The 121,896-nt window shown below is 47.6% G+C and overlaps 1 protein-coding gene across 13 annotated transcripts; it reads left to right on the plus strand.

Moving 5' to 3' along the window:
• Positions 1–7,873: 7,873 nt before the first annotated feature.
• Positions 7,874–121,046, plus strand: Cracr2a (calcium release activated channel regulator 2A). Of its 13 annotated transcripts, none has more exons than XR_003956226.1 (19): positions 7,874–8,233; positions 24,698–24,903; positions 50,642–50,884; positions 54,002–54,113; positions 55,375–55,558; positions 58,198–58,344; positions 72,647–72,737; positions 76,551–76,646; positions 78,612–78,799; positions 83,345–83,416; positions 85,976–86,021; positions 88,019–88,125; positions 91,262–91,595; positions 96,657–96,789; positions 104,456–104,537; positions 104,622–104,736; positions 111,869–111,970; positions 112,751–112,871; positions 114,398–114,476. XR_003956226.1 is itself a non-coding variant. In NM_001368877.1 (19 exons), the coding sequence occupies exons 3-19, from the start codon at positions 50,675–50,677 to the stop codon at positions 115,937–115,939; spliced, it is 2,181 nt and encodes a 726-aa protein (NP_001355806.1). In that variant the 5' UTR covers positions 8,148–8,233; positions 24,698–24,903; positions 50,642–50,674; the 3' UTR covers positions 115,940–121,046. The 13 variants fall into 13 exon arrangements, 8 of the variants coding, with proteins under 8 accessions (NP_001355806.1, NP_001028636.1, XP_006506404.1 ...); NM_001368877.1 differs by lacking the exon at positions 112,751–112,871 and adding an exon at positions 115,855–121,046 and having other exon boundaries at positions 8,148–8,233; positions 114,398–114,474; XM_006506341.4 differs by lacking the exons at positions 7,874–8,233; positions 24,698–24,903; positions 112,751–112,871 and adding exons at positions 26,317–26,873; positions 41,809–41,914; positions 115,855–120,545 and having other exon boundaries at positions 114,398–114,474.
• The last annotated feature ends 850 nt before the right edge of the window (positions 121,047–121,896 follow it).

The following is a 121,896-nucleotide window of genomic DNA, read 5'->3' on the forward strand; positions in this document are numbered from 1 at the left end:
GGGAAGCTTCCCTGATTGTGAGCTCCCAGTGATGTCTTCAGTCTTCCTGCAGCAAGCAAGCTGCATCTCTCTAGGCTTAGAATAGGTGCAGCAAGGAGGCCCCTCCAGGCAGAGCAAACCAGGTTAGCAAGGCATCATTACTGATAAATGATACTGGGCTCTCTAGCCAGCCTGTGAAAAAGCAACAAGAAGCTCATGTGGAAGGCACCTGAGGGCTGTGAAGACCAGCCTGAGACTTCTCATTCTGCAAACACAGGAGCTATTATTATACATGGGAAGATTGTTGTTGTTGCTGTGGGAATCAGCAGGTCTCGGTTTGGACTTTATCAGTCCCATCATTCGGTAGCTATGCTTAGGGTGGAGGTTTAGGTAGAGGAGAAACGCAAGATGGAAGGCCAAGGTCATGGTCAGAACAAGGCCATGAAAGTCTAAGCTGTGGCTGTCCCTAGAGGAGGCAGCTGTGAGCCATGAAGACAAACGCATTGCGAAGGAAGTTCATGGGCCCAGGAAGACACACACATTTGTGCAGGCTTCGGAAGCAGCAGTCAAGCTCTCTCATAATACCAATGTTTCTTCCTCTCTGTTTAGCTGTTTTTTAGTGTCTCAATTGTTTGTCCTAGAAATAATATCAACAGATGTTGTTTTGATTATTGTTGTATTCTAATGGGTCAAGAGATAGCTGTAGATTTTCTAAATAGATCAGTTAATTTGTATTTTATCTCTTTAAACTCCAAGTTGTAAGATAGGATCATTATTTGATGCCTAAAATCTGTTATTGGTTGAGTGTACCAGTTCAGAAACATCAACTTTTGTTTTCTTTTATCAAAACCCAAAGCATGCTATTAAAATACCTGATGTTCCCTGACTTAATGTTAGAAAAATTAAACACCTGAGGCACTCCATAATGCCATTGCCAGGAGCTTTATCTCATCTTCATGTGTTTTGGGAGTTGGTTGGCCCCACCAGACTCTAGGCCTGGAGACGTTCTGTGATATATATCACACCCTGCTTGCTGTGATTCACGTTTCCATATTTATTACACAAGAAGTCAGAATATTGTGGCTGGATTTTAGGGTCTTGTAGTTTTCCTGGGATCTATTTTAATCTATGCCTATATGTGAGTGCCTGTGCACCACATGAGTGAAGGTACCCAAAGGGCCCAGACAGACTGTTGGATCCTCTGGGGCTGGGGGTACAGGCAGTTGTGAGCTGCCTGATGTGGGTGCTGGGCACTGAACCTGGGTCCTCTGGGAGAGCAACAAGCACTCTTCATTGCTGACCCATTTCTCCAGCCTTGAATTTGGGGTTTTATATAAATACATGAACAATCATAAAAGAACAAAATTAGTGAACGTTGTCTGTACTTCCCTTCCTCAAACATTTTGTGAACAATGGTCTGCTAGGGATGAGTCTTCTTTTTTCATCCATAGCCCTGTCTGTACTCTTCGTTACTTCTGTGGCAATGTGGTATGAACGCATTATGAGCCTCAAGATTATGCTCTGCTTTTTAGCCGGTATGGTTTCTTTAGTGGACACCATGATTTTACACACACACAAACACACACACACACACACACACTTTTTTTTTAATGCTTCAGATACATGGGGTTCATCATTTTCTGGTAGCAAATATAATAATCCATGCCAGATAGTTCCCACACACAGCATTGCTCAGGGATGGAGACAGAAGAAAACTATTAATCAGACCCCTCATCACTGTGGCAAACCTCCTGGCATAGGGAACTTCAGGGGAGGAATGGCTTATTTGGGTAATGCTTTCTGAGGTGTTAGTCCATAGACTACCTCTGTTGATTCTCAGCTCATGGTGAGTCAGATCAGCACGGCAGCAGGAGCTTGTGGGTACTCACCTCATGGCACAGAAGATGTAGAAAGGGGAAAAAAATGACAGATGGGGCCAGGGACAACATATCCCCAACAACCTACTTCCTGCACCTGGGCTGCAGCTATTAGAGTTTCTAAAACCTGGCAAGATATCACCACCAGGTGGGGAGCAAGCCCTGAATGCATGAACCTTCTTGGCACAATTCATATCAAAACCATAGTAGAAGCCATCATCCTGGTGTGGCCACCTGTAAGGCTGAGGTTTACTGATCAAGTCACCCTGGGCCATCACCTCCTCTGTGTTGTCAAGGACTGGCTCTGTGTCTCCCGTTAGTAACTCCCTGGATCCCTCTGAATTACAGGATGCTCTGCCTGTTGGCTGGAAAGCAAAAAGCCACTGTTCCTTGTTTGGCTTGCAAGATTCCAGGTCTGAGAATCCCAGAAAGGAGGGCTATGCCTGAGAAAGTTCTTCAAGGAGGGCCCCCATTCTCACTTCATTTCTTCAGAACAGCTACGAGCATGTAGCCTGACTTCCTCCTGTAATTTCAAACAAAATGGCTCCTTCCTTCCCAACCAATCCCACCACGGGCGTGGTGCGTGGTGGAGAAAGACAGAAGACCTGAATACAGGGTTGTCTCCTCGTGGTAGAGCTGGTTGGCCCATAACTTTCAGCATTTGTTGAACATGACCTTTTCTGTGGGAGGTGGAGCAGAGGCTGCTTCTGTGTGAAGCCAGAAGAGTCAATATTGAAAGATCTGTTTGTTTTCTTTGGCTTCCACCTAGCGGGAAAAAGCAATTGTAACCACTCGTGATAAGGGCCTCAGAGGAATTTCTGTTCTGCAACAGCAGGGGCTTTCTGATCTTTCCTTGAGAGGATGGAGAAATAAGAACTGGACTTAAGCTGAGCATAGCAAGGGGGTGAGAAAATCCAAGCTGGAGATGTTGTTACGAAAGTTACAAGAAAGTTGCTATGAAGCTGAAAGGAGACTCAAGCAGAGGGTAGCACATGTCCTTAGAACTGTCCTTGGGCCTTTCAAGCTCACTTGCCCTGTCAGGTCCTCATCCCCAGTGGACAGCCCTACTATGCTTTGGACAGGGTTGGAGTGTCTCTGGAGGCTCCTGAGCTGGAACATCGGTCCTGTGTGATGATACTGAGAGACAGCGACACCTTTAGGAGTCAGCACAATGGAGGGTGGCTAGGTCACTGGAGTGCCTCTCCTAGAGAGATGTGTGCCGTTCTCACAGCAGACCACAGCTTGTTTCCTAGACAGACAGTTGTTTAAAAGAGAGTATGCCTGGCCTCTTAATCTCTGGGGCTTTCTGTCACGCTGTGAGATTTCCCCCTTGCATGCATGCATGCTTCTGTCATGATACCATCCACCATGTTGTTTTGTATCGGAAAGGCTCTTCCAGAGTTAAGCAGACTCTTAGACCTCTTATACTGTGAACCATACCTTCTTTTCTGTATATTTTATCCAGCCTTGGGTATTTTGTTACAGCAACAACAACAATAAAACAAACAAACAACAAACCCAACCAGACTGAGAGAGAAGAAGCTCCAGAAGAAGATACAGCTTATACCACAAGTGCCTGAGTGCCACTTACACTGAATCTTCATGCAGAACTCCTTTCTGTTGCCTAGTTCCTGGTGTCCTAGAGAAGACAGGACTTCCTTCCACCCACTCCCACAACCTGGTTCTCCTTGCTGATCCATCATCATTTCTAACCCGTTTCTGAGTCTCCAGAGCTCCCCCACTTCACCTATACTTTCTACTCTTCCTGCATCTTCTTGAACCTGGGTCTTTGCCTCTTGCTCCCTCTCCATCCCTCTTCCTGCACCAGCTTCCTGGCCTTGGCCTCTGAACATCTGAGAGCCTCTCCCTCTGATTCTCATCTTACAGTACCCCACTAAACTAGAGTGAAGACAAACCACAAGCAGCCAACCCTTATTCTTAGCAGATGATCTTCAGACTTCCAGGGCTTGGCAAAGGCATTTACCCGTCCCGTCTGTACTCACTAAACTGTCAGGACTCAAATGCCTTCTAGATGTCATGCATGAAGGCCAGCAGGATGTAGTTCTGCTCCTCAAACACGCGTGTCCTTTGCATGAATAGCCCGCTGATGTCTTTTCAGCATGGGTGACTGCCTCTGTCCTTTTTCTAAAATTGGCTGGGTCTGGGCTGGCGGAGGCAACAAAAGGCCAACAGGAGTTTGGGTGAGCAAGGAATTCTGGGTAAGAGACACAAGGAAAGAGTAGGGCTTGGTGAGTACATGTTTTCTGGATATTCCTATTATTGTCAAGACCTGGCCGTGGCTGCCAGGCTGTTGGATTGCAGCCACTGTTTAAGGCTACAGTCTCTCCCTAAACCAAAGCTGTCTTAACAAAAAACCAGTACGTGTGGCTAGCAGCTGGGAAGGTTATGTGGCTGGAGAGCACAGCATGGATAAGTTTCATGTGGCCAAGCCCCTCTCCTTTTGCCATACCTCCCTGACTCTCTATGGCCACTGCCATACTGTGCTGCACTGTTCAGCCCTGGGGCAGACTTCGTGCAATGCTGAGTATTTGTAAAGAGAAGGCCACATCCAAGACTAACTGTCTAGTCTGCATGGTCCAATATATAATAAGAATTAGGGTCTGTTGTTCAAAAATTATTAATATTATCCAAGAATGTGATGGCAGAAAATTAAATCAAGCATCAGGTCCTTCTAATTACAGACACTATATGAGTTCATAGGTCACACTTCAATACAGCTGGCTTTGCCTAGGTCTTATTTGCCGCCCAGTAGATGCCCAGTCAAGAATAAAGAAGGTTGAGGTTAGTCGGCCTTGGATCATGAAGGCCATATAGTCATGGAGGAATCAGGGATTCTTACCTTTTTTTCATTCCAGGCTGGATATGTAGCCTAGGGTCAACTCTGCTGTGCCTCAGTTTCCTATATCTATAGGCAGAAGAGCCATCTTCGTTCCACCTCTGCTGTGGGAAAAGCAATTGTGTCCAGTGCATCGTGTGACCTCCAGATCATCCTTACGCTGGTCCTGGGCAGTTCTAGGAAGGAATGGTATCTGCAAATTAGAGACATCTCCTTAAAGGCACAGCATTTTGTCCCGAAGTGTCTACATGTTGGGATGGACCAAATGACGGCCATTAGACACAGAATCATAGAGACAGGAAGCAACATTATGTCAGACAGTTCTACATAAAGAATGTAGTCTGCCTCTAGGTGGAGATGCACCCCTGTGTCCTCCCTTAAAGGCTAAGGCATCGGGACAAGTCAGAGACCTGGTTAGGAGACTACCCCTAGGAAGGTGGTCTCACCATAAGATAATGTGTTTTTTTCCTTCCCAGAATTCCCAGCCCTCAGTATAGTCCCTTCTAACTAAGTCAGTTTGAAGTTCATTTGGCTGGCTCGGCCTGGGCTTCTAAGTCCAACTCAGAAAGGGTTCATGGTTTCCTTTTCTTCCCTTCTGTGTCTTTCATTCAGATGCTGGCAGAGGCTGAGGATGCCTTTAACTCTGAGAAGGCTTTGGGCTTCAATGCCCTTTTTTCCCCTAAAGTTCCCCTCCCTGCAATGGGCTGCTTATTTAGCTGACCAGTATGGTGGCTGTCCTTCTCCATTTTCTTCTTCTGGGCAGCTGCAGTATTTATAGCTTACCTTTCTGGAGTTTTTCTATTACAGGTTATAAACTGTTCTCATTGTCTTAGTGATGAGACTAAAACCCCAATAAGGGACTTCAATTTTCCTGATGTTGGGTGTTGTATGGTGGTTCAGCTGGGACTCTGCAAGAGTCTTTTCGGAGGAGTTAGAATGGTAGCCGGCACATAAGAATACCCAGTCAAGAATAAAGAAGGTTGAAGTTAGTCAGCCTAGGATTATGAAGGCCATATAGTCATGGAGAGCAAGTAATCAAGGGTTCTTATCTTTCTTCTATTCAAGGTTGGGTGTGTCACCTTGTTAATTGTTTGTTAATTCTTGAATTGGTAGAGAAAAGTGAATATGTTCCTGCAGCCCTAGACGGCATCAACTGATCACAGCCATTCTCACTTATTCTGTTATTCCACCTGAGAGATGATGTCTGACCGTGACCACAGGAGCACTTGGCATTGTCTAATGTGCCACTTTCCATTCTAACTCCTCCTAAAAGACACATTTGCCAGCATCCTTAAAACATCCCTCTGTAACGTTTATTTTGATTTTACTTTTAGAGTTTCATACAGGGGGACTATATTTACATCATTCCCACCCCACTCTCTTCCTCCCCCAACTCTTTTCATGTCCCCCAAGCCCCCTCCCAATGCTATGACCTCCTCTTCTTTGATGTTGTATACATGCACACACCCATACACACCAATGTGCATATAAATATGACCTGCTGCGTTCAGTTATTGTTGCTTACATGTTTGTGTGTTTAGGGCTGACCACTTGGTGTTGGATAACCTAACAGGTGGATAACTTTGTCCTTGAAGAAGTCTCATTTTCTTTATCTCCACAGCCATTCATTGCCTTGGGGCCTTGTGAGATTTCCCACTTCCGTGTTGGGATCAATTGATGTCATTGTGCAGTCTTGTTTGGGTGACTATAGTGTTAGTGTTAAGATTTCATAGGTGCAGATCCCTGTCAAATATAGAAGACACTATCTTGCAGCAGACACTCTGGTCTTCTGGATCTTACAATGCCCCCCCCCCTTCCCTCTGTGATGTTTCCCGAGCCTTAGGTCTAGGGTTAGAACTTCTATGACACAAGAATCCTTAGCCATGCACTGACAAGAGGTTCAATAACTTGCCAAGGCTGTAGCTGCCAAGATAGAGCTCACATCTGTGGGCTTCAGTCTGGGCTCTTGACTGCTAATACCTTGACCAATTAACTGATTAATAGCTCATGAAGCAGTGAGAGGCAAATGACTGCCATCCCATGAGGTGGTTGTAGGCATGGAAGCCAGCTGGAGCCTGAGAAGGAAGAGGCAGTAGTTATGAGAATGACCATGGCCATGACCTTAGGTGCCTCTGACTTGGTGTCTCTGGTCTCCGTTTTCTCCTCTGTAGAACGGAGATGAAGTGGCTTTGCATCAAGATGAGTCCTGCCGTCCCTCCTTGTCTTGGGCGGTGGTGATGAAAATGCCTCTTTTCTTAGTTTAGCTGATTGAGAAAGGTGAGCGATCCATCTGACACATCCTAGAGACCCAGATTTGCTACCTAGCTGGCTGGGTCTCAAGCTTATGTGTCATCTTGTTCCATTCCAACTCTGGGGGCTGACACAAGCAAGCCTTCTCCAGGACTGAGAAGGGAAAACCAGGGCACAGAGGAGGAGACGCTGAGGGAAGGAATGAGAGGATATTGGCCCCTTCTGAGGCTCCTGCGGTGGGGTGGGATGGTGAACTAGCCACTGGCCGGCTGCAAGCAGAAAGGATACATTGTAGTAATTGGTACCAATGAGTGTGGGTGTCTCTTTGTGATCTGGGTTTAGAGTGTGTTTCTATGTGTGTAGGGTGTGTGTGTATGGGGGCGATGGCTAATAGATAAACTTGCCAGAGGAGGACAGACCTTCTGCTGAGGGGCAGTGTTTGGGGAAAGGTCCCTAAACTGATATTTCATGGAGCCTGGATGGGTAGGTTTCCAACGGGAAAAGAAGAAAGAGGGGAATTCTGGGTAAAGATAGAGGTCTTAGCAGCCAGAAAAGGCACCTGGTATTTGCAACAGGTAGCAGCTTTGGTGCAGAGCTGTATGTTTGAGGGTCGAGTGGCGAAACTGGAAGATGAGCTTACAGCTTGGTAGGGAGCAGTGGACTCGGCTGAAGGGCTATCTTCAAGCATGGAAGTTTTTGAAGATTTATTGAATACTTTGTTTAAAGGCACGTGTTGCATGGACTTTAATTGAGCACGCATTCCTGCCCACCCTAGAATACATAAGATCAGACAAGCATCAAGAACAAAATCCCCTTGGTTTCTAAGTGCAAAGAGAGCAGCTGAAGCCGGTTTTTCAGGGTGAATGAGTTCTCTCTAGCAGGTCCACAAAGCCCAGACTGGTGCCTGGCTTTTAGTGCAAAGAGAGGCTCTGGAGACAGACTCCCTTGGCTCATTGAGCAAGGGTCCTCTAAGGCAAAGACCAGCAAAGAGGGGGCACAGGAAGTCTTGGGCTCCAGTCAGCGACGGCCCCGCCCTCGCCACCCAGACTGCAGGCTTTAGTAGTCAGTCACAAGTTGCTTCGCTAAGCTGGGACACCACGGTATGGTGTAGATCCTGGAGCGCGCGCAGTGGGGCGCTGCTGGGGCTGGACCAGCCATGCAGCCGGAGGCGGGGACAGCGGACCAGATCCGGCTGGCCGGCGAATTCCTGACAGCTGCGAGTCAGAAGGCAGGGGGACAACTCGGACAGCCGCACTGGACGCCCCTGCAGGTAATCGGAGGAAGGTCTTGGGAGGCTTCGCCCCAAACCCTCTGCTGGGCAGCAGAGAACGCACTTCCTGCAGACCAGCAAAACACAAGGAGAGGCTGGCCTGGACTGCATGCACCCTGGGACAAGCATCCCAGCCTTGGCTTCCCCAGGCCTGGTTAGGCCCTCTGCCCTGCACCCTAAAAGGGACTATAAAAGCTTAGGAGCACCAGGGTTTAGAAAGAGCCCCCATCCCCTCGGACCCTTCAGTCACACCCAGACTGTTTTACAGAGGAAACTAAGACTTTATTGGTGAAGTGACTAGAAATTCACACTGCTGGACAGCAGGGGGAGCTGCTGGGAGCCGCTGGCACGTGGGCCCAGCACAGGGGTAAGAATTGCTACCTCACAGGGAAATAAACTCAGAGAGACAGTTAAAAAAAAAAAAAAAAAAAAAAAAAAAGACCAAAAACTTCCCAGAGCAGAGGGAGAGATGAGGTGGAGGGATCCTGGGGTGTAGCTTCCTCCTGATCCCCATTTGTCCTGTGATCTGGCTGTATGACTCAATGACCTTGTGCTGTATCTGTCCCAGATGTGGTGTGTGTGTGTGTGTGTGTGTGTGTGTGTGTGTGTGTGTGCGCGTGTGTATTGTGTGTAAGCACATACGTGTGTACCACATAATTGTGTACCAGAGCACAGTGATGTCTACCCTTGATTTCAGGAAAGTCTCACAATCCACACGTCTTCCCACTAACCACACAACCCCTAAAGGGAACCTGCCCAGTTTGCCTCTGTGGAGGAAACCAGGGATCCCTACTGTATTAGCCTTTGACTTCAGAAGGCAGAAAGTGTCAATGAGTGGCTGTCTACAAAGGTGACAGGCCAAGAGGTAGAACCTGATTGGCACATCGCATAAGGTGGTGAGTCCCTTATTTCTGGAAGAAGCTGGTACATAAGAAGTAGTGTTATCAGTGATGCAGGCAAAGGGGTGTGCAGCCAGGACAGTGTGTCCACACAAAGTCAGAGTTCAGTTTGAGGGGTCAGGTTCATGGCCCTCTTTAGGAGGAATGAATATGCATGTCCTTATGGATAATAGTCGTCTATGAAAGCTACCCTACAATGTTTTGTCTGGGGATGCTAAAAAAAAAAAAAAAGAAATTAAAAAATAAAGAGGTGTGACCCAGAGGTCCCTTGGCTTTTCTGAAATATTACACTGCGATGCTCGGGGGGTCTGGAGGAGGTGGTGCTGTTCCTTCTGGAAGGAGCGGGGCAGGCATGACAAGCCAGATGTGGCCTTCAGATCTTGAGGAAGAAGCTAAGTGTGGATGCTCTTGGAGGGACACCTCTTGAAGTTGTGCTGAAGAACCAGGGGATGTAATGGCAGGCTCGATGCATTAAGGGGCAGTGCCTGGGGCAGAGGGCAAGAGGGCCTTGAATGTTTGACCAGGGAGTCTGAGCATTAGGGTCAGTCCTGGGGTACCATGATGGCTTCTGTTGGAACGGGGCTCAGAAGCCTACAACATCTGTGACAGAGGTGGAAGCCACCCATGCTCGAGGCTGCAAGAGACCTGGGAAGGTGACTGTGTACGCTTGAGCAGGGCTGGGTGGAATGCAGAGTGAGGGGTGGCACCAGAGATGCTGTACAAAGAGCTTGGTAGGTGGGTGGGTGACAGTTGTAGTTGCGGATTCTAGAGCCACGTTTAATAATTACAACAGTAATTCCTCTGTGATCATTATTGACCCCATACTGTAGAGGAAGAACCTAGAGTCAGAAAGGTTAGGTGGCTTTTCCAAGTTCACACAGCAATTATGTGGGGGACAGGGATCTAAGACCTCCAGTGACTATATAAGTCAGTAACCAAGTGTCAGGACTTAAGAGGAGGAGGGAAGAGCTTGTGAGATGGCCCCACAGGCGAAGGCGTGTGATGTCTGTTGTGTCTGGTGACCTGAACTCCATTCTGGAAGCCACATGGTGGAAGGAGAGAACTCACTACTGAAATTTGTCCTCTGTCCATGCACATGCTGTGGAATGCTTAAATGGAGAGAGAGGGAGGAGGGAGAGGGAGGGAGAGGGAGAAGGGGGAGAGGGAGAGGGAGGGGGGGAGAGAGAGAGAGAAAGAGAGAAAGAGAAATCTGGCTTCCGTGCTTGGTCTCTAGAGAGCCTGGGTCCAGAATCAGGTATGTGGGCGCTGAGAGCTGAGAGACTTGTTATTTGTCACCTCAGCCCGTGGAAAGCCCAGCTTTGGGACAGGAACTTTGTGGGCCCTTGTGACACTTGCTTAGCTTGCTCTTTGGAGGGGGCTTGAGCTTACAGGCTGCTGGGACACTGGCCAGGTGGCTGGGAGAAGCTTGGCAGGGGTGAGGGTGCCAGGTAGCCTCCAGTGACCCTGCACTAGTCTCTGGGTTCCCAAGCACCCCTTGCTTTCCTCCCACACAGAGTGACTGCAATGCACAGGGGTTCCTTGAGGGAGAATCACTTCTATTTATCATAGTTTCCCAGATCCCGGTCCCTCCAATGTCTCCCCATAAAAGGCTAAATGTATAGTTGCAGAATATCACGAGTCGCTGCGGGAGGAGCAGAACAGCCACAGGGCTACAACATCGGGTGTTGGGAGGACAGATAGGGAAAGGATAAATTTAGAAAATCACAGTCTTTGGTCAGTTGTCAGTGACTGACAGAAGTGGGTCTAGACCCTGAGGTTTCCAACACCCAGCGTTTGCCTTCTCCTCCTCCACACGAAGACTACTGTGCTAGAGAGCAGCCTGTAGACATGCCCCTCACAGCCCTGGGGTAGTATGCAAATAGCTTCCAGCACCAGGCAGACCACTTCCAGCCAGCGATCTCTTTTCTTCAGTTTACAAACATCACATACACACACACACACACCCCACACACATACCACACGCCCCTGCCACATCATATACTTACATATACCACAAAATACATACACACACTACATACACACACATACCACAACATACATACACCTCACAAACACATGTCACAAACACACCACACACCCCCACCTCACACACATACCTCCACTAAACCATACACATACATACACCACAAAAACACATACCACATACATACACCATACACACCACATACACACACACCACATACATACACACCATATACATACATACCACATACATATCTATTCTCCACAAGCTCATACCATATACACATACCACATACATATACACATACACACATCATATATGTACATACACCCCACAAACACATGTCACATACATATACACATACATACATCATATATGTACATACACCCCACAAACACATGTCACATACATATACACATCCCCACCATACCATACACATACATATACCATACAAACACATACCACATACACACACACCATATATACCACATACATACATACATACATACATACAAACATACATACATACATACATACATACATACATACATACACACATCAGCATACATTGTCCTTCCAGTGTTCACATCACTTCTTTGATCTCTCCAAGTCTTGTTTTTTTCTAAGAGTAATTTGACAAGGCACAGTTTACTGAGAAAGCTAGAACCGCGGCCCATTGGACTGTCAGAATCAGGAGGCCTCAGGTAAAGGCAAGGTTTGTGCATGGACTTATGGAGCCCCACAGTACAGACAGAGATGGGGCCCAAAAGAAGTGACTGTGGGAGCCGAGGGAGGAAAGACCAAGTGTGGAGAAAATAGGTGAGAGTAACAAAGTTCATGACATGGGCAACTGCTGGCCTGGGCAGAGCTGTCCTTGGTGAAGTACATATTAGATTCCTGTCACTCAGGAAGCAACAGATAGCCACATCGACATCATGAGTACAAGGGCAAGGTGACTTTATAAAATATTGTCCAAACCAGGATGTTTTGAGAGTGACAGAACACTGGGAAGAATGTGAATCCTGCCGTGCGGGTGATCCTCGTGACAGCCAAGCCAGGTGTGCTGGTGTGTCCTCATGACAACTGAGCCAGGGTGTGCTGGTGTGTCCTCATGACAACTGAGCCAGGGTGTGCTGGTGTGTCCTCATGACAACTGAGCCAGGGTGTGCTGGTGTGTCCTCATTACAGCCAAGCCAGGGTGTGATGGTGTGTCCTCATGACAACCAAGCCAGGGTGTGATGCTGTGTCCTAATGACAACCAAGCCAGGGTGTGATGCTGTGTCCTCGTGACAGCCAAGCCAGGGTGTGCTGGTGTGTCCTCGTGACAACCAAGCCAGGGTGTGATGGTGTGTCCTCGTGACAACCAAGCCAGGGTGTGCTGGTGTGTCCTCGTGACAACTAAGCCAGGGTGTGCAGGTGTGTCCTCATGACAATTAAGCCAGGGAGTGATGGTGTGCACCATGACAACTGAACCAAGACGTGACTGTGTGTCTCATGACAACCACTCCAGGGCGTGACTGTGTCCTAGGCACTTTCTGGTTGTTTTCTTGGCAGGAGCTTCTTCCCACCTCATCTAGTCAAACCACAGTCCTATTTGGTAGAAACTTAACTGAGGAGAAGGAAGGCGACCATGTCCACATGGTCTTCCCTTGCTCTGTTCCCTTTGACAAGCAATGGTGGAGGCAGGATTCAAAGCCAGGCAAATTGGCTGCTGAGCTTGTGTCATAACCATCTTTGTCCAGCTGGGACTTCAGAGTGACCTCCCAGGCTCTGTCTCCCCTTTCATGTGACGTCACCTGTGGCCACAGGAGGAAGCACATGGTGGGCCTCATGCTCAGCCAGCTGCACACTTGGTGCAGAACAGTTGCTCCTCTTGGCCATCAGCCTACTCTGTTCTGGCCTGGTTAGTGCGGCTTCCTGTCAGACTTGGGCGCTGGGGGTTCAGGCTGATGTACCGGTGTCTCTTGAAGGTCGATGTTATGAAAGGGTCCTGCAGGCCCTTTCCTGCCTGGGCAAAGCCGTGTGTGTGTGTGTGTGTGTGTGTGTGTGTGTGTGTGTGTGTGTGTGCCTCCTCCAGCTTGAAGAACATAAATTTTCTCCTGTGGCGGGTTCTTCTGCAGAAATCATGTTCCCCATGTCAATTTATTTTGGCACCCTTCTCTGGCTTCCTCAGAATGCCAGCAGGACACCTTCTTCTCTTGCTGCTTGTTGACACATCCTGGTCAGCTGACTGAGGGAGGGGTCTATAGTGGCAGTAGGCTCAGGGTGGGTGGAGCCAGACTCCAGGATGCTTGCCACACCCACACATGTCTAGAAGATTCTAAAAAGTTTCAGTGTCCAGGGGTTCTGTTGTCATACACCTGGGCCAGCAGTTACTCCAAAAAGTGGCTTACCTGGGACAGATAAAGAAGGAGGCCAGTCCTGAGAGCCTGTGGGAGGGAGGGAATGTCAATTCATTTTTTTTGTCGGTAGTAACCGAGCACCAGACTGTGTGAATCTGAAGGAAGACAGGCTTATACTGGTTTATCGTTCAGGAGGTTTCAGGCCCAGTTCTGCAGGCCCTGCTGGTTCAAATCACCTGACAGAAGCCTTCTGAGGAGAGAAGGGATTGTTTTGGCTGCCAGTTTGGGGATACAGTCTATCATGGCAGAGAAAGCACTATAGCAAGAACAGATCCAGCAGCTATGGTGGCACCTGGTCACACCACATCTACAGCCAGCAAGCAGAGAGAGATGTACGATGGTAACCACTGGCTCCCTCCTTTGTATTCAGTCTAGAACCCCAGTCCGCTGAACTGTGCTGCCTACTTGCAGGGTGGGTCTTTCTTCCTCAGTTAAAACCCTTTGGAAACAGCCAAAGGTGTATCTCCTAGGTGACTCCAAATCCTGTCTGGTTGATGGTGACAACATAACCATCGCAGCGGTCAGGGCACCACATAACAAGAGACAGGGAACTGCGTGTCTCTCTCCCTCCTATAAAGTCACTAGGAGACCCTGTGAGACCTACATTCAACCTTATCTAAACCTAGCAACTTTCCGATGGTCCTACTTGTAACACTAGACTTGGCTCAAGACCCCACTTTCTTGTTATGTGTGGTTGTACTTGCCTGCCATCTCAAGTACTCAGGAGACTGAGGCAGGGGAATCTTGAATTTGAGGTCAGCCGGGGTCACCTAGAAAGCTCAAGACAAACCTAAGCTATACAGGGAGACGCCATCTTAAAGCAGACAAACAAACAGAGGTTGGGGACATAGCTCAGTGAGGAGCCTTTGTCTACCATACACAAAGCAGGCCCTGGGTTTGGTCCCAGCATGTGTGTGTGTGTGTGTGTGTGCGTGTGTGGTTGATTCTGTCCTCTTTTTATCTCTTGATGAGGGTTAAATCTCAGCACCCCAAGCTGGAGGGTAACAGTTCCTGCCTATCTAACCCACTGCTGTGGAAATGGTGCTTTATGCAGCAGTGAGACGGGGGAGGCTCAGCATCCCAGTGCTCCTAGCTCCCTCCTGGATCTATGATTTCTGTGCCCTGGCAGAGTTAGCCAGAGAGGAGAAATGGACGAGGCTGGGTACAGGAGATGCAGGTGCACCAGGACCCACTTGGCTTCCAGCGGGGGAACCTTCCCTCCAAGCAGCTGCCTTTGTGGTTCTGACCAAGCTGACACCCTCATTCCCCCTTGAACTCCTTGGAGCACCAGGAAGTCAGAGACAGGCTGCAATGGCTCAATTACTGGTGCAAGCAAGAGGAAAATCTCCTATTACCTGCAAGATTGGTTTATTTTCACCTTATTTACTTTAGAGATTGCGTGGTGTGGAGACCTGGGTGGATCTGGATCCAGCCAGTGTTCTCCTGGCCTATGGATGGAGCTGTGCCACACTGCCTGTATCAAGTAGCCTGCAGGGAGGGAAGCTCTGCAGATGCAGGGGAGGGAACCCATTTTTGTCCCACAGCTGAAGGTTGGATGCAGAGAAATGTCCTACATGAGGCCCAGAACTTGATGGAAAGAGTTAAGAAAGCCTGTGAGTTGAGCATATGGTTATTGTCCCCCTTCCCCCACCGTACACAAGAAAGGGATGAGACACAGAGAAGTGGAACAACTTTCCTAAGGTCACACAGCTAGTAAGGGACTGAGCTGGGATTTGAACCCAGGCAGCTCAGCTCCAAGGCCATTTCCTAACGGTTCCTTTATCTGCCTATTTCTGAATGCTTAACTTAGAACCAGTACTGATTCTAACCAGCCACGTGTCCTTAGCACTGGCCCTCATGAACCAAGTTTCGTCCTCTTCAGTGAAACAAGGAAGGTTTCCTGCCTGTCCATCTCAGGTGTTCACCGCAGGGATGTGAGAGCCATGGAGGCCAAGGCTCTCTATGGTGGCTTTCAAGGTAAAAGTTTGCTGCTGCGCCCCCATTGTCTGGGTGCACTCTGTCCCTTGCTGGGTCTTCTTGGTGTCAGCATTGGTCCTAGGTTCTCCAGAAGGCAGGGACACCGTCAACATCTCACTAGCATCTATGCTTTATTGATGCTCCGTGTATTGAACATGAGTCCAAGGGAGACACAACTCAGAGCCCAGCCAGAGAGATTACTGTTCATAGGCAAGTGAGTGCAGCATGTCCCTGAAGGTGCACGAGGAGGCGAGGTGTGCATGCTGTACCTAGAAGGGTAAGCAGCACCTGGAAGAGGGAAGTGGAAGATAGCCCAGGCATAACCCATAGGCAATGCAAAACTTCATGAGAAGTACTGAGACCAGCAGGCAAGGGGTTCTGGTAGACACAAGAGTGTTTTCTCCTGGAGGGGACCATGCCCCCAACTTGCTCTGGCAGGTTTCCAGCAGAGTCCCCCGTTGAGCTGGGGGCCTTTAATGTAATGGTCTACAATTGGGGAAGGAACAGTAGCAGATGAGGAGGAGCCCTAGGAGTCAAGACAGTCTCTGGAACACTGAAGGCCAAGGCTTGCAGCATTCCCATCAAAGACAGCCTCTGGCCTGCCCCACGGCCATGGCTGTTATATACCCTTCTGGGGACATAAAAGTGTCAGGTCTGCAGGGCATTGCACATAGGCTCCCTGTGACTGTGGTGTATTTAAGCTGGCCTTGTGTGGCCTTGCCAGGACTGACGGTCAGAGGATTTCTTCCTGAGATGTGGTTTCTTGACCTAGATGGCAGCTATGGTTCCTAGATGCTCACAGGGCAGGAATGAGGTTGGCAGACCGTGGTTCTCAGAAGTTTAATTCCTGTGGGTGGAGCCATCTGAATGGGAAAAGCCTACAAAGAGCAATGCATCTTTCTGTGGTGTCGTGGCCTGGAGTGGCTTTTTGGATTGAAGTCTTGGCGATCGGTTGAGAGTAATCCTCAGTAAAGATAATCCAAGTATTCAGGAGGGCCTTCAGTTTAAGGCCAGCCTGGGTTAAATATCGAGGTGGGGAGGGCCTGGGGGAAGAGGGAGGGAAGGGTAGACAGGAGAAAGGGGGGAGGGAGAAGGAGAAGGCAGAGAGATTTCATGTCTGCCAGATGGAGGCCATGGCACACAAGGCCTCTCCAGTGTGGTGTCGCTCCTGACACTGCCTTTCCCACAGACCCACAGAGAAGGGCGCACGCACTCCAGCTCTGTCTCACACCACCCAGAGTTGTCATCTCTTTGGATGGCTGAGGGCTGTGATTTGGTTTTTGTTTGAGTTGTTGTATCTCGATGTTGGATGGTACACCGACTGCTGGGGGTGGGGGTGGGGATGGGAGTCCTTCTCTGTCTTAGTGTCTCAGCTTCCCACTCAGCAAGATGGCCTCAGGGCCAGGATTCACTCTGGGCTCTTCAACCCCCCCCTACTTGTTCTAGTCCAGGATGCAATTATATAAAGCCAACACAACTGTTTTTCTGGGCATATTAGCATCTACCCAAAATATTCTACCATCTGATGGACTGAGGTATATTTTATATGAACCATGTTCCATTAAGATTTGTAACTGGAGCCTTGAGCCAAAAGGATTTGCTTAAAAATAGCTTAATTATACGCCAAAGATAAGCTGCTAATAGAATTTACCAAACTACTAAATTAAGCTTTTCCACTAATCACATGCATATTATACAAGTGTATACCATGGTCCCCTCCAGGCCGCTGGAGAATTGCTGGATCTTTCTCGGTAGGCAGAAGCTGGGACGCTGTCCCTCTTCCTGTTCTCGTATGTGGCCAGTTGGCTTTTCTGTCACCTCTTTCTATCTTGAGTCTGCATTAGCTCAGGTAAAAGATATTTATTCTCAGAGTGTGTCCCAGCTCCAGACAATCCTAGCTCTATTTCCTGTTTCTTGAGCAGACTCTTTCTAGACTCTCCATCTTCTGCCATGTGTCACTTCCTGCTGCTTGTCATGGCCTCTCCACAGACCAGACTACCCCTGCTGTGTCTCCCAGAACTCAGATTTTTAGGAGCTCAGCTTTGGTTGGACTAAGCTCTCAGGCTCTGACTTTGCAGATGCAGCTGAAGTCTAAGATAAAGTAGGCAGACACCCAGCAGAGCTTCACAGTTCTATACCCAGGACAAGGTCATGTGTCATATGAGTTGTGTCTTAGCATCCCCTCTTCAGTGTCATGTTAGCCATGTCTTGGAGTCCCTACTTCACCAATGAGCACAGCGAGCCTCAGGAGGTTAAGCAACAGGTCTGCTTTCCTATGTGAAGTCCGAGTGGGACCACCCACACTGCAGGCACCTCCACACGGGAGAGTGGGTGCCCACGAGTCATCCTTTGAACAACAGGCTCTCCATTGACTCCCCTCAGTTCGTCTCTAGTGATAGAGTCGTGGTACAGGGCCAAAGTCAGCTGTTCTTACCTTAGCCCTGGCTTAGGTCTTTAAATGTGGTCAGTTAACTCCTTCTGCCCCAGCCTCACTCAGATGTACACTCAGTTCATGTAGCCACCTACTGGGGCTCTGTCTGCAGCCCACGAAACCGCTGGGGGTGGCTTGTCCCAGAGAGGCCCTAGGAAGAGTGTTGCATCATGAACACAGCGACGATTACAGTTGACTGATCAATCCACCCTTGCTTGGGGGGCACACTGATCATGGTGCAGCTGACAATGCTTGGCCAATAAACTCCAGAAGACTCTAGAATCCCTCAACCAGGCTCCTGAGGGAGAGCTCTGATTTCCTGGACTTGACACAAACTGAGCTTTAAGCCATGTTTCCTGCCTGCTTCAAATCTCTTTGCACAAAGAATGTAATGTGAGTCTTGATACTATTGCTTCAGGACTTTGGCCCACAGAAGATGGAAGCTGGCAGGTGGGCAGGTATATATCCCAGAGCTCAGTGGAGAAGCTGGGCCCACCACAGGCATAGACAAGAACTTGCTATAGCTTGGCTTCCTTACTCACTCTCTGTGGGTCGCAGGTACCTCAGTATACAATGATGGCCCTTTGAGGAGGCTGGAAAGATGTAGTTAGGAGGTGACAAAAGGAAAGTCGTTAACCAAGATAAAACCTTTTAATTAGCCAACTAGTTTAGGTTTTCCTTTTCATTGGTTCTCACTGTTTATACCAGACTCCCCTAGACTTTGAAATCCTCCTGCCTCAGGTTTCCCAGTCACCAGGTGCTGGGATTAGAGGAATGTACCACTATGCATCTTGCAAGCCTTTAAAATAAGAATTATGTACCTTATTCTGTAGCTTTATAGTTCCCAGCCATTCTGGGTCGGGCCACAGTAATGACCTGTGTCATATGACAAACCAGTCAGTGCTGGCTTAGACCTCCATGGCTTTTGTCCCTACAGTGACCTGCATAGTCCAGCAAGGACAGCGAGGTTCAATTACTGCGTCGTAGCCCAGAACTGTGAGCCTGTCAATCAGGACTCCCAGAGGAAGAGATTCAGGCTCTTTGGAACCCTGGGTTCCATTCACTACAGATGAGACCCTGGTGAAACAGAGAGGGAATTTTGCAGAGTGAAAGATTAAAGATTAAAAAACCCGAGGCTGTAACAATGAGTTTTGATGTGTCCCGACAGCCAGAGATTTTGCCCTCCTTTAGCAAATATTTGCTGAGGGGTGTGGTGGGTGGAGGCCACAATTCAGGATAAAAAGAGGGGTTGCAGGGAGCACATATGGATGGTTATACACCCATGCACCTGGCCGGATGTGGAGTCCAGTCAGTCCTGTTCATTGGGTGCTTACCACATGCAAAGCTCTGTACCCTGAAGGGTAAACTGAGGCCAGAGCAGCATAGCCACTTTCTTAAGCTCACAGCGTGACTTAGTTGCTATTATGTTGCTGTGACTCAACACTGTGACAGCAGCTTAAAGAAGGGGTTTTAACTTGTACAGCTCAAGGTATAATCAACCATGGTGAGGAGGGTGAGGCAGCAGGGCCTTGGAGCAGCTGCATCTATAGGCAGGGAGCAGAGAACAATTGAAGATTGTGCCACTCAGTTTGTTTTCTTTACCTGGTGCTAGACTTGGTATACCTGCCAGGGAATGTCACTGCCCATAGTGGGCACATCCTCCTCCTTCAGTTAATGCATGCAAGGTAACTGTGCCCCCCCCCCCCAGCTGCCACACAGAGGCATGCCTAGAGGTCTTTAAACTAGGTGATTTTAGAATCTGTCAGACTGACAGCACTAATCATCACACATAGCTGGTATGTGGAGATCAGAATTCAAGTCCAGGCACAAGGGCTGCAGAGTCCACTCCCACTGTGGAGTATATGACAAGAGTGACATTTTCTACCATTGATGCTCCTTGCTGCTCACACCGCTCTTGCCAGGCTCTACTTTCAGTCTTTCTATCAAAACACAGGTTTTAACACTAGGTCTGATACACTCGACGACACATTTAGCATTTCAAATGAAATCATGGCAGTGGAAACCTGTAGTCTCTGAGCTGTAAAATGCTCTACAAATAAGATCAAATTATTGTGTCTAATTTATGATAAAGAGACAGTCAGAGATGTTGAACGGTTTGCCCAAGGACACAGGAGCATCATATGGCACTGTCGGTATCAGCCCTGGTCTTGGGACTGCAGGGCAAGCGACAGAGAACTAGGAACCTGTGCTGGGTTTCATTGTCCCTTTCTGTGGAACAATAAAACTAGCTCTTGATGAAACTGAGAGTCAAGACATGGGAGTGGGTGGTAGTAGAGGGATGGGGTGGTAATGGGGGTTGGGGGTTAGTGGGGGTGGGGGCATGGTCTCCCTTGGGATGGGGTTGTAGCAGTTGAGTCTTCTAGCTGGAGGCAGAACGATGGGGGAGGAGGTAGACAGAAGTGGGTGGGCTAGTAAAGATTTTATAACCCCATAAAACCCTGGCAATGAGTTATTTAAAAAACACAGAGTTAAACTGGATCTCTGGGTGCATTCCTTCAGTGTAGAAATGTACAGATGCAAATTTTCTCAAGTAAAGAAAACGTTTAAGTAGGTTTGTTTAAAGGATCCACGGATGGAACCTGAAGCAGTGGAAGGTGTCACTACTGAGGTCCGCAGCAGTCACGTATAATATGAACGGCTGCAGAGCGTGGTCCTTGCTGAGGGACATACACTGCTTGCTTGTTTATTCACTCATTTTCAAAGGGCTTTGCTTTCCAGCTCAGAAGCTGTGCAGGGACTATTTCATGTGTGCTTGCTTTACTTATTCTTCACAAAGCCCTTGTGTGCCTGGCGCCATTGTACGAGTTCTTACCATGAAGAAATGTACACTCTGAGAGATTGAGTAACTTAGCTCAAGTTCCCTGGACAGTAAGCAGCAAGATATAAATATATCTTACAACAAATCTGCTATTTCCTCAAGACATGCAGAAGGAAAGCCTTTTCGGGTTCTCTGTTCTTAATCTCAGATCTTCTCTCTTCCTCTCTGAAATACGTTTAGGAAGCTTTCCTCCAATGGGGGCCTCTCATGGACGCTTTTGTTCTTGTCCTTGGCTGACCCCGTTGTTTCTCTTGTTCTGGGAAGATAGAGTCTTCACATGGTGGAGGGGTTTCGCCATCCTCTTTTGGAGTGTTTGTTGCTGAGGAGAAGTGAGTTACTCAAATGTGAACCACTGTAAAGTGACAAAGCCTTCTGGTTGCTTTCAAAACATTCTCTTGGGGGTGCAGAGGCGGGAAAATGCTTCCTGTACACGAGTGAGGACCTGAGGTCAGCTCTCTAGAACCCTGCGACAGTGCAGACAGTGCAGACTAGTAATCTCAGCACTGGGGCGAGAGGTCAGGGAGAGCAAGAGGATCCTGGGACCAAGTTTGTCAGCCAGTCTATCCAATCAGGGAGTGCCAAAGTCATTGAGATGTTGTCTCAAAAAAAAAAAAAAAAAAAAAAAAGAAAAGAAAAAGAAAAGAAACGGAAAGGAAAGAAAAAGAGAAAGAAAGAAAGAAAAAGAAATGCTCCCTGCATTCCACTACTTAGCAAGCTTCCTTCCTCTTGTGTAGTTCAGTGCCCCCTGTCTAGAGAAAGGTGCTTCCCACAATGCACTGGATCTTCCTACATCAATTAACAATCAAACCACAGAGAAGCCCACACAGGTCAACCTGATTTAGGCAGTCCCACAATTCAGGCTCCTCTCCCAGGTGATTATAGACTGTGGTAAATTGACATTTAAAACTACGATTACAGTCAGGCAGTGGTGGCACATGCCTTCAATCCCAGCACTTGGGAGGCAGAGGCAGGCAGATTTCTGAGTTTGAGGCCAGCCTTGTCTACAGAGTGAGTTCCAGGACAGCCAGGGCTACACAGAGAAACCCTGTCTTGAAAAACCAAACCAAAACCAAAACCAAAACAAAACAAAACAAAAGTACAACCAACAACAAAACAAACAAACAAAAAACCCAAACCAAACCAAACCAAAAACCTAAAATTACAAGGATTGGAAAGATGACTCAGCAGATAAGAATGACCACCGCTCTCTCAGACCTGAACTCAATTCCCAGTAACCCAGTAGGTAGCTTAAAACCCACAACTCCAGCTTCAGAAAATGTGGCACCTTTGGTATCATAGACACACACACACACACACACACACACACACACACACACACAAATTAAACAACACTACCACCTAACCCTAATAGTCACAGACGAAATGGATCTGTGCTACAAACCTTCAGGGCCCACCCACAGTGATCTACTTCCTCCATTCAGGCCCCACCACACAAAGTTTCCATAACCTTTAGAAACCATGTCATGCTCTGGGAACCAAGTATTTAAACACACAAGTCTATGGGAGGGGGTCATTTCTTATTCAAAGCACAACAAACAAATGATTTTTGTGTGAATGTGGGGGCATTTAAAATGTCCCATACTAGCTATTTTGAAATGCTACGGTAGTTATTTTCAGCTACAATTATCTTACTGTGCTAAAGAACATTAGAAATAATGACATGGAAAACTATCCACGATGGCTGAAGGTATGAAGAAGAGACACAAGTTCTCAGCTTCCTGCTACTCTAACACATACTTTAGGCAACCGGCCTGGAGAGTCAGAGTTGATTTTGACCTGTGGCTTTGGAGGTTTCTGTCCCTGGTGGCTTGGTCCTTTTGCTCTTGGGTTTGTGACAAGACTGTGACTCTTATCAGGGAATGTATGGCAGAACAAAGCCCCCTCCTCATATTCCAAAGGATGAGGGATGATGGGGAGTTAGGAGAGGAGGTTGGCGATGGTGTTTCTGATGAATAGCCATTAGCTCTGAAGACATAGGAAAATGGCTGGGCTAGCAGTGCAGTGTGAAGGTCCTGATGAACTCTGGAGGCACAGTTCTCTGGAGGGTTGCAAGCAGAAGTCAGGAGTATTGTGGGTTTAGTCTGTCAGTGAGAACATCTATCCATCTTGGGCTTTCTACTGGATGCTGAGGTACAGTGAGCAAGCAGGATGCATGTGAGCCCACAGCAGGTAGCAGAGAAGCCAGAAGACAAGGACTAGGGACAAAATAACTGTAAGAGCGTGCTCTCTCAGCAGGCCAGGTGTGCACAGCATGGCTGCTCCAGTCACCATGCTGTGCATCAGATGTCCAGAGCTTATTCACTTCGCAAGTGCAGCCCTGCACCCTTTGAAAAACATTCCTGTCTGCGTGCCCACCCCAGGCACTGGCAACTACTCTTCTAGATTTCTCTATGAGTTTAGCATTTTATATTTTACATGAAAGTGATACCAGCAATATTGTCTTTCCCTGTGTGTGTGTATTCGTGTACAATGCATGTGTGTCTATGAGTGTACAAGTCCATGTGCATTTAAGAATGTACAATGTATGAGCATATATGTATGACTGCACAAGCACATGTGTGTGTGAGTGTACAAGTCCATGTGTGTATGAGTACACAAGCGCATGTGTGTGAGTACACAAGTGCATGTGTGTGAGTGCACAAACACATGTGTGTATGAGTGTACAAGTATGTGAGTATGAGTGCACAAGTGCATGTGTGTGTGAGTGTGCAAGTCCATGTTCGTGTGTGTGTGTGTGTGTGTGTGTGTCAAAGGTCATCATAGGGTGTCTTCTTCAGATGGTCTCCATCTTTCTTTTGAGACAAAGTCTCTCACTGAAGCTGGAGCTCACCAATTCAGCTAGACTGGATGAGCAGCAGACCCCAGAGGTGTGTGTGTGTGAGAGAGATAATTGCTTTATTCCCCTGTTAGTGGACATGGAAGTTGTTTCCTGTTTTTTGTTATTGATTATAGTGCTGCAAATCAACAAGATAATGCAGAAATTATTTACATCATTGGATTTTTTTTTACATCTGGCCAATAGCAAATAGTAATATATATATATATATTTGGAATAATCTTTCTACTATCTTCAAGGCTTCATTTGTGAGTCCCTGGAGCACAGAAAAATAAATGTGATATATCAGAGGACGTACAAAATGTCTCATAAATAACAGACTTTGAACGTGTTGTAGCATGTATGGTAAAATGGGCCCGAGTGGGAAATGACTGAGAACCCTGATAAGGAAGGAAAGAAAGGGCGAGCACGTGATATTGAACTACAACCAGGATCACGTGTTTGTGAGCCTGGGATAGGATCTTAGGGACCTCTGAGTAGATACACATCATCTTGGATAACCACAAGACTGTAGGTTGCCCAGGAAATTCAACTCACTGAATTTAAATGATAGTTCCTACACAGACAGCTGGAGGCTGAGGAAGGTGAACGGGTGTGTCTGCTCAGTGGTACCATCAGGGGTTGAGATTCCTCCTGTTCTGCCCCCACACTTCTGCCTCTTGGTCACAATGTGGCTGCAGAAGCCCTGCTTAATGTATGAGACCAGGCAACATCCATCAGAGGAAGGAGCCAGGTGGAAATGCCTGGAACTTCCCTGCTAGCCTGATAGCTTATGCTAGGGGGATAGGTCAGGAGCTCAGCCTACCTTGTTGACAACTAAGGTCTTGTTTTTTTTTTTTTTTTTAATAGGCTGAGACTCTGGGGTAGGGATGAGGTTGCCACTCTGTGTGGTGGGTCTAGAGTGTGTGAGGAAAGCAGAAGGGATGGCTGGAACTGATTATGTAAGCAGAGCTGTCTGTCTCAAAGTCTGCTGCAGGATAAAGGCTCAGCTACTCCAAGTCTGTTCCACCCTGTCAGTCAACAGTGAACTTCTCAAAGTCAAAGCATGAAACCCTTCCCTCTGTTCTAACCACAGTGTACTGACATCAGATGCCCTTCAGGAGGCTGGCTGCTTATCAAGGCGGGACAGCAGTGACCTGCTGCTCTTCTTCCGTGAGCCCAACCTGGACATCTGGTGAACACTTGACTCTGCCACGTCTCCCCATGTGGGAGCACCTCTGAAGGACCCTGGGAGAACCAGAGTTCAGAACCCTCCGGATCAGGAGTCATAGTTGAGTCCAGGCAAGTGTGCACCTGGGTATAAGGCTTCCTGGGAATTGTGGGGTTTCTTGGATGTCAGATATGCTGGAAGGTGGGCCAGATAAATGCTCTGAACGTTAATAAGGGAATTCTCTCTCCGACTCTGTCTCTCCATCTCTCCCTTTCTCTCTTACTCTTTCTCTCTTCCCCTCTTGCTCCCTCTCTCTTTCCTGTGTGTGTGTGTGTGTGTGTGTGTGTATGAAACCCTGTCAACTCCAAAGCATACTTCTGCACCACCTGTATCTTCCCCCGTCTCCTTGAGAGAGTCCCTTAGCTCTACGAATGGGTCGTCCTTCCCTCCAAGCTCCACCTCTCCCACTAGGAAGAGTGAGCTGGCAGAAAACTAACAGGGAGACTTGGACCAAGGGCAGCAGATAATGACCACAGGCAAGGGTGTCCCTGGGATGCTGAAATTGGCAGATAGCCTGACATCTTAAAGAATGTCCGGAAGACCTGGCAAGCGTGCCTCTGCCGACACTGGTTTGGAGAGGAGGTAAAATAAGATTGGCTAGGAGATGGAGCTCAGGAGGGGACAGCACGGTGAGAGGCAGTTGAGAGTGGCTTCTGGGGCCTCCAGCAGCAGGGTAAGAATATGTGAGCTGAGACTCACTTGCCCCTCATGATGGTGCTGTGTTTTATTTCTTCCTAGAATCTTCCATCAGAGTGTCAACCCCTTTAGAGCAGTCGGTGAACTGCGCTATTTCTCTTCTAGTCTTCACAATGGCAGTATTCAATTATGATTTCTTGAGGCGCTCCTATAAAACATAGTGTGGCCGGTCAAGACCCTAGGGTTTCCCTTTCCGGTGCTGTCATCAGTCTCGGTTGAGCACAGGACAGACAGACCTGAGGTGGCTCTGTGCTTGTTTTTCCTAGGGCTGCTGTAACAAAATACAAGCTGGGTGATTTACAATACAAACATCCTGTCCCCCAAAGCGGGTGGCTGAAAGTGTGAAATCAAGGTGCCTCCTAGGGTCTTGCTCTCCCTGTGATGTATGGCTGCTCCTCCCTGCTCCTCCTTGCTCCTCCCCAACTGCAAATGATTTATTGGCCATCTGCAACAAGCCAAGGTGTCTCTTAGCTTGCAGTCATATTCCTTCAATTTGTCTCTGTCCTGCATGACATTCTAGGATGTTTGTGTGTGTGTGTGTGTGTGTGTGTGTGTGTGTGTGTGTGTTTCTGGTACAGCTCATAAGCTCATAAGCATACAGTCATGTTTGCTTAGGGGGCCCCTTCTACTCCAGTATGGCCTCAGCTTCACCACTTGCACCCAACAACCAATGAGACTGCATCCTGAGATACTGGGGTGACCTCTGAGATTGCATGCTGAGATAGTGGGGTAGCCGCTACAACTACACAAGAGCCTCTTTTTTTTAGGTCAAAATTCAGACCAATAACATTAATTTGTTCTCAGTGACAAGGACAGGGATATACAGAGGGGCTATGGGTAAATGTCACCAGTGTCCTTTTGTGCTTCCTGGAAGAGTCCGGGAGAAGAAAGAACCAGAAGAGCAATGGCCTCTGCTCCTGGTCTGGAGAGGTGTCTGCTACAGTTGGTGTTCAGGGAAGCACCACAATACCGTGCTCTGGACCTTCCTCTTCCTCCCCGTGTCATAGGACAAGTGGGGCTGTGAGGGGTCCTTTAGCCCTGGGGGAGGAAATGCCCTACTAGGCAATCCAGAGAGTTCCAGATGTCAGATACAAATACACAACCTGCTGTTCTCCAGACCTAAAGCCCAGCCTCCTGGCTGCCAATTTTGCTCCCTAACATTTGGGAACTCCTCAGTGCAAAGGGCAGGGGCCTGAGGCCACCAGGCTGCCTGAAGCCTGGCTGTGTGTTCCTTTCATGGTTTATTTTATTCTCAGGCACAGTGGCTGAAAATCAACTGCCTCTTACAGAAGGAGTTTAGTGAGATGCTGTCCCGGCTTCAGTAATGCATTCTGACCCGTCCCTGGTAGGTTTTCAGTAGTTTCTTGTGTATCCTTCCAGTCTTACTTTTTACAATATATTTTATTATTGCGTGTGCACACGCAAGCGCTTGCGTGCATGTCACAATGCACAAGTGGAGCCCAGTTCTCTCTTGCAACCACATGAGTCCTGAGGATCAAACTCACGTCTTTAGACTTGGTAGCAGGCACCTTTACCCAAGGCTGACACCAAACTTATGATCCTCCTGCCTCTGTCTGCCTGGTGCTGGGATTGCAGACAGCTATCACTTTGCTCTATTGTGTAGTCATAGCTATCCATGCTTCGTTTAACCTCACCTTTTCCTACTTAACTCATCTGCATCCCTTGGCACTTGGCACAATGTCTCATGTAGGCCAGCCTGACTTGGAGCTCACTCTATAGCCAAGAATGACCCTGCTTGCTGGGATTACAGGTGGTAATCGAACCCAGGGCTTTGTGCATCCCTTGGCAAGCACTCTGCTAACTGAGCTGCATCTGCATCTAAGAGCTTCCCCATTGCGTGGTGCCCCAGCGTATAGCTGACGTGGTAGTTTAAGTCATTTAGTGTTATAGGTAGTGCTGCCCTGAGTTTACTGCCTCTTTTATTGTGTTTGAACATGTATAATATTTTAAGTTTCTGAGTTACCTTTGAAATAGCCAAAGGACCCAGAATTTGGCTTCTTATAGTACTCTAACAGATGATGGGGCTGAGTACCACTTGTCTCTGTAAGTACTACTAGTGAGCCTACTTCCAATTGGCATCTTCTCTACCACTCTCTTTCAACATCTCATGGTTGAACCAGTGCTGATGGCCCATTGGCACTGCAGTGAGATGAAGAAGGAAAATGACTCTTAATGCTTATGCCATCCACGGTGGAAACCGAGAGCCAAGCAGGCTGGTGTATTCAGTCCCCAAGGGGGGAAGACTGGCTACTCTGCAAATGGGGTCCTAACTCATTCAACTAGCTGGGGCATCTCTTGTTTTGTCTTAAACCTTGAGCTTGCTTTGTGTCGTCAGGTCCATGCCCTCATTTCAAGGGCAGAAGAGGAGGAACCGGGTTGTCTGGCTGTTCTAGCGCTGTCTGGGAAGTGGTTTAGTATCCAGGAATACAAATGGATAGAACTGCATGCTACTTACTTTTCTCTTTGCTGCAATCCAATACCTGAAGAGAAAGAAGTAAAGGCAGAGCGATTTCTTTTGGCTTCCAGAGGGGAAGGCATGTGGGAGCACTGGCTTCTGTCAGCAGCAGTGGGAGCCTGTGGCATGGCTTGCTTCTGTCATCCCAGGTAGCAGAGAGCTTTGGCCAGCCCTACCCCCATACAGCTTTCAGTTAAACCCTGAGTCTAAAAAGTTCCAGAACCTTCCAAAAAGCAGCATCAGCAGATGGGAACAAAGCATTCAAACACATTAGCCCATGGTGGGCAACCTGAACCTCATAAGGGGGTGATACTAGACAAGGACTCAGTCACAACAAAAGTTCGACCATTACCCATAGCTCAAACGAGATGAGACTAGAATCAGAACTTAATATTTTTCTGGCTCTACAGCTTGATGCTTAAGATAACGAAGCCTGTGCCTCACAGGGAAAAAAAAGTATGGTTTACAAATATACCTTTTACTCTTTAAGGATGTCATCAGTGATGCCATATAACTTGGTGACTGGCCATCACAGAATTAAGAGCATCTCTGAGAATTCAAGACCTGCCCCCAAAGAAGGCCTCTGAGCTTGCCCTTGCAAGCTATCACTTTTATAGCTTGCTTTGCTGCCTCTTTGCTCCTTCAGACCCCAAACACACATGGAGCAACCTGTGCATGCCAGGCCCCTCGCTGGGTTTGAGAGATAAGATGGAAGAGTCACATGCTGATGCTTACAGCTCATTTAGGACAGGGCAGCAGAAAGCTGAGGTACTACCGGGTGACACTGGCGTGGCAGCATGTCTGTGTGTCAGCTGGGTCCTGAAGGCAGCAAAAGAAAAGCATTCCCCCTGAAGTCAGGAGGCGGGCGGTCCCTGGCTGTCTTCCGACTTCATCTTTTTCTTTAAACAATGCATGGTGAAGGACGGAAGTGAGGGCCCGGAAGTGGCGGCTGTGAGCTAAGTGTTGAGCCATCCTGCCCACAGCTCTGATGACTGCCCACGACAAAGGGACAGGGCCACACTCTGGACGCTGTGAGCTCGCTGGAGACTGACTCAGTCCGTCAGAAAGATGGGCTGAACCTGGTTTCAGTTTTTCTCATTCCTGATTGATTGATCAATCAATCGATCGTTCAATCAACCTCGTCTTCAGCCTGTCAGCTGGGTGGCCTCCTCGCTGGACACCCATGAAGGTAACGGAGCCCAGACAGCCACTAGACAGAGGCGAGGAGGAGGGTCAGAACCGGAAGGAAGGAAGGAAGGCATGACTGATGGATGGGTCCAGGGACAGGATTCTCAAACTCACTGCTCTGGGCTGCTTGTTGCTGTGGCTCTGAACTGATGCTCTGCCCCCTCCCAGCCCCCCAGTTTACGAGCATCTGGAGTCTGTGGTTATTTTTGAGTAACTGGGGTTTTGCTTTAGGTGCCCTCCCCCTCCCAGTGTGACATTAACAAACCACAGCAGCCTGCAGGCAGAGCTGGCGGGAAGGGAGCCCGCTGTTCTTAGACAACGCTGTGGTCTGCAGCTGCTGCTGGCGCTGGCAGGGACACTGTAAAAAAAATGAAGGTGCTGAAACAAACAGCCTCAGAGTGATTGCTGAGGTCTCTTCCTGGGTCTTCAGATGACAGGGAAATTAGAACGCACTTGTAACAGGTTGAAAGGGACAACAGAGAGCCCTAATGGGCTCAGACCATGGACATTTCTAGTGTGCGTCTCTGTGTTGATTGTCGCGTAGTGTCTGTGATGTGTCTTGTACCCTTCCTGTTCTCAAGGAACCGGTGACAGGATCAAAATACAGTGCTTACCTGACTGAGCGTTCCAGCTTTGCTCCTCAGAGAAATCAGCTGTAGTCCTAATGAGGTCGGTGCTGCCCCCTGGAGGACAGAGTTATAAATTGTCAGAGACGTTATGCCAGAAGCCCAGGTTTGTTTGGGGAAAAAAGTCTAAATGGCAAAAGGACAAAGTCTTGAGAGGGTGGTATCCTTCCTCCTCTCGTGCAGTCTGTCTAGATTAAAGCATTTCCAAATACTCATTGAACTGAAAGGCCCCAGTGTAGCCTGCAGTTCCCGTGAAAGCAGGAAACCACCACTGGCTTAGAACATCAGAGTGGAGATACTTCTGAAGTTGTTAGGGTCAGAGTCCGGGTTCTGGCAGTGCCATAGCTTGTCCACTTGTCTCCCAGTAAGACAAGGAAAGAGACAAATAAGGAGAAAGCTCAGTGGGCAAAGTGCTTGTGAGCCATAGTTAATCCCCAGGATTCCCCCAAAAAGCTGGGTTTGGCGGCAGCCACTTTTATTCCTAATGCTGATGAGGCAGAGACTGGTGGGGCCTGGGGGACAGGGAACAGGGACACAGGCCAGCCAACCTAGCCTAACTGGTGAGCCCCCAATATCAAATATCAAAATGGACAGCTCCTGAGGAGGGATGCCTGAGACTGATCTCCACAAGCACTCATGAGTGCACGTGCATGTGTGTACACATCGTGCTTGCGTGTGTGTGTGTGTGTGTGTGTGTGTGTGTGTGTGTGCGCACGACTCTGCACACACTCACAAAAGACTTATTCAATGTGGTCACATTGGGAAAAGGAAAAACAACAAACAGGTCCTGTGCCCCCCAAACTATCTTCAGGTCTTGAAGGTTTCCGTTTAAGTGGAGCTAGGGTATCGTTGTCCTCCTCCTCCTCCTTCCCTCTTATTCCCGCCATTGACCCATCAGATTCCTGGCCCCAGTTTGTCCTGCTAAGTTTCCAGAACTATAGTAGCTTCCCGGGAGACTAACTCCACCTCTCATGGCTCTAGGTCTCTCTGTGTAACCCTATCTGTCCTGGAACTAGTTCCATAGATCAGGTTGGCCTTGAACTCAGAGATTTACCTGCCCCTGCCTCCTGAGTGCTGGGATTAAAGGCCACACCACAGTATAGCACATGACTATGGTACTCTACTTGTATATATTAGGCTTAGCCCATGCGTGTGAACAACACACTTCTCTGCTGTCTCTGCTTTTGCATTCATAGATCTTCAATAAGGGCTGCTTCCTCCTTGCTCTCCTCACACACAGGCTGGGAAAGGCATTGTCATCCCTTAGTCTTACATTGCAACAAAAAATCCCGTTGCCTTCTGCGTGGATCTGCTTCCAGTACTTGCTATGGGGAGTGGATTCCAGTGGTCTTACATCCGGTCTAAACGTGTCCGTCACCAGGGTGTGTATGTAGTGACTGTTCTGTCACATGTTTCAGGGCAGTCCTTATGACCATCTTCATATTGACTTATGTGCCATTAAAAACTGTGAATTTGGAGGCTGGAGAGATGGCTCAGCAATTACATGCGCTGGCATTTCTATTCCTAGCACCCACATGGTGGCTCACAAACATCTGTGAGTCCAGTCTCATGGGATCTAACACCCTCTTCTGGCTCTGCCAGCCTGTGGTGTGAAGACATACATTCAGGTAAAACACCTATACATGTTAAAATAAACAACAAATAATTTAAAGGAATTTTAAAAGTTGTGGGGTTTTCTTCCCCTCTTCATACTTCAACTAAGGCTAAATGATGTAGAACGTGAAACTAGTTTATCTAGGAAGTTTAACATAGGAGGTAAAAGGTGGGTGTTCCTGAGTATTTGCCGTGGAGAAGGAGCACTGGGGAGGGTTAAAGGATCTCTAAGGTTGGGAACTTTCTGTGCAGTGTTTATGGAACAGTAGCTGTTCGCCTGAGGTTGCCTGTCTGAGCTCTCGACTCTGTTGCTAAGTCAGATCGTTAGGCAGCGTATGCAGTCAGCTCACGCTGGCAAGCTGTACTGTCCCACACTCACTGGCGGTTTCATGAATGTGGGCAGAACATTTGTGTGTCATGCCCTGAAGGATTCCTGATCCCTGCAGCATCACTGGGAGGGTCCGAAAATGCCTTGGAAGTAAATTCTGTATCCTTCCTCCAGACTTCTCCAAGGGGAAAATTGTATCCCATCTTCAGACCACCAGCTTGGACTGAGAACAGCTAACCTGGTAGTGTGCCTAGTTAGTGATCAGCTAACCTGGAAGTGTACCTAGTTAGTGTTTAGCTAACCTGGTAGTGCACCTAGTTGGTGATCAGCCAGTTATCATGTATGTGGGGGTATCTCCAGGATGAGGGAGCGCAGCTTGCTCCATGCCCTGTTTCCCACTTACTTACACAGTGAAACTTTCGTTAATGATGCCCAAGAAGCAGATTTCTCTCTGCCTTCAAGGTTGGCTCAGCAGGAGAGGAGCTGAGAAGCTAACAGCCTGCTAAAGAGGAGCTCAAAACTGCATTGGTGGATCTAGTACTCCCAGGCCTGATTTGGAACAGTGAGCTCAGAAAGGGCTAGTAAGTATGGAAGCAGAGATGTCACCTGAGGGTGACAGTCTTTTCTAAAGTGCCTGGCAAGAAACATCCAGGGACTGTGATGCCTTGACTAGGGGCAGGACCTGGTCAGGGCAGGAGGAAGAGAGTAACAGACACATTTATTCTTAGTCTCTGATTGTGAGCTTTGCTGACATTTGGTGGCCCGTTGTCCTAGAAATGAACAAAGGATGTGTGAACACTCCCGTTCTGTTTTCTCAGATTAATGTTCTTACTGAAGTAGATACCTTCCTTCCATGGATGGGTGAGGAGATCTGATGCTGTCAGGTAGCTCGCTAATGTTTCCCCTTTCCTTCCCTAAATGAATTTCACCTTCTGTCTTCATGCCCTGTGTGTATGCGTGAGCAGATTGTGCATATGTGCGTGTGTGCATGTGTGCTTGTGTGCATGTGTATGTGTGTAAATCATGATTCTGTCTAAGAGAAATAAGTTGCATATTTGTCTCTCTTCGCTGTCTGCTGTTTCTCTTTCTTGCTTCCATTCCCTCTAGACTCTTTCCTCCCACGATGTGACCCTCTTTCTGCTTCCATAACTTATTCAGATTTTGCATGTGAGAGAACACATGCAATCTATGTCCTATTCAACTTTGCACAGCGATCTCTCTGTCCACTCATTTCCCTGAAGATGATGCTTCTGTTCGTTATGGCAGAATAAACATCATTGTGCACACATGCCACCTTGTGTTTGCCACTCTTATCTGTTGGTTCCATATCTTGGGTATTGTGACTAATTCTGTAATAAACGTACACATTCATGTGTCTGTGGAAGTCCAGCTGAGCAATAAACACACCTCTCCCTGCTTGGTAAAACCAAGAGGCTTCCCCAGAGTGGGTGGAGGGGTAAATAAAGGCATAGTAACAGATGCCCTAAGCACACAGAGAGAAAAATGTCCTGCAAGGGAAGGACATGGCAAACACTGGATACTGCTCCTTTAGGCTGAGCCACAGGGAACCCTGCTGGCTACAGGACAGACAGATCCTGGCCTGCGAGGGCTCAGAGTCTAGAAGTAAGACATACGCTATCTGGCCTTACAAGGAATTGCTTAATTAGCATGACCATAGAAATACCAAGGAGGGTGCATGATCCTCATTGCACAAGGACATATAACCAAAGGCCTAGCTTAGACTACAAAGTCTAGTTCAAAGTCTTGTCCAGCCCAAACCACGCATAGGTGAAATTTGAGGCTCAGAGTTGGGAAAGAAATTATCAGAGGTCATCTGGTCTAGTCTGGTTGGTAACTGGTATGGAAACCAAAGCCACATTTGTGCCACCCCAACTCCATCCCAATCCTGCTTTCACTGGAGCCAGGATGGATTGACATGTGTGTGTAGGGAGGGCCAGCTATGTCTGCATCTTCATGGACTTGTTCAGACCAAGGGGCTTTTAATGAGGAATACAGTGGATAGGAGACCAGGTGGACACTGCCTGTATCCTGCCTAGAGGACCTACAGCCCTACTGCATATATACAGGAGCGATTCTAAGTAAGGGTTAGTGCCTGTGGGTACCATGTGCCCCTGTGTTATCAACAGAGGTAGTAAACACATAGGATGCAGTTGCTAAGAAACAAGGCAGCTCTCAGCCAGAGCAGTGCACCACACCTCTCAGCCTCTGTACTGACTTCCACTCCCTGGGTGTCTGTGCTAGTTCATGTTAGGGACCTTAAACGGTTTCCCCAATGAGCCTTTTTCACCTGACAAATTTTATGCAACTCGAGTTTATAGATATGTAAAATAAGAATACAAATCAAACATTGACTGTTAGTAAACCATAATGAAGTTTACTTTAAAACAATTATTTGGTGCATACAATCTTTTGATTTATTAAGGAGGAGAGAGACTTTGCATACCAGTAAGGCAGCTGTGTGTGTTATTTTTACATAAAAATTAAATGTTGACTGAATGTTTGACACTGCACCTTTAATCAAGGTTTTGATATTATACTCATCAACATGAAAGATACTACCTCCATAAATACACAGTACAAAATGGCAGAAGTATTTTCAGGATGATTGTAGAAATCATTGGAAATTCTGTCCTACGTCCAGGTCAAAATTCATTTGACAACATTTAAATGAAACTTAAGTCAGTAATTCAGACACCAATTAAAATTTTATTACTTTTAATATATTATTTGTGTGTGTACATGTGTGTGCGTGTGTGTGTGTGTGTGTGTGTGTGTGTGTGTGTGTGTGCGCGCGCGCACATATCATAGCATGTGTGTGGAGATCAGAGGGCAAGTTTGGGGAATCAGTTCTTTCTTTTACTGCTTGGGTTCAGAGGACTGAACTTGGGTAGTTAGCCTTGGCAGCAGGCATCTCGGCCTTCTGAGCCATCTCACCAGCCCTGAACACCAGTTTTTGAAAGCAAGCTTCTAATACAATACAATTAAAAGTTATAATTTAACACACTAAGGAGTGTGATAGGGAAGTCTCAGTTTTCCATAATTAAGCCATTATGTTTCTATAAGAATAGAAAGCATTGTATGTGCAGGGGAGGCGCTGTCATTTATGATACGGTCAGGGTCTCACACCTTAGGTGTTTCCTGCTGCATTCTTCAGTGTTACCCCATGTCATGGTATGTGCAGTGCAAAGTGCCTGTGTTCTGCATCCAGGACCAAGGTGGCTGGGCACCTATGTCATGTAGCATGAGCATGCATGTACCACATACACTTCAGATTCATTATATGTTTGGTTTTTAATTAATAGTTGATCGATGCACATTCAGAAACCTTTTAGTGTTACCAGAATTAGTTATCTATTCCATGCAGGTCTGCAACCCCCAGATAAGAAGAAGCTAGTCCAGTTCCTGGATCTAGATGGTGACCCTGCAGTGGTCTGGTCTCATTGCTTCCCTCTCTTTAACTCCAGCCTCTATACGGTCTCCAGAATGCTCTGGACCGTGTAATGACTGTGTGACCCTAGGCATGTGTTACCTAACAATTCAGAGCAGTGTGTGAATGAGTGTAGCAGTATCCGACATGGTCTTGGTAGGATTCATTAAGGCAGCTAAAGTGTCTAGCTCAGTGCCTTCATATCCACCTGTAGTGGCTATTCCTGGTTGTCAACTTGACAATATTTGGAATGAACTACAATCCGTAATTGGAAGGCTCACCAGTGACCCTTATCTGGAGGCTTGGAGATCCTTATCTGGATCTTGGTTTGAAGATCTTGAGCCATAGTGGCTATGGATTCCAGAAGATTGAATCTCCGAGTTAAGGAACACACCTTTAATCTGGGCTATGCCTTTCATCTGGGATTAAAGGTGTGGTGGAACACACCTTTAATCTGGGCTACACCTTCTGCTGGAGACAATATAAGGACATTGGAAGAAGGGAGTCTAGCTCGAGCTCTTGCTCCTTTGCCTGCTTGCTGCGTGAGACTGAGTAACTACTAGATCCTTGGACTTCCATTCACAGCTGCGACTGAACAATTGTTGGGAATTGGGCTGCCGACTGTAAGTCATCAATAAATTCCTTTACTATCTAGAGACTATCCATAAGTTCTGTGACTCTAGAGAACCCTGACTAATACACCACCCTCCAAGTAAAGGGACTTTTTTTTGTTCTGCCTGGGTTCAGAGGACTGAACTCTGGTGGTCCGCCTTGGTTGCAGGCGCCCTGACCTTCTGAGCCGTCTGAGCATCTCCAGGCACCACTATCACTTGAACTCAGAGGGTTAGGATTCAGAGGATCCAGGAGCCTGCTGAGGTCTGCGTGTGCTACTCGCTGTGCTGGGAACTGTGGTTCTCAGAATGAATGAGCCACACGTGTAAACAGCCAAGTGTAACACAGTGGAACCAATGAAAGTTAACAAGGGACACAGAGACCATGAGGATAAACTTCTGAGCTGCTTGGCACAGGCTTGAACCTGTCTCTCTGGACCCTTCCCTTCAGTCTATCCTGAGCTGATGCTTATCATTTAGCTCCCTTTTCCTGATTACATCCTATGCTTCCTCCCTCCTCCTGCCTCTTCTCATTGCTCCACTGACCTGGGCTTGTCTTCCTCATCTTCTAGATGGCCAGCAGGCACCCCCTGCTCCTCAGCTGACCCCACTAACCTCATCGTTATCCTTTACTATCTATCCTAAATTTTTTGGAAAATATTTTATTACAAAAGTAATAAATGTGTGCATGAAACACTAAAGAAAAACGTATCCCCTATAACCCTAATAAACAACCACCATTCATTTGGTTTTCTTCTGTTTTGTGTCTTTAATCTCCCCCCCTGTCCCCCTGTCTCCCTCCCTTCCTCCTCTCTGACTAGCTTATGTTTATCGTGTGCATTTATTTTAATTGGGCTGTAAGTTATTGACATAGGGACAGGCAATTATAGAACACAATGGTTTGGATTGGGGACCCTTCAGAAATGGCCAATAGTGAAGCCGCTGGGTGAATTTAGGTGAATTTGTTTGACTTTGGAACCTGCTTAATTCCTGCTAGGAGGAAACTCTCAGGATTTAAATACCTGGAAGTCCTGCCCAGCGAACCCTTCTGCAGAGTGGCTAAGGAGAGGGACCAAATGCAGACCAGCATCCAGCAGCTGACTGAGCCCTGTTAGGAAGTGGATTGTACATCTTGCTTCAGACTCTTACAGAAATGCAGCTCCAGTCCCTGCCCAACCCCGGTCTTGCTTTAAGGTTGATCTTGGCCACTTTAATCCCTTGTAATAAATAGTGGTTCTGAGTCCGTCCAGAGAGAAACAGTGAGGTTTTGACATTTACACACTCGCTTAGACTACAGTTGAAGAGGCTCCGTGGCTAGGCTTGGAAGGAGGAATAATGGCTGGTTTCTGAAAGCTCAGTGTGAGGTGGCTAGAATAGGTCAGGAGGGAAGCTCACAACGCAGGCTACAGGGTAAAGAGAAGCAGCAGAGAAGCAGGGAGTGCAAAAGGATAAAGCAGCAGGGGATGCTCACAGCAGGCACTCAGGTGGAGATGGAGAGGCAGGGAAGATGCTTGCTGCGCATCCTGCCTTCTGAAACCGAATCTAGGAAGTTCCCTGGTGAGGCTGGCAAGGTGAGGGAAGCACATGCAAGGCGAGGAGCCTGTTCCCCAGCTGAGCTTTTTCTTTGGGCATGGCAGGATGCTTGTAATTTCTCTCTCTCTCCCTCCCTCCCTCCCTCCCTCCCTCCCTCCCTCTCTCTCTCCTTGAAAAGGAATGTGACCCTGCAATGGCCATTTCTAGAATTTAAGATTCCTAGGAACGTTTATTGTGAGATAAAGGAGAAATTCGTGAGTTTTTGACTTCTGATGAGGAGTTCGGGGAATCCATTCAAAGCAGAGCTTTGTAATGGACAAATTTGTAAAAGTACAAATTACTGACTTGGGCTGATGCTAAGAAGCCTCCTGTTTTGGTGTCAACAAAGAGAGAAGAGGGTAGAAACTGTAGATGGAGGGAGGAGGGGAAGAGCAAAGTTCCCAGCCTGGATACACCACAGAAAAGAGATAGAGGGGTAGAGTCTGGTGACTACATGGCCATCAGTGAGAACAGGAGGTGCCGGAGGCCAGAAGGCCAAGTGCCTGGCCAAGAGCTAGAATGGATTCAGCACCCGTATGGCATGATGGGTAACAACTGTCTGTCACTACCGTTCCAGGGGATCTGGTGTCCTTTTCTGGCCTCCCTGGGCATGCATGTGGTCTATAGATACTCATGCAGGCAAAATATACACACACATAAAATACAAATAAATCTCAAAAGATTGAAAACACTAATGATATAGTTAGCACATGGTGAACACCAGGTGTGCACCATGCCCCTTGCTAAGGGCCCCATGTGGGGTGTATTTCATTATCTCCACAATGACCTTACCACAGAGATCCTGTTTTTATACATGTTCAATGACTAAAGTTACCTAAACTAACTGCTGTAGACTGCACAGATGCTCAGTGGATGAATCCAAAGTCCTGTGTTCTTTGAACAAAGAAAACATAACAGTGCTCATCGGGAGTCACATGGGAGCTGAGCACAGGATCCCCAGCCTATGTGTAAGGCTTTTGTCGCCCATTTGAAGGCTACTCTACAAAACTGGAAGGGTTTGGAGATAAAGGTGTCACATGAAAGGGTACAAGCGAGACACCTGCATCCCCAGGCTGTCCCCACCACCAGCTGCCAGCCAGAATCTGTAACTGCAGGCATGCTTTTATTGCAAATGAGATAGATAGTACAATCTTTGACAGTCATATGGGGATGTTTGCATATTGCAGATAAGAGAGTAACTCATAAATGATGGGTTACATGGCAGACATCTTTGTGGACCCTAGAATACCATATGAATGTTTTCTTGTTATCAGTGTTGACATTATTCAGCTGATGATGTACCCAGGGAATTCACCACAGTCCTGGTTACAGAAACACACTCCCTAGAAAACCGAATGGCAACTGAGAACGTATTTTGAGGCAAATTATGTGTCCCTACTGGACCTGAGCACCAGGAACATTCTAGGGGTGCTTGTGGAGGTACTGTAGTGTTCGGTGACCCAGGCGTCTTGAGCACTGGCCACTGTGCCCAGTGCTGACACCAGGCTACATGTTCAGGCTTGGGGACCCCTCCCTTTTCAGAACCCAGGAGAGAGATCCTTAGGGACCTGATGACAAGCCCAGGACAGCAATCTAGCTACCAACATCTGGAAGAGAAAGGGCTCACCCCCAAAGCAAGCTCCCCTGCCTTTGTTCATACCGTCTCCAAATAGGATTGCTTCAAGGACCTTCCAAGTGTGGGTCTGCAGAGGTTGCTCGGTGGGTAAGGTGCTTGCTCTGTGAGCAGGGGGGTTCTGAGTTTCCATCCCTAGCGCTCACTTAAAAAGTCACACACAGTGGTGCATGCTTGTAGTCCCAGTGCTGAGAGGGCAGAGGTGGAGGGTCCCTGAGGTTTTCTGGCCAGTCAGTCTAGTCAACCTATGAGTTCCAGGTCCAATGAAAAACCTTGTTTTGGAAAACAGAAAGTTTGAAATGCAAATGAGGAAGATGCATGATGTCAACCTCTGGCCTTCATGCACACACATGAACCTACAAGCCACTTGCACACCCACTCAAGACAAAACCAATGCAAAAACCTCCTCCTCCAAAGATGGTTTTGACATTTCAGCCACCAGCTGTCATCCCCCTACACCCCTGATGCCCTGCAGGACTGTGGTGTCATCCTTTCATCCATAGAACCTTGTGTTGTTCCTAGCTGGCTCCCTCTTCACTGGTTGTGCCCACCCCTCCCAATCCCTAGCCTTTTGTGATGACTCTAGGAGATAATGTACAGACTTGAGATCTCTCATCAGCTGGGCGGCAGCCCCACCTTGTTGCAAAGAAGGTAGATGCATAAGCTGTGTTTTCATTTTGCTGTGCCCACTTTTCTCTTCCTGGAGAACACACATCTTTTGAGAGTCAGGCTGGTCTCTCACATTCTTACTTTCCACCTTTGAGTATCTGTCTAACTTCTTATGGTTACAGTCAGGGACAATGTCTGACTGGATCCAGAGTGAAGGGCTACTGTCCCAACACAATTCTGCCTCTGAGGCTGGCTGCTTGCACAATGCTTTGTACCTTTTTTTTTTTTTTTCAGTGACTGGGAATTGACAGATTTGGGGGAAAGATGTGTTCACTAAATGCAACTGTGAGTAAATCAGAGGGCAGGAGTGCCAAGGAGGGAGCTAGGTCCTGGGGCATCCTATTGGCTACTTCTGCATAGCTATGCCTAACACACCTGACACAGACCTGTTTGGGGAGGAAGGATATGTCCTGGCTCACCTCACTTTCAGAGGATTCAGTCCATGGTTGCTTAATCTTATGTTCTCCAGAGCACATCATGGTGCCAAGAACAGGAGGTGGTTAGGACTCCCACCTCATGGTGGACAGGAAGGAGAGAGAAGGAGGGAGGCAGGGAGGGAGAGGGAAGGAGGGAGAGGAGGGAGGGAGGGAGGGAGGGAGGGAGAGAGAGAGAGAGAGAGAGAGAGAGAGAGAGAGAGAGAGAGAGAGAGAGAGAGAGAGAAGTTGGGGGCCAGGGGCAAGGTGTCACCAGGGGCATGCTCAAGTGAATGACTTCCTCTCTGCAGACTCCACTTGTGAAAGTTTTCAGAATTTCAAAATACCTCCACTCACTGGGAACCCGGGCTTCAACACCCGAGTCTGTGTGGGGCATTTCACATTCAAGCCATAGCAGGTGCTTGGCAGCTTCCAGGAAGCATCAGCTGCAAAGAGAAGCAATGCCAGCTACAGGCGGCCTGTGGAACAATGGCACACACACTGGCCTAGAAAAGAGGACTCGAGAATCCTTTTCACACACTAAGACTTGTTTACTATGTAACCTTGAGAAAGTCTGTAGGGCTTGAAGAACATATTTTTGTGAAGTTGCTATACAAACCTGGAAATAGTATCACCCTACAGTCTGGTCTGCCTGTTTGGTTAAAATGTACTTCTTATCCAGTCAAGTTAGAGAGGCCAATCTTTTTATTTGCAAAGATGTTTCTCTCACCTTACTGTAAATATAGTAATAGGTAGTAATAAGAAATGAGAAAATAGAGAGCAGTGGTCCTCACCCTTCCTAATGCTGAGACCCTTTAATACAGTCCTTCATGTTGTGTCGGCCCCCAACCATAGAATTATTTTCATTGCTATTTCATAACTGTAATTCTGCTACTGTTACGAATCGTAATGTAAATATCAGATATGCAGGGTATCTGGTATGTGACCTCTGTGAAAAGGTTGTTTGATCCCCAAAGGGGCCTCAACCCACACGTTAAGACCCGCTGACACAGAAGAAGATCAGAACAAGCTCTTTAAGATTCCTATGTGGGAAGAACACTCTTCTCATTCAATGTCCCTACAGGCTCATAGCTGAGGGCTTGGTTCCCAGCTGGCTTCACTATTTAAAAAAGATGTGGAAACTAGGAGTCGCTGCCTACCTAGTGGGAGAAAGTCACTAGGGGCCTGTACTGTGGGCTGTATCTTATCTGTGACTGCTCTGTCTCCCTATTGTCAACTTGACCTCACCAGAGTCCAGAAACAGCATAACTGGCTCACCACAGACTGAAAGCCCTTAAACCATGAGACAAACCCAATCATTTCTCCCTCAGGGACGAAACATCCAAACAACACAGCTATTAGCATCTCATGGCCTCCAAAGAAGCAAGTCAGGTGCCTGCAGTCGGGAGCAGGGCAGGGCAGGGCAGGGCAGGGCAGGGCAGGGCAGGATCTCTCTTCTGTCTTTCCGCTCCCCTGGCTTTGCTGAGGGTTGTTGGTGGGGAACCAGTTTAAGAGGAGGCCTCCCCACTGTGGTTGCTGCTAGAATCCTAATAGCAAATCCAGTGAGTTGTGGGCTCAGTGAGCACCCGTAGGAGTCTTAACAACGGGAGTGTTTTCCCCCACTGCTTTTCCCTGTTTGAAAGTGCTTATGGCGTGCGTGTATTTATTGCTTGTCATTCTCCCTGGTGTGCGCTTGCTGAAGGCACCTGTGCCGACTCTCTGGCACACAGAAGAGTGTCTGCTCATGGTTAATGATCCCGGACTGAATGAAGGAGGACTGTGGCTTCATAAAGAACTGGAAGTGCCTGGTGAGTCTTGGCTTCCCTGGACTGTGGGGTGAGCTCCAGCAAGGCTGGATTCTTCAGGACTATCCAACCAGCCCCCTAGGTCTAGCTGTGGCTTCAGCTTAGACTTCAGTGTAGAGAATGATAGCTAAGTCTCTTTTTTATTGCTCCTCCAGCACTTCAGGCTTGTTCTCAGTCCATGTGTCTTATCACAATGGTCAACACAGTCTGCAACATTCTTTCCTAGCCAACATATTCCACAATGTTCTTTCCTGATTCAGTCCTAATGCTCAGATTAACTGTAGACAGCAAGCCCACTCCTTCCCTATTCCAAAAGGATTCCTCGTTCTGGAACTATATTAGTCTACTTTCTGTTACTACAACCAAATGCCCTTGGCTGGGTACTCTTAGAAAAAAGAAATCCATGTATGTAGAACATTAACTGCAGCTGGATCGTATCAAAGTGGTGGCATCATGGAGGGATTGCCCATGAGAGAGAGTCGGAGATCACAGAGCAAGGCAGGAAGCAGGGGCCTGGAGAGATGCCTCAGCAGTTAAGAGCACTGACTGCTTTTCCAAAGGTCCTGAGTTCAAATCCCAGCAATCACACAACCACATGGTGGCTCACAACTACCTGTAATGAGATTTGTCTGATGCCCTCTTCTGGTGTGTCTGAAGACAGCTACAGTGTACTTATATAGAATAAATAAATACATCTTAAAAAAGAAAGACAGGAAGCAGAAAGCAGTTGAGGGGTCAGGCTCTGGCTTTTGCAACAATGTGCTTTTCTAAGAACTAACACCAGGCCAAGGGGTGTTCTCCCAATCATCTCCCATAGGCACCATATCTTCAAGGTCTCCCCCACCTCAATATGGGCACACTGCAGACCAAGTGTCCAAAATATAAGCCCTTGGGGGTCAACCATAACCAAACGACAGTGAGTACTTTAGAGGGATGCCGAGTGGGTCTTGTAAACCCTACTGCATTCCTGTTCTAGTCAGGGCCATGAATCTGGCTACAGTCTGCAGCCAGGTCTTCAAGGTGAGTGTTGGTGCTACAGGGAGCATCTGCTGATTGAAGGCAGTAATTACAGAGGGCTTGCTGAGAGCTGGGGCTCTGGGGTGCCGTGGACCCCACCAGGCCAAGTTAGGGTTGCTAAGCAGGCTTCCCCGAACAGTGCCCTGACCGTCTCAATTCTTCTCTACCACTTGGAGGAGGGGACTAGGTCCATTTCCTTCCAGGATTTTGCATCCTTCTGGGAAGTACATTTTCTATAGTTTTTCCCCAGATGGCTATAAAGCTCCTTCCACTGTGTGTCTAATGGTGAACACGGTATGCTTCAGTTCTCCCCGGGGTTTAGGTGGGATTCAAGTCACCGGTAGCAAAAGCCCCCTCTCTGTGTAAGGAGTCACCAGAGCTGAGGGCTCCAGGTGAACAAGGGACAAAAGGCCCATGGACTTCCACATACTTCATCTGTCCCCAAGGCTCTCCACTGCAGACCCTGCATGCCGCTGTTACTGTTTTACTAATTCATACTGGGGCTTGGCTCCAACACCCTCCCCCCCCACCACACACACACAAATGCTACACTCTGGTTGTGCAATCCCACGATTGAAAATGCTGTGATATTTCTGTGTAGCCTCCACTCAGCCTCCCAACTGCTGCAAAGCATGCCTGGAAGAGCAATAATGAGGATGAATGCTGCGCAAATTGTCGTTAGGCTGCATTGTTTCAGGTACAATAACAACGACGCCTCTCCAAGTTCAGGACAGACACCGTTATTTAATATTGTTAATCACTGGTTGGTTGAATCTGCTGAGGTGAAGCCTGTCTCTCTGAAGGGCTGATTCCATTCCTAATGGATCAGCGGTGAGATCTCAGACCTGGAAAACCTGAGCATCAAACTGCTGGGTGCTGGGATGAACAAGACCTTTGAAGCGACAGGAATGGAGAGAGCTCTTTTGCATACGGGAGGGTGTGGAGGAACCGGGCAGAGCGGTATGGACTGAATTCTGTAGGGATGACATCCAGAATTCCTGTGCTTAACCAGTTTCGAGGACAATAAGAAAAGGGACCTTTGGGGGGCAGTGAGCAAGAAGGGCTACGATCACACAGGGGATTGATGCCTTCCTGAGAGAGGCTTAAGAAAACTCCCTAGCTCCCTCTGCCACTTGAGTGCACTGCAAGAGACCAGCATCTGGCATTGGAACAGGGATGCCACCAGAACCCAGCTAAGATGGCGTCTCAACCTTGGGTCTCCAGATCCAAGGAACAAATGAAGAATGAATTTCTAATGGCCACTCAACCCATGGTACTCTTGTTCTAATTGGGCCAAGGCATTAAACCCTAGTAGGACTTAGCATAGACAGTGGGATGGAAGGAGAGAGAGAGAGAGAGAGAGAGAGAGAGAGAGAGAGATGTTTAAAGATGCCTAGATACCAGCAGACTGAGAGAAGAGAAAATAAAGTGGAGGTGAGAGAGTGTGGGCCAGGTAGAGAGTTGATACTGAGAGATATTAATGGTCCATCATGTTAAAGATTTAGCCTGAAAGCGGTGGTGGGTCTCTGTGTTAGATACGTCTCCTTGGCAATGTTGTCATGGAGTTCTAGGAGGCAGAGTTGTGATTTAATACCGATATTTTAATATGGGCTTAGACATGAGGTTTAAGAGCAAGAGAGGTGCTTAGAAGAAATTAGGACCCATTCAAGAGCATGGCTGTGGGCTTCTCAACAGAGAATTACCTTGTTGCTATGGTAAAATATTCAACGTTGGATTCCTTATAAAGGAAACAGGTTAATTCACCTCACAGTTCTGGATTTCTAAGGAGTCTTTACCAATGTCAGCTTTGGGTGAGGGCCCTCTTAGCAGATGTCAGATGTCAGGGATACATGGGGTTAGATGGGAGGGGGAGGAGAGACAGAGAGAGACAGAGAGAGAGAGAGAGAGAGAGGGAGAGGGAGAGAGAGAGGGAGAGGGAGAGGGAGAGGGAGAGGGAGAGGGAGAGGGAGAGGGAGAGGGAGAGGGAGAGGGAGAGAGAGAGAGAGAGAGAGAGAGAGAGAGAGAGGGAGAGGGAGAGGGAGAGGGAGAGGGAGAGGGAGGAGATGGACCCACTCACACTGGATCTGATCCATTCTGAGGGATGAGTATTAACCACATCACCAGGCCTGCCTCTTAAAAATCCTCAACCTTTCAGTAGTGTTTTAGCATGTGAATCTTTGGGGAAGAAACCACACCCAAACTGTAGGGATGCTCTTTGATTCCATTTTACATGTAGGCATAAAATTAGCAATTGCAAGGCTGGAGAGATTCTCACTGCTTAAGAGCATCTTCTCCTCTTGCAGAGGCCCAGAGCTCAGTTGCCAGCACCCATAGCTAGCAGCCCATAGCTCCCTGTAACTCTCCCTCCAAGGTTTCAGGTGCTCTACTCTGGCTGCTGTGGGTACCTGCACTCAGACACACATGCACACACACATGTACACATACACGCACATGCACACAAAATAAGTGCCTACTCTGCTATATTTATTATATAGCAGGTATTATTCATGGTCAATACACATGATTCTTCACAAGTCTGCAAAGTAGAATCTCATAACCCCATTTTACAGAGAGGGAGAGAGAGAGAGAGAGAGAGAGAGAGAGAGAGAGAGAGAGAGAGAGAGAGAGAGAGAGAGAGAGATTTTTAAAGAGGACATGGTTTTAAATCCCCAGTCTGCCACTAGTGTGATTGCTTAAGCTTCTGGAAGCAGGATTTTGAGGCGCTGCTTGGAACCTGATGCCGACAGGGCAAACCAAATTAAATGAAAGCATCTTTAATGGTATTATCTCTGCCCATTTGGATGATCTCCATGACAGCCGACTTTTCTTAAACATTTGATAATACCTTCTGAGCCAAGTTAGGTAAATGAGAGCCACCTGAGAACCGGTGTTAATAACTGCGTTCTACACGGTGGACAAAGAACCAGTTCCTGCAAGTTGTCCTATTACTTACAGACATGTGCCATGGCACATACTTGCTCTCCCCTACCTCAGAGATGGATAGATGGATGGATGGATGGATAGATAGATAGATAGATAGATAGATAGATAGATAGGAATAGGTAAATGACCAAAGCCATGATCATATGCATGGTCTTCGCCTATGAAGCCGAGAGTGTGTGTGCCTTTTCTTGCTTACATCACAGCATGTTTGCAAAATCAAAAGGCAGCTTGTGTAGAGCCCTGCTGACAAGATGTTATGCAAAGACAGAAGCTGAGCGTACCTTTCCCTCATCTGGAGCTGGAGTCTGTATTAGCACTCAGGCCTCTCCGAGCTCCTGTCTTGCAGGCATCAGCGCTGACAGCCTTTGAAAAGAGCTTGTTCACATTAGGAAGAAAGCAGCCACTCTTCTAATGTTGATAAATTTTGCAGCAGTTTCTTTAATATATACCAGCCGCCTTGAAACACATCTAATTAAGCAGCAGATAGCTTACTGGGACAGCACTTGGCTTTGATGTGCTCGTCAGCGTTGGGGAGGAGGTATTGGGAAACTAATCATAATAGGACTTAGCTCTTATAAAATGCCTTTTATCTTCAAAGTGGTTTACAACCACTAATTATTACAGGAATTAGGGTGAATAGCAGCCATCTTGGTGAGACCTGAAACCATTAGCAAGGGCCTTTAATGTATCTTATAATATATCAGGGGAGCAGGCGAGGGGGGGTGTTTAAGAACAGCTGTCCGAACCTGGAAGAATTATTTTATAGAGGTAAGACAGCTGTTCCCTGTCTCCCTGGAGGCTAGAACATGGAAATTGGACCTAATTTGAAGAGAAAGGATGCCGACTGGAATTGCGTAAAGCTACAGCAGGCTGCCAGGGGGAAGATGGTCTTTATCAAAGGTGCCTGCACACACCTGACCCTCACAGGGCTTGTCCCCTCCTGGAGGTGGTGGTCTGAGGTTCATTTCACCGTGTTCCATCCAGCTGGAGAGTCCGTGTTACTTAATCAATCTTGACTTTTGTCTCTTCATGTGTTTGCTCTCTTTCCCTCTTTAGACGGGAAGATACATATCTGTCTATCATATATATGATATATATGTCATACAAATGACATATATATCACTTATATACAGATATATGTACAGATGCATATATACATACACAGATATATGTATATTCCTGTTGGGAGGTTTAAAAGAAGTGCAGCCTTGCTGGACGAGGTCCGTTGCTTTGAGATCGACAAGCCTTCCCCACTTCAGATGTTCTCTTTCTACTTTGTGCTTGTCTGCGGTTTAAGATCTGTGCTCTCAGCTTCTTGCTCTGGCTGCCATGCCCGCCTCTTATCCCTCTGAAATTGTAAGTGAAAGTAAACTCCCCCTCTGTAAGTGGCATTGGTCATGGCATTTCATCCTAGCAATAGAACAGTTATTAAGGGATACAACATTACATACATACATACATACATACATACGTACGTACATACATATAGTCATACATAGGTACATACATATATACATATATAAGTTTGCCTTTTGGAAATGCAATTGAGGAGGAGGAAGCCAGTTTGATTTCAACAACGGCAATTGGTCAGGTAGTAGCCTAGAGTTAGGTGAGGGAGATGCTGATGAAAGAGATCAGCTGGTTGAGTCCCCAGAACAAACACAAAACCAGGTGCAGCAAATCTCTTCTCTCTCTTTTTAATGGTAGTTTTGCTTCCCAGATCTGCCTGCCCTGTCTCCTCCATTTTACAGACAGGAAAAGGGACTCAGGAAGATGTCACCAAACTCATTTAGTGTCACACAGCTAGGCAGTGATGGAGGCAGGACCTGGAGCAGCTTGGCTCTCCCCACTGTGCTGTGTCACCTCTCAGAAGCTCACGTGTGATGGCCACGTCACAAGTCATTCTCTCCCTAGCAGAAAAGCAGGGTGTGTGTGTGTGTGTGTGTGTGTGTGTGTGTGTGTGTGTGTGTGTGGTGTGCCATTTGGCAAGAGTTGCCCACCTTCAGCCCTGCACAGGGGATTCTCTTCCCACGGAAACCCGGATAGTTCAAGAGATTTGAATGGCTCTCAGGGATACTTTGAGCTTTGATCTCCTAGCTGCTTGCTACAGATGGGCTTCGGGGGGGAATCAGTGTGATATAGTGGCTGACTTCAAGTTGGCAGCAGGTATAGTGTTGAGAGAAATACCAGCCGAAACCAGATTAGGGGAGACATTCACTTTAACCCCTCAGGAGGGATTTAGGTTTGATCTATAAACTTTCTGATTGCACACTTAAGCTGCTAGAATTACTCTGGGTAACTGGGAAATCTCCCTAGAAATGTTTAAGGACTGGATAATTTCCATCTGCATGTGAAGTGTTTACAGGGAATTATTCTGGAGGAAAAGAATGGTTTAGAAACCCAGTTGCAGACAGGCCCAAAGTGTGTTCCCCTGAGGGAGCTAACTCAGTGATAGGCTGTGAGTAGCATGGGCAAGGCCCTGGGTTTGATCTCCAGTCAGGAAGAAAGGAAGGAGGGAGGGAGGGAGGGAGGAAGGGAGGGAGGGAGGGAGGGAGGGAAGAGGAAGGAAGACTGGAAGAGAGGGTGGAACTTAGCCTATTTTTTTTTTTTTTTTTTTTGGTAACTGTATTATCTCTTGGTCTAATAAAAAAACCCTTTGAATTTTTTAAAAAATGTATTAGTTGTGTGCACGCATGTGTGTGTACACATGCCACTTGTGTGAGTGTGGAGGTCAGAGGACAGATCTGTGGAGTCAGTGCTCCCTGCCCCCTTTACTTGGGCCCTGGGAATCGAACTCCAATCACCAGACTCACAAGCATTTACCCACTGAGCTATCTCATCAACTCCTCCAGTGGAGGAGGACAACAACCCTGTCTATCCCTCCCCAAGGTTAAGGCTTCCTAGGGCTCCATCCATGCGGGAGACAGCTGAGCTCAGGATAGGGTTCTACTTTGCCTCCATTATTGAGTCCCCCCGCCCCCCATTGTCCTTGGAAAACCCACACAAGCTGTGCAAAGACACAGTGCAGGGACTTCAGGGGAAGGCCGTGAAGGCTGGATGCCAGTAGATACGTGGCTCTGCCCTGCTTCTGTGTGCTTAGGGCAATGGCTCTCTACCTGTGAGTCACGATCCCTTTGGGAGTCGTATAGCAGATATCCTGCATACCAGATATTCAGTACAATTCCTATTGGGGGTCACTACAGTGTGGGGAATTGTATCATTAGGGTTGTAGCATTAGGAAGGTGGAGAAACACTGAGTTAGGGGCTGCACAGTCTGGAAGTTTCCACAAGGTAATTGTTTAATTTTCAGCCCCCCCCCCTTTTTTTTCCTTGACAGAGTTGAATGTCAAAGGGAGACTCAGGGTTCTCAGTTAAGTACAGTAGACTAGGGGAGGGGCGTGGCTAGTGGTCCACAGCACCAGCTGCTCTGTCAGAGAACCCATGTTTGGTTCTCAGCACCCACATGGTCCCTCACAACCATCTGTAACTCCTTTTCCAGGGGATCCAGTGCCCTCTTCTGGCCTCTATGGGCACTGCACACATATAGTGTACAAACATACAGGCAGACAAGGCAACTATACACATGAGATTATATATACACATACACATACAGTAGACCAGGCTGTATTATTTAGGCCTGAGGAGACAGAAGAAGGCTGTGGCTCCAACACAACAAAAATTCCTCATCTTCTTCCTCCTCCTCCTTCTCAATACACTCATCGAGTTATTGACATACAGTAAGCTGCATGCCTTTGAAGTCTGTAACTTGATAAATTTTGACATAGTTGTGTGCATATACATACAGTTTTGTGTGTATACATGAATGGAATCAGTGTTCTATATGTGGGGGGTCTCCGTCCAAGGAAACATGGGAAATATTGAAGAATATGCGTGTGCTGAATAGGTGTGAACTTTTCTCATCATTTTTCCCTAGACAATACAGTGTAAGGACTCTTTGCATAGCACTTACACTGTGACAGGTGTCATAAGCCATGTCTAGATGGCATATGGTAGAATACAGGTGTGGTGATCACATCTGTGAGCCCAGCTCATGGGAGACTGAGGCAGGAAAATTACGAATATGAGGTCAGCTTGGGATATATATATATATATATATACACACACACATACATTATATATGTAAATGTATAATATAATATATGTAAACATATAATATATGTAAATATATAACATATATGTAAATACACACACATACACACACACACACACACACACACACATATATATATATATATATATATATATATCCCATTTTATATAAGAAACTTGAGCTCTCACAGATTTTGAGCACAGTGAGGAATCTGGGGCAACAGTTCAGGGATACTGAGAGACTATTGAATAAGTAAATAAATCTGTGAGTCTGCGATGGATTCAGATGCATGGATTCAGATGTTGCCTAGATCTCCCAGTTAAGAGTTCAGAGTTTGTAGGGCATCCTGCTGCCTGCCTCCTTGTGTGTCCATCTGTCTCCTTCAGTGTTGTGGGTGTTTTTTTAAGCCTGCCTCCTTTCCATCTCCGTGTGTTTCTTCCCTTCTCTCTTGATTCTCCCTTATTTGATGGACTGGCTGATCTATCAGTTTTCCCTGCAGATCACAGTGATCCTGAGCTCTGATAACTAGAAGCTGGTTGCTAAGAGATGTCAGGACATGCCAGTGGCCAGCTCTGCGCCTCATTTTTCTCCCCTCCTGCTCTTATTCCGTCTCACTCCACCCTCGTCACACCCTTCTGTTTCCCATGTCCCCTGTCCAGGTTCTGAAAATAACAAAGAAATCCACACGTCCGATGGCCACCCCCAGTGGAAGAGAAGACTCCAGCTCCCAGACACCAGGTCATGGGAAGCAGGGAAGTGGAGCCTGCGTGGAGCAACTGGACCACCCGGAGAAGCTGGAGGTGGAGATGCCAGACCAGAGTGCCATGTGGAAGAAAGCACAGGAATTCTTCCAGACCTGTGACTCCGAGGGCAAGGGCTTCATTGCCAGGACAGACATGCAGGTGAGACGGGTCCCCACCTGTTGCTGCACATGGGCTACCTGGCTGGAGTAACCTCTTCCCAGAAAAGGCCTCCCTGTCTTTTCTCTGGAGGGGTTGTCAGCATGAACTGTGTAAGGAGCCTGATCTCTGTTCTTTCCATACTCAGTCCTTGCCTGCTGTTGGGTTCTTTGCCTTCCCTTACTCTGTGACTCCCTAAGACTATACACAAAGGACCCAGCAACACTAACTGGGGCTCAGATGACAGAGTGTCTGTCTATCGAGCATTCATGAAGCCCCAGCTTTAATCTCTAGCACTGCATAAACATACCTAAATGGAGTGTGTGCATGCCTGTAAACCCAACTAACTAGGAGGTTGAGGCAGGAGAACTGTTGGTTCAGAACCAGTGGGTACCTCAGTAAGATCTTGTCTCCAAAATAAAATTAAAAGGGGATGTAGCTCAGTCTTAGGGCATTTGCTTAGTATCTCTAAGCCCATGGGTTCAAATACTTCAAAACTGCAAAAGTACAAAACTATTACACACAAAAAAAATGGTCACTTGTGAAGGGACTTTTAAACTTTATGTAATTTCTTGTGTGTTACTGTGACTCTTCCTTTGATCTTTTCCCAGCCCCTTTAAAATGTAAAAATCCGTTCTTACTTCACTGGCCCTACAAAACTAGGCAATGAGGGTTCAACGTTAGGAGTGGCGTGTACTGGATACTCCTACCTTGTTTCCCCCACCCTCTCAAGTACTCCTGAGAAGGAAATGGTTCCCAGAGGTTGATAAGGCCTGATCTATACCAAGCAATCTACTAAAGCCAAGCGCATGACAGCATACCATGGGACGGAGACAGGTATGGCCTCAGCTCTCCCAAGGATGCTCAGAATAGCTGATTGAAAACACAGGCCAAAAAACAAAACAAAACAAACAAACAAACAAACAAACCCACGTGTGATCCAACAGCTGAGGGTGCCCACATAGTGTGTGCACGTCCGGCCTTGAAGATGTCTCTGTTTTAGCTTCTCCTCCAGTGTGAGTGTCACTTGGGCATGTGTGAAACTGTGACCCTGTGCTTCAGGAAGGTGGCTGAGCCTGAGTCTGAAATATGTTCCTTGGGTTCACACTACCAACAAACGTGGTATCACTCCCACGTGTTCTTTGTGTATAGGTACATAGACAGCCTGAGGGTCCTGCTGACCTTGGTGTTTCCTTCCCCATCTTTCCAGCTGAAGTATAAAGGAAGCTATCACTGTTTTGCCAGATCCAGCGAGCTGAAGCTGACTAGGGAGGGAGGAAATCTAATCCCAAAGAAAGCATCGGGATCCAGGATTGTTGGGAGCGAGGGAAATTTCATCCCACCTCCAGGGGGGATGTCTTTCATTTCTAATGGAGTGGATATGCACCCTGCTTGCAAAAATCAATGCTCTCCTACCCCGAGTTCTCCCCGTGTGGTTCTTGCCACAGCTGGTTTATGGACTGTTGACGCCTGCTATGCAGCTGGGCTTCTAGAGTCTTTGCACACACTTCCTTTCTTGAAAAACCCATTCATATTTAATTCAGTTCTTCCAAATGGCTTTCCCATCAGCCTCTCTTTCCACTTGGTAATGTGTCCTAAATGCCGACATTAATGCACAGCCAAATGAGGCTTTATGGCTCATCAGCTAAAAGTCCGTGAGCCCAGTGCTCCCTGCAGGTGTGTCACAGGCTGTCACACCTGTGGACTCTGAGCGTCCACATGTGGGTCCAATTTCCTTCCTCTAAAGTCCTGTGCATGCTGTGCATGCGCCGAGGCTGTCAGTCACTTGCACAGGAGTAGCTTGTGCTGCTGGCTCTTGGGTTCCTGAGGAAGGAGGCGAGCCAGCTGCGAGGTAACAAGTCTCTTGGGGATCCTCACTTGGAGATGGATTGTTAGGTACAGGAGGACTCTTGCTTTGGCCTGGGGCCATTCCACACCAGACAGACAGCTGCCAGAGGGAAGTGTCAACAGCTATGCTACCTCATCCCTCATGCTGTCAGTGGGTGCAGGCTTTAAACCCCCAAGGCCCTCCCCAGTGACCTACCTCCACCAGCTAGACCCCCACAACCTCCTAAAAATGGCACCATCAGCTGGGGGACCAAGGGTTTAATCCTCATGGTCTTGTAGGAGACATTTCACATTCAAATCAGAGCAAAGGGGGGCAGTTGTGGGACACTGGGGCTGGGGGCATGTAAGAAGCGTCCTCAGAGCTAAAGAACAAAATATGTCTATAACTACTTATGAGAGTAGTCCTGGGGCCCTGGCACAGGAGGCCTCCATTAAGGAAGACCCACACATAGAGAAGGCAACATGACTCAAGAAAGAGAGTACACAAAGGAAAAGACCAGGAAGCAGCAGTGCCACCAACCTGGCCTGTCATGGTGGCTCTGTGAACCTCTCTCTTCCTGTCTCTGTCCTTTCCTACTACTTTTTAATTTGGGGGTAGGGGGCACAGGACAATCACCAGGAGTCAAACTTGGGTCCTTGTGTAGACTACACAAGTTCTTTACCACTCAACTACATCATCAGCCCTGTTTTTACCTTTTATTTTGAAACAGTCTCAGCAAATTACCCAGGCTGGCCTTGAACTTGGGATCCTCCTGCCTCAACCTCCCTGGTGACTAGGATTCCAGGCCTGTACCACCAGGCTCCACCCACCCTCCTGCTTTGGTTGAGTGGTTTCCAGATGCCAGGTTTTGTGTCTGAGCCCTTCTCACCTGTGGCCTCATGTAACTTCAGAACACTGCATCCTCTAGTCATTTACCTAGAGCGAGTCAGGCCTGGATAGCACTGGTTCTTGACAGCACTAAGGGTGCCTGCTTTGAAGTCAGAGCTGGGTTTGACCTTTTTGGGTATATGACCCTGGGACTGGCAATTTACCTTTAAACTTCATTTTAAAAATAGGAATAGTAGTATCTACCTCAGAGGCATATTATGAGAATTAAATGCTAATAGATACACACATATGGTTCTTTACAAATCACATAGAAAATTGTTGGATGCATTAGTTGGCACCCAACAAAGGATTTCTGCACTAATAGGGTAAGGAAGAGGTCACTCCAAGCTCTAGGCCCCCATGACCATCAACATGTGGACAGATGCTGTCTGGATTGTTTTCAGAGGCTGCATCAGGAGTTGCCCCTAAGTCTAGAAGAATTGGAAGATGTGTTTGACGCCCTGGATGCTGATGGCAATGGCTTTCTGACCCCAGAAGAGTTCACCACTGGATTTAGTAAGTTCTGGTGGGTGCTGGGGACCCAGGGCTGGGAGCCTCCCTGCAGCTGTGTAAGGTGGTTTCCTGTTCCCTTCAGCACATTTGGATTGTCTCCAGAGCTTTTCTGCTTTTCCTTTGTGGGTGAAGAGCCTGGGGTTAAGAGGGAGTAGATTATTGGGCTCTTCTCATGTGCCCACCTTGACTGTTCATACCACGGCATCCTCTGTGCCCATGGACTGTCACTGCTAGGACTCCCACATGGGAGCTCAGACAGCTCCAGCAGGTTTGGCACCAGCAGGAGACTGTGTCAGGATTTAAGCCACTTTCCTGCTTTGAGAGACAAAATAAGAAAACAAAAATGTTGTGCTAACTGGATAGCCCAGCCTAAGTCTGGCTGAGTATTTTGAGCTTAGAGTCTTTTGCATTTAGAGGCAGCAGATATCAGAGAAACTTCTAGATTTGAATAGCACTGTCATTCTTAAGGTCACAAGCAGGAAAGAGAACTAAAGAATACAGATTCTACCCTCAGATGAGGTCAACCAGTAGGCTAATTTCCCCGTTTATCTGCCGCCTGCAAAGGGTGGTGTGATTTTCTTAAACATATCAGATGTCTTTCCTGACCCTTTCCTGGAACTTACTATTGATGTGAGGGGATAGGACAGTTTGCTGCCTTGCCAGCCAGTGTGAATATAGAGAAAGTTGCCAGTATGTATGAGGTGGTGCTCTTAGTGGAGATGCCAAGGCGAACTGCTGGCAAATGTTGGAAGGAACGACCTTACTGCTTATCACAGAAGCAAAAAGTCAGCCTCCTCCTCCTCCTCCTCCTCCTCCTCCTCCTCCTCTTCCTCCTCATCTTTTCCTTTTTCTTCTCCTTCTCCTTCTCCTTCTCCTTCTCCTTCTTCTTCTTCTTCTTCTTCTTCTTCTTCTTCTTATTATTATTATTATTATTATTATTATTATTATTTGATAATAGTAATGGAGATTGAACCTAGGCCCCCGCTAGGCAAATGCTCTACCACTGAGCTACAGCCTTCAAGGACACATGTTCTACATGCATTTCAGAGATCCACTAAGGATCTCTGAAAAGGACATCTCTATCAGAATGCAAGTGGGCGATCAAAGAACACAAACCAGACTCAGTGTCCACAGATCTTTGCTGTAGAGGGATCCCCTTTTGCTTCTCTAGGGCAAATCTCTAATGAATCCCTGAGACAGCGGAAGCCAAGTCCTCCCTGGGCTGAGGATGTCTGATTTATGTTCTTGCTCTCTACTCTCCTAGGTCACTTCTTCTTCAGTCAAAATATCCAAGGAGAGGAAGAAGCTGACCAGCAGGTGGCCCAGCTCCAAGAGGAGAAAGTGTATCAGTCTAGAGGGGAGGAGGATGTGGGAGACATGGACCATGATGAAGAAGCACAATTTCAGATGCTGATGGACAGACTTGGAGCCCAGAAAGTTCTGGAAGAGTAAGTCACACTGAGCACCATACTTCCCTACTCACTGTCTGCCATGCTCTCCACTGTCCTCACTTCCTGCTGTTCATTCTCAGCATCTCCGACCTTGGATCGGCTCACCCTGGAGAGGATGCCCCTCATTGGAGGCAGCTTGGATGTGTGTTCATGAAAGATGGCATCATAGGGTTTCTATTGCCATGAAGAGACATCACAACCGTGGAAACTCACATAAAGAAAATGATTTAATTTGGGGTGGCTTACAGTTCAGAGGTTTAGTCTGTAATTGTCATTGAGGGAAACATGGTGGCATGCAGGCAGACAAGATGCCAGAGAAGGAGCTGAGAGTTCTATATCATGATCCACAGGAAAAGAGCTGGCTTGAGCTTCTGAGACCTAAAAACCCACTCCCTGGTCATGTACCTCCTCCAAAACAAAACAAAACAACACACTTACTCCAAGGCTACACCTCCTATCAGTATCTAATAGAACCTGGGAGCCTATGGGGGCCACTTTTTCCCAAATCACCACAAGTGGGAATGGTTTAATGATTGGAGGTGATCCTGCAAGATCAGCAGAAAAGAACCTTGATCACAACATGGGTGAGAATTTCTGGCAAAAGAGTTTGTTGGGCAGGAAGGAGCCAGGCCAAGCCCCAGGAGAGGGTCTACTGCTGGTGGATGTTAGTGGGTAGGAAGTGAAACTTGCCATCATCAGTAGGGCAGAAATGGCAACTGTGAATAGGCCTAGAATATTACTCAGGACAGAGAAGGGAGAGACATAGGCAGTCATTGGGGAAGCTCATTAGTCATACTTGTGACTCAACTTCAGCCAGGTACCACTGCCAGAGATACCATGAAGCCCCCCGCTGCAAGAAAATAATGGAGAGGGCACTGCCAAAAGCAGGACACTGTCAGAAATGGCAGGGACTGTCAGCCACCTTGTTGAAGGGGTCTTTGGTCATTCAGTGCTCACTGGATGTCACAGTGAGGGACATGTCAAACACCTGTGTAGTACTGAGATAAAATAATACATCTGGAAGTTGGTTTCTAGAACAGCATGTGAGGGCCATCACAGAAGATGGCAAGGTTCCCAGCCTCACTAATGTGGGCTCACCCTGTAACCTGAGAAACCTGTTCATGACAGAACCACAGATAAACACAGCAGGTTGAAATGGCTTCCAAGCTGCCTTCTACTCATCAGAGGGATGTGGGTTTTTCTGAAGTAGAGAGATAACCTCCTTGGGCCTCTCTCACCTACACTGCTTGGGGGTTCCACAAGGGGTAGCTTCCAGAAGTGAGCATCCAGACCCACAACTTTTCTTGGAGATCTGATGGAATGATTTTGCCAATTAGTGAGTTATGACATTTCACTGAGAGTTGAAAAACTTGACCTGTCTCAGTTACTTTGATGTTGCTGTGGCCTGATAAAAACAGCTAAAGGGAAGGAAGATTGATTTTGCCTGAGGGTTTTCAGGCCATCATGGCCAGGAAGGCATGGATGGAGGACTGATGAATAGATTAGCGGATGGGTAATCGATTGGATGGCCTCAGTGAATAGGTAGACGTTTGAATGGGCTAGAAGCAAGAAAGGATGGAAAGGAAGGATGAAGGAGAAGGAGAGAGGCAAAGAGAGAGGGAAGGAGAGGGAAAGAAGTGAGTGAATTCAGCCAGCAGAGGTTGCTTCTGTCGGATGCAGAGTCATGTCTATGCCACGAGACACTATTAGCATGACCTGACACAACATCACTTCTGAGCAAAGCTTCTGAAATACAGTATTTACAATGGCCAGAAGAATTTTCTCCTTTATCCGGGGAGTCCCTGGCTCTGCCCTCTGATCATATTGGCTGTAGGACTTAGTGGGGGATGAGTCAGATTTGTGTTTCACATACTTCAATCATGGCTGTAGATGTTCGAGTGTAGCTCTCCACATTCTTCTCTCGGTGGCAAGGGTCATCATGGCTTGTCTCTCTGCTGCTCCTGCAGGTATGGGTTCACCCCCACATGCCTGTTTCTGAGTGATTCTCCTGACCTGTCACTCTGTACCTGCACACCTCTGAGTCTGGCTTGCCACTGTCTGTGTCTCCATGTCCTTCAGACTTGCCCTTTCCCCTGCCAGTGCTCCCAGTGACACCAGGCCCCAGGGGGTGCTGCTGCACATTTGCCTCCCTTCACAGCAGCGACAGGCGCATCCATAAAACAGCATGTCTAACTCTCAACAGTGAGGATATCCTTCCCAGGGGCGACCATCTCTCTCCAGCATCTTGGTGTTGGCTCTACCCAAGCATCTCCATCCTCCTCGCAGCATTGAGATGCTGGCAAGTGCATTGCCAGGCGTGCTTAATGCAGCAAGTCCAATAGGAGCATCACAGAGGAAGGAAGCAGCAGAATGAGAGACCAGCAGAGGAGTCAGGCTGCCGGGCCCCCACTCTGGCATTGCACCAGGGAATGGTCCTGGCACGATGCGTCTGCCTCCCAGGTCACGGTGGGGATGGAGGGAGGCAGTATGCAGAAAGCACTCCGTGCCATAAACTTCGGTCATCCAAGGTGATGAGGATGAGGTTTGCAGCCTTCTGCTGCCCCGTCTGGAACCCCCATGTCTTCCCCAGAGCCTCACTTACCCACTCCCCACTAATGTTTCTCCTTTCCTCACAGTGAAAGTGACGTCAGGCAGCTGTGGCTGCAGCTGAGGAAGGACGAGCCCCACCTGCTGTCCAACTTCGAAGACCTCCTCACCACAATTTTTGCTCAGCTCCAAGAAGCCCATGAGCAGAAGAACGAACTGGAATGTGCCCTCAGAAAGTAGGTGCCCGTGTCCGCCTGCGTGCGCTGTGCACTCTCTCCTGTCTTTTCCGTAGGCTCACTATAGTATGTTTCTTTGACACTATGTCCCAAAGGGGGTCAGAGTGCTATGACCAGCATGGCATACCTGCTTTTCAGTCACAGCTCACCCTTATTAAGCATCCTCTGTCTGCTAGAAGCTATTCTGAATACTATGTATGTATATGTGTATATATGAATGTATGTATGTATGTATGTATGTAGCTATGTATGTATGTATGTTTGATGGGGACTCTCAAATATTACCCACATTTACAGATGACAAATAAGGTTCAGAAAGTAACATGCCCAAGAATACATAGCTTGTAAGTGTCAGAGACATGATTCAGAGGTAGCTAACCCAGAGCCCTGGACAGGAAGGGAGAACAAACAGCCCACCTGCCTGTACGCAGTAAAGCCATACATAGCATGACAGGCTTCTCCCAGCTCCCAGCATCCCTTGCTTTGCGGAATCAGTATATCTGCAAGGGCTATCCTCCCATCTCAGTAGCCTCTTTGTCACCATGGTGTGTCAGAAGACAGGGCCAAGATCTCTAAGGAACTGCTGCCAATCTGAACCAATATCCACACAGGCAAATAGATCAGATCAGAAGCAGCCTGTGGAGGTGGAGCCCCTCCGGAGTACTAGCATGTGCTCAGGATGCTGCCCTGGTTCCTCCTGGCCATCTCACATGCACTTACACAGTGAGCTGGTATTTGGGAATGTGGACTTGTCTATGGGGTAACGAAGGGTGGTCAGTCACCCTAAGGGGAGGCTAAAACCCAAGGTAGAGCAGGCAGACCAGGAGTGTACCCTCATAAAACACCTCATGCCCCCTGTGTGCTCTTGTTCAGGCCTAGACTGGCTCACATTCTCTGTGACTCCCCATTGAGCTGTCTTTCTTTCTGGGCAGTTCTGCAGAGTACCTGCCCAGTGACATACTTCTTGTCAGAGTTACAAGTCCGTGGGCCCCTCCTTGCGTGTGTGCTGCTGGGTAGAGTGGAGTCTACATACCATGCCACACCTTTATTATCTTGTGCCTTCCCAAGCTAACTTTCAAAATAACCACCAAGGGGAGAGCTAGGTATAGGGGAAAAGCATGAGAACTCTGCCTGCTTCATCGAGTGTAAGTTGTGCAGAAGGATACCCAGTGGCTAGAAGATTGTTAATAGCATTTTAGGGCAGCCCACAAGGCATGAAGGAAGGAATAGATGGGAAGGAGACTTGGAATCAGACAGAAAGCAGCTTGGATCTTGGTTCTGCCACGTGTTAACTAGCTGTGCAACATACACCGAGTTGCTGAACGTCTCTGAACCTCAGCTTCCATTATCTGTAAGGGATATGGTACAGCATACATTTCACAGAGCTGGTGGTGCCAGTGGGATCACACTTGTGTCTAAACACCATGAATGTCAAAAAACAAAAACAAAAACAGAAACAAAAACACCCTATTGATCAATTTGGGAGTTTGTCTGGCTAGAGGAGAAGGTCAAGTGTATTCCAGATGTTGCATCCTGAGCCTGCATCTCGACGCCGTGCCGTGAGCACTGTGTATAAACCTCAGAAGTTGGGGCTGGGAATCAGGATATCTGGGTGTTACCTTGCTCAAGTCTCTCTTGGCCTCTTTGACCCTCTGTTTTCACGTCTGGAAAGTGAGGGATAAGGACTAGTGCCCCCCACCCCACCCCCCACCCCCGTCCTCAACATTGATGGCTTTGCTGGGTGGAGCTGCAGCAAAGACTGTCAGCTTCTCCCAGGAAGGTGGTCTCTCTGTTCCCTAAGGAGAATTGCTACCTGAATGGAGAGGCCATTGGCTTGCCTGGCTTGTGCTCCCAGGCACAAGCTTCTGTTAGCCCCATCCCTGCAAAGAAAGCAATACTGTGGAGCTTCATAGCCTCACACTTCATAGCCTCACACCCATCTGAGAGTGGCTGCAGGAAGTACTCAGACCCTAATTTAGTCATTATGTTTAACATCCTTGACATGAGAGTCACGGCCACTCTTGGCGGTATGTTCAGAACCATCCCCACCCTCCTTGCTCCTCCTCTGACCATAGTCCTGCTGGCTGAGACTGATCATGGCCAGCTCCGGCAGGGTGGTGCTGTGTGCTCTCGGCCAGTCTCATCCCGGGGCCTGACCCTCTGGCTGCAGAACCAGGGAGCTGCAGGTAGTAGGGAGTAGAACACTCACTCGGGAAAGAGGAAGAACTAGAGTTCTTACTCTCTGGCCACATACAAGCTGTGTGACTATAAGCTATTTGCTTTCCCTCTCTCTGCATGAACTTTTTGTTGACAATGAATGTGAATGGGGAGTGTTTCTTTCAAACCCTTTGAGTGTGAAAAAAAAATTGGATCTTCTACCAGAAAGAAGAAATGTATTTTTTTTTTTTGCAGTCTTTACACACTTATTTATACATACAACTGAAGGCTAAGTTTTATAAGCTAGCTCCTGCTTTTGTTTCATGGGACAATGAGATGTTCTATTAGAGGCTTATAAAAGTCTCATCTATTCTATTAAAAAAATTGGTCATGCCTTGTCAGTGGGCCAGATGGTCTGTAAGGTACCGTGTGCTCCATAACCTTGGCAGCTCAGAAAGCAAATGAGAAACTGGAAATGGGGTGTTGAGCCCTTAAATGGTCTCTCTGCAAATAACACACAAGGCGGGGCTTCGAGTTTGTTAGGGGAGGATGCATCCCAGCTGCAGGGAAAGAATAGACTCAGAGGGAAACGCTTTAGAATGGAGGTTGGAAACAGAGCATTCTGGGAATGTTGTGTCCCGCTGAGCTGCCAGAAAGTCTCCAGCTCTGCCAGAGTCCGGCAGGTGTGACATTTCAATCACATCTAAATCACATCGCCTGTCACAGAGGCTGGAAGTGACAGAAATAAGTCACGGCTGCTGTGTGACCCCTGTGTGTTACCACTGGGTACCATTTAATTAGGACCTCCTCTGTGCCAGGCTCTGGGTTAGTCACCATCTTTGAGGAGTGGGGGCATGGTCACTCTGACTAGGCAGATGCAGAAGAAATCTGCCCAGTCCTGCCCTGGATGCCCCGACTGGAGCTCTGGGCAGTGTGGCCACAGACATAGACAGGTTCTGCTGCTTCTCTTTGCAGCTGCACAGCTTGCGTCTGCCTCCCATGGGACCCAGAGATGACTCCCAGGGGAGTGTGAGCGTGGTCTTCCTCTGATTGGCTGAGGTACAGGGGAGTGTGAGCGTGGTCTTCCTCTGATTGGCTGAGGTACAGGGGAGTGTGAGTGTGGTCTTCCTCTGGTTGGCTGAGGCACAGGGGAGTGTGAGCGTGGTCTTCCTCTGGTTGGCTGAGGCACAGAGGAGTAAGTGTGATCTTCCTCTGGTTGGCTGAGGCACACACTCCCTATCCTCAGTTCCCCAGCTGGACTGGAAACCTTGGGCTACAGCTTTGCTACAGTAAGTGGGGAAAGCCCTTGCTTCCTCATGTCCATTCCCAGGTTGTGAGAGGGAGAGGATGCCCCTGAACGAGGAGATGGTTGGGGAAACATTGACATGTTGACATCTCAAACCAACCCCAGAGTGTGCTGGGATGTTGTCAGAAAGAGCTGGGGTTTGCCTCCCCTTGTTGCCATGGATATAGATGAAATAGGAGGAGACATGTCTGAGAGCATCGATCTCTTTCTACTGTGTTTGCATGTCAGTTGGGAGTAGCCTCAGTCTCAAAAGGCCAGGCAGGAAACAAAGCCAAATGGAAGAGCCTGGACTAGAACCCAGGGCTTCTGCCCAGTGTTCAGTGAAAACCGCTCCCTGAATGTGGGTGTTCCACAGCACCTCACCTGCTGCTGCCTCTTACATTCTCAGACATTCATTTGGCTTTGGTGTTCTCTCTCTCTCTCTCTCTCTCTCTCTCTCTCTCTCTCCCTCCCTCCCTCCCTCCCTCCCTCCCTCCCTCTCTCCCTCCCTCCCTCCACCATGCAAATGAGCACCACCTCCCGGAATGCATGTGAGCTATGCTTGCTGGCCTAAGGGGTATATCAGTTACCTGCCAAGAAGCTGGTGACTTAAGGGAGGGAGGACTGATCTTGGCTCACGGTTGGAGGATGTACATTCCATCGTTAAGAAGGAATGGCTGGGGATGGCTCTGGCGAAGCATGATGGCTTACTCACATCTCGGTAGATCAGAAAGCACACACGCACACACACAAGTGGGAGCTCACATGCATGGTATGGAGGGGCAGAGAGAGAGAGAGAGAGAGAGAGAGAGAGAGAGAGAGAGAGCGCTAAAACAAGTGAGGTGTTAACCCAAGACTCACTTTTCCACCATTCCACCGAGGCCTCGCCTCCTAAAGGCCCTACAGTGCTGCTATCTAGGAATCAAGGTTTCAAACCCATAAGCCTGTGGACACATTTCATACCCACAGCATAGCAGGACATGTTAGACGTGTGGAAGAGTTTCCGGCTACCAGAATTAGGAAGATTTTGCTATGGAAAGGGTATTCAGCTCTCATCTTTTTCTGGAAACAAAAAGAAGCTAGCAGTGTCTGAGTGGCATGAGACGATGGAGCCATGAGCATCACTTGGATTCAGACGAATCTTGTGAATTATAAGGATGTCAGGATCCCACCTCGGAGGAGTTCAGTTCACTAGAATGTGGGTAAGAGTTTGATGGCTGTTTTTTTGTTTTTTTTTTTTTTTCCAATTGGGGTGAAGATATGTCATGTTTTGTCTGGAAATGGCCTGAAGCTGACTCAGGCATTCCCACAGTTCCATGGCCTAGAAATACTGGCCTGGCTTCCTGGTCTGTGTCAATGGAGGACGACACTTGTCTTTGATGGGCTCCATGTCTGTCTCAGTTCCTCGTCTGCCTAGGCTCACCTTGCCCATTTAAAGCCACAGGTAGTGTCTAGGTGCCATTGGACCTTTAATTAAAGCCCCACACAGCTAGCATCCAAGCCCTTCCTGCCCAGAGTGTCTTCCTTAGACTTCAGAAAGGGGACGTGACAGGGACAGCTTATTTCACAGTAGAACAGGCATCCTGCTGGAGCATCCGTTAGTCACCCTCTGATCACCATATTCCCTGGCACGGAGCTCTAGAAACAGGGAAACTCTAGCAGGGGAGAGAAGCCAGCATGTCCTTGGCCTTGACTCCAAACAGAATAACAAAGTGTTTTGTATATGGCAGGTGTCCCTTGCATGCCGCAGGTGCTCCCTGCCTTCTGGAGGGTCTCAGCTGGTGGCTGTCAAATGATGGCTTGTTGGAATCAGAGAGCATAGCTAACCACAAGTCCTAAACCCCTCCCTTAGGGGTTGTAAACTGTCCTAAACCCCTCCCCAGGGGGTGTAAACCTTCCTAAACCCCTCCCCCAGAGGTGTAAACCTTCCCAAACTCCTCCCCCAGGGGTGTAAACCTTCCCAAACTCCTCCCCCAGGGGTGTAAACCTTCCCAAACTCCTCCCCCAGGGGTGTAAACCTTCCCAAACTCCTCCCCCAGAGGTATAAACCTCTGAGTGCCAGAGCCTACAGGTGGCTGTGAAACAGATAGGCTGCAGACCACACTTTGAGACACGCTACTCCAGTTTGTTCTTGCAGAAGGCATCCACAGAAGCCAACACATGCACACACGCACGCACGCACACACGCGCCAAAAAAGATTCGTCTGAATCCACACAGTTCAGGATAGCCTCATCATTCCATGCCCCCTCGGAGACTGCTAGTTTCTTTTTGTTAGCCCACAAAAGCTGTATTCCAGGCTGCCCTTCTAATCTGCAGCTTTGGTCATGTGCATAGGTCGAGGCAGGGGATTCTTGGTGATGCCCAGGTTAATCAAAGGCAGGAGTTTTATGGGCATCATGTGATCTGAGGCAGAGACACATGGTTGGCATTTCCTGGTGAGCAAAGTGCTTCTGCTCTGTGCTGACCACAACCACAATTTGCAAACATGACCTGTGAAAAGTGGTTTGCCTTTGGGGATGAAAGAATGCCACCAGGGTGGTTTATAAAGGGGGTAGAGTCAGTCAGTTAAGGATCCATCTATCTTGAAATCTCACTCCTTCACAGAACTTTCTATACTCTTACAGTTTCCTTCCGTTCATCTGTACTCTAATACACGCAGAGAGACCAACCTCAAAGGGCCATGAAAAAAACAAAAAAACAAAACAAAACAAAACAAAAACCCTTAACTAGGTTTTTTGTTTGCAGCCCAAAGTCTGCAGTTGCCAGACAAAAACAGTAGGGGGCAGTGGTGAGTCTCCAGTCACAAAGCTGGCTGCCGCAGGACCTGCTTCCTTTCATTTTTTCCTTAAGAGTTCTCCAGCTGAAGGTCCTCACGCTGTGGTGAGGATGGGGTGGAGAGTGCATCGCGGGCTATATGGGGAAGGGCATCAAGCCCTCGCACCTTTGTCCAACGAGTGCCCTGTAATGCAGTTGGTCGCCACCCCTCACTCCTTGCCTGCACTTCCCAGAAGCCAGACTCCAGGTGGAGTTGGGAATGCAGAGAGTCTTAGCTGCAAATGTCTATGGTCAGTTTCACTGCTAAGGCTGCTTGGGGGAAGCATAGCAGGGTGGTGGGCAGTGGGGAAACCGTGGGCCTCCAGAGTCAAAGCCTGGATTCTTCTATTCATCTGTCACCCATCTGAGTCGTTTTCTTCATGGATAAGCAAAAAGATTTGGGTTGGAAATACATGAGTTCTTTATAAAAATGTTTTAAATTCTTTTTATCTTTATTTATTGTATGTGTGAGAGAGAGACTGTGTGCCTCGGGGTGTTTGTGACGGCAGCTTCCAGGAACTGGCTTTCTGTTTCCACTGTGGGCTCACAGGATTGAACTCTGGTCATCAGACTTGTGAGTCAAGTGCTTTTACCCGCTGAGCCATCTTGCAGGCTGTGCACACTCTACCAGAGTTTCTGCTGTCTGTGATGGTGAAAGGGGCTCCGTGTCTTTGCAAACCAGGGCCTCCAACCAAGTCCAGTCTCAAAGAGACACAACAGAATGACAGCCAGCCTGGGCCAGGAGCTGGCTCTGAGACTGCCTGAGTTCAAGCTCAGGGTGAGGCTTGTCCAAAATAGAGAGTTGCTACGTCTTCTCTCCAAGGTCAAGGCCACGCCTTCATTTAGTCTTTGGAAGGTTTTGTATATACCCTTGCCAAGAAGACTCTCTGCTCTTGGACTAAATGGCTTCAGAGACCTTTCAAAATCCCTAACACCCTTAGGTAAAGGCTGAGGAGAGAGAAGGCAGAGACACAGTATTTTGACCTGTTTTGACATGGCCTTGTCTGCGGCAAGAGCCTGGCTCTGCAGACTGCTAACGGGAGCCCCCATGGTGCCGAGTGCCAATGCTTTTCTTCCTGTGGCACCGTCATCTCCAAGGTGCAAAGTACTCTGTGAAGGTTAATTAATTTTCACAGCCCTCATGGGAGGCTGGCAAGGTAAGTTATTGCTAACTGCATCTCACCTTTGAGTTTTTGCAAATGATCTTAGAAAGGTCTGCCAGCCAGGAGCTTACTCTAGAGTTAGTTTCTCCTTTCCTCTCACAGATTCCATCCTTAGCACTCATTTGCCTAAGATCACACACACAGACACACTCTCTCTCTCTCTCACATACACACACACACACTCTCTCTCTCTCTCTTTCTCACACACACTTTCTCTCTCTCTCTCTCTCTCACACACACACACACACACACACATACAGAGAAATGCTTATACACACAGACATAGAAACAGGCATGAATGTATACACACTCACACAGACATGCACATGTCCACACATTCATACACACAGAGACATAAATACACACACTCATACACACAGACATACATGAACAGACATACAAACAGAGAGAAATACACGTGCAGACAGACACACTCACACAGGGTGATACACACAGACATGTATACACTCGTTTACACACAGAGATAAATACACACATTCAAACACAGAGACATACACACACAGACACACAGACACAGAGAAACACATGTGCACATACTCTCACACACAGGGAGATAAAAACCAGACATATACACACTCTCTCTCTCTCTCTCTCTCTCTCTCTCTCTCTCTCTCTCCCTCTCTCTCTCTCTCTCTCACACTCCACCCGTGGTAATCTTACAGGAGGGAATATTTGCCACAGTCAGACATCTCAGGTGATATGTTACCCTCTGACTTAGAATTGGGATTTCCATCCTGGCTTCCACGAGTCCGCGTTCACCCAGTGTACATTGATGTATGGTTTCCCTCCAGTTGCTACTTGTCCCTGGTTGATGTTTAAAGAATCTGTGGAGTAATAACTCTCAAGATGGTGGTCCCAGAGACTTTATTTAACTAGAATTTACTAACTGCGTTGCATCTACTGCCTGTTCTAGATCATTCCACGGGCCTTTTTAGAAACCTCATTAACAAACATTATGATGAACTGTAACAACTTCATTCTGGTTTTTCCGATGCATAAACTTGGAGATTACTGGTGTGATGTGACTTGGCCAAAGCCAGAAAACTTAAATGTCAGAACTAGACCTCCTAGTTGCTGGTCTGGTGAACCGTAAGGCAAACACAGCTGTCTCAGCAAATGGGTTCTCGCCTGAGTATTGCGGTGCCTTCCACAGCACTATCCAGCCATCGCAGTAGCCTTGAGGGAGGATACATGTTAGTGCTCATGGCTGTTGCTGCCTCTGGATGGCCACCTCACCACACTCCTGTCCTTCTGCCTCAATGAGAACTCCTTCCTTCCTCCTTCCCTGTCTGCTCTATCTGCCTCCTTCCTGTCTCTCCCTCTTCCTTAGCTTACATTACTACCACCAGAGAGCAGAGGGTAATTAGTCATCCCTGGGGGTTGGGTACAGCAGGAGTGTCTTAGGAATGGCTAGCAGAAGGATGGTTGGCTAGTTAAGCCCTCATATTACTAGTAGCTCAGAAGCATAAATAAAAGAAGGTGCAAAGGACTATTTTACAGCAATATAAGATTCCATCCAGAAAGAAAATTCAGTTCTTGGGAAGGTGACCTATGAGGATAGTTCTAAGCATGGGGCCAGCCTGGGCTACAGAGCAAGACCATCTCAAAACAAACAAACAAATCACGCATGAGCGGGGTGCATACACAAAAACGTACGTGTGCATGCAGGAGCCCCCAAAGATTCTAAATATATAAATCTTTATGTGCCAAATAACACAGCAGTAATGGATACAGGAAGGAACTTTCAGAGAAACAAAGAAAATTAGATTTTAAAAAATAGACTTTTCAAAGCTGACAAACACTTCAGATTCGACACACTAGTCAGGCAAAAATGCATTGAAAGCAAGCAGTATTTAAAAGGCAGGGAGCATTTCAAATTATGGAGCAGCAAGATGAAGGCATGAATGTAAAATCATGTACCTTAAAGGGGAAATGTTTATTCTTCTTCTCACGGAAGTTATAAAAAATTAATAATGTTTTTGGCTACAGATAAAAGGTTAATAGATTCCAAACAGTAAACACTTTTACAATGTATTCTAAAACACTGTAAGACAAGAAATAAAAAGTTAGCATAGCTTAAATAAAACATTTTTGTATGGTTAGGGTGTAGCTTGATAGTAAAGTACTTAGCCAGAATATGTGTAAAAGCCTAGGATCAGTTCCCCAATAATCAACACACACAGACATAGACAGAGACACAGACACAGACACAGACACAGACACAGACACAGACACAGACACACACACACACACACACACACACACACACACACACACAGAGAGAGAGAGAGAGAGAGAGAGAGAGACAGACAGACAGACAGACAGACACTGTGAGACAGAGAGATAGAGCGACAGAGAGAAAAGAACCCACAAAAGATTGGCAGGGGTAGGAGGGAGCTAACAGGGGAGGCATTGAAAGTAATCAGAACACATTACATACATGAAATTGTCAAAGAGACTAATTTAATTCTTTTTTTAAAACCCTCAGATAAATGAAATCATTAAAACAAGCATCATGGATAATTTAGCTTCTATTTTGAGCAGAAGCTAAATTTGTAATGTCAATAAAACATAGAAGGTCATGGAGTACACTGGATGGCCAAGTGGGATCTAGGAACATAATGCTGATAAAACATGGAGTCTAACAGGATGACAGGGGGTATTCTCCTGTGTCCAGAACACAAAGGCAGAGACTAAAGAGATACGGGTTAATGCTACTTTCTTTAAAGAGAAAGACATCATCACATAGAATTTAGAAGTTTTAACTGACGAAATCCATCAGTTGTGATGCTGCTGCCAAGCAAAGCTAAAGGGGATTTTCAGCTGCGTGGATAGATATGCACACCGAGGACAATCGAGGCAACAGTCAGCTCCACCCTGTGCAATCACACGTATACACTGGGCACTGGGATTGGGGCTCCAGTAGCCTGAAGAGCTCTGTTCAAAGAAAACTGGGGGCGGGGGGGGGGTGGGCTTGCAAAAGAAATTCTACGCAGAACAAGGTGGGAGGAGAGAAAGATGTGGCCTGATCCAAGTTGTCCTCTTGAACTTGAAGCTGTTTTAAAATTTATAGAGGCATTTTGCGTTAAAGAGCACAGTCAAAGGAACACAAATTTTCATGACTCAGAATATTCCAAAGATGACAGAATTGCACAGAAAAAAAGACAAGCCAGTCCCCAGTCAAAGAAAGTGTTCTGACCTACTCGGTGTTAATAGAAGCAATGGTTATCTTTTAAAGATTTATTATTTTATTTATGAATGTGTGCACACACATTTATGTCACGTTCATGCATGAGCCCTAGAAGGTGGGAACAGGATCCCCCAAGAACTAGAGTAATAGGCTGTTGTGAAGCATCTGGTATTGGTGCAGTGCTCTTAAATGCCGAGTCATCTCTATAACCTATGGCAAGGATTTTAACACAAGCTTTAAAGACAGAGCTGCTAATCCTATAATTCTTCAATTCATCGGAATCTATGTTCTTCACTATGGTTTGTTAGCATCTGAGTTGATATCCAGACTGTAAAGTGCGGTCTTACAAGTTTTCAGTGTTAGCCTCTTGAGTCTAAGAGGCTAATATATTATTATATTATGGGTAATATAATTTGGGAATTTATAATTTAACAGAGACTGAGCCCCCAGTGAAACCCACATAGATCAGGACAACTTAAAAAAGATCCATGTAAATGGATAAATGAAGGCACAGGGTGTCCTAGGAGTTCAGACAGGGTGCTATCGAGGTTGGAAAGGTGGGTGAGTCCTCTTAGAGACCACTTCGAAGTCTCAGTGTGTGTGTGTGTGTGTGTGTGTGTGTGTGTGTGTGTGTGTGTGTGTGTGTGTTGTGTGCTAAGAGCAGATTTGCAGTCATGGGGACAACGATGCCCAGGCTCTGCAGACACCACAGGCCACCTCTTCCCTTGGACTGCAGAGTGTGGTGCACCTGGCTAAACTGCTGCATGACACACGCACAAGTCTTTTTGTAGTATCCTGGCCCTTGCTGCACTCCCAGCCACTGTGGAGCTCCCACACCTACACACAGCCCAGCTCTGCAGCTCCTGCTATGCCCAGCCAGAGCCTCTGACAGACTCTGATGGGAGCTTTTAGCAAGTAAGCCTTTGCGTCCTCTCCCGGTGCCTCTGAGCTCTTCCAAACCCAGCCCCTTCATCCTTAAAAGCAAACACTTCCTCCTCTCTACCGTGCATCTCCTGATCCCAGTTACAGCAATAAATAATTCCATGTGTTTTTTAGGGCATTGTGGTTCTGGGTGCTCTGGGCATTCACTTTTTCCTCAGTCCACCAGGACAGTGCTGGAAAGAGTGTTGGGGCAGGAGCTACCTGGGAGGACATCACAGCACTTGCTCAAGGTCACACTGAGGAGACAAGCCTGTTCTGGAATAAGAGTCCTCTGACTCTTGAGCAGCTTAGTGATACTTTACTGAAAATGGCACCTTCATGTTCCCATCCCTGGGACTTTCTGTGTTCTGACCTAGGAGGATAATGGTGTCATTAGGCCTGCAGAATCTCCCAGGAGGCCTGAGTCCACAGAGAAGTCTGGATGGGTCCAACATCACTGGTACCCATCAAGGGCTTCTTCATGGCCGGGTCAGCTTTTGCAAATGAGGGCTAGCATTGAACACTAATCGGAGGCTATGTCTGCTTTCATTTCATTTCTCTTATAATGGTTTGTAATATAAGTTCATTCCAGACAAGCGGGCTGTCATGTGAGCATGGAAAAGCATCAAGAGTATTAATTCAATCAAGTAAAACTTAGAACAAAATTAATATAACACACTTAATGGTATCGTAGAATTAATGTTCAGCAGGGCTGTTAAGCATAGATGGTAAACAGCTTATACGAATGACTCTAATTAGAATCAGAGCAGAGCCAAATCAGTTTTTAAGTTGCTCTCGTCCTGTTTTATTAGTTCTCCGGTATTTATGTAGTTGCATTTTGCTGCCCAAAATTTTAGTTGATGTCATTTTCTATCCAGCATCTGGGCTGTTTCAAGAGTGTAAAGGTAATTTAGGGCCGAAGAGACCCCACCTTACTTCCTTTGAACTACGTCTACTCCTGACCTTGGGGTGTCCTTCTCACTTTGCCTCCACGGCTTCCTTTCTGTCCCGATGGGTTAGCTGAGAGGAACAAGCTCACATACCTGTCATTTACAAGAAGAGATGTCTTACTCTTTGTCCAGAGGAACCTTTCCATTCCCTGGATGCTGAGCAGATTCATAGACAGCCCTGAATTGTGAAATCTGGAAAGACCGGCATCTTCGCTGAGCACAACCCGAAACCACTGTGCCATTGCTTCAAGTTTCTGGCTTTGGGGAGAGCAGTGAGCTGGAATTCAGAGTCTGAGATGCTGTCTGGGACCATGGCTCTCAAGCCAGTGTTTTTGTCTGGGTCCAGCGCTTGGTTTCTCAAGAGCTGGAAAAATGCCAGTCAAAATGGTTTATCCGTGTTGCTTACTTAGTGTTTACATGTGGTGAAGCCCACTCCCTGAAGAAGAAGATAGGACAGTGACTGGGCCATGGAAAAGCCTGGAACAATAATGGAAGCCTGGCCTTAGATGGGAGTCCAAAGTGAACATGGGACGAGGGTGAAAGGGTGGAGGGCTCAGGGGAGTAGTTACATTCTTATCCTTTACGTTTGTCCAGGTATCTTCCCAGTACTTCTTAGAGCTGAAGATGAGGCTGCTTCCTCTGTTAGTAGCATGACCATCCATGAAGGTCACAGTGTGAAGGTCACAGTGGGCCTGCCAGCTTGGAGTTTAGTGTTGCAAGTGACATTGTGTGTGTGTGTGTGTGTGCACTACACCTTCAAAATGGTTCTTGAGAGCCACAATGCCAAGCTGGAGTTCTTTCTACAAGAGAGGGGAAAGAATAGGAAGTGAGGGCCAGAGGGGAGGTTCTCCATGCATGGCCAGAGAAAAGTTGTGAAAATGTTGCTACCATGGCCTGGAAGGTAGCTCTGTTGGGGAAGAGCTTGCCTTAAAAACACCAGGACCTGAGTAGTTCCATTCTCAGAAACCACATAAGAAAGAGAGGGAGAGGAAGAGGGAAAAGGAGAGAGAGAGGGAGAGGGAGAGAGGAAGAGGGAGAGGAACGGAGGGAGGGAGGAGAAACATCCAGGTATAGTGGCATGTGCTTATCCCCCTACTCACTTCATGCCCTATGGGCTCTCATGCTGCGGAGAGGTTGCTGAGAGATGGAGCAGGAATAGGTCACCTCAGTGTCATCCCCAGCCATTAACCAGCACCACCAGCCTCCTGCTGTGCATCTCTGGCCCTGTGCCCGGGATGGCATGAGACCCCTTCCTTTGCATAGACCTTCATCCTCAGGAAATCTTTGGGAACAGTGTGGACTTAAGCTCACAATTGCACTAGCGCCCTCTGGTGGTACAGTGTCAGGCTTGGTGTAGAAAAGTAGAGAAGGCCCCCAAACTGGAATGGGATTCACTGAGGTGCTGAGCAGGAAGGATCCCTACCGGGTGCAGTTTCAGACTGTCTACCTGCAGAGGTATCAGCGTAGGGATTGAAAGTGCAGGAGACCAGGGCTCAGAGTAAAGCAGAGTCAAGGAAGAAATGTGGGGTGTATCTGTATTGGGAAGTGCCCTGGTGGTCTGGCACTGATCTGGAAGACAGCAGGCTCACGATGCCTTTTAGCAACCACAGTCTATGTAGCTGGCCTCTGTGAACAGCAGCCTTGCCTGGTTAGTCAGCCTTGAAGGACTGAGCCTTGGCTGGCCTGACTTACACAGTCCCTCAACTGTTCATGGCCCCAGGGTCTCAGCTCCAGGAACTATGGCTGTGGGATAAGTGGATCTTGGGGAAACCCTGTCAGCTTCTTCATTTGTCCCTCCAGGAAAATTGCTGCTTACGATGAAGAAATCCAGCATCTCTATGAGGAGATGGAGCAGCAGATCAAAAGTGAGAGGGAGCAGTTCCTCCTGAAAGTGAGTGTTTCACTCCTATGCCGCGTGCTAGGGGACGGCTAACTGGTAGACCTGCCTACTCTGAGTACCTTTCCCTAGTAAGAAGGATCCTAGCTCCTTCTTGTGACCTTTTCTTTTTCTGCTTTAATGTTCAGGCATTTACCACCTCCAAGCAAAGTATGTAGAATACATATTTACTTTTATTCCATATTGTCTGTTTCTTCCTCCTAGCATGTAAGTTTATTTGCTTACTAATTCTGCCTCGGTTACCTGAGCATGTCTGGGCTATAGGAGATGCCCCGTGGGTGTTTGCTCAATCAATGTGTGAGTGAGCATGTGAATGCATGGAGGTGTGCATGGATGGACTGACAGGAGGGAATGGAGGAAAAAGGGGAGAAAAGGAGGGAGGGAGCCAGGAAGGAGAGAGGGTAAATGGATGGATGGGACTGATGGATGGAATGGATGGATAGATGACTGGATGGATGGGTGGATAGATGGAATGGATGGATGGATGGATGGATGGATGGATAGATGGATAGATAGCTGAAGAAAGATAAATGTATGGATTTTGTTGGATGGATTGGAGAGAAGGAGAAGAAAGGAGAGGGAGGGGGAGAGAGAGAGAGAGAAAAGAAGAAGAAGAAGAAGAAGAAGAAGAAGAAGAAGAAGAAGAAGAAGAAGAAGAAGAAGAAGAAGAAGAAGGAGAAGAAGAAGAAGAAGAAGAAGAAGAAGAAGAAGAAGAAGAAGAAGAAGAAGAAGAAGAAGAAGAAGAAGAAAATGGGAAGAAGAAAAAGGGAAAGAAGCAAGCAAGGAAGGAAGGAAATGTGTGATGGATGAGTTACAGAGCATACCTCTGCAGCTAAAGCAACCTAGACATTGGCCGTCACTCAGCTGACATCACTCAGCTGACATCACTCAGCTGACATCTGTACCTACCTAGCAGTTCCATCAAAACCTACCAGCCCATCTTATTCCCTAAATAGCAGCCCCAAAGGAGGCAGTGATTAGAGATGAGGCTTCTTACCCTTTCCTCTTAAAAACTGGAAAACACAATCACCAAGGGAACCCAGTGCCCACCATCCTCAGCACCATGAGAGAAGATGTGAAGCTTGCATCCTCTGTTCCTGGTGTGCCCCTATTCTTTGTGTACCCCTGAACCTAGTGTATGCCTGTCGCTGGTATATCCCTGTTCCCAGTGTACCTCTGCTCTGTTGCAGCCATGTCCCTGGTATACTCCTGCTTCTAGAGCACCCTGGTTCCTAGTGCATCCCTGTTCCCAACACACCCCTGATCTCAGCATGTTTCTATTCCCAGAGCACCCTTTCCTAGTATACCCTGGGTGTGTTCCTATACTGTGCCCCTGTTCCCAATGTATCCCTGTTCTGGTGCACCCCCATTCATAGTGAACCCCAGTAACCAGACCTCTGAGCCTTTGTCTTTCCAGCCCTTGTTGTTGTTTTAGGAGGTGGGGACTGGCGAGGAGCCTCTCCTTTACCAAACCCAAGCTGAGCAAGATGTGTTTTGGTATATCCCACTTTTAAAAAGGATTCGGGAAACTGTTCTCCCTTCTACTGTCTGCCCTACTCTGTGAGCTTTTAGCAGGAGGTTGCTGGTCTTGGCTGCTGCCTCTCGATGCTAAGCCCAGGCTATTGTCTCAGGCTCTTCCCCTTGATCCAGATTTCAATTTTCGGCTGCTTTGGATTATCCGCATCGCTGCTCCACTTAACGTCACAGACACCATTCATGCTGCAGGGAAATCTGAATGCCTTCCAGAAATATCTGGCCGGAGCCCTCCCTGGAGGCTTGCCAACTATTCCAGACCACCCCCATTGTCCTTCAGTGCCTTAAACCATTCTGGCGCTCTCAGTGTTCAGGGAAACTGGATGTGTATGTGGCAAATGGAAGCCACACACACACCCATCAGCGGGTGTAAATTAGCTTCCAGCAACAGCAGTTCTACAACCTACTATAGAAAAGTCACCTCCCTCAAACCTGTGACAGACTGCAGAGGAGACAAGCTCAGGGCGCATGTTGTCCCCTCCGCCCAGGTCATGCCTGTAACTAAGGTATGCTTCCAACAACAAACGATGGGTACAGGCATGGGGTCTGGGAGTGAGCAGAGGTTGTGTGAAAAGGAATTAAGGGCCAGTTAGCATCATTTCAGATGGCTTGGCTCTGCGTCTATGTCTCCTCATGCCCTCTCCTTTCTCAGTTCTACATATCCAGCTCAGAGAGCTCAGTGCTCACACTAGAGCTTCCGCTGTGAACATGAAGACTCCAAGGATGACTTTGGCAGCACCAGTAAGCCTTTAGATGTAGAATTCATTGGTCCCAGAGTTTGGATAAGGAGGATACCATCTGTGACATCATAGAAAAGGCCAGATCCTCTGACCACCCTTTGGATGCTGGCTGTACCTATATCAGTACATTTGACCATGAGAAAAATATGCTCTCATTTGCAACCCACCACTCCAGGTTGGGGGATGCCCTTCAATGTTGTCCTGATAGGGTTAAGAGCATACTCCATGACACCTGTACGGGATTCAGAAACCACTTGCTGTTCCAGCCTTTTTCATGCATGAGGGACTTGCCCCATGCACAGTGGCTGAATGAACTAAGTAGGTCTCTTGCAGCTGATTCCCTTCAAACAAAGGTGAGGGCAGAGACTGTCTGAGTAGACCCCATGTGGGCCATTGCACAGAGTCCAAGTGTCGATGGGCACAAGCCTTCCTGTGTCACCTCTGCTCTATCATCTGGACATGACCAGAGGAGCCAGTAGCATCACTAGAAGAGGCGTGTGCCTTTGAGTAAAGGTGGCCCAAGGCTGGAGCTTGGAGCAACTGTTCTGCCAGACATGGTAACCAAGACCCTCATAGTTGCCCGGTACAGCATCTCATAGCTGGTCCCCTCTCATGCACATCTCTCTACCATTGGCCATTCCAGAGCTGCCAGTAGCTCCTGATGTGTTGTTTTTCCAGTATATTCAATAGCTCATCCCTACCTTGCCACAGTGGAGTGCTGCAAAGAGCAGAAGCAAAAGGCTATTGGCTTCTATTCCATAGAAATCCAGAATGAAGTGAAACAACTTAAATGCACAGTGCAGGGACTCAAACCCAAGTTTCCTGATGCAAAGCCTAGAGGTCTTTCACTCTGCCCGGCTCTGCTGAGAATGGTGGGTCTCTGAAACCCTGCACTATATCTGTGACACTAGAGCCAGCCATGGTCACATCTATACCCTCGGGACTTTGCAGATCAATGTAGAAAAACCCAGGCTAGGGTGTGAAGGGAAGAGCATGCTGAGAACAGGGCAGAGATGTCATGGGGAACATTGCTCAGGAGCCCTGAGTTGTGATGGACAAGCAGGGAGCACTTTGACCCTCCAGAAGGCAGAAGTAGTACATTGTGCCCAGAGCTGGTGTGGTTTAAGGGACCAGAGACAGTGTTTGTTCATTGTGAACCAGAATCTCCAAGTTGGAGGCTGTCTTAGTTACAGATGGTAGGCTGGTCAGTGAGTCAGACTCAGGCTCCTCTTCTCCCTGTACAGCTCCACCAGTGGCTGTCCTTTTGGGGTGGGAAGGCACAGGAGGACACTGTCACAGCACGTGGTCACATTCACAGAAAGTGCTCTAGCACATCTCAGAGCACTAATTTGGTCTTGTGTATCCTCACTGGTGGAGTAAGTGGGTCACTGAATCCTGAGGTTTCAGGGGAAGGGCCTCAAAGCAAAAAGGAATCGGTGGTCCAGCTGGTGAGGGAGTTCAAGTGCATGCTTACAAGGCTGGACACTAGGCGTGCCGAGTGTAGAACCCACTGTCTTCTTCTCCAACTTGGCAGGACACAGAGAGATTCCAGGCTCGCAGCCGGGAGTTGGAAAAGAAGCTGAGCGCCAAGGAGCAGGAGCTGGAGCGACTCAATCAGAAGCAGAGGAAGGTAGGCTACTGTGGAGACATCGTGGGCCCTCAGCTCTTCCAACTCAGCTTGCCTCTGCCTCACGCCCTCCACCATTCGTCCATGGATTTTTAACTTGCCCTGAGAAGACCTGTGTGTGTGCATGTGTCTTCATTTAAAGTCCCCACAAGGTGGATGTATCAACACATGCATGTAATAGCATCACTGGGAAGGCTGAGGCAGGAGGATTTTGAGTTCCGGGACAGCCCTGTGGATATAGTGCAGTGTGCAGCCTGAGCTTTATAATAATGAGACCCTGTCTCAAAATGCTAAAAATACCTTTAAATATTTTAAGATTTCAATTTACAACAAAAATCATAGATGGCCCCATTTAGAGCCACAGTTGGGTGGCTTTAGGGAAGTCCTGATAGTCCCTATGAATCACCCAACCCCTAGGGATCTGAGGGCAGCTTCACATAATTACACCCAAAGGTAATAATGTCTGCTAAGCCTTGAAGTTGGCTTAGGCATCCTGCAGAAGAAAAGAGGAAGTACAGAGATACTTGTGAAGTCACTGATGTTTCAGGGGGTGTGCAGACATATTTGTCCTCTTTGGCATAGCTGAAGACACCCCACAGCTGGAAAAGGCTCTTCAAAGAACTGCCCACAGGCATGGACAGGGTGCATGACCATCTCTGGGACACAGGTTAGATGCAAACACTGGTCACTTGCCCCTCAATGCCAGAGCAGAGAAACAGACTGCATGGTTTACTCTGCAGAGCAGCAACTATGCCTGGAGCCGAGGACACCTGGCTTGTGGTACCAAGTTGCCAGGCCAAGTGCCTTGCTCGGCGGTCTCTTCAGCAAAGCAAGAGCTCACGGAGGAGAGAGGCCATGAGAGCACTGGCCTCCAATCTCAGTTTGCCTATTCCCTGGAAGGAATCCAGTCCCTGACAGACCCAGACACTTGGCTCATCTTGGAACAGAGAAGCTGTTTGTAGCTACATGTGAGCATAAGCTTGAAGACCCCCTGGCTAAGGCTGGAGATGCTGCCCCTGCTGATCGCTAAGCTTTGGGTCTAACTGTCTAGAGGTTGCAAACCCTGGGAATCAACCTGCCGTCTTTCCGTCCTCTGTCCACAAGGGCCTTGCCTCACTAAGCTTCCTCTCGCACACGCATTAAATTCATAGCAATTAAATTTATCCCTCAAATGAGTGATTGCCACTCCATTTAATTACCACACGCTTGCCTGATAACACAGGAGCCTCGTGAGAGGCTCACGGCATTCCTTGTTGCTGCCTTCCTCTCCTCACTGGCCACATTCATGAAACTAAATTTATTAGGATCTATTTGCCTTGGTGTGGTGCTTTGTCTGGTAAGGGTTGGAAGCTCCATAAAGCCTACTCACCAGCCCAGAAGAGCTGAAGTTCTCAAAGTCCATATTTTCAAAGTCACTTTAGGGATGCAAGAAAAGGCATAGGGTCTGTTTGACCTGGCTTGGAAATATCTAAGGTTAAGAATCTCCAAGGTCAGAGGCAGTCAAGCAAAGCTGTCTCTTAGATGAATGGAACTGGGCTCCTGTGGCTGAGAGAAAAAAATGGGAATGAATATATTCCCTATCTGTGTTCTCCACAGGGAAGGTGGCGTTATGATGAACAGCCACTTGCCTGCTCTCTGACCCCATCAGGAATCCAGGCAATGACATTGGCTTGGAGGACAAAAGGGACTTAGATGAGGTCTCTAGCCCATGGTGCCTTTGGGAGGGAAGATACGTGGAATTTTCACTACTAACAATCCTATAGTACAAGGTCATCCAAGGCCTGTCTAGAAGTCCCAGGTGGAGACAGGAAGGACAGACTGTGTTATGAAAGTCTGTCCTGCCTGCAGAAATGTCTACATGGGAGTGACAGAGCAAAGCAGCGCTAACTTGAGTTTGAAGGCAGAATGGGGCCGAGCCAGCGATGGCCCTGTCCCTGTCTATCCTTCCTCTCTGTCCCCTCTTTGTAGCTGGAAGGCCAGTGTGCAGCTCTACACAACGACAAGCACGAAACCAAGGCTGAGAACAGCAAGCTGAGACTCACTAACCAGGAGCTGGCCCGGGAGTTGGAGCGCACCTCCCACCAACTCCAGGAGGCCCAGCAGCAGCTGGAGAGCCTCCAGAGAGAGGCCTGCGAGCTGCAGCAGGAGAAGGAGATGTGAGTCCAGCCCCAGTCAGGGTGCAGTGCTTTGTGTTGGGAACTGGGATTTCCCCTCCCAGAGATGTTCCCTGGCCTGTGTATGAGGTGGAGAGTTGGGCTCCTTACTTCCAGAGATTGCCCTTCCCCTCTTTCTCTTCTTTCCTTCCCTTCTTCAAGCCTCACTATGTATCCCACCTTGGCCTTGACCTCTAGGGTGATAGGCATGACCACCCCCCCCACACACACACACACACACTCCTGCTGCTCCTACACTTGACCCTCTTCGAGGATCTGCGATTACTAAGCAAAGCAGCGCTGTGCTAGGCATAGCAGGATGTTCACAAGAAATAGCCCTTGACCCAGTTGCTTTCTGTTGCTGTACTAAAACACTAACCAAGACCAACCTGTGAGCGGAAAAGATTTATTGGCTTATAGGTTTCAATCTATCATCAGGAGAAGCCAAAGCAGGAAGTCAATGAAGAAACCCTGATGGCAGGAACTAATCCAGAGACCACAGACGACTGTTGTTTTCTGCCTTTTATAGCTCATGCTCAACTGTGTTTCTTAAAAAACCCAGGCTCATCTGCCTAGGGGGTGATCCTGCCCACAGTGGACTGGGCCCTTATACATCTGTTGAGAATCAGGAAAATGACTCACAGACATGCCCACAGGCCAATCTTTTGGAGGCAATTCTTCAACTAAAGTTCCCTCTTTCTGAGTAACCAAGATTAGTTATCACAGCCCTGGTCCCCTGTTAGACAGATCTGCTATTCTACCCACACAGAAGGAAGCAGACTGAACAAAGATTGAAAGGGTAGAGGGCCCTCAGTACCTGTGGAAGGCTAGAGGCCAGGGGCCTCAGGTAAATCAGAGTGGAAGGGCTTCTGAGGTAAGCTCGTGAAATGACTGGTGTGTGACAGGGCTCCGGAATCATGACTCGATTCCTAGCCATTTTTTCTTACAGTGTTTCTCAGAGAGAAACCCTCTGAGCCCTCAGGGGGTAATCCTACATCTCCTGCTCACTGCTCTTAGTGGCCAGCCATTGTGTGAGGTCTAAGAGCAAAGCGAATGGGTCTTCGCCTGCAGCTGGAGAGGGCAATGACAGAGCAGCCCTTCAGCTTCGGGGACAGAGCAAAGGGCTCTGAGATGAGGCAAAGGGACTCATTTATCTGGCTGTCCATCTATCCATGTACTCATTGATGTCCTTACCTGACAATTAGGCATTGCAAAGTATTCAATGCTAGCTAGGTACCTTGAGTCCTCAACACACCTCACTTGATCATCTCATGTGATCACACCGTGTCCTTGTGTGGTTGCTGCAGTGTCCATCTGATTGGTGGGCAAGACAAGGAAACTCCCAGAAGGTAAATGCTGCACATACCCTAGTAATACCCCAAGAGGAAAGAGCCTGCCAATCACCACCCATTTGTGGGCGGGACCAGTACCCACTTCCTTCACTCTTCACTTCTTCACCCATGACCATATCCATTCCTCCAGGGGTCATTGTATGCTCAAAAGACACCAAGTGTACCAACAGTCAGACTTCAGGGCATGGGATGGTAGGCTTGACCAGCAGTAAAGGCTTTGCACACCCTAAGTGCCTTTGTGTAGAATGAAAGCCCTAATTTTATCTTCATGCTGGAAAATACTAGTATGTAGGATATATCCAAATGCCTTCTCTCCCCCTCTTCCCCATTCCTCTCCCCGTGGAGTCAGAGCCATTTGAAATGGACAGCCTGGATGAGAGGAGTACTGTGTGTTGGGCCTGGGAGTGTCACCCTAGTAAAATATCTCCCATTGTAAAAACTCTGAAGACTTAGAAGGAAGCCCAGCCCACCCACCAAGGCTTTGGATGTCTAGTCCTCCGGCCCATGCGTTCCATCCTAAACAAGCCAAGTCTATTCCTCCTCCCTGAGAGCAGAGCACCAAGGCATAGGCGTCTAGCTTTATGGCAGAGTTAGGGATTCAGGTACTTCAAATCCAACCAAGCTTGCAACACGGCAAGACTGCGAAGGGGAGCAAACACTTCCACCAAGCATCTCGCTGCTCAGCTCAGGGAATCAGAAACCTTCCCAAGTCTTATCTTCATTAATGAAGCCAGAGATGCAGTCTCTGAAAAGTCGGAGGCAAGGGAATGAGGAGGAAATGAGAGATGGGGCGCACATGTTTAGGAGCTTGGAGTATGTTATGATGATGGGTCCAAGAGAACCCTCTCACCCAGGGAAGCCGGGGGAGGGGACAGCAAGGGTCGTGATTCATTTTCTGGAGAATGGAGTCTCAGACCAATACCACTGACAGCACCATAAAGCTTTTGCCTTTTTCACAAAGGAAAGTCAGGAGCTCAGAGAAGTCACATAGCAAGATCAGGCCAGGCCAGGGCCCAAACCTTCCTATCAGTGTTCCTGCATACCTCATGGTGTGATATTGCTTCAGAGCTGCTGGGACAGGAGATGGGGGTGGGGGTGGGGGGGGAGGGGGGGAGTGGGGAGAGGAAGTAAACAGACTCAATCATTTATCAGCAAGAATTCCAAACGGGCAAAATTAATTTTCCCATTCTCTGAAGACATAGAAGGTAGAAAAGCTAGATTTGGGGATGAGATTTAAAAAAAAAATCCCTCCTAGGCAGTGAGATAACACAGAAATGAAGGCCAGCCGAGAGGCTGAGCCTCAGAGCTGATTTTTAATTAACTTTTATTTTGAAGATAGAGTTTAAGACAAGATACAAAAGAATAACTCCTTATGAGAGGTCTGTCTCCTCCTGTGACCCCTATCTCCTGTGGATCATTCCGGAGTCTGTTATGCATGCACAAATACATCCCCATATACAAGCACACACACAACATGCATTCACATACATGCACACACACACACACACAAGTAAATATACATATACACATGTACACACAAGCACGCAAACCAAACACACAGATACAGGTACACTCAAACATACAATAAGCACACATATGTACAGATACACACACACACACACACACACACACACACACACACACACACACATACACTTTCCTTTAGAGGGTGGCAGCCAGCCAAGCACACAGGTTTATTTCCTGTTTCCATTAACAACATATTTTGTAGAATGTTCATCTCTTTTCTTAAAACAAAGCCAATAGTGGCTCCCTGGAGGGAACGACAAACTTTCTACCAAGAGCTATAACAAAAATCAGCTGGCTCCTTCCCTCCCAGTCTGACATCATCCAGGGAGAGGTGATCTCTAGTTCAGAGGGACTTAAAAGGTTAGACAATCATATCCAAAAGCCACTGTTTAAAGATACCCTTTGGTTAAGACACAAAAACTATAGCTAAATATATCTACACGTGTGGTTATATATGTCTGTATGGCTCATCATATATATATGTGTTCACTTGACAGAGAGTTGAATATGTTTTTTTGCATAAGTAGGCCACATGTGTGTGCATGTGCATTTGTGTGTGTGTGTGTCCATCCTGGTGCTGTTGACAGAGGCAGAGAAGATCTGAATAACATGAGACTCATGAACTGCTTTCTCAGTCAAATAAGGAAGTCACAGACCTCAGCATTGCAGTGAATTGGCTTTTCTCAGCAGGGGCCAGCTTTTCTGTTGTCCCTAGGGAGGGGTAGGAGCTGGGCAGGAGAGCCACCCAGCTGGACTCTTCAGGACTCTTCATCAGCCAGGACCCATCAGGAGCAGGCAGGGTTGTGTATGTTGTGCTAATCAGAGCGGAGTCTTAGACAGGGGCTCAGGGACCCAGTTTGTATAATGGGAGATACACTGTTTTCCCTTAAGTTGAAATTAAATATAATTGGTAATAAAGTGTGAGGAATTCACTTCTCCGCAGGAGCCGGCAGAGTTGTGTTGCTTAATTAGGATTGTCTGAGGTGAACTTAGAATTTGATTCAGTCTGTTATGGTCGTCGAGTGACTTTGTAATTATTCTGTGAAGAACAAGAAGAAAGGAAGGGCACAGATGATGCTTAAGGAATGACGCTATCAGGCGCTTGGTGGGAGGGTCCCCAGGCTGATGCCATTGTTAGATGCTCAGTAATGACATTAAGGGGTGGCAGAGGAGTGACTGTCCTCCCAGCCCAGTGAGCAAAGTGACAAGTTTATTAGGCCGTTGAGTACTCTCTACCACAGAACCACACTACTGTGCACATAGGAATTCTGGGACCTTGGCGGTGAGACTGGAGAGCCACTTAGTTTCCATGCCAAGGTTCAGAACACAGGCAAAGATAAGGCCCAGTTATGAACTTAACTTTCCAGTGATGCCTGCTTCTGTTTCATTGCTTTTTCCTTCCTCCTTCCCTCCCTCCCTTCCTTCATTTTCTCCTTCCTCCCTTCTCTTTCCTTCTTTCCTTTCCTTCTCTGAATGCTGCTGTTTTCTTGTATAACAGTAGCATAGTCTTCCTTTCCCTCCCCTCCTCTCCCTTCCCCTCCCCTCCTCTCCCCTCCCCTCCCCTCCTCTCCCCTTCCCTCCCCTTCCCTTCCCTTCCCTTCCCCCCCTCCCTTCCCTTCCCCTCCTTTCTCCGTGGCCACCACTCACCTGGCTGTGTCTGTCTCCTCAGGGAAGTGTACCGAGTGACTGAAAGCCTGCAGCGGGAGAAGTCTGGCCTCCTGAAACAGCTGGATTTCCTAAGGTGGGTCCACTAGGAATCCTTCCAGGAGGGTTCGAGTTTCCCCCAGTCACCAGTGTACGGTTTGGACTACTGTGTATTCATCTCAAGTAAAGAAAATACAGAAGAGGGAAGGGTTTCCATAGGCTATACCTGACACCTGCTGATGGCCTCATGGGGGACAGTGGTGACAGCCTGCCACCTGCCAATGGCCTCATTGGGGGTCAGTGATGACAGAAGGCTTGGGGTCCTCTTTTTTTTTTTTTAAAGTACAAGTGGCTTTGAATGAGGCCTTCCCTAGTCAGGAGATGGAAGAGTTCCTAAGTGGCCATGTTCTACACAACTGGAGACAAAGTCTTTGTTCTCAGGAGGCTTTAGGAAGAGAACAAGATGTATAAGGGCACTGTGTGTGTGTGTGTGTGTGTGTGTGTGTGTGTGTGTGTGTGTGTGTGTGTGTGTTTGTGTGTGTGTGTGTTGGTTTTGTTTATTAACTTGTTTTTCTTCATACTTAGAAAAATAATAGAAGAATAGACCCCAAGAGAAAGGATAGGAAAGAGTGGACATGACACCCTACACAATGTTCATGACCTTTAAAATTCTGACAGACCAGCATTTGTGAAGGTCACACACTCTCACGCCTGGGACCGTTCTGTGCTGTCTGTCACATGGTTACTACAATTCAGCAGAGACGAGGGAGGAGACATGGCTGATTTCCCCATCAGTGAAATCACCAAGAATCCAGGAGAAAGAGAGAATGTGGGAGGTTGGGGTAGGGATGAAGTGGGGAGGGGCATGGAATGTAGGATGTCAGTAGTAAGATGGGGACTGTGGCTAGAGTGTGAAACTTGGGGATTTCCCTAACCCCTGCTCATGTCCTGCGCAGAAAGTATAAACAGAACACAACACAACACCATATACTCAAAGCCCTTCTGAATCCTCCCTTGGGCTGCCGGCTTGCTACTTAGCCAGCATGAGGGTCTTTCAGGTGTGAGGACCTCACTCCTCTGTCATTGTCAGGGTTTTCCTTTTGTATCTCTTCCCCAGACATGTCCCAACGGCCTGGCTGTGTCACTGAACACAGTAAGACACAGTCACACCCAGCAGATGATCACTGCATGATGATAATTAGTTTCTGACCACTGCTGAGCCTGCCCTCTCTCTTCAGCAATGGGGACAGGTTCCAGGCCACCAGCGCAAACTGATGCAAAAATCACACAGAGCTGAGATGACGGGGTGGGGGTGGGGGGGTGCTGACCCTTTTGTGTTGAGAGAAGAACCTTCCAGCCATTTACATTTCACAAACACCCTGCATCCTGAGTCTGGTCACTTACCCACTCTGAACTTTCATTAAACCTCCCTGAACCCACCTTGCCACCTGGGCTCCTGCTCCAGAAAGAACCAGAACAAGTCCTCAGAGATTGCTCCATGTTGCCAGCACCCATGTCTCTAACTCTGTGGATGTGGTGTGAGCTCTCAGTGCTCCTAGCAAAGGCTACCCCCCCCACCCCCACACACATCAGCCCTGCTCCCAACTGGAGTTCTCACACTGACCCCTCTTCTTTTGATCTGTTGGTTTTCCATTCCCCATGTTCTAGGAACTGTTTCTCCCCAACAGTTCCACCCAAACTGTCCTTTCCATGTCACCAATGACTTCTACTTCTTCAGACATATCAGTCCATTCTCCGGGCTGCACCTTTGTCCCTGACAGCCTATGTGTAGAGTGACTTCCAAGGGGATCCTCTCAGTGCTGGAATCAGACCATGACATTGTTGGCCACACATCCCACCCCACCCCACCCCACCAACAACCCATGGTTTCATGTCTCATTTGGGGTGAAATCAAAGCTCTTCCTATGATCCAGGAGGCTGTGAATAGTCAAGTCTTGACCCACCCACTGCTCGCAATGCAATGTGAGATACTTATTGCCTGCTTTGTGCCCCTCCCTTCTGTCTTTCCAACTCACACATTTATCACAACCAAACCTTTGTCCTGCTCAGCCCTCTTCCCCCAGACACCTGCCCAGCTCCTCTTCCCCCCGTCAGGTTTGTGAGACACTGCCTCATCAGCCAGAGCTTCCCAGACCATTAAGGTTGAAATGCCTGGCACTCTAGTTCTCCTTTCGCCATGTCCCCGCTTTAGTTTCTCAGCAGTGCTCACCCCAACCTTACACAAGCTTCCCAAGTCCAGAACTTTGTAGTTGCTCACTCCTGCATCCTAGACGCTGAACAAAGTTTGGCAAGCAACTCCTATTGCAGGAGACCTGTGAACAAGCGTCCTCATTCATGAATGGATGAAGTGGGCAGAGAAGGAGCCCAACTAGCAAGTCACAGGAATACATGCCATCCTAAACCAAGCAATGGAGGCTGAGTGTTCCTCAAGGGACAGTGTTTGTCACAAGGCTACTCAGTCTTATTCCCCTGCCTCTAAGCTGATTTACACATGAACTCTCTTCTGTCCATAGCCACATCCCTGGGCCTTCCATACCATGCTTTCTCCTGTGCTGGGCTGGCTGGCTAATGTGTTAGCCCTTGATCTGTCCATAACAGAGTCCATGTTTGAATAACTTTCCCTTGCTCTTTGCAGGGAAAGGAACAAACATCTCCGGGACGAACGGGACATAACTTTCCAGGTAATTGGCCAGTGCTCTCTTGGGACTTGGGGCAGAGGGAGACAAGGCTCAGGGGCCATCTGATCCATGCCAGGACTGATCAAGATGTCCTGATACTTACGATGTGTCCGGTCCTTTTAATGTGGGCAGGGTGAACGTGTAAGATATAATGCAAGCAATAAAAAGGTAGCCACACACAGAACATTTTTTCGTGAAGGGAGATGCCTTCCTCTTGGCACAATCAGACCCAAATGCTTGGGAGAGCCACGGCTTTCTTAGATGTAGGGGTGATAGTTCCACTGGGAAATGGTGCAGTTGAAATGCCATTCTTGCCTGAAGTCAAAGGCTCAGTTTGCTCTTTCATTTAGAATTTTATCTCTTGATGAGATTCTCAAACTGTATGCTGTCAGCAAGCAAATTTACAGTGCACACATGGCTATTTACACAGTTGGTTTTATGTACAGCTTTATCTCTGCTCTATACATAGCCCCTCTCTTGTACCTGAGCATAGTGTTGCATAGTTTCCCAAACACTGTCAGTCACAGGTCTTCACAGCGAGGCACATGGAAGATACTCGAGAACTCTGCATGGCCTTCTTCATTTCCTCTTTTAGAAGGAAGACACTGGATTCTCTGAAGGGGCAGGGTGACTGACTAGGCAGGACTTCCTAATTATAAGATTAGCATGCTGGGAACGTGCATGTTCCTGGAGAAGGCACTGGTCACCTTAACCATGATCCCAACTCTCCCAAGAGGAAGGGGAGTGCCTGTCCTCTTTCTCCCAAGTTGTAAGGATTTTTGAGAAAAGAAAAAAGTGTGTGTGTGTGTGTGTGTGTGTGTGTGTGTGTGTGTGTACCAAAACAAACAAACAAAAAAATCTAGGAGAGAAGGTGGTGTGTGCTGCAGCCTTTGCCTGGGCAGTAATGTAAATAAGGTCAGCCTCAGAGAGTTGGTGTGCCCTGAATTAGGCTCCGCCCAACTTATGCCACATCTCAAGGGTCCTTGTTACACCACCGTGTCTTTGGCAGTCATCTCAGCTGCCCGTCTGTGTGTCCTATCAGAACAAGACTTAAACCTGCACAAGTTTGTCCGACAATGATAATGATTCCAATTGTTTTAGAAGAAATACTGATTTTCTTTTTAAATTTCAACCAAATGCCATCGTAATCCCTTCACCTCATTGGCCTTCACCTGCCAAACTCATTTTGCTTTGAAAGAAGTGTGGTGGAGGGAAGAACACCAGAAGGGAATCAAAGAAGGGGGGTAGGGCCCTATTGATATAGAATAATAATTAAATATCTGCCTAGAATCATTAAAGCCATGCCCTCAGGGGTGCTGGGGTCCAACAGTCCCCCCTCCCACCTCATTATAGGTCCTCTGGAAGCATGGAGTGGCTGATTCAAGCAACACTCTTCCTGTGATCTGATTCCTAGTGTCTCCTGGAAGAGCTCTGTCCCAGAGTCTTAGCAAACGGGGTTCTGAGCCCTTCTCCCCTCCAGTTCTGAGTTACAGCTATTTGAGCAGTTCATCCATACCCAGCCTGCTTCCACAGGGGGCTGCAGAGGTTCGGGGCTAATGAGGGAGTGGTGGACAGAACTCTGGAATAACTGCTCCTCTGGTTGGGGGGAGTCCCTAGCTCAACACCTCATGGGCTTTGATGGGAAAGGGAGATTGGAGCCACAAGGAAGAGTACGACCTAAAATACCAGCATATTTTCTCAGGTAATACGTATCTTTGACTTCTCTTCTGATCTCTTGCAAGTTCCTGTGAAAAAAGGCACAAGAAACCCTAGGCTCTCCACTTTGTATTCCCTCCTTTGAGCGGATTTCTGGGAAGGAGATGGAGTCCTAACTGGAGTGGGCCAGGGGTGGAAAAACTGGAGAGTGGGTGATCAAAGAGGAAAACCTGGCCTGCTTCTCTCATTTAGAGTCCTATCTAGAGCTTTCCCTCACTTCTGCTCAAGCAGAAGTCGAGATGGATGCACGGGAGTGGATCTCAGGGCATTTTGTGTTTCTGCAGAAAGATAAGGCGGCCAAGGCAAACACAGCTGCTTCCAAGGCAAGCAGGAAGCAAAGATCTGGCTCTGTGATCGGCAAATACGTGGATGGCAGGGGAATTCTCAGGAGGTAAGTCATCACCCTCCACCCCTCCTTACTCCTTTCCTTCATCTCACCACTTTGGGGGCTGACTCTGTATTCACATTTACTGCTTTTTTGAGGTGTGGCCCTACTAGGGGCCTGAGGTCAGTCTTACTCACTTGCCTTAATTCTTGGAGGGCATGGCCCTCTCTGCTGTGACATCCAAGCTCGAGGGAGACTATGCAGAGCAAACCTGTAGGACAGACACTGTCTCTGAGGCTACCCTGCTCTACTGTGGACCTGCAGAGAGGGGCTTAAGGGTACTGTAGACTGACTCGGAAGGAGGGGGAGGAAGAGGAGGAATAGGAGGAACAGATGGTCTGAGAGGGAGTGGTGGAGGCAGTGCTCCGTTCCTTGGATCCTCTTGGTTTTTCTGGAATATAGCTATCCTGACTGTGAGCTGAATTAAAATGTCATATAGAATCACTATTAGCTGAAACCCCTTTAGAGACACCATTAGGGCCTGTGATTGACAGATCATTCCAGTGATTCATATTTAACTAAGTGGAAGACAACATGTTTTGTTGCTGCTGGAGGGCTCGGGAATTGAGTTTGAGTTTGGAAAGTTGTTGGCTTGCTGCTCCTTCAGACAGACAAGTCACACACACCCCTTTGTCCACGTGGATGGACACAGAGAGGTCAAGTCAGCTAAACCCTCAGGCATGGAGACTGAGGGAGAGGATGTGTAAACTCACTCACTGAGATGTCCAAACATGAACTGAAAATATACGCAAAGGAAAAATGACTCTAGCCTGTAAATGGGCTGATCAGGGAAGCCCCTGGGTCAGATCATCAGGAATTAAAGCTCACTAGCTCAATAATGAGGTACAATCTGGAAGCCAAATTTCTACACTAGGATTTGTTAGCCTGTTGGTTTCTCAGAACGGAATGTATTTCTAGGTTGACTGATTCAACAGTTGTTTATGCATCACCTGCTCTGCCCCTGACAGTCTTTCAGGTTTTGTGACATTCCCTCTATGCCTGTCCACCAGCAAGTGCTCATTTAATAGATAAGTATCGAGTGGCCAGTGTTTGTGAGGGACAGTGCCAGTCACTGGAGCAGAGGTTTGCAAAATAGGCCCATCTCTCCTTCATGAGCTCACAGCCAAACAGCGGAAATAGAAAAGAATCCACTAAGCATCAACGTGTGCGCTCTGAATTCCAATATCGATCTTGGCAAAAGCAGCTACTCTCTCTGCTGCTGGCAGGAAGTGTTTGGTGGCAAAACAAAAAAAATGAGCTTAGACATGCTAAGCTGAAGCCATTACGAAGTGTCAGCAGTGCCTGAGATGTTCCCAAATAAAACGCTTTTTCCAAGAAGCATTTCGTTTTAGGGCACACTTAAGTGGTTGTTTCCTTTTCTAGTTGGAAAAAACTTTGAGAAAATATGTAATATGTGTGTGTGTGTATGTTTGTGTATGTTTATGTATGTGTCCATGTTTATGTATATGTGTATGTTTGTGTATGTTTATGTATGTATGTATATTTGTGTATGTATGTATGTGTATGTATGTATGTGTGTGTACATGTTCATGTTACATATAAAAGCATCTAGGGATGGACAAGGATACTGTGTTCTGAAAGAGAGTCAGGTAATGGGCTTGGTAGCATACATAGGAGGGGGGATGGGAAGAAGCCAGTTGACTTTTATCTAACCTGTTTCCTAAGTAGAGGGAAAGGTGCTTGAATTGCTATAAATCTTCTTCTCTCTATCCAAACTAATTCATCACTGTTGAAAATAAACACTGCCTTAATTTGTCCTTCAGAGTCACAGCTGGTTTAGATAGTGACAGGTCCACTCTGGTGAATCCTATTATTACATCACCTTCTTCCTATCATTGGTCTTAGGAATAACAAATACTAGAAGCCTGGGGCTTCTCTTGTGTGCTTCTCTTGTGTGCACCATTCTGTGTGCCTTGATTCGATTCCTTTTCCCTTGAACCTTGTCATCTTGCTGGCTCATCTGCATTTCTTTCAATGTGTATGCTAGTATTCGTTCATGTGAGTGTGTGTGTGTGCGCGTGCGTGTGTGCCTGTGTGTGTGTGTGTGTGTGTGTGTGTGTGTGTGTTCATAAGGTCATGCCTGTCTCGTTTGGAATGCTCCCAGCTTGACCTGTTGACTAAGATAGAGAAGGAACCCCAGCATTCTGGAGATCTGTGCCAAACGATGCTCTCCAAACCCTTGGAAAATTCAGCCTGTGCGTCTCCCTATGTCCCAACTGCTGAGTTCCTTCCACCTCCGACTGGCCTCTTTGGTCAAAGCATCCAAATGCGGAAACAAGTATGTACTAAAGTCTCTGAAGCACCTGCTCTTCCCTCTATTTCAGGAGCACGGAGAGGGAGAGGAAGGAAGGGGATGGTGGTGGATGTGCCTTCTGACCCAAGCCATAATGATCTGTCTCTGAGTTGAGAGACATCTGTCACGGGTGGGAGGAGGTCCCCCACAGCAACTGTACCCCAACACTGCTGAGGAATGCTATGTGGATAGGTGTTGTGTGAGTGTGCACTGTGCGGGTGTGTCGAGTGTGAGAATGCCTTGTGTGTTTGTTTGCTATGTTTCTTATGAATTGTCTCATATATGAGTAGACTAGGCAGACAGGCCATGTTTTGTAGAGAGGAAAGTGAGATGTGAGGAACTGATGTCCTTCCATAAGGATATTCAGTAAATGAGGGCATGTGGTGGGAACAGAGCTCAACTACTTGCGTGTCTGCCCAGAGTCCTGTAACATCTCTAACCCTGCACAATCCTTTCTTCACTACTTTCTCCTTTATTGACTAATCCGGTTCACAAGAATATATTTGTGTTGTTTGTTGCTTTGGTCCTCCTCTAAGTCCAGCATCGCATGAGAACAGGGCCTTTATTTTTAGTTGATACCTGCTAATGATCCTTGTCAGCATCTCCATCACTGGCCGTGGTGGTGGCAGTGGCGGTGACAGTGGCAGCCACAGCAGCAGGCAGCCCTTATTAGGCTGTCAAAACCATGAGCTGAATGATGGATATGTTGTCTCCTCTTCTTCCCCGGAGCTTTCTCCAGTGCTGCCTGCAGGCAAGTGTCCCTCCACTTCCATATTGATATTTCTTCACTTCCTCCCCCCATCTTCCTCCCCACCCCCATCCTGATAGCCAGTCAGAGGAGGAGGAAGACGTATTCAGCGCCCCCAGGAGGAGAAGCTCAGTGGGTCTGAGTGCATATCTCCAGGCAGAAGAGGACCTGGGAACTGGGGAGCCAGGGTCTGGTGTTCCACGTCGCCAGGCACTCCGAAGGATCATCTCCATTGAGGAGGATCCCCTGCCTCAGCTCCTGGAAGGAGGCTTTGAGAAGCCACTGAGCAGATGCCCAGAAGAGGAGGAGGTCTCTGACCAGGGAACAGAAAGACAAAGCGTGGCAGCCCCAGTCTTGGATCTCATCCCTACCTCTCCCCGAGGGCAGCCTGTTGGAAAAGAGACCCTCTACAAGGTAAAGTCTGGGCTGGGATCTGCCCCTTGATATTGAGCCCAGGAGCCCCAAAGGACAGGCAGAAGGCCAGCTGCTGTCAGCTTGTGGATTCACTATGTTCTGTGTCCCAAAGGTCACCTTACCTTTCTTCCACCTTTTAGACTAAGCATCATGGAGACTCATAAGTGCCAAAAAGTCCTCCTTGTTAATTCCTGCTCCCCTATATTATACACTATGTCTTCTAACTTGAAGAATTTTTTGAACACCTACTGGATACAGTGCCTGCTAAGATCCATTACAAGTGGTCATTTGGTACAATTCTGTCTAGAGTGCCTGTCATCATCTTCCTCTTGATCTTAGTTGGTTAAGTCTCTGCCACTCCCCAGTGTCCTGTGTCCTCTTTCCTCCAGGATTTTTCTGTACCCGTCCCTCTCCTTGCTCAGATTTTCTTCTGTCTTATATGAAGAGAGCAGGTCAAATGTCATGGCACTTGATTCCTGTTGCCAAATGCGCCCACAAAGGGTAATACCTCTTTGCCTTATGGGAACTATGTCCCTCTGCTGGTTTGTGACTTGAACTTTGAAATGGGCCATTCAACCTTTGGGCCTCCCTTTTCTAAAACCCTTCAAGACACAGTCCTACACTCACTCTCAGTAGGAATAGATGGCTCAGTATCAAAGTCATTCCAAGATGTCACCCAGGATCGTAACATGTGACCAAGAGGTTTGTAGAGTCAGGCTTAGAGAAGAAGACTATGCTCCTGTGTGCTGAGGTGTGTCTTCATTGTAGGCCTGACAGAAATGTTTTCCCCACTGCCAGAGGAAAAGTAGAAACCCAGAGGGGAGAAGCTAAGACAGCCTGCCTGCCTCTCTGCTGGGACTCTTAGCATAAGAATTATCTAGCACACACCTCAAAAGCTGTGCATTCTGTAGTTGCTCTTCTCTTACAAAGCACCCCACTGCCCCCCATGTTTCCTCACAAGGCTGTGCCACCATTTTGATGCAGCAGTAGAGAGAATAAAGAGGGTCAGTTGTGTGGAAGACCTCCATGAGGCAGTGAGGCATAGACAGTATCACCCTTCTGGAGAAGTATCTGGTAATAAGAATCAAATTCATGACCTTTGAACCCACGCTTCTACTGCCAGTGAAAAGTGAAGGCTGTAAGTGCTGTTTAGAATAGAAGAACATTTTTTTAAAGGTCACACATAGGGACATAAACTATATTATGATAATTTAGTAGAATATTATATACCTACTTTTAAAAAATCATGGTTCTAAAAAATCTTTAGTGACTCGGGGATTTGTATTGTATTGTTATTGAATAATTATGGTAAATATGATAAAATTATATATATGTGTGTATAATTCTCAAATCCAGAAACTGCCTACCTGGGTATCCATCACATAAAAGGCCACCAAACCCAGACAGTGATGCAGATGCCAACAAGTGCTTGCTGACAAGAGCCTGATAAAGCTGTCTCCTGAGAGGCTCTGCCAGTGCCTGACTAATACAGAAGTGGATGCTCACAGTCATCCATTGGACTGAGCACAGGGTTCCCAATGAAAGAGCTAGAGAAATACCCAGGGAGCTGAAAGGGTTGCAGCCCCCTAGGAGGAACAACAATCTGAACTAACCAGTACTCCTAGAACTCCCAGGGACTAAACCACCAATCAAAGAAAACACATGGAGGGACTCATGGCTCTAGTTGCATATGTAGCAGAGGATGGCCTAGTCGGACATCAATGGGAGTAGAGGCCCTTGGTCCTGTGAAGGTTCTATGCCCCAGTGTAGGGGAATGCCAGGGCCAGGAAGTGGGAGTGGGTGGGTTGGGGAGCAGGGAGAGTGGAAAGGGGATAGGGGATTTTTGGAGGGGAAACTAGGAAAGGGAATAGCATTTGAAATGTAAATAAAGAAAATATCTAATAAAAAACATTTTCTCATATAGCCATAAAGACTGAAAACTGCATAAAATGTGAATTAGTGACTATCTCAGACTATAGAGAAACTTTGCTTTTCTCCCTACAACTGTATATTTCTCACATTTAAAAATTAAAATATATCACCTCAATTTTTAAATATTTACTTTATTTGTGCATGTGTGTAGACATACACATACACACGCCACAATACACATGCAGAGGTCAGAGGACAACTTGCAAGAGTCAGTTCCCTTCTTCTACCGAGCGAGGTCTGGGGATAGAATGTGAGTTGTCAGCCTCGGCAGTAGACGCCTTTGTCGCTGAGCTATCTTGCCAACCCAGAATATATCACTTTTGCTCGGAGGTTTTGTTTTCTGATTTGGGTTTTGAGTGTGGTTACTGCTTGTTTATTTGTCTGTCTACTCTGTGGTGCTGAAGGACAGAAATTCACAGCCTTGTATATGGGGGGGGGGCAAACCTTCTATGACTTAGATACACCCTAACCCCTGCTTTTTAAGCATATAGGAGGGCAAGAGAAATGACAACATATGCCCCACCCCCTGCATGTTCCTACAACCCATCTGTCTATCACCTGGCAGATGATTGTCCTCAAGAGAGGAAAGCAGGCAAAGGGACCTCCCTACTCTAATAGGTTAGGCTGCCTCCAGCTGGGTCATTCATAATGTTATAAGTATGTGCCTGAAAGGGGAAGGGAGAAGGTAGCCTTGGGGCTGAAAGCCCAGCAACACTCAGCAATCAGGGCCACAGCTTTCATCTCTATCACGTGCACCTTGGGTTTCACATTCCCACCTCTTACTGTGTTAGCTCTTCCACATTTAAACAAATGACAGTTGGAGGCACTGGACAAGAGTCATGCAGAAGCCAGGGCCCTGTGTATTCAATGGATGAAGAAGAAAGGGCATTGTTTTAATTTATCTTAAATTCTTGTTGTTGACCTTAAGTTCCCTCCTAAGTACTGTATCTCTTCCTCAAAGTCTGTTAGTGGCTTTGTTCTGAAACTCGAGTACTGCTAACATCAGCTGCACTTCCTTATAGCATTTGCTCAACTGGAGAAGCTAATTCACTCAAATCCACTTTTAAATCTCCTCCAAAGAGTTCCCCCTCCCAACTCTGATCAGTCATGCTGAGCCAAGCTTGAAGGTGAGCCATGTGATCAGACAGCATTCTGGAAGAAATGGATGCCAGTGGGTAATGTCCCTCACACCATCTCCTGCTAAACTTGGCCCTAGAAAAAGTCTAGTGGTCCAGGGCTCACAGTCCCAGGCTGATGGCAGGCAAGTTCTGCTTCCCACCTGCCTGAGTGGAAGGGTGTCCTCATTTGGATTCTCTGTTGCTGTAATAAAATGTGACCAAAACCAACTGAGGCAAAGAAAGGGTTTATTTTATCTTAAAAATTCCAAGTCACCTCACATTCCCGTCTACCACTGAAAGAAGTCAGGACAGGAACTCAAGGCAGGAACCTGGGGGCAGGAACTGAAGCAGACACCATGAAAGGATGCTGCTCTCTGGCATCCTCTCCATGACTTGCCCAGTTTGCTTTTCTTTATACAACTTAGGACCACCTGTCCAGGGGTGGTACTGTCCACAGTGGACTGGGCCCTCCCATATCAATCATTAATCAAGAACTTGCCTACCGGCTACAGGCCAATCTGATGGAGGCAGTTCCTTAATGGTTCCTTCTTTCCAAGTGACCTGGCTTGTGTCAAGTTGACAAAAACTAACTAGCACAAGAGTGAGGAAAAGTCACCACCTGGCTATCGGTGGCAGATGACTATGTCAAAACTGAAGCTGAAGAGAGGTCACAGGGTCATGTACAGAGACTCAAGAGAACCTCCATTCCACCCAGAGGTTATATCCCTGTTGGTGACTTCTCCTGGTGACACATGAACATTAGTAACTAGTTGCTGTAGACCGGGTACCTATTTCAGAGTAGAAACATGATTCCATCCAGTGAGACCAGGCTTACTTACTAGAACATAGGTGAATAACTCAAAGGTAGCTGTATCACCAGCTAGCCCACCCCAGCATAGGTGATGGCTCCAGAATGCTCTACTCCTAAATCTCCCTGTACAACTTGAAGGTACCTGCTCCAGAGAGTTTCCTCCTCCAGACCAGTGGTCTCTGTTTAGGTAACCTTTGGAAGAAGCCTTGTGAATCTTGGAACTTCCAATATTCTGAAGTTTCCTGAGTCTTATGAAGCTCCCTCCTGCATTCTGAAGGGGATGTTTCAAGGCAAAGGAGCTACACCATAGTGTTCAGCCCTATGGATGTCTCCTGGGCCTCTTTTTTCCCTTCAGAAGACCACCTTGTGGTCCTACTTGCTTCTCTGTTGCTGTGATAAACACCATGACCAGAAGCAACTTGAGAATGAAAGGGTTTGTATAAGCTCACAAGCTCACAATCATGAAGGAAAGTCAGGGAAAGAAGTCAAGGCAGGAACCAGAAAGCAGGAACTGAAGCAGAGGCCATGGGAAGAGGCTGCTTCCTGGTTAGCTTTCCATGGCTCACTCAACCTGATTTCTTGTAGCCCCCAAGACCCCCTGCCCAGGAGTGACATCATTCACAGTGAACTGAGCCCTCCCAAAGCAATCATTGATAAGAAAATTCCCCACAGACTTTTTCATGGAGACATAGTCTCAATTGAGATTCCCTCTTCCCATATGCTCCTATCTATGTGCACTTGACAAAAACCAAAAGACAAACAAACAAAAAAACCAAACAAACAAGAAAACAATAACAACAAGAAAATACCCCAGCACACTTGTCCTCTCTGCCCATATGGGGAATTCTGCCTTCTCCCTAAGCCCCTCCTTTCTGGACACCTGTGCCCTTCTCATTCTTATCTTTAGTGCTCTTGGAATATCACACTCCTAGGAACTGGTCACATGCCAGGCCCATTCACTCCATCATTGAGGACCCACCTACCTGTCCCAGAGCCCCATTAGGTATGAGTGTATGTGAAAGGCTGCCATTTCTCCTAATGGAGCCCTATGCTCCATGACCAATGCTGGCTTCATTCTGGGGCAGAAGTGGCCTTCCTGGGGCTGGGGTCTCAGTGGATCCAGGCAGTGATAGTAAAAAGCAACCTAGTAGCAGCTAGTGGCCATGCCCAACAGGTGACCAGACTGTCTTCCATCCACAGGAGGAAAGGGTCCCCTCTACCCCTGACCGGCTCTTTAAGATCGTGTTTGTGGGTGACTCTGCTGTAGGGAAGACATCCTTCCTGAGGAGACTCTGTGAGGCCCGCTTCTCCCCAGGCATGGCGGCCACTGTGGGTGAGTTCTCTCAGGGAGGGAATGAAGGGCTGATGGGAGGAACGGTGGCACTGACTGCTCAGCAGAGCACTAGGAGGAGCAAGAAGGAGCCCATCTCTCCTGACACTGCTGAACTGTTAAGCTCATGGTGTATGGGTGGGGTGGGGTGGGAGGGGAAGGAAGGGTGGGTGCATATTAGGGAGTTGAGGTTGGCAAAAGTGAGTTTGAGGTCTTTGGTCCCCTTTATGAGTTCTGACCCAGGTTATGTTTCTTCTGCCTCGCTTAAAAAATAATCATATGTAACAAGTTACATATGTATGCATGCAGACATGGATTACATGTGTGTGTGTGTGTGTGTGTGTACATGAAACATGACAACACATAAGAAAGTCAGGAAACAACATGTGGGAGGTGGTTCTCTCCTTTCACTCTGTGGGTTTGGGGGTCAGACTCCGGTTGTCAGGCAAGTCCTTTGACCACAGATCCATCCCACCAGCCCTCTGCTCTTTCAATCAACAGGGCCCTGAACCTTCATGTTCCCCCAGATCTGATGGGAACTCCCCCAGAGACATACCCTACCATGCCACCTATGGCATGCTCCTGCCTGCCTTGTCCTTAGGCCAGTGGACACACATGTTCCCAGCACCCTGCAAGGCTTCTTTTACCCACTGACTTGGCCTTGTCTTGTATCCCCGCTCTGTTGGGAGTCTGCAGGAATTAGCTGTAGGAACGTACTGGGTTTGGCTGCCATGAGATGACACTGGCTGAGTGTGTCCCCACTTAGGGATACTATTATACTCAAAGAGAGGCTTATAATTGTTCCACCCAGATCTGTACATGTCACTGGAGTGCGTGGTGGGTTCAAGGACATGTCAACCTCTCAACTTCTACCAAGCTGACTCACTCAACAAAAGGAGGTGTGTGACTGTGCCGAGCTCCTTTAGCTGAGCTGATGAGCCAACTGCACTTGTCAATGGAGTATCTGCCGTTGTCACCTGTCTTCACATTGTGAGCAGCCTGATAGATTGAGAAACTGGGGTCCAGAGAGATGAGGAGCCTTAGGATCAGTGCCGACACTCCCCAGGAGACATTGCCTAGATGGTAGCCTAACAGTGTTGCATTGTGTGCATGAAGTAGCCCATGAGTGGTAGGTCCCTCTTCTGCCTTTAGAAGTGGGCAGAGGTTGGGGCCAGAACAGGCTGGGATGGTTCAGTGGGACATAAGAAATCCTCGTTCCTCATCCTGACTCTGATACTGACTGGCTCTGTGATCTCAAGAGCATACAATCCCACTTTGCTCTTTGATATGTGAAAAAGAAAGGATTTGATACTTGGTCTCCTCTCCCCCCAGTGCTTCCAAGGCCTGGTTTCTGGTTAGACCATCCATACCACTGGTGTCTGACAAACTAGTTCTTCAGGACAAATGACCTAAGCCCCAGGGCCTCTCCTGGGGAGATATGGTCTTTCCCCCTCACCCTGAACTGGCTCCTCCACTGTCTTAGTTAGGATTTTACTGCTGTGAACTGACACCATGACCAAGGCAAGTCTTATAAAAAAACAACATTTAATTGGGGGCTGGCTTACAGGTTCAGAGGTTCAGTCCATTATCATCAAGGTGGGAGCATGGCAGTATCCAGGCAGTCATGGCGCAGGAGGAGTTGAGAGTTCTATGTCTTTATCCAAAGGCTGCTAGTGGAAGACTGACTTCAAGGCAACTAGGATGAGGTTCTTATACCCACACCCACAGTGACACACCTATTCCAATCAGGTCACACCTATTCCAACAAGGCCACACCTTCAGATGGTGCCACTCCCTGGTCCAAGGATATACAAACCATCACATCCACCATCTTTCCTTCCCATGGTCTCTTCCTACGTGCTTCAGTTCCCTGTTCTTACTGATGGGCCTTTTCTTGTGCTGTTATATCTTGTACAAGAATGCCCTGGGATTGTACTGGAAATGCACTGGGTTGCCCTCCGACTCCTGCATTACTTCACACAAAGTCAGAGGGTATCCGAGTCCAGAGCATCAGACATGAAGCAGGGCAGACACTGGTTCCAAACCCAGGATAGTCTGACCTAGCTTGCCTTTGAGAAGAATCCAGCATGCTAACCATGGAGCGGTGCCACTGTGGCTATAGGCAAGGCAAGCAGGATGGCTTTCCTAGAAGGTGCTCCAGTGTGGGTCCCACAAGTCAGGGTTCTATCATGGGCTCATGGTAACTGAGGAGATGCCTTTCAAGTCCCCAGGCACATCTCTAAGTCACATGCCTCTCTTGACAGTGGGGTCAAGTCCAGTTCCACTTTTAACCCCAGGCCTGAGATAGAAGGCTCTGAGGAAGAGGAAGATTGACCCATTTGTGTTTCCCAGGAGACCACCGCACACTGGGAAACAGCTACACTTTAGAAGAGGCCTGTCATAGCTCAGGTTTCTGTTGCTGTGAAGAGACACCATGACCACAGCAACTCTTACAAAAAAAAAAAAAAACAAAAAACAAAACAAAAAAAAAAAACAAAAACAAAAACAAAACCATTTAATTGAGGTTGTGGTTCAGAGGTTTAGTTCATTACTGCCATGCCAAGAAACATGGTGACACACAGGCAGACATGGTGCTGGACAGGGAGTTGAGTTCTACATCTTAATTTGAAGGCAGCAGAAGAGACAGCTTTGAGCTTGAGTTTCTGAACCCTCAAAGCCCACACCCACAGTGACATACTTCCTCCACCAAGGCCACACCTACTCCACCAATGTCATTTCTCCTTATAGCATGCTCTCTATGGGCCAAGTATTTAAACCATGAATCTAAGGGGCCACTCCTATTCCAGCCCCACAAGGACAAACTAAAGGTCCCAAACTAGGTCTTTCACCATGCACCCCAAACACACCAGAGTAACAGCTGGGCAAGTTCTAAAGCCATTAATGTGCCTTGCTTTGTCCTGCATATGAGCAACTCTCACACCAGCCAGCAAAATGAGTTCCTTTGGGGATTATGTGACATGGAAGAGTCACAGTTTCCCAAGGCCACAGCAGCCTGACCCCAATCCAGAGCTCTGGCCAACCCCATGTCCAGAGCAGCAGGTATGATTCCACTCAGCAACAGATACAGGATTCTTCTTCTGAACTCACCTCTGTGCCTTGGGGTGGCTTCCTGGTCTCCCACTCTCCATGAGAACATGATGTGTTGAACCTGTATGTACTATGAGGTGTACTCGTGGGTCCTACCTACTCCACCTCAGGACCCCACTTGATCCTTCCAGAGCAGCCTTTTGGGCCTCTGGGGACCTTCAAATATCAAATGACAATTTTCGTGGAACCTGGAGCTGGAAAGACCCTTGGAAATGTTCTCTTTGCATCCAGCTAGATAGTGAGGGACAGAAGCACACAGTCAGAGTGAGCATCTGAGAACAAACCTCCCCCCTGCAGCCAGGACTCCTGCCCAGTGCTCAGGCTTCATAAGCATCCTGGTTTGTTTTTGTTTGTTTGTTGTTTTTGTTTTCTGTTTTTTTTTTTTTTTTGGTTTTTTGTTTTTTGTTTTTTTTTTTGTTTTTTTTTTTTTGTTTTTTGTTTTTTTTTTGGTTTGGTTTGGATTTTCAAGACAGGGTTTTTCTGTGTAGCCCTGGCTGTCCTAGAACTCACTTTGTAGACCAGGTGGGCCTTGAGCTCAGAACTCTGCCTATTTCTGCCTCCCAAACTGGTATTAAAGGTGTAATAACGTCTCTATTTTAATCACAGCCTGTTCTCTCTTGACCACCCCCCTTACCTGGTTTTCTGAAGCCTCTCAGGGTTCTTCCGCACCTTGTGCACATATAAGTCCTGCATATCTCTTATCCTACCCTCCCGTCGTGACAGCCTGGCCTGTCTTCTCCAAAAAGGCTGATGTCACCTTCCTGGGACCCTTCAGCTCAACTCTCTCTAGCCCAGACCACTGCTGTAGCACTTCAGCCATCAGGACTAGTCAAGTCTCATGTTGAAGGATGTCTCAAGGTCATCCTTGAATATTCCAGTAGAACTTAAAGATTGTGAACCTCCAGTGTGGTTCCTTCAAACCTCCAACTCCCTCGGCATTCAAGAACTGAACCTCTAAAAGTGAGGTGGAATGACATCCTCAAGGTCATACCGCTGGGCATTGGCATTGGCAGAGCATGAGTATCCTTGGGCTTGCACCTTTAAAGTTCTTCATGGCCTTAACTCATTTATTCCAGGCCCCTTGGCCCTGTGCCATGCTAACTGCTCTTCTGTTGAGAGAACTCTTGTTCTCCTGCTGTGTATCTGGATGCTGCTGTCACTGCATCCTTACCTTGTCCTATCCTTGTGTCCTCTAGCTGCACACCCAGCCTCTATGGCCTTGCTTATGTGCTTCTCCAGTTGCCTCTTTGATACTGCAGAAAGAAATGCCCTTCAAGGCCAGTGAGGACTCCTACCATCTAACCACAGCCCAGAACACATCTGTCTAGCCCTCTGTCTACCCTGCTCCCTGCAAAATAAAGACCTTGCCTATCTTCTAGCAAGCAACCAAGAAGGCAGAGATGGCTTGCTGGAGACAGCCGAGATCAGCTGCCCCAGCAACATCCACTTGCCCTCTCTGTTTTCCATGCCAGCAAGAGAAAGCTCTGTTCTTGGGACTTCAGGCTCTCTGAGTGGTTTCAGGTCTGGCCCTGCCAGTGCAATCAATATCCACAGGTGGTTGCTCAAAAGTAGTGAGAACACAGGAAAGAGGGCTTCTCCAAAGGGAAGGATAGCCCTCCCTCTCATGCTTTTAACTAAGAAGAAAACCTGCCCCTGGCTCAGCAGCTAGCAGTTGGCATCTGTTTTGATGGGTGCACATGGCCATGGACTGCCTGGGCAAAGGGGAGCTCTAGGAAGCTGATGCTCCTGATAAGGATGCTGGAAATGGAGGGAAGAGCCTCATGATAGCTGCCAGCCCAGGGATGGGAGGAACCTTGATGGCAGTTTCTCATCCATGGTGTGTGTGTGTGTGTGTGTGTGTGTGTGTGTGTGTGTGTGTCTCAGGCATGCATGTATCTTCAAAGGCATGCAAATTATAACCCTCATGGAAGTCTTCAGAACACTGAAGGATGGAGACATATATAATAAAAATATAGTACAAGCATTCTACTCTTTTTCTGATCCCCGATGAATCCATTCCTGTCTCTGTCCCTGTCTATGAAGCAAAGGGCCTGAGGTGACCTTTAACACGTCATGCCTCTTTCTGTAACTGCCAAGTATCTGCTGTGTCTTCCCAAGCTTCTGACCCTTGCTCTGCTCCCTGCAGTGTAAGAACCTCCTGGGTCTGCGTGAAAGGGGAAAGGGATGCCTTCAAGCTCTGCAACCAGGAGCCATAAATAATAAGGCGTTTAAAAACACCTTTGCATGTTTTGAGTATTCTTAAGGCCACAGGACAGGTCTATGAAAGGGATGTCCAACCCTTGACCAGAGATCCATGTGTGCCTGTGATGGCTGTGAATGTGACCCAACACCAAACTGTAAACTTTCTTAAAGCATTACCTCATTGTGTGTGTGTGTGTGTGTGTGTGCAACACATTGTATATTCCCCATTGTATTTCATGTATGGCCTGAGACAATTATTCATCTTACAGTATGACTCAGAGAAGCCATAAGTTGGACAATCCTAGAAGAACCTGTGTTGAGATTTTCAACTCTGACAGCTGCTGGGAATTCAGAGCGCCTGTCACTAACCTGTCCCTGCTCCTCTGGGCAGTCCAACCTAGGAAGGGTCATATAACTAAGAGAGATGATCATGAATGGTCTGATGGTCATCAAGAGTCCTAGACCCTTCTCAAGGGTGAATACTGCCTTTGTCCCATTCTCCCACTTCCTCTCTGCTCTTTCCACTGCCTGCCATCCCCTCCCCTCCTCCCTCTGCTCCTCCTCCTTTTCAAACTCCTCCTCCACACACCTTTGGGTTATTGGATAGAAATATTTTAGTATTCTTTGATACTTTAAATATGCTTCGATCCCTCGGTATATTTAAATTGGTTAGGGATGTCTTGAAAGTAGTTTCAACAAAAGAGAGTGAGAGGGTACTGGGGTCCTGCCCCGACATTTATTCAGGTACTGAATTCAGGTACATTGGACAAAGGACGAAGGCTGATGGCCTTTAACTCTCTCTTACTGTTCTGGGTGCCAGAGGCTGATGTCTTCCGGCAATTTAACTCTCTCTTGCTATTCTGGGTCCAAAAGCCAGATGGCTTCTGGCAATTAACTCTCTTTCGCTCTCCTGAGGCCAAAGGCTTATGGCTTCAGGCAATTGACACTTGCTGAGAGCAGCAGGGGATTAGGAAAAGAAACTTAGTTACTTGTGCTCTTTACTCTTTGTCTCAGGGGTCTCCAGCTGGCCAGGTGAGAGGCTTAGAATTTGTTGACTCTTCATGAGTCAGAGAAAAAGGAGAGAAAGAAAGAAAGAAAGAAAGAAAGAAAGAAAGAAAGAAAGAAAGAAAGAAAGAAAGAAAGAAAGAAAGAAAGAAAGAGAGGGAAAGAAAAGAAAAGAAAAGAAGCCAGCAGGCACTCTCACAGACACACACAGACACACAGACACACACACACACACACACACCCTGGGTGAAGCAGAAAACGGCTACACTGAGCCTTTATTTTTGCTTTCAATTTTTTTTTATAGTTTTTTAGACAAAAGTCTTCCATATAAGAAAAAAAATCACCCTATAGATAAAAATGCTACACAGAAGGGATTTACAGAAGAATGTAGATTATAAGTTCAAAGCAGCGTTTCATTCTATAAGCTCATTATAAGTTTAAAGCAATAGTTTCACATGGCCTTGCTTTATCATGGCACACACCCGTGACCTCATCCTTGGACCTGACCTAGAATAAATGTTGTTCTCGATCATAAATGTGTCCCGAGCCAGTTCTCTTTCCTAGTGCAATTAGGTCCACTACACATGAAGCTTTACAAAGCCCTGTCTGCAGCTTTTATTCAAGGGGGGGGGAGGCCTTAAGATCACTTGTATCCCTTTAGGAGTTCTATAAGATCATTATCAGGAATTATGAAACCATACATTTGTTTAAATAGCATTACTATATGAAAGTACATCTTCATATTGATTCTGCAGGAAATCTACCCAATAGGGTGGGTAAACACCCAAGAAATCACTAAACTATGTAATAGAGGCAGGAAAGGCATATCAGTAATGAGAATCAATCCTTGGAAGACCGCTCTGGGGGTTTTGCCTCTCAGAGCACACCCATCACAGCCGTGCAAAGCAGTGGGCTATCTTCAGACAACTTACTTGCTTGCCTTAGCCTTTCCTAGATGACTTCTGTAAAGAGGGATGAGCTACAGAGGACGGAGGGATTTAACCAATGACTCATTATCCCAACCAGGAAGTCATCCGCTCACTGCATGCTGCCTTCGTGCGTGGGCCAAGGCGTGATTTCATCCACTGTCCTAGAGGTACATGATGACTCAGCAGGGAGCCCACAGCAAAGACAGGCTCGGTGACATCATTAACCCCCAAGTCCAAGACAAGACCAGCACTCCAGCCTCATGTCTCCCTGCGCAGTACTCGATCCATTTTCCCACACGATCCCCAAGGCACTACCCAGGGACCGATCCCTGCTGTGGTTCTGGACAGGGAGGCATCATCTTCTGACTTGGAACCCAGGGTGCCCATGACCAATGCAGGGCTCACAGGATTGCTTCCCCTTGCAGGCATCGACTACCGAGTGAAGACAGTCACTGTGGACAACGCACAGGTGGCCCTGCAGCTGTGGGATACTGCTGGGCAGGAGAGGTGAGGAGCTGCGTCCTCAGGTCCCAGGCTAGCCCGGGGGGCCCTAAGAAAGGCATGCCTCTGACAGTGGCTCTCCCGTGGCAGATATCGCTGTATCAGTCAGCAGTTCTTCAGAAAGGCCGACGGTGTGGCTGTTATGTATGACCTCACAGCCAAGCAGTCCTTCCTGTCGATCCGCCAGTGGCTCAGCAGCGTGGAGGTGAGCAGCCACCTTCCCGGAAGCTCTTGAGCTTGCCAGACTCTGCTCCTCTGCACACTCCCAACTTCATCCCAGGCTCGCCTGTCCATCCACGGTTCTTCCTCCCCTTTGACCCTGATGTCTGACTTCTTCCACCCAAACCTGCCCCTCTTCAGCGTCTCTCAGCTGGACCACGCCCTTTCTCAGCTGCCAGTCTGCATGTTTCCCATTACCGAGAAAATGAAGGAATGGGACGTAAATAGACTTAAGAGTTTCTGAGACATTTGCTTAATACAAATCATTTCCCAACATTCCTGTCCCTAAAACACTTACAGACGTGAAGGACTAGATTTTGGAATGCCACGCCTTAGGTTATCTCTTCACAGAACTAGTAGAGGAGGCAAATGAATTTTGACTTTAACATTTGTGACATGGTTCCTCTCCTATCATCATCATCATAACCACCACCACCATCATCATGCCCTTCCTCCTGCTCCCTTCTTCTCCACGCTCCTCCCCTCTTTCATCCTACTCCCCTTCCTCCTCCCCTCTTTCAGCCTGCTCCCCTTCCTCCCAATCTATTTTATGTGATGTTGACAGGACCAGAGGACACTCCACTGATGATCTAATCCAGTGGAGCTTTTAGACTTCGGTCCTTGGAGCCTAGAGTCACGCTGACATTTCCTAGAAAGTGGGGCAGGGCAGGGGAAGGTTCCATGCTCACCATTCAGGGCTCTACATTCTCCTTTCTCTGTCCTGGCTGCCCAGCATTTTCCAGCTCTATACATGGGAGGTCTGCAAACAATGTTGTTAGACAACAGGGATTCCCTTGAAAATACTCAGCCTAGTATAATCTCGTGTAACCCATCACATCTCCGGATGAGGAAACTGAGCTGGTAACTTCTCCAAAACCTTTCTCTCTTACCCTAGCCTCAGACTTCCATACACGCATATCCAAGTTGGGCTGTGAACTGGGAAGTCCTAATGTCTGGTACTGATGTCTGTGAGGGAGACAAACACGGGACTGTGCTCTGCTGTCACTGGGGAGGTGTCAATAGTCCCTAGGGAGCTGGGATCTCTTCAGAGAGACGAGATCAAGCTGAGTGTAGTGAGCAGGAAGAAATCTGGTAAGGAATCATTGCAGACTTAGCATGTGTTTGAGCCTTCTTCCTACAACCGTGTGCGGAGCCCTTGTGTGCCTCTTCCTGGCAGAAGGGGCTGTCAGCAGGCACCTCAGAGGACCCTTGACTCACCCATGGGCTTCGACACCAGTCTGAGGTGGTAAATTGTACATCGCTAACTTGGGATCATCTAAGAGTCGGTAATTTGTAGTTTGAGGCTTGTCTTTTAAAACAAGTTTGACAGGAGGAGCTGATGAGCTCTTAAGGAACCCCACGTGACCCAGCCTGAGCTTTGGGCTCACCTGAACAGTTGATGGCAAGGCCCTCCCTATAGACGAACCATTCCAGGGCCTGGAAATGCAAAAACATGGGAGTCTCCGGGGGGGGGGGGTCTTATTCATAGGCAGACCCCTTGTGGATGCAGGCATAAGAAACTAGATTTTAACTTTCTCCCAACTTCACAGGGAGAACACTGCTGCTATTACACCCTCAAAATAGCCAGGCTTTGAGTCATTTGCAGAGCACCCCAGACCCCCTCACCAAGACACTGCTGAACACGGGCCATGTGCCTGAGAGGCTGGCCTAGGAAAAGCATCCAGTTCGTGGCGCAGGGTTCAGGGACAAGTGTAGGAGTCTGTGCCAAATGGTTGCCGGTGCGCTGAAGGTGTGGAAAAGAAGAATCACAGATGTAATTATTCCCCCCATTCTTGAAAAGCTAAGTCATTCTGCCTTGGCAACCAGCAATCAGAGGTGTCAGGTGATAGATTAAAACTTGACACCTAATTTGATCTGAGGGGAACTGAAAATAATAAGTACTTTATATTTGTGGAGAACCTTATTTTTTTTTTTTCAAAGAGCTCAGAGCACTTTGCCAACTCCCTTGCCTGAAGAAGGAGGGTGGGGGGGGAGCTCTAATAACAGTCTTCAGGGCTTGAAGCCTTGTTATTAACTGAATGGTGGCCAGCTGTTCCCAGAGCTGCCCCCCCCCCCCAGTCCACCTGAAGCCTGGAGAACAAGGCCTTAAATTGCTATGTTTGCCATGAATGGGAAAGATGTGGTTTAGAAGAGCTGGGGGAGGGAACAGGTGCTTGGGATAGAGAGGCTCGGCTCCCTGCAAAGGAAGTTCTTACCCTCTCAGCTCAGCCACTTCCTCCTCCTGACACTTCACTGAAGGACAGAGTCCTGTACTACTGGCCCCATGCAAAAGCTGCAGGGCAGAGCACTGGACTTCTAGGGGACCCATGTCAGAGCAGCAATGTGCGAATGACAGTATATGAGGACCCGTCCAGCTCGAAGGAAATCAGAGGCCTGTCACATAAGAGGCCAGCTGGAGAATTACTCTCTGGCTCTTATATTATGGCAAAGACATCTAAAGAAACTGTAGGTGGAGAAAAGCTCACTTAGTCCACAGTTCCAGAGGACAGAGGGTGTGGTGCCTGGGCTGGCTGCACTCTGGCAGGACCCTCTTGGTTTATTACTCTATGGTGGGTATCGTCATGGTGGAAGGCGGAGAATCATGGTGGGACAAAGAGAAGTGGAAGGGCCTGGCTTGCTCACTTTATGGCAACTCTCTTACAAGAACTAAGCCAGAGCCAGGTAGTACTTGAGAGGCAGAGGCGGGTGGTTCTCTGTGAGTTTGAGGCCAGCCTGGTCTATAGAATGAGTTCCGACAAGGCTACCCAGAGAAACCCTGCCTCAAAAAGACTAATAATAATGATAACACCACCACCAACAACAGCAATGACTAACCAGGGACTCTCAAGAACTACCTCACTCCCTTCTAAGTGATCTGAAACCTCCTGCTAGGCCCCATTTCTCCTACCTTCATCCTATTGAGAAGAGAGAGAGTCCTTGAGGGTCAGTCTCAAACAAAGAACAGGAGTGACTGCGTGGTGAGGCGGCTCTGTCCTCGCCACTCCTGTCCCGCCTCACCCTCCTAGCTCTCCCTGCACCAAGGCAGCTCCAGGATGCCTGCAGGCCTTGTTCAAAATATGCTTGAGCTTGGCCGAGCCATAGTCCATGATGGCTGGACTGTGAGACTCAGGAAGTCAAAGGCATCCGTCCTTCCTGCCGCCTCTGCATCCCCGGCCCACTTGCTAGCTTACCACCCCTGGGAGAATGGACCTAACTATTCCAATTTGGAGAAGAAACCTGTTGGGCATGCCACATGCCACATTAAGACCATGACAAACTAGACATTGAAGGTCCCTGAGAGTCTTCATCAGGCAGAGGACACAGACCTAGATACAGAAATGTGTGTAGGCTGGCGTGTCTCCCAGGTCCAGGCTGTAAATCTCCAATGTCTATTCTGCTTATTGAACTTCATATTTAGTTTTTGTTTTTTAATCATCCAGTTAGAACCATATAAGTAAGGCCTATATATTGAGGAAGTAAAAAAGAAATGGATGGAAAGGTGAATCCATATAGATCAACATCTCTGAGCTTGACAAACAGCACACATACACAGATACAGATGCTCGTGCACGTGCGTGCACCTCACTTTAGAGAACAAAGAGAGGAAGTGACTTGTCCAACGGCACCCACAGCTTGGGAGGCACAGCTAGAACCCTGGGACATTCTGCTTGTCTTCACGTGCCCCATGCTACATCTGCTAATGCATAGGTGAATTTGTCGCTTTTCCAGACCTCCTTGCTCCAGCCTCAAAGCAGAACGATTCTTCAACCATAGAGGTTCTGGTCCACTTCTCTCTCCCTTCCTGGTTGCAGGCAAAATCTCAGTCTGTGATCTTTGTCCTTCGTGACAATGTACAGCAGGGAGCAAAAAATAGCAGTTTGATTTTTTTCCCCCACATTCCAAGCTGAACTTGAAGTGCTGGCAGTTTAAAATGAACTATACAAATAAGTCTTGTTTTGACTCATCGTCCAGGGGGGTGGATAAATATGGAAACCCTCAAGATATAATTTTGCAGTCATTTTTTCTTAGCATAACGGCATGCTTTAATGTGCTGAGGGAAAAAAAATATTTTCTGGCTTCAGAGAAACAGTGTTCTCCCAGCTAAGTGCTTCTTCATGCCTCCAGCAAACAGATATTCACACATACACATTCACACACGTGCACATGCGCATGCACCCACGTGCACATGCACACACACACACACACCAGCTCAACCCAGCAGCTGTACACCCTGGACTGAGTGACAGTCCTCTGCTGAGCTGACAGCTCTTATTCTGTACAGTTAGAGATGGATGATCTTAAATTTCAACAAATTTATCTTCCATTGCACTCAAATATGGGGTAAGGCAACCGTGGCAATCAAAAGTGTAGAGAGATTTCTCTGTTAGAACGTTCTAGAACAGAGGCTTTTCAGAAAGCCTGTTTTAAAGACCAGAGACGAGCAACTCAGAGAATGGGAGCTACTAGAAGAATCATCCAGAGGGAAGGTAGCAGTGCTCAGTCTCCTAGGGGCAGATTGGGTGCCTGACCAGTGAGCTAAGGCCTATCAAACTGGCCTGTGGTGTTATTCTGACATTCTCGAGCATTATCAACAGCAGAGGATAGTTAGACATGCTCATCCAAGACTCCCAGGCTTAGCAGAAGTACACATTTAACTTTCAAAAGGAGGTATCCTGCTGGAGGCATAACATAGTGGCAAAGTCCTAGCCCTGCATGGGAAAGGCCCTGTGTTCCATTTCCAGCACCAAAATAAAGATAAATTTGAAACACTGTGGAAAGTGTTGCCACATCCAGTAGGTAATTATGTGTCTCTTTGTACCGAGTAGTACCAGACAGGCAGAAAACCTAGTTAGAAATAATGAAGGCATAAACCTCAGGCAGGTAGTTCAGGAGTCAGAGATGATCCCAACCAACACAGACATCCAAAGCCAAGCCTCCTCATGACTCTATGGGTGACAAGGACTTGTCACAGTTAGCACACCCCCTGGCTTTGTGTAGTCTCATTTGTGTTGGAGCTGGGCCTTGTTCTCCATCTTCAGGGCAGCCCACAGAGGGAAAGCAAGCTATCCAGAGTGTGTGTGCAACAGATAAGCAAGCAAAAGATGGAAATGGGACGCAGCTGGACGCTCGACTATTTCTCTGCACTTTCCAAACTCCCCCCTTTCTCTCTCTAGGAATGGCTCTCAAGGAAGTTTGCCCTTCTCCCCCAGAGCAGTGTGCCCTTTGATCTGCTGAGGGTACATATCAGGCTTGAGACGTGGGCCCCACACATCCTACTCAGTCAGACACTCAGTGTCGATGGACTTCCCCTTTGCGAGGAAGAGAGTTGCCGCCATGACCCATTCCACCGACTGATAAAACCGGAGTCGGAGTTCTGTCCCAAGATCCCAGCACCGATGCTCATATTTTCAGAGTTTCCATGTCAAGAAAATCCCACAGACCTTAGTCATTCCTCACACATAGGTCTACAAATATATCTTTCTCGTGTGCTCTAAACAGCAAGTCTTTTGGCCCAGTTCCCTGCATCCTCCTCTCTCCTTCCTTTTCTGAGGAAAGCTCTTTGCATAAGTATTCTGTTGCCTGAGCTGTCACAGGAGGGATTGGGGCATTCCCATTAACTAACACTCAGCTAATAGGGATACCAGCAGCCTGTATTTGCTGTTAACTGGGTTTCACACTTTGGAATAAGTGAACGATGATATAATTTACTTATCAACTACCCATGTGATTTAATTTATTCTGGTGGGTCAGAAGACAGGAGACATCATTGTGAACATAAATTACTCTCTTCCCAGCGGGTGCCATTTTTAGAGTGTTCTATTTAGTAACTTTCTGAGGAGCAGAGTGTTCCTAGAAATGTGAGTCTGGACAAAAAGGTCAGAGAATGACGGACCCGTGTGCTAAGTGGCCTTCATCTCTCTCACTTTGTGGCCAGATGTCCCACTGTGGCCCCCTGAGCCTGGCGTCCCCATTTAGCAAATGAGAATTACTTTCCCCTACGGAGCTGCAGTAAAAACGAATGTGTGGATTAAAAAGACTTGGAGGATTTAATTTCAGAGGTAATTGCATTTAAACTTTAAAACAGGTGTTCCGATCAGAAGGACTTTGGCCATTTGCCTGAGATGCTGGGACAAAGCAGTGGGAGGTTGTGGTGAAGCCGTAACTTAGGCTCATAAGTATCGACTATTCCACAGCCCCTCTGTTCAGCAAAACGCTCAGCTCCAGTGAATAACTATTCGTTACCAAATTATGATTAAAAGCCCCTAATTAAATATTCCACAAAGTAAAAATAACAACCTCCTTAAACGTGAATGCTACCATACTTACTGCATGGCTGTGAGTCTCGGGACCGTTGTTCTGCCATTGAGTACGTATACGTTAGCAACCCTTTGTGCAGGTAGGGTAGAGTCCCCAGGATATGGCGAATATCCTACACCCACCATAAGAGATCATGTGGTTGTCACCTTGCACGAAGTCATCACTTCTGGCCAGAGAAGTAGAGCTGCCAAGGTGCATAGCTCTTCCTTAAGCTGGGCCTTCTTGGGAGTCCAAGTGACATGAGTCTCCACAGCGCTTGCCCCCAATTAGGCTCACAGCAGCCACTTAGGAGCTCTTTGGCCCAGTCCCATGGCTCAGATTCAGATGCCCCCCATCCCCACCCCCAGGGAGCTCACGTGTCACAGAAGCTCAAGATATCATTTCTCATCCAAGGAGCCAGAGAGTCCCTCTAGCCTCCACTGACTGATTTCTGAGGTTTAGACTGGCTCTGGTCACTTAGCAAGTCTCTCAGTGGTACTGAAAGTCATGGGAAGAATGCACAGTCCCTTGGGGTCCACAGCCCTCTTGGCGTCCTTACTGTTCATAGCCCTGCCAGCTCCTCCTCAGCACAGGTGGGAAATCAATGTGCTTTCTACAAGAGCCAAAGAGGGTGGAGAAAGGGCCATTGCATGGGTGAGGGTGGGGCGAAACAGAGATGGACTCTCTAGTGACAGCGATCTTGCTCTCCTTACTGGGCTAACTCTCACATGAGCCTGGATCTTTCCAGGCAGCCCTGTGAGCCTACTATCTGGCTTCATCCAGGTGGGCTTCTCTCAGTGGAGGGATGATCTGTTCTGCAGGAAGCTGTGGGAGACCGAATTCCTGTTCTGCTGCTGGGCAATAAACTTGACAATGAGAAGGAGCGGGAAGTGCCCCGGGGCCTGGGAGAGCAACTCGCCAAGGTAGGAAGCCCAAATTCCCCTCTTTCAAGACAGGGTGGGAACCCCCAGCATTCAGGAGTAAGCCCAAGAGTTCCTTGGTGGGAACTTATGGAAGCCCTGTTGAAGGGAGGCAGTTGAGCAGATGGGTGTCTTGGCATCTTGGGTCTGGGGCGTGTACAACTGCACAGAGAGGTGCAGATGTGGGACGGGGCTGCTTGGGGAGCACCAGGCAGGAGACCTGCCCTAAAGCCTCTTGTGTGGAGCGTGGGATTCCAAGTCCTGAGAAAGCAGGTGAGTTCTCCTTCTACTCATGCTCTGATTCTGAAATCTCACTATCTGTATCTCCGCTTGATCCCCTGTGAGGATGAGAACCTCGCCATCCACCAGGCAGCAGTGTGGACCACTCTGCCGCAGAATGTTTTTGATAGACGATGGAGCCTCAATGCTGAGGTCTGGGAAAAAAACAAAAACAAAAACAAAAAAACCTCAAGAGGCTGATGAGGAAAGTCTGAAAGGCATTAATTAGCCTTTGGGCTCATGAACAGGAGCAGCAGGGCCCAGCAGAAACTGGGGGTGGGGCAGATCAGGGGACGGGGTAGATCAGAGGGCGGGGCAGATCAGAGGGCGGGGCAGATCAGAGGGCGGGGCAGATCAGAGGGCGGGGCAGATCAGAGGGCGGGGCAGATCAGGGCTCATCCTTGGCTCCCTTCTCACCTTCGGTTCTGTGGATCCTTGAGCCTGGGCGGTAGGGCGCCCAGCAGTCCTGTGGCTTATGATTCCTGAACTTCGTACTCAAAACAGGACTTAACCTCAGAGCCTGAAGAGAGCACAGATGGTAGAAGCCAAAGGAGAAGGATGATGAAGGCCTGACTGAGCAGACACGTGCGCAGTTCTGAAACCCAGATGCTTTGAATATAGGAGGGTTGGTTGGTTGTTGGATTTGTTTTGTTTTGTTTTATACCAGCTAACAGAAAATCTGACTGGAACTGACATGAGGCTACTTAATGGGCTTTATCTCACTTCTAATGACTATCCAAATGTCCCACTGAAGAAATATTAATATGTTTGATAATAGGGTGCTGTCACAGACCTACTGAGGGCATTATGCAATATTTAGTATATATGTATATTACTCTCTTAAAATTAAAAACTTTGGATTTCCAAATGCATCTAGATGAAAACATTTCAGCTGAAGAATATAGACTTGGATCATCATCATCCATTTTTTTTCTTATGTTCTCTGTCTCATTTTTTTATTCTATTGTTGTATTGTGACAAGGTCTCATATATCTCAGGCTGACCTTGAACTCTGATCTTTCTGCTTCTACCTTCAAATATTGAGCTTACAGATATGCGCCACCATTTGTTATTTACACGGTGCTAGGAATCATTCTTAGGGCTTCATATATACTAAGCAAGGAATCTACCAAATCTATCCCCTAATCTATTTTTTTTCAATTGTTAAAAAACAAATGTGGAGACAGGCACAGAATGGTTCATTCCAAGTATGTCTGTGGGAGGGCAAGCATTTGATACTGAGAGTCATGTCTTCCAGGTCTAGGTTCTGGGCATTTCCTATTACATCTCCATCCTTGAAGTGGCTCCTCTTATAACCCCCCCCCCCCCAGAGTCAGTGTTGGACAGAAAGAAGACAGTAAGGTGTAAACCATGTGGGATCAGGGACATAGGCCAGAGCTGGGCCTCTAGGTGTGAATAAAGAAAGCTGAGTTAGAAGCCGCTGTTTTCAAAACCTCCTGAGCTGCAGTCTTCAGTGTGCACTCAGCCAGCCCCAATCACCATAGACACCAACCTCCAAAGAGCGTCCAAACCAGAGTTCGATTCTACTAGCACTGTTGCTGTAAGTAAGAAACTTATTAACGGAAGTGATTGATGGGAGTCTCCCATGTCCCAGCACCACCTCTGCCCGAAGAGTGATGAGGTGCCCCATAACCCTATGCTCATAGCTGGGCAGCCAGAGTACAATCTTACTAGAGCTCCAAGACATCTGCCCAAGGTCCACAGAAGAGCAATGTCCTGTAACAGCGGCTTTAGAAGAGCCCTGCTGTTTGTTAAGTGCCAGACCTCAGCAGACCTGCCACACGGCCTCTCTCGACTCAGTTTCCCTGCCTGGAAAGTGGGAACAGTGTTGCCTACCCTGGCCTTTCTACCTGCTTCAAAGGCTGATGTGAACCTGAAACAGTCCGAGTACATTCTTGACAGAGCTTCAAGAGACGGTAAAGCACGAGACCACAGTAGGTGGTCACAGCAGTGCTTGAGCTTGCTCATAGCTACATAGAGAACTAGCATCCTTTAAAGAGGAAGAAATCAGCATGGTCAGGAGAGGAGATGAAGGCTAAAGGTTGAAACAGACGACCCTATCCTCAGCTTCCTCTGGTTCCCCAGCTGTTCCTGGTTCCCTCACATACCCTCTCTGCTCTACAATTGCAGGAGAACAATTTGATCTTCTATGAATGCAGTGCCTGTTCGGGTCACAACGCCCAAGAGTCCCTGCTCCACCTGGCCAGGTAGGAAAGTCATTCAATGAGTGAAACATGCTGAGCCCGTGTGCAGTCAACCAGTGGTGCCCACCCACCATCCCCAGCCTCCATTTGGGCCACAAAGGGGCCTCTTGCCTTCCTGAGCCCCCTGAGTACAGAGGCAGAGCGAGGACTTTATGGGGGAAACTTGGGGCCAAAGCCAGCCTTCTGAAACAGTAGTTGGGGGAGGAAAAGTGCCCTTTCCTGTCATCTACTGCAGTCCCCTTCCATCTCAGAGGCTGCCATTTGCCCAGAAAATGCACCTTCAAAGTGTCCCATCAAAAGTTGTTTTGGGAAGAGGTTGCAAGGGCAGAGGGTGGATATGAAGGGATGGGGAGATGAGCGGTTAAGGGTGCATGATGTGAAATCACAAAGAATCAATCAAACAGTTTAAAACAAAATACTAAAAAGAAAAGGTCCCCCTTAGCACTGGCTGATATCACAGAGGGATTCGTTGTGGGTCAGCATGGGAGCAAGTGGAGTTTACAAATGTGGGCCCTTGGGGTGGAGAGTGAGGAAGCAGAGATAAGTGAGACTGGGAGAGAGGGAAGCACAAAGGGCAGCCACACAAAAGCAGGAGCAGTGCTGACAAAACCAGATATATAGACTCAGTCCCCAAGAGCCTGCCTACAGCCAAAAGTAGGCAAACCAAACCACACCAGGAGCCTTTTGAATACTCAAGCTCCTGTCCATCCATCCATCCGACAAGTACTGAAGGGTGCCCGTGTTCCACCCAGCACTCGTACTGGGGCATCAGAGACCCATCTCTGCCCATGGACTCACCGACAGCATTGGGAACATAGGAAAATCAGTCACTCCTTCCCTGCCTGCTAACCGGTTGTGAACATCAAAGGAGGACACAGGAGGCAAAAGTGTCTGGGAAGCACAGAGCAGGGACAAGACCTTTCCTGTTTCTGTCACCCCTCACCTTCTATGTTTAACCTGGAGCTGTGGCCATAGGCGCTGTCCTTCTGCAGAGCTGACAACCAGGCAGGAACACTGAGCTTCAGATATGTGCTGGTCACAGTGGTGGTTGCAGAGTCACCAGGATAAAGACACAGACTCAGGACTTAGGCAAATGCATGTGATCCTGCATGATGGAGTCACGGAGAGAGAGACCAGAGTGCTATTAGGCACAGAAGTTCGCCAAGATGGTCTAGGGTAGCATCCAAGCAGAGGTGTCTCCAAGAGTCCATGGTGACCGAGCTATCTGTCCTCACAATTAGTCATGCATCTGTGTTGTCAGAGGATGACACTAAACACTGGTGCTCTGGGGCAGGCTGCTGGTCCACAGGGCAAGCCCCCAGCTTAGCCATTTCTCTGTTGCTGACACCGGCTCTTCTTTTCCCCTCATCCCCCACTGTCTAGGTTACTCAAGGAGCAAGAGGACACAGTGAGAAACGACACCATTCAGGTTGGCCCCCCTGCGAAGAAGAAATCCTGTTGTGGCTGACAGTAGTCTCCCACCCCCAGCCAGCCTGCCCATGCCCACGGTCACCTTCAGCCAGCAGCCCTTCAAAGCCCAAGGTCACGTGGTTGCTTGAATCAGCACTTGGGTTCCTATGCAGCAACACCTGGCAAGGCCCACTCTGACTTGCCCTTGTTGGTGACTTGCCTCCCCTAATGGAAGGAAGCACCCGCAGCCAGGAAGACTGCTTTTTCTGTATCTTGAAATCTGTTCCCCTTTCTCTTCTACACCCCAATACCCACTTCTTTCCCCCCCCCTCCAATGTGGTTTTCTGAAAGAAAGGAGCAGATGGGCTTTTCCAGAAAAGTCACCACGTGCCTTCTCCACCTCCCTTCTCCTCTCTCCATGCCCTCAGGAGGCTCTGCGCTGTGGTTGCCATGGCAACAGTGCAGGGGCAACTTGCTGCTTCTTGAAGGCCAAAGATGTGCCATTTGGGTGATGCTGGGGTGGCCTGTCTTGCTTTGGCCCCTGTTCTCCAGAAACCAGAGAGCTGCTTTCAGCACATGGGTCATGGACCTTGAGACACTCGAATGTCTGCTCCAGCTCCAGGGGCTGTCTGCTTCTCCCTGAGGTTCCGAATCACAAGCTTCACCAGCCTCTCCCAGCTAACAGTGCACTCACTGGATCTGCACCCGCGGGTCTCTTCAGTGTGCTTCCGAATGACCCTGCAGCCCTGGCTCCACGGTGAACCATGGATGACGGCTCCACACCTGGAGTTACACAACACACATACTTCCTACTTAACTTTGAAAAGGACAAACAAAAGGGGAAGCCATCTATGGCTAACGATAGTGGCCATTTCTGAAGGGTCTAAATAAGATGTATGCTGCACATAAAAACCACTTTCTGAGGGTTTCTCCAAATACCTCTTTGGAAAATCACATCTGATCATTGACAGGGTAGATTGACAGGCGTGTGTGTGGAGGGGAGTGGCGTCCAACACTAAGTCTGTAATTATTGGCTTCATTTGTTTCATTTTCTTTTATTCCAGGAGATTATACTGATTTTTTTTAAATGTAGCTGTGATTTTGTGGGTGCTTGAGAAGTGAGCTGCCTCTAGCTGCTGACTTCAGCAGAGGGCGCTAGGCTTCAGGGAATGACCTGAGCCCTGCAGGGGTCCATTCCTTGCTTCTGGTCAGCACTAAATGTCTGGGTGCTAGAAAATACATCCTTGTCCTAGATGGGAGGTAGGATAGAAAGATGACACAGGGTGCTTTTCACAAGTGATTGTCATTCCGCTGACACTGTCTTCTTCAGCACAAGAGTCAGGCACCAACCCACACCCACCAAGTGAGGCTCACTGAGAGGACAGAATCTTAAGGACAAACTCCCCGTGGCCACGTAAGCGAGGAGAAACAGCAAGCTAGAGTTCCTAGACATGTTGCACAGCCTCTTCCCCAGACCCCTCAAAGAACAAGAGCCCCACGGTCATCAGGCACCTGACTGTGCCTGACTTTGGAAGGCTGCATGGAAGGAAGCACATGACTGCTTTCGGGAGGCTTTTCTCCTTTTTTGATGTAACATTTGCAGGGAGCAAAGAGCCGGTGGCAAATGCTTAACAGAACCCATACCCAGGTGCCTCGAGAAGGTCCGTAATGGCCACAGGCTGGCTTCCACCCCAGACCCCTATCCCCATCAGTTAAAGGTGGGGTGAGTTCTTGGATGGTTGGCAGCTCTTTGCTTGGATGCATAGGGTGGCTTGTGATGTCTCTGATGACACACTCACTTTTCTCACAAGCTGGCCCCACACCTCAGGCTCATATCTTTCCCTAGGGTAAGGACAATGGTGGTGGTTATATTTGTGGATTGGGGCATGCGGAAGAAGCACGAGAGCCACTCAGAAGTGGTACTCACTGTGTGTGTACGTGTGTGTTTGTGTGTGTGTGTGTGTGTGTGTGTGTGTGTGTGTGTGTGTGTGTGTGTGTAGGGCAGGTACAAGGTAGGACGGCCACGAACAGTGTGGCCAGCTCCTCTGGTTCTGGCCAGACAGAGATGGAACTGTAATACATAGAGCAAGCAGTCTCTACTGGGATCCTCTGGGCCCCCAGATGCCTTTATCAGCACTCAGTCCAAACTAAGGATATCATTCTTTTTTTAATTAGATATTTTCTTTATTTCAAATGTTATTTCCTTTCCTAGTTTCACCTCCAAAAACCCCCTACCCCTCCTCTCTCCCCCTGCTTCCCAACCCACCCACTCCCACTTCCTGGCCTTGGCATTCCCCTACACTGGGCATCGAGCCTTCACAGGATCAAGAGCCTCTCCTCCCATTGATGACTGACTAGGCCATTCTCTGCTACATATGCAGCTAGAGCCATGAGTCCCTCCATGTGTTTTCTTTGGTTGGTGGTTTAGTACCAGGGAGCTCTGGGGCTACTGGTTAGTTCATATTGTCGTTCCTCCTAGGGGGCTGCAAACCCCTTCAGCTCCTGGGGTCCTTTCTCTAGCTCCTTCATTGGGGACAGGATATCATTCTTATGCATAAATAAAGTGCCTTGAAGGGTTCGGAGGAGAGTGGGCGAGCACTGGTACGAAGCCTTTGGACATGTGACAAGTGCCATGGTTCTTTAGAGGTCTAGGAGAAGTAGGGACAGGGAGGTCTCAGGGACAGAGAGGTCTTGGTTGTTCCTTTCTTAGTCCCACTGTAAAGGAAAGAGAAGAATATGGGCTTTGGTGGGGCTCTGAGGAGTCCCTTGTTCCCAGCTCTCAGCTTCTACTCCCCAATTCTTTTAAACAGACTGGGTGGATCTGAGCCACCCTCAGGGGCTATCTCCCTGGCCCAGAGGCTGGCAGAGTGCTCAGAAGAACCTCTGTCTCCATCCCATTTGCACCCCTGTTGATCTTTCATCTACCATAGACTGAAAGTTTCAGGGTCTTCCTCACATGGAGCTTAAGAGTCTCATGCAATGGCCATGAAGAACTCAGCGCAGTGCCCAGTACTCCACAGGCCTTTGGTACCAGGGCCTGGTTTTATTGGTAGGTAGCATGGAGTCACAGCCCAGCCTACTTTCTAGTCATCTGCCCGGAATGGGTACACTTACTGGAACCGGCTCACTTGGACATCTCTCCGCTCAGCCCATTGGCTGGGTTCTGAGTCAGAGCTGACTTTGCTTTTGACCTTGCTGTCATTTGTTCCCACGGACTCCCAGGATTCCTGGGTTTCCTGCCAGGGCCCTTGTCCCGTCAGTGGCCCTTTCTGATTCCAGGCGGCAGTCTCTGCTTCTCTTCTCTGTCGTTCTCCAGGACTGGGGCAGCAGCTGAGACCTGGGGCCAGTCCATGACTTTTTAGCTATGAGTGACCTTGGCTTAGGACAGTCACACAGCTCCCTCACTCTCTTGTTCTTAGCTGACCCATGATGCTTTGTGTCTGCTGCCACCCACAACCCTAAACTGTCAAGTCAGGAAGTCCTACACCAAACCAGTATCCCAGGTGTTTCGTTCCTGCTTAGGGTTTGCTTCTTCAGTCTCCCTGGGGTATTTCATGTTCCCCTGTGACATGCTCTCTCTCCATTCTCCCCTCTTTAGTCTCTCTGTCCCACTCTTCTCCCTAATTCTGGGCTTCCCACTCTCCTCAGGAGACCCTCTAATCATACGTATGAACTTTGCCAAATGACTCAGCTGTCTCTGCAGCGAGCAGTGCTCTAAGGGTTATAAACCAGTCTGACTAAGGTGCTAACAAGAGCAGCAGCTCCAGGGCTCTCACGTGCTTTGACAAAGAACTCCGAATGAGTCGCTAGTGGTAGGATTTTAAGCTCCTACAGAGTTGGGATATGGGGGTCAAATATTTGAGACCAAGCTGTCTTTCCCCCTGCTACTACTGTCAGAGGTCTGTTTGCTTCGTGTATTGAGGGCTCCGCTGCTAGGTTGAAATGTATTCAAACCATGACATCTTCAGGATACAGTAGCATCCTATGTAACAGTAACAAACGTTTGTCTTCAAGTCTATTTTGTGGTCCCTCTTTTATTTGCTGTTTACACGGTGTATATTTCTCTTTCACCTTCAATCTCTGTATCTCTAACGTGAGTCTCTTGTACACACCATATAGTTGGCACATTTTTTTTAAAAAAATCTATTTTCCAATATCTTTTAATTGGAATTTTTGTTTGCATTTAATCTGATTGATAAGAAAAGATTATATCTGCCACTTTTCTATTTTCTTCATATTTATATATAATATACATTTTATTTCTTTGTTTTTCATCACTACCTTCTTTCCTATTAAATAGATATTTTTCTGGCTCATCATTTCATTATCTTCCCTGCTTTATTTTAAATATATATCCTTTCGGTACTTGCAGTGAGGATTACCATGAACATTTCAATTTCTAATAATATGTTTGGATCAAGAATACCTTATTTTAATAAGACATGAAACTCTGATTATGTATACCTCTATTCTCATCTTCTTTATGTATGTATGCATTATATATACACACATATATATAATCAACAGTTATATCTTCATATATCCTGATCCTCTCGTGTAAATTTATAATTATTGTTTTATGCATTCATCCTATACTTTGACCTTTAAAGGGAGTTAGTTATAAGTGGTCAACATCCAGAGAATAAATGTCATTGGAATACTCATCTATGAATGGGATGCTTATATCTCACCCTACCCACCCCAAACTCAGGGACTGTCACAGAAGAGAGGATGATAAGATTGTAAGAGCCAGAGGTTGAGGAGGCCTGGACCAAAACAGCATCTTCTGAACATGGCAGGCCCACTGCACTCATGAACTCACAGCTGCTGTGGTTGCCTGTAGAAGACCTGCGCAAGATTAAGATGGTCAGCGTCCTGGCATAGAGCCAGATGTGCTCATGACCCCTGCCCTCAGCTGAGGAGCTGCTGGTGGCTTCTAGGGAGCGAGAACCAGGGGTCACCCGTGCTCCAGTGGATGGCTCTATGTTCATGGGTACATGGACAGCACTAATTGAACTCAGTTACTAGAAACACAAAAGGGACCAGAAGTTGAAAGAATGGGGAGTGGGTTTGGGGGGATTTGGGAGAGAAAACGGGTGAATATGATCAGAAATCTATGTATGTATGAAATAATCAAAAAGTTAATAAAATATTTATTTTAAAAGAGTTATAATTAAAATGCATATATATTCTCTTTCATATCCAAGTGTATAATTTTGAAGTGTGTTTTATTCCTTTATGTTTACTCGTGTTATCTGGTTCTCCCATGGTCACCTGAAGGACTCCCTTTAGTGCTGCTCAGAAGGAAATACCTACCAGAGTGAAACTCTTTCAGTTTCTATTGATCTGGAAATATCTTAGTTTACCCTCAGTTTGGAAGTATCGTTTTGGAGGTAGAGAATTTTTAGCTGACTTCCTGTTCTCTGTCAGCACTGTGGCTATGCCATCCCACTGCCTCTGGCTCCTATTGGTTCTGATATGAAATTAGCTTAGTCTCGTTGATGATGCCTTGTGTGAGGTATCTCTTTTCTCTTGGTGCTTTCAAAGCACTTTGTCTTTCATGGTTGATTTACATGTCCAGCTATAGGCTTCTTTTAGTATATCCTGCCTACATAGTGTGAGCCTCTTGGATGATTAACTAAGTTGATGGGTTTCATAAGTTTGAAAAGGTTTCTGCCATTACTTCTTCATATGCCTTCTCTGCTTCTAAACTTCCATTATCAAGTTGGCATTCTTGATAGTTCTGTTAATTTCTCTTCATCTCATTTGTGTGTGTGTGTGTGTGTGTGTGTGTGTGTGTGTGTGTGTGTGTGTGTGTGTGTTTGTGTGTTCCTTAGTTTGGAGAACCCCAATTGGCCTGTCTTCAAAATCACCAGTTCTTTCTTCTGCCTGATCTAATACAGACTGTAGGTACATTTTTATGATCATTATAGTACTTTATGGCCCCAGAAGTCCATGTCATTCCTTGTTAGGATCTCTCTGTCTTGGTTGATTTCCTTTACTTGGAAAGATCTG

This window comes from Mus musculus, chromosome 6, assembly GCF_000001635.26.
Source record: "Mus musculus strain C57BL/6J chromosome 6, GRCm38.p6 C57BL/6J".
Taxonomy (NCBI): domain Eukaryota; kingdom Metazoa; phylum Chordata; class Mammalia; order Rodentia; family Muridae; genus Mus; species Mus musculus.

What these genes read in the sequence shown, in the direction of transcription:
- Cracr2a (XM_006506341.4), top strand. Translation starts at nt 41,873, where the DNA reads ATGAAGGAGGACTGTGGCTTCATAAAGAACTGGAAGTGCCTG. An exon ending in AAACAGCTGGATTTCCTAAG is followed by an intron (nt 83,417 to 85,975) that starts GTGGGTCCACTA and finishes TGCTCTTTGCAG; the next exon opens with GGAAAGGAACAAACATCTCC. An exon ending in GAAAAGAGACCCTCTACAAG is followed by an intron (nt 91,596 to 96,656) that starts GTAAAGTCTGGG and finishes TTCCATCCACAG; the next exon opens with GAGGAAAGGGTCCCCTCTAC.